This window comes from Lutra lutra, chromosome 1, assembly GCF_902655055.1.
Source record: "Lutra lutra chromosome 1, mLutLut1.2, whole genome shotgun sequence".
In the NCBI taxonomy this organism is placed as follows: Eukaryota; Metazoa; Chordata; class Mammalia; order Carnivora; family Mustelidae; genus Lutra; species Lutra lutra.
In genome coordinates, this window is record NC_062278.1 from 205482159 (window position 1) to 205616886 (window position 134728).

Genomic DNA, 134728 nt, shown 5'->3' on the forward strand with positions numbered 1-134728 from the left:
GAGCTGAAGGCAGATGCTTAACAACTGAGCCACCCAGGAGCGCCATGAAAGAAAGGACAACTCTTAGGAGCTTTGCTCAGGGCAGGGACTGGGTTATGAAGAGAGACCAAGTCTGTGGGAGGCAGAAGGCTGGGCACCCAGGGTGTGGAACGAGGGGTGGGAGGCTGGCTGGAGAGGTGCATGTGGAGGGGAGCGTGTGGCGGCTGTTGTCCTTGGGAAGGGGGACCTGCGCTGTGTTCAACTTCAGACTGTATTGCTGAGGGGGCAGGACAAGGCTGAGAGGTGTTAGGGAGGGCTCTTCATTCTGCTGGGGGACAGCCATGCCTCCACCTCTGCTGAGTCCTGACCCCTTCCTTGCCAGGTGGTCCAGGTGGTGGCCAAGCTGAGCTGTCTCCTCCCTCTTCTCACCCCCCAGCCTGGGGAACCGCACTGAGGACCTCGCAGGTGGTCCTCTGGGGTCTGTTAGTCCCAGCGATGCCCCTGTCCTCGGGTGAGAAACACACAGCAGGACACAGGGTGTATGCCGGGGCTTGGGTGCCCAGTCAGTGCAACGTGTCATGTTTTCTGCCTTGAGTATGATGTACTGCACGTGCCAGGTGCGGGGTGGGCGGCAGGACAGAAACCCTGGGTGAAAAAATGCTGCGCATAGACTGAACACCTGTGTCCTCCCCAAATTCAGATGTTGAAATTCTAACCCCAAGGTGATGGTATTTGGAGGTGGGGCCTCTGGGAGGTGATTAGATCTTGAGGGTGGAGCCCTCATGAATGGGGGTTAGTGTCCTTAGAGAAGAGGCCCAGAGAGGTCTCTTGGTCTTTCTGCCAAGTGAAAACACAGGGAAAAGACAATCATCTATGAACCCAGAAACTCATCAGACACAGAATCTGCTGGCTACTTGATCTTGGACTTCCCAGTTGGCAGAACTGTGGTTCCCCGAGCCCATGATGTTTTGGGATGGCATCTGGAACAGAGTCGTGGCAGGGCTCCTTCTGCATTTCCTTGGCTCTGCCCAGACCCCTGAACACAGTGAAAGGCAGGGTCAGGGGTAGCTACTGCCCCATCTCAAGGAGTCTTGTGTGAGCACACGGTCCTGGAACAGAAAGGAATGCGGGCCAGCCAGACTCCCCTGAGCCAGGAGGTGACCTAGAGTGCCTGGAAGCTGCCAGTTCCCATCCTCAGAACAGCCCATCTGAATCGGGCATGTCCTGAGATGGGGGATGAGCCTGCCTGGGCTGGGGCCTAGGATGACTGTGGGGATAGAGAGGTCAACCCAGTGGATGGAGCCTCCTCAGAGTCTTTGGATTAGCATTTATTGAGTGCCTACTGTGTGCTTAGGTCTGCTCTGGACACTCTTCTCACCACCTCACCTGGTCCCCAGCTCCCGGTGAGTCCCAAGTGAGGATCCGCCTGTGTCCTGCCTCCCAAGTGTTAGGATGCAGACTTCCCCTTTCCCAGGAGACCCCCTCCGGGCCAAGGGCTGGGAACTGGGGCGCGGGGGAGGAAGGGGGCTGAAAGTATCCCGTGCACAGAGGGCGACGTCGGTGGGGTGGGCAGGCGCCGCCACCTCCTGAAGGAGCTGGAGTTTCCGCGTGGCCCCTGGACGTGGGCCTGGCCCGGAGGCTGGGAGGGGCGTCCGCTCCCCATCCCTGGCCTCGCTCTCCTCCCCTCCGCTCCCTCCTCCGGGCGGGGTTCCCGGAACAGGCCGCCAAGGGCGGGGCGAGGAAGCGGTGGCCGTACGGGTCGCTGAGGCTGCCGCCGCACCTCAACCCCTCCTGCTTCTGTCCGTCTGTCCTTCTGTCCGTCTGCCGCCCCGCCATGGCTGCGCAGGTCCCCGCGCTCCGGATCCTACTGCTGCTGCTTCTGCTGCTCCCGCCGCCTCCAGGTGGTGAGCCGTGGGGGTGGGGGCATTTTGTCCCGGGCAGGCACGGTGTGTCTGGGAGGGGGGTTGCCCGGTTCCTGCGTCCCTGGAGTGTGCCCAGGCAGCACCATCCCCACAGTGTCCCCAACCCCCAGTAACCCCGAGGCAGTCAGCCAGCCACCCAGGACCTGACCTCAGCTCCCCTCCGTGTCTGAACGGATCCTAGGAAGTTGCCACCATTATTGTGCCCTGGGTGACGGTGGCAGTGGTGGGGTCTGTGGTCCCTCAGATGTTCGGAAGGATTGGGTCCCCAGGGGCTGGGGTGGGAGTCCCTGCCTGGTCGTAGCCTAGGGTAGTGGCAGAAGGGAGGCCTGGCCCCCTCCATCAGAGGCCTTCCCTTCAGCTCTATGTACTGCCTGGACTCCCCCACCCGCTGCTCCCATGGCCCTTGTGTTCCTGGAGACGGCTGAGGCTGGCCTCCCGGGTTGGAGGAAACACCACTGTGTGTGTTGATGGTACACTGATGATTCACAGACGGAGGAGGCCAGGCTGGGGGCCATTTCGGGGTGGGAATTGGAACAGCCCCTTGCCCAGCCAGCGGAAGCCGAGTGATCCCTCTGGGGTGAGCGGTTTCCTCAAGGAAAAAGGCTTTATTTCCTGGGGGAGCTGAGATGAATCTGGGGACCCGGGCTGGGAAAGTGAGAAGGTAGTTCCCTGGTCCCTGGTCCAGTAAGTTCTGGCAAGTCTCAACCAGCTTGTTGGGGGCCCAGAAGAGCATTTGTGTCCTGGGCTCTTGGTCCAAGCAAGTGGTGTGTGTATGTCTTTGTCCCCAGCTTAGAGGCTGAAAGGACCCTGCTGGAGGGGGGTCACCTGAGTTTCCGGTAGCGTTGGCCAGGCTGACATACCTACTTTTGGATGGACAGCTGGTTAGGGGAAGCCTGGGAGTGGTCAGGTCCTCTGCGCCTCCAGCTTTGCCCAGAGCAGGGTTCTGCCTGAACCTGCCAAGAACAGAGCACCCCTCCCCCGTCCCCCACCCCTTCCTAGTTATCTCTTCTCAAGGAGGTCACTCAGTGCCTCTGTCTTTGGGCCTCGCTCTGTATGTGATGCACTCACCAGGCTGGGTCTCCAGATTCCAGGTGCTGGGCTGGGATGTTTTCCAGGTGACATAGCCATACTTGAGGGTTTATCATTAGACCTGTCCCCAGGCTACCATAATCATCTGGGTCTTGCTGGACTGGGTGTTCTGTTCGGGATCTGTCCAGGCACAGTCTGGGACCGGCCCCCTCCTGCTGGTGGGCACTAGATCTCTGCTCATGTGGTCTAAGGGTACATGGGAACATTTGGTTATAGCATCTTCCTGGAAGTTTGCAAGCCTGTGGTCTCCCAAAGTCTTGGGTCATTTCCAACACTGGTCAGCCAGGTCCTCTCGGCATGACCTGGAATACTGGAGCTCTGTCCTTACCCCAGCCTGTGGGAAGGTCCTTGGATCCTTACTCTGGCTGAGAGCCTTGTAATGGTTCTGGGGCTTGAAGTGGGGCCACTGCCTCGGAGCCCTGGCCACCAGTTGTGTAAACATTTTCTGGGCACCTGCTTTTCATGGACTTTTCTGGGCTAAGCGCTTCATGGACATGTATGGTGGGTATGACCATGGCCCATGGCGAGCCTGGTGTGAGGGTGTGGTCTGTGAGCGCCAGGCCCCTGCACTTCTGTGTCTAGCAGAGACTGAGGTTGCTATGACTGAGTGGTGAGGAGAGAAAGTTAGGGGCTGAGTGCGGATAGAGCTGGAAAGTTGGGGTGACCATCAAAGCCCTTGGCAGTCCAGCCCGTGCTTTGTGGACCCTGGACTTGATTCTGAGGCAGTGGGGACCTGGGATGGTCCACGAGCAGGAAGTGGCCCCACCGAACTCCCATTAGGAAGGCCAGGCTTCCGGCAGAAGCCAAGTGGCTGGTGGGGGAGAGAGGGAGCCCGGTTAGCTGCCTCTGCTGTGGGACAGGGGAGAGGGCAAGGCAGATGGGGGCTGTGGCTAGAGGTGGTCAGTGACTGGGGTGGCTCAAAGGCCCCCCAGATGCTTGTGCCTGCTAGTGGTGCTGGGGAAGGGGCTCCGTTGCGCGGGCCATGGCCGAGATCTGGTGTGATGCCTGGCCCTGTGGCCCCCCGATGAACAAGGGTGCTTCTCCGCTCCAGCCCACAGTGAGGTGTGTGTGGCTTCCCATGGACACAACTTCTTCCCAGAGTCCTGTCCTGATTTCTGCTGCGGCAACTGTTACAACCAATACTGCTGTTCCGACGAGCTGAAGAAATTTGTGGGGAACGAGGAAAGCTGCGTAGAGCCCAAGGCCAGGTGGGTGCACAGTGGTCGCAGGGTGGGAGGGCTGAGTCTGCACCCAGCAGGAGTGTGCATGAAGGAGAAGTTAGCTCTGCCCCTGGCCTCTCAGGCCCTGCAAGGTGGTAGAGCACTGGACCAGGGATGGGGGGTGAGAGTGTGGAGACCCTGTTCTGGACTGAACCTCTCCCCACCCAGAGCTTACTCAGTTAGTCCTCTACCCCTCTTTCCCCAACCCTCGAGGGCCCCGGCTCACCCAGCTCCCTCAGTCTTGGGCTGAGCAGGTTTCCCAGGGCTGGTGGCCTCAGCCGGCCCTGTGGCTCACCCCTGGGTATGCACCTGGACCAACAAGGTGCACACCTTGGTGTGAGTCTACCCTATAGCAAAGCATGCACCTGGCTGGGGTAGTATGTGACTCGTGTAGGAATCATCTTGTGGGCCCTGGAGCTCACGTCACACCCTGCACCATGCCCGTGTCCTCTTAGTGTGGCCAGTGGATTTGCATTGCATCATGGGCTGGAAGCAAGGTCTCCCTTTGCCACATCGGGGTTTCTTTTGTGTTTGATCATAGGGATAGAGAGGGTGGAGGGGGTCCAGCTTCTCTGCTTGTGACAGGTGATCATCACTGGTCTGGACAAGACCAGCCCATGCCGTCCTATATATTTAATCTCACATGTCCCTTCCATTTCCCTCTCACCCCATAAGCAACCAGTCTGTATGTCGTTTTCACTGTTTGTGATTGATTGATTGATTGTTTGATTGACTGATTTTTAAGTTAAAGTTTTTTAAACTCTGCAACCAACCTAGGGCTCAAACTCACTACCCCAAGATCAAAAGTTGTGTGGTCTACTGATGGAGTTATTTTGTGTTTTGGAAAGTCTACATTGTTTTGTGGATGCAAGGAACACCCTTACTTTTTGCATTTGGCTTAGGGTTTATAAGACCCAGTCATACTGCACTGTGTGCATCTGGCCTATGTCCACCCCTGTGGTGTTATTCTCTGGGGTGTGAGTATTAAGCTTGCTGTCATAGATGATCACTGTAAGCATCTTCCTGTACTTTCTTCCTCTTTTTTATGGAAACATGTGAGAATTTCTTGGAAGTGTACATGGGAGCAAATTGCCAGGAGAGTGATTTATGTAGGACTTCTAAGGTGTTCTTGGGAATGGCAGCCCCAGGCTACATACCAGCCTACCTAGATTCCTGATGGATCAGAGTCCACCCTTTCACTGGAAGTGAACACCTTTTGGTGTCCTTATATTTTTACATGCATCTTTTAAAGAAAATCCATTCCAGTAATTTTTTTTTTTAAAATACATGAGCATTTCATTTAAATTTAATGTAATTATTGATGTTCTGGGATTTTATTTGCCATCTTATTTTGTGCTTTTTATTGCTCTCTTCTATTCTCTATTTCTTTCTTCTTCCCTTACCATATTGTTTTGCTTTGTTCTTACTCCATTTTTTCTTCTTCTATTCTTTACTTCTTTTACCTTCTGTATTCCTTTATTCCTTTTTCTTGCCTTGTTGCACAGGCTGGGACTTCCAGTGCAATGTTGAATAGAAGTGGTGAGAGCAGATCTCCCTGTCTGGGTCTCAATTTTAGAGAGAAAATATGCAGGATTAGGTATGATGCTGGCTGTAGCTTTTTCATTGGTGGCCTCTATCAGATTGAGGAAGTTGCCTTCTATTTCTAGTTTGCTTGGACTTGAAGGGATCTTGAATTTTGTCAAATAGTTTCCCTGCATCTGTATTTTTTTTACGTAATTAATCTTTTTGATGGTACTATAAGTAGTGTAGTTTAGAATTCTTGTTATTTATTGATATAAAGGCAATACATTTTTATAAATTAACCTTGTATCCAGAGACTTTACTAAATTTATGTATTAATTTGAGTGATTTTAATAAAAACTTCTTAAGAATTTTCTACAGAAATGGTCACATCATGTATAATTAATGTTTTATTTTTTCCATTCCAATTCTTATACTTTTAATTAATTTTTCTTGCTTTATTGCACTGGCTAGGATTTCTAGTGCAGTGTTGATTGGAAGTGATGATAGGTAGCATTCTTGTCTCAGGGGAAGGCTTTCATCATTTCATGATTAAAAATAATTAAATAAAATCTTTAAAAAGGGGGGGGTGCCTGAGTGGCTCAGTTGATTAAGCTGCTGCCTTCAGCTTAGGTTGTGATCCCAGAGTCCCAGGATTGAGTCCCGCATTGGGCTCCCAGCTCCACGGGGAGTCTGCTTCTCCCTCTGACCTTCTCCCCTCTCGTGCTCTCTCTCACTCTTGCTCTCTCAAATAAATAAATAAAATCTTAAAAAAAATAATATTTACTGTAGGTTTTTTTTTTAGGATACCTTTAATTAGACTAAGGAAAGATTTTATTTATTTATTTGACAGGCAGTGAGAGAGGGAACACAAGCAGAGGGAGTGGGAGAGGGAGAAGCAGGCTTCCTCCTGAGCAGGGAGCCCAATGTGGGGCTGGATCCCAGAACCCTGGAATATGACATCAGCCGAAGGCAGATGCTTCATGGCTGAGCCACCCAGGTACCCGGTTACTGCTAATCTGATAGTGATACTAAGAACTCTTTTTTAAAATAAATCCTTGGTGCCCTTTAAAGATTTACTTATTTGTGTGTGAGAGAGAGAGACAGAGAGTGTGTGTGCATGAGTGGTGCGGAGGGGCAGGGAGAGGTAAAGAGAGAATTAAAAAAAAAAAAGATTTATTTATTTATTTATTACAGAGAGAGAGAGATCACAAGTAGGCAGAGGCAGGCAGAGAGAGGCGGGGGAAGCAGGCTCCCCGCCAAGCAGAGAGCCCGATGTGGGGCTCGATCCCAGGACCCTGAGATCATGACTGGAGCTGAAGGCAGAGGCTTAATCCACTGAGCCACCCAGGCGCCCCAAAGAGAGAATTTTTTAAAAAAACATTTTACTTATTTATTTGACAGAGAGAGATCACAAGTAGGCAGAGCAGCAGGCAGAGAGAGGGGGGAAGCAGCCTACCTGCTAAGCATAGAGCCAGACACGGGACTTGATCCCAGGACCCTGAGATCATGACCCAAGCCAAAGGCAGAGGCTTAACCCACTGAGCCACCCAGGCACCACTAAAGAGAGAATCCTAAGCAGACTCCCCGCTGAGTGCAGAGCCTGACTTGGGGCTTGATCTCAGGACCCCAAGGTCATGACCTCACCTGAAATCAAGAGTCGGGCACTTGACTGAGCCACCCCGGTGCTTCTCCTTGGTGTCTTTTATTTTTTTAGAATTTTTAAAAGATTTAATTAATTTATTTGATAGAGTGAGAGAGCGCAAGCAAGGGGAGCAGCAGAAGGAGAGGGAGAAGCAGGCTCCCCGCTGACCAGGGAGCCCAATGTGGGACTGTGGGACTTGATCCTAGGACCCTGGGATCATGACCTGAGCTGAAGGCAGATGCTTAACCATCTGAGCTCAGGCGCCCCACCTTGGTGCCTTTTAAAAGAAACATATTTCTGGGGCTCCTGGCTGGCTCAGTCGGAGGAGCATAGGACTCTTGATCTCGGGTTTGAGTTCAAACCCCATGTTGGGGATAGAGATTACTTAAATAAATAAAATTTTAAATGGAACATATTTCTTTTGGGTAAATACCTAGGAGTCAAATTGCCGAGTCATTGGGTACACATGTTCAGCTTTGGCAGATACCCCCAGTTTTCTTTTTTCTTTTAAATTTTTTTTTTTTTTTTGACAGAGATCAAAAGTAAGCAGAGAGGCAAGGCAGAGAGAGGGGGTGGGAAGCAGGCTCCCTGCTGAGCAGAGAGCCTGATGCGGGGCTCGATCCCAGGACCCTGATATCATGACCTGAGACGAAGGCAGAGACTTAACCCACTGAGCCACTCAGGCGCCCCTACCCCCAGTTTTCTAGCATTGTTGTAGTGTTTACGCTCTTAGCAGCCATGTACGAGAGTTCCAGTTTGCTGTGCCTCCTCTGAAAACTTGGTATTGTAAATCAATGTTTAAAAATTGAGATATAATTACATGTAATAAAATGAAATGCACAAGTCTTAATGTTTCAGTTTGATCAGTTTTAATAAATGCATATTTCTCACCTGTAGTACCTCAGTCAAGATCTAGATCATTTCTATTTCCTAGAAGGTTTTAATTTTAGTAATTTTGGTGAATGTGTGGTAAGACCTCATTGTGTTGTTTTCTTTTAAGATTTAAGTGTTTTGAAATTTATTGAGATTCATTTTATGACCCAGCATATACTATCCCTTGGTAAATGTTTCATATGAACTTGAAAAATGGTATATTCTGCAGTTGTTGGGTGTAGTGCTTTTAGAAGTGTCAGTTAGGTCAAGTTGGTTGATAATAGTGTTTAGATCTTTTCTGTCCTTGTGGGTTTTGTCTGCTTGTTTTATCGATTACTGAGAGACCACAGATATGTTCATTCTTCTTTTAGTTCTGTCAATATTTGCTTTGTGAATTCTGATGCTTTGTTATTCGGTGCATACATATTTAGGATTGGTTTGACTTTCTTTTTTCTTTTCTTTTTTTTTTTTTAAGATTTTATTTATTTGATAGACGGAGATCACAAGTAGGCAGAGAGGCAGGCAGAGAGAGAGGAGGAAGCAGGCTCCCCACTGAGCAGAGAGCCCCATATGGACTCGATCCCAGGACCCTGAGATCATGACCTGAGCCGAAGGCAGAGGCTTAACCTACTGAGCCACCCAGGCGCCCCTGGTTTGGCTTTCTGATGAAGTGTTCATTTTATCATGTGTAATGTCCCTCTTTATTTCTTGTAATACTATTGTAAACCTCAAAGACAGTATTTTAATTGGTTTTGACAGTGAATATTTATTTACATTTATCCATATCTCTGTCTTCTCTGCTGCTTCTTCTTGCTTCCTACATCTTTAAGCCTCGGCTGAGATCGGGTTCCTTCTACATCTCATGCCGGTATGCTGGTGTCAAATTTTGTTTTTGTTTTTCTGAAAATGTCTTTATTTCACCTGCGTTCTTAAAGGATATTTTTCCTGGTTATAGATTTCTAGGTTGGCAGCTGTCAACTTCTCTCAGCACTTTAAAGCTTTCATTCCATTGTCTTTTCTTTTCTACTTACTTATTTTTTAGTAATGTCTACACCCAGCGTGGGGTTTGAATTTATGACCTTGAGATGCTTTTCTGCCTGAGCCAGCCAGGCATCCCATTCCCTTCCATTGTCTTCTGATTTCTGTTGTTTCTGTGGAGAAACCAGTTGACAGATTAATTATTGCTCCTTTGCAAGCAACATGTTTTTTTCTGACTACTTTTTTTTTAATTTTAAAAATTTTTAATTTTTAAAAAATTAAAAAAAATTTTTTTTAGATTTTTTTTTTTGTTTATTTGACAGACAAAGATACAAGTAGGCAGAGAGAGGCAGGCAGAGAGAGACGGGGAAGCAGGCTCCCCGATGAACAGAGAGCCCGATGTGGGGCTCCATCCCAGGACCCTGAGATCATGATCTGAGCTGAAAGCAGAGGCTTAACCCACTGTGCCACCCGGGTGCCCCCTGACTACCTTCTTTTTAAACTTTTTATTTTTAAAAGATTTTATTTATTTATTTATTTGAGAGAGAAGGAGAGAGAGCGTGTGCGCCTGTGTGTGTGTGAGCCAGGGGAGGTTCTGAGAGAGAAAGAGAGAGAGAGAGAGAGAATCTCAAGCAGACTCCTCATAGAGTGGGGAGCCTGATGGGGGGCTCGATCCCACTACCCTGAGATCATGACCTAAACTGAAATCAGGAGTCAGATGCTCAACTGACTGAGCCACTGAGGTGCCCCTTTGACGACTTTTAAAATTTTTCTTTGTATTTGGTTTTCAGCAGTTTTGGTGTGATGTTCCTGGGTATGGCTTTGTGCTGCTTGGGGTTCACAGTACTTTTTTTTTTTTTTTAAAGATTTTTCTTTATTTATTTGACAGACAGAGATTACAAGTAGGCAGAGAGGCAGGCAGAGAGAGAGGGGGAAGCAGGCTCCCCACTGTGCAGAGACCCTGATGTGGGGCTCCATCCCAGGACCCTGAGATCATGACCCAAGTCGAAGGCAGAGGCTCAACCCACTGAGCCACCCAGGCGCCCCCACACTACTTCTTGAATTGTTATTTTTTTCTTCAGTTTTGAAAAATTGGCAGCTGTTATCTCTTTAAAGATTGCTTCTGCTCCATTTTCATACTCTTTTCCTTTTAGGACCCTAATTACACATATGTAAGACCTCTTGTAAACCTCTTATATTTCATATCTTGCCCACCATCTTCTGTCTTTACATTTACTGTCTTTTTGTGTCTCTGAGCTTCAGTCTACGTGTATTAGACCTATTCTCCAGTTTATGAATTGTATCTTCAGCTGTGTCTAGTAAATTATGAATTTGTAGTATTGCTTTTTAGTTCTAGAATTTTTGTTTCTTCTTCTTTTTTTTTTTTTTTAAGATTTTATTTATTTGTTTCACAGAGAGAGATCACAAGTAGAGAGGCAGGCAGAGAGAGAGAGAGGGAAGCAGGCTCCCTGCTGAGCAGAGAGCCCAATGTGGGACTCGATCCCAGGACCCTGAGATCATGACCTGAGCCGAAGGCAGTGGCTTAACCCACTGAGCCACCCAGGCGCCCCTGTTTCTTCTTTTATATTTCATGTTCTCCTGAAGTGCTCAATTTTTTCTTTGATCTCCTTGAACTGTGTATGTGGTGGTGTTTAATGTCAGTGGCTTTGCTATTTGAGGCCACATGGGTACTTCTGTGGTCAGTTACCCGTGGTCACTTGTGTTGTATTCACGTTGTCTTGTGTCCTCGTGTTTCTGAAACTTTTTGAAAGTGTGCCTGATGTCACATTTACAAAATTGATTGTAGAAATTTGGAGCCCAGGACTTCTTCCAGGGAGGATTTGTGTTGCTTTTGCCAAGGTCACAGCACTCTTAAGACTGTCTTGGCTTGGGACCCCCTGGGTGGCTCATTCGGTTAGGCGTCTGCCTTCATGAAGCTCAGGTCATGATCCCCAGGTCCTGGGATGGAGCAGGCTCCTTGCTCAGGAGGGAGCCTACTTATCCCTCTGCCTGCCACTCCTCTCACTTGTGCTCTCTCTCTGTCTCTCTCTCTGACAAATACATAAAATCTTAAAAAAAAAAACATGTTGGCCTAAATGCAGACAGAGACAGAGGATTAGAAACTGAGCTGTCTACTCACTTCCTCCCTTCTTCTTGGGGTTCGGGGCACAGCTTTTGAGGTCTCATCCCAAGTGAGTGGGAATCAGTGGGGACTGCCCACCTGGTGGACTCTGGGTCTAATCTCTATTACCTGAGACCTTCAGAGAACAGGGCCTCAGATGCCAGCCTTACTTCCATGGATCTTTCTTTCCAGCCACCCACACACCAGCTTGGTTTCCTTTGCTCTCTTATTGCTCACCAAAGCCTATGCAATGATTTTTTTTTTTTTTTTAACTTTTATTTAGGAATTCTCTGTACCCAACATGGAGTTCGAACCCATGACCTTGAGATCAAGAGTTGTGTGCTTTTCCAAACTGAGCCAGCCAGATGCCCCTGCACACTGGTTATTTATTATTTTTTTTAAAGATTTTATTTATTTATTTGACAGACAGAGATTACAAGTAGGCAGAGAGGCAGGCAGAGAGAGAGAGAAAGGGAAGCAGGCTCCCTGCCGAGCAGAGAGCCCGATGCGGGGCTTGATCCCAGGACCCTGGGATCATGACCTGAGCCGAAGGCAGAGGTTTAACCCACTGAGCCACCCAGGTGCCCCTATTTTTTTTTTTTTAAGATGTTATTTGTTTATTTGACAGAGAGAGAGAGACAGTGAGAGAGGGAACACAAGCAAGGGGAGTGGAAGAGGGAGAAGCAGGCTTCCCGCACAGCAGGGTGTCTGATGCGGGTCTCAATCCCAGGACCCTGGGATCATGACCTGAGCCAAAGGCAGACGCTTAACGACTGAGCCACCCAGGCGCCCTGCACACTGGTTTTTAAAAAATATTTTCTCCTCAGCTTCACTTTTCCTTCAAGTTTAGGATATAGTTGTTCCTAATGCTTTTTAAATTTTATTTTAAATTAAATTTAATTTGATATTTTAATTATATTTAATTAATATATTATATATATTAAATTATAATATAATAACTGTACATATCCATCACCTGCTTCCTTAGTCACCAACACTCTGACACTGTTATTCCATATACCTCCCCCCCTTTTTTTCTCTGATCATTTTAAAACAAAATAAAAATTAAAACATCATAAATACTTCTCCCAGGGACGCCTGGATGGCTCAGAGGGTTGAGTGTCCAACTCTGGATTTTGGCTCAGGTCATGATCTCTGGGTCCTGGGATCCAGCCCTGAGTTGGGCTCTGCACTCAGTGGGGAGGCTGCTTGAGATTCTCCCTCCCTCTGCCCCTTCCCCGGCTCTCTCTCTCTCTCTCTCAAATAAATAAATAAATAAATAAATAAATAAATAAGTCTTTTAAAAAATGTCTCCTTAATTGTTAGTTTTCATCTGTACGAACAAGTCCTTTGTAAAAAGTTATTTGTAAAGAAATATACAAGTTCTTTGTAAAGAAATATAATCATGATTATATTTGGCATAATTAACAGTAATTCATTAGTAATTTTCAATGCCAGTCTGTCTTTAGCTGCCTCCACTTGTTCTAAAGTACCTTCTCACGGGTGGCTTGTTCCATTCGGAATCCAAAGAAGGTTATTATTGTTATTTTTTTTTAAATTGAAGAAGTAGTTGAGTACAATATTCTGTTAGTTTCAGGTATATATCATAGTGATTCAGTATTTTCATATGTTACAAAACGATCCCCACAATCAGTGTAGTTACCACATGTCACCATACAAAGTTACTGTAGTATTATTGCCTGTGTTCCCTGTTACGTACATTACATCCCTGTGGCTTATTTATTTTATGACCGCAGATTTGTACCTCTTAATCCCCTTCACCTCTTTCACCCGCCCAGCCCCCAGCTGGCCCTCCCTCTGTAACCACATCTTTGTTTCCTGTATTGATGAGTCTCTCTCTGTTTTGGTTTGTTGTTTGCTAGATTTCACACAGAAGGGAAATCATACGGTATTTCTTTCTCTGTCTCATTTCAGTTAGCATCATACCCTTTAGCTCCATCCATGTTGTGGAAAATGGCAAGATTTCTTTCTTGTTTTGTGGCTGAGTAATATTCTAGTGTGTGTGTGTGTGTGTGTGTGTGTGTGTGTGTGTGTGTGTGTCCCATCTTCATTTTCCACTAATCTACCAATCAACACCTAGATTGCTTCCATTTCCTGACTATCATAAACAACTCTGCAATGAACATAGGGGTGCACATATCTTTTCAAATTGGCATTTTCGTTTTCTTCAGATAAATACCCAGAAGTGGAATTGGTTATATACGGATTATATAGTATTTCTGTTTGTAACCGGTGGGGGGAACCTCCATGCTGTTTCCCCACAGTGGCTGCACCAGTTCGAATTCCTATTAACAGTGCACCCAGGCTCCCCTTTTTCCACATGCTCCACAGTACGTGTTGTATTTTGTCTTTTTGATACTAGCCAATGAAGTTATAATTTTTTTTTCATTTTTCAAAAGTTTCTTTATTTTAAAGTGAGAGAGGAGAGGCAGTGGGAAGGGCAGTGGGAAGGGGTAGAGGGAAAGGGGGAGAGTCTCAAGCAGACTCTGCAGCGAACATGGAACCTGTGTGGGGCTTGATCCCACGATCCCCGAGATCACGAACTGAGCCAAAACCGAGAGTCAGACGCTCAACCAGCTGTGCCAACCAGGCACCCCTGAAGTTATTACTTTTTTTTTGGAAGAGGGAAACAATTTTTTTAAAGATTTTATTCATCTATTTCTCAGAGAGAGAGTCCACAAGCAGGGGGAGCAGCAGGCAGACAGAGGGAGAAGCAGATTCCCCGCTGAGCAGGGAGCCCAATGCCAGCTCCATCCCAGGACCCTGGGATCATGACCTGAGCCAAAGGCCAACGCTCAATCAACTGAGCCATCCACCTGCCGCTGAAGTTATTACTTTTAAAGTCTTTGTTGTACCTGTAGTTCTTTCCTCTTTTTTATTATGCATTTTTTCCTTTTTTTGTCTTTTCTCCTTGATGAGTCTTGCCAGAGGGCCTGCCAACTTTGGGTTTTTTAATCTTTTGTATTATTTTTTTGTGGTGGTTGTTCTCTTTTATTTTTGTGCTTCCCTTTATTAATCCCTTCCTTATTTGGGGGATTGGCTCTATTAGTTATCCCCCAACTTCTTGAGTTTAACATCTTACTTTTATTTTATTTTATTTTATTTATTTATTTTTTAAAGATTTTATTTATTTATTTGTCAGAGAGAGAGAGAGAGAGCGAGCACAGGCAGACAGAGTCCAGGCAGAGGCAGAGGGAGAAGCAGGCTCCCCACAGAACAAGGAGCCCGATGTGGGACTCGATCCCAGGACGCCGGGATCATGACCTGAGCCGAAGGCAGCGGCTTAACCCACTGAGCCACCCAGGCCTCCCTAACATCTTACTTTTATTTTTTTTATTTATTTTTTTTTTTTAAGATTTTATTTATTTATTTGACAGAGAGAAATCACAAGTAAGCAGAGAGGCAGGCAGAGAGAGAGGAGGAAGCAGGCTCCCCGCCGAGCAGAAAGCCCGATGCGGGGCTCGAACCCAGGACCTGGGATCATGACCTGAGCCGAAGGCAGCGGCTCAACCCACTGAGCCACCCAGGCCTCCCTAACATCTTACTTTTAAAGATAAATAAATTTCTGAGGCAGCTGGGGGGCTCAGTCGGTTGAACATCTGACTCTTGATTTCAGTTTGGCTCATGGTCTCAGGGTCATGAGATCGAGCCCCACATCAGACTCTGCGCTCTGGGAGTAGTCAGGTGAGATTCTTTCCCTCTCCCTCTGCCTATCCTCTTGCCTATACACTTTCTTTCTCTCTGTGAGATAAATCAATCTAAAAAAAAAGATAATAAATTTCCCTCTAATAACTGCATTAGCTGTGTTTTTTACCTGTTTTATTTTAACCTGTTGTATTTTTGTTATCCAGTTTTACTAATTTCTCTCTCTCTCTTTTTTAAGATTTTATTTAATTATTTGTGAGAGAGAGAGAGAGAGAGAATGAGAGGGGAGTGGGTCAGAGGGAGAATCAGACTCCCGGCTGAGCAGGGAGCCCAGTGCGCAGGCTCGATCCTGGGACTCTGGATCATGACTGAGCTGAAGGCAGTCACCTAACCAACTGAGCCACCCAAGTGCCCAGTTTTACTAATTTTTTAACTTCTTTTTCTTTCACTTGGCACAATTTTATTTATTTTTTTTCTTCCAAATTTGTATTTAAATTTTGGTTAGTTGACATATAGCATAATACTGGTTTCATGAATAGAATTTAGTGATTCATTACTTACCTACAGCACCCAGGGCTCATCATAAAAAGTGCCCTCCTTGGGGTGCCTGGGTGGCTCAATCGTTAAACATCTGCCTTTGACTCAGGTTATAATCCTGGGATTCTGGGATCAAGCCCCATATCGGGCTCCCTACTCAGCGCAAAGCCTGCTTCTCCCTCTCCCACTCCCCCTGCTTGTGTTCCCTCTCTCGCTGTCTCTCTCTCTGCCAAGTAAATAAATAAATAAATTTTTAAAAAAGTGCCCTCCTTAATGCCCATCACATATCTAGACCATCCCCCACCCACCTCCCTCCATTAACCCTCAGTTTGTTCTCTGTAGTTAAGAGTCTTTTGTGGTTTGCCTCCCCCTCTCTCCTTCTCTCTTGCTTTTCCCTTCCCACACGTTCTTCTGTTTTGTTTCCTAAAATCCACATATGACTGAAATCACGTGATATTTGTCTTTCTCTGACTGACTTATTTCACTTAGCATAATACATTAGCTCCATCCACTTCATTGCAAATGGTAAGATTTCATTCTTTTTGATGGCTGAGTAATATTCTGTTGTATAGATATACTACATCTTTTTTTTCTTCTTCTTCTTCTTTTTGTTTTTAAGATTCTATTTATTGACACACAGAGAGAGATCACAAGTAGGCAGAGAGGCAGGCAGAGAAAGAGGGGGAAGCAGGCTCCCTGCTGAGCAGAGAGCCTGATGCGGGACTTGATCCCAGGACCCTGAGATCATGACCTGAGCCCAAAGCAGACGCTTAACCCACTGAGCCACCCAGGCGCCCCTACATCTTTTTTTTCTTAAAATTTTATTTTTTTATATTTTTGTTTGAGAACGAGAGAGAGAGAGTGTGTGTGTGCCCACATGCACAAGTGTGGGGGAGGGGCAAAGGGAGAGAGAGAAGCAGGCTCCCTGCTGAGCAGGAAGCCCTACTCAGGGCTCCATCCCAGGACCCTGAGATCATGACCTGAGCTAAAAGCAGATGCTTAACCAATGGCACCCCCCTGGTGCCCCGATATACCACATTGTTTTTATCCATTCATCAGTCAGTGGACACTTGGGGTTTTCCCACAATTTGGCTATTGTTGACAATGCTGCTGTAAACATTGGGGTGCATGTGCCCCTTTGAATCTGTATTTTTGTATTACATATTTTTTTTTAAAGATTTTATTTATTTATCTGACAGACAGAGGTCACAAGTAGGCAGAGAGGCAGACAGAGAGAGAGAGAGAGAGGAGGAAGCAGGCTCCCCACAGAGCAGAGAGTCCGATATGGGACTCGATCCCAGGACCCTGGGATCATGACCTGAGCTGAAGGCAGAGGCCTTAACCCACTGAGCCACCCAGGTGCCCCTGTATTACATATTTCTTAATTTACTTTATAATTTCTTATTAATGCACATTATTTTTGTTGCCTTTTTTTTTTTGGTAGCGTGTTAGTTTCTCAAGGTGTGAGTTATGTTCAGTATTTCTTTTTTCATTTCGTTGCACAGTAGTCTTCCTTTGCTGATTTCTAACTTCATGGCACTGTGGTTGGAGAAGATAGCTTTGTGTGTTGCCCATCTTTTCAGGTCGATGGAGCCTCTTTTTGTAGCCTTGTATGTAGTGTCTACTGGAGAATGTTCTGGGTACACCTGAGAGGAGTGTGTGGCCTTGTAGCTTGAGATCCTGGGGAGTGTGATAGTCCTCCTCAGGAGGCCGTGAGGAGTCTTCTGTGGCCTGTACAGGATTGGTTCTTGTGCATTTTGTGTGTTTGCTGAGGTAGTGTTTGTTCCTGGTGTGCTGGGTGGGGGCTTGGGTGTGTCAATCATGAAGCTTTCTCTTTTCAGTGTGTCTGCCGGTACAGAGCCCCTGGAGCAGCTGGGCTCGGCGCTGAGGTTCCGTTCCAGCTTGGACAGCGACCCCATGTCAGGGTAAGTAAAACCTGCAGGCGGGGTCCATCTTCCTGGTGGAGGTGACAAGGGTCTCAGTGGGCTAGAGTGAGGGCTTTGGGGACTGGAATGCCACAGAGGCATTGTAGTGCGGCCCCAGAGTAGCTGACCAACAGGTTCCTTGATCCTTAGGTTGGAAAGTTGAGTCCTCATCATTGTGGACTGGGGATGGGGGGCTGTGGTTGACAGTTGAAAGGCCAAGTGTAGGAGATCCGTATTGACCTAGGTGATGGAGTGGGCACTGGTGACTGATGAGTAACGAGTGGTGGTGGTGGAGGTGATGGAGGTGATGGTGGCGACGGTGATGGTATGATGGTGACAGTGATGGTGTGATGGTGACAGGGTGATGGTGGTGACGGTGACAGTGATGGTGTAATGGTGACAGTGACAGGGCAACGGTGACAGTAGTGGGGTGATGGGGGTGACAGTGACAGGGTGATGGTGATGGTGACAGTGATGGGGCGATGGTGACAGTGATGCGGTGATGGTGATAGTGACAGGGGAGGTGGTGGTGACAGGGATGGGGAGATGGCGGTGACAGGGATGGTGTGACCGTGGTGATGGGGATGGGATGATGGTTGTGATGGGTGATGGTGATGATGGTGGCAGGGTGATGGTGGTGACCATGACAGGGCGATGATGGGGCAGGTGGTAAAGACACTGGGATACTGATACGCCTGGTTCCTGTGTCAGGGCCTGTGAGCCATGGTTGCTGTGTCAGGGCCCTTCTATCAGGGGCCAGGGAACAAGGCTGTTTCCCAAACCTCAGTTCCCTTGGCCAGGTTCCTGCTCTGTCTTGTTGCCACCGTGACGGGTGTTGTGACGCACCCTTCACGTGGGCGGAGCCAGCGTGCAGCCACGTGTATATTTTCCTGGTGGGGTCTGTTCCACGTGCTGCCTGCCTCGGCCCTGGTGGGTCTAGAAGCCCCTCTCCGGAGATCTGCACAGGCCTGGCCGCCCCTTGGGAGGAGGACCCTTGGGGCTCCTGGCCCGCATGGGGGTCCAGGTATGCGCCTGCCCTTTCTGCCCTGCAAGCCTGGGTGGGTGCGGGGTCTCACTGGCCACAGTGGAATCAGGACAGGGCTCCCGGGAGGGGGGAGGGAAGAGGTACAGCCTGTGGGCCCTCCTCAGAGCCCAAGGCCTGGCCTTGGCCCTTTGGTCTGCGGGCGGGTCCTGCGCCCTTGGCTGATGGGAGAATGACACCCTGATGAGCCCCTCCCTCCGCACGCAGAGGGCGCCCTTCCTTGGCTGAGTCCCAGTACTGTGGGCTTTCTGACAGCCCCACAGGACCTCCTGCTGTCCAGCCAGCGTGGGCCTGGGGCAGCCCAGGAGTGGGCCTTGTCCTGAGGACAGTGGAGTGTTCTGGGCAGTGCTGGTCTAAGCGGTGTTTAGGAAGGAGACCATTCTGGCTGCTCCAGGGAGGATGAGTGGGAGGGGGTGACGGCCATGGCTTCCCAGTCCCAGGTATTGGGAGGTTAGAGGGAGACTGGGCTTGGTGCAGAGAGGTGAGTGCCTGGCCTCTGCCCTGGTGACGGGACCGGAGGTCCAGGCCTGTGAGAGGATGTGGGACCAGGAGGGGGGCCGGGGTAAGGGGCTCAGGTTGGGTGGCAGGAGTGTGCTGAGGACTGAATCTGAGGGTCAGCAGTATTTGAAGAAGGGCCTCAGGAGATGCTGAGAGGGAGGGTTTGGAGAAGCAGAAGGAAAGAGGAAGATGTGTGGGCTGTGGGCTGTTGAGGAATGTGGACTCCCTACCACAGAGGCCGTGGCACCCTTGGGAGGAGTCGTTCAGTGCAGCGGACTGAATAGTGAGCCGGAAACTTGTAGGGTGAAGTGAGTGTGGAGGCTTCAGGGAGTCATTGCGCTGCGAACTCTAGACAGGAGTTGGAGGAGGAGTCAGAGTGAGGAAGGGCTTCTTGGGTGCTGGTAGAGACTTGAGCTCAGAGAGGGGACAGAGGGGACACTGCAGAACCAGGTCCCCGAGGGGCATGGGAGGAGAGGCTGCTGATGGGGCTGATAGCCGCAGCGAGGTGACTGAGTGTGAGCACAGGAGCACCTGTTCCTGCCCGAGGTGTGCGCACAGAATGGGGGCTGGTGGGAGGTGTGCACGCGCCTGTGTGTGCTGGGGGTGCCTGCTGCCTCCCGCCCCGGCTATCTTGCCCACTGGGGAGCGTGGGTGACGGCAGTCATGCTGCCCCATCTCTCCCTCCCTGCCTTCTGGCCAGCGCCCCTGTGTCTTGGTCAGCACCTGCCTTATACAGGTTTAGGGCTTGGGAAGCAGCCAGAAGGGCAGGGTCACCAATGACACATCTGTGTTCTGCCCTGTTGGCCAAGGGCACTGTTTCTCTGCTGGAGTGTTGGCTCTGTGGTGGGGTTCAGCCCCTGCTGCCCAGGCCATGGCTGGAGCTCCAGTAAAGCTTCAGTCGGGGCAGAAAAACCCCCACATCTCCAAGGTAACTCCTTGGGTTCTGCAAGAATGAGGCCTCAGGTCAGAGCACAGGGACCCAGAGGAGGTCTCCTCTGCCTGTCACAGCCTCCATGGGTGGTGTCTTCCCTCCACGTGGGCCCTTTGCTCCCTAGATGTGGCCGTGTTGCCTATGGGCCTGAGGTTGGCCCAGGTCTTCTGTAGCCTGCTCCCCAACTTGGGCGGGTGAGCCCCATCCTACCCTGTTGAACGGTCAGTGTCTGTGTCCACTCTTGGCTTGTACGCTCCCCATGTGCATACAGGGTCCTCGGTCCCTGTCATGGTTCTTTTGGACCCTAATATCATTGTCCTTTCCAGTTCCTTGCTACTTCTGGGCAGGATCGACGTGTGTTTCAGCATCTGAGTGGTGGAATGCACGGCTGCAGGCCCCAGGCAGGTGGCTGCTGGCCCTGATTGCTGTGAGTGATGTGTGGGAGAAAGACATGCAGGTCTGTTAGGTGCGGTGGGGCCGTGGTACACCTGTCCCGGCTCTCCCAGCATCCTTTGTGCGGCTCTCACACCCATGGGGTCATGGCCGGTCCACCGCCTTGCCAGCATGATGGTGAAAGTGCTGTTGTCCCCGCTCCGGAGAGGGTCTTCCCCAGTCCCTACACGAGGAGTCTTCAGCCTTCTAGAACCACGCACTTCAGTCCTGCACACTCTCTGCTTGGGCTGATTCTGCCTTTTTTTTTTTTTTTTTTAAGATTTTATTTATTTATTTATTTGACAGAGAAAGAGATCACAAGTAGGCAGAGAGGCAGGCAGAGAGAGAGGGGAAAGCAGGCTCCCGCTGAGCGGAGAGCCTGATGTGGGGCTCGATCCCAGGACCCTGAGATCATGACCTGAGCTGAAGGCAGAGGCTTAACCCACTGAGCCACCCAGGTGCCCTGATTCTGCTTTTTGAACTTGGCCTTTGGACTGCCTGATCTGGGAGGTAGCACCAATGTTGGGAAACCCATTCCTTCCTCTCAGAGGCATGGTTCCACTAGAACTGTGGCCTTGGGTACCATAGGCCCCTACCACACTCTGGAACCACCCCTCAAATATTACCCTTCCTCAGAGCATCATGCCTGGCCGCCCTACTAGGTGCTGCCCATGGGGTCTGTGTGAATTTTTTCATCCATCAAATCCCTGTTGAACACACGCAGTGTGCTCAGTGCTGGAGATAGAGCGATGGCTCTAAGCAGGTGCAGTCTGTGCCTCTGTGAATCCACAGGCTAGAGGCAAGATGCACGTTAATCAAATGCTCACAGAGTATATGTTTGTAAACTGAGTGAGACAGGGATTTAGTTCCATCAGAGCATTTATCAAGGAGCCTGAACTTATCTGGATGGTCAGGGGAGATGTCCCCAAGGAAGTGGTATTTTGAGCTGAGTTCTGAAAGGTGAACAGGAATTAATTACATGGAGGGCAGGCCAGGCAGGAGGAACTATATATGCAAAGGCCCTGAGGTCAGATTATAGCATGGTGCTTTGAAAAACTGGAAGGAAGGTGATGTGGCCAGAGCACAGAGAACACGGCGAGGTAGGAGTTCCAGACCACACAAGTTTCATTTTTTAAAATTTTTAATTTAATTTAATTTTTTTTTTAAGATTTTATTTATCCATTTGACAGACAGAGATCACAGTAGGCAGAGAGGCAGGCAGAAAGAGAGGGGGAAGCAGGCTCCCCACTGAGCAGAGAGCCTGATGTGGGGCTCGATCCCAGGACCCTGAGACCATGACCCGAGCCAAAGGCAGAGGCTTTAACCCACTGAGCCACCCAGGTGCCCCCACAAGTTTTTTTTTAATAGACTTTGTTAACTAAAGATATTTTTTAAATTTTGATTTTATTTTTTAAAAATTCAGTTAGTTAACATATATTATTGGTTTCAGAGATAGAGGTCAGTGATTCATCAGTTTTATATAATATTTATTAACTAAAGATTAAAATTTGTCTTATTTTAAGTTTTACTGTCTGGTGAGACAAATCATAGATTTTTTTTCTTTTATTTTCAACTATCATATATATGTGTGTGTATATATATGCATATATATATGTATATACGTATATATATGCACCCCCACACAGAAAATTACGCATAGATACAAAAAGGGTTTTTTTTTTTAGGACTTAAAAAAATTTTTAAGTAATCTCTACACCCAGTGTGGGGCTTGAACTCACAACCCTGAGATCAAGAGTCGCATGCTCCACCGACAGCCAGCCAGGTTCCCCAGATACACAGTTTAACAAGTAAATTATAAATCAAATTCCTGGAGATCTCAAGAGCTGCGGGAGCCATAGAAGGCTTTTGAGCAGGGTGACATGATCAGACCAGGCAGATTGGCCAAAGGCACTTGAAGAGGCTTCTGCATCGTCCTGGTGAGGCAGGCTAGTGGCTTGGAGCACACGCTGGTGGGAGAGGGGAAGCTGAGGGCACTCGTGTGTCATTCCAGGGGCCCCCAGGGCTGCTGGTGGACCTAGATCGCTGAAGGTGCCCATCAAGGAGGACAGCTGCAACAGGGCTGGTGGGCTGAGCAGGAGTGTGGCTCCGTCCCCCACACCTCGGATCCAGGGCAGCATCTGGGCAGGAAGGTGGACAGCCATGGTGTGAGGCCAGACTCGTCAGGGCAGGCGAGGCTGGGACAGGGGCCACTTTGGGAGGACCGCTGGACAGCCCTGGCTTCCCTCCCTGCTCCAGGCCTCCCTGGCACCGCTGGGCCTTGCTGTGTCTTTAAGAGCTCTGCGCTGACGTCAGAGATAGGGGAGGGCCAAGATTTGCTTTGCTTTCCTCGAAAGGGGAGGAGTTTGGAACTGAGTGGCCCGCGATGGAAATAGGGGAAGTCCAGGGCTGCTGGAAGCCCGGGAGTGAAGGCGGAGGCTAACATGGGGTGAGCTTGGGCGCCATACTGTGTGTGTGTGTGTGTGTGTGTGTGTGTGTGTGTGTGTCCCCATTCCTTGGGGGCAGCAGCGAGTCTGGGAGGTGCTTGAGTCCCGGGCGGGTGACTCGCAGTGATCAGTGGCTTTTGGTTTGTGAATGCGGTTGTGTATTTTGGAATCCTCAGTGTGAAAGGTCTGTCACTAGCCTGTCCCTGGGCTGTGTGGGGCCCTGCTGAGATGGTGCTGCCCCTCTGGACTGTGAGGGGAAGCCCCTCCACCCAGGGCTGGGGTGGGGTGGGGTGGGGTGGAGTGGGGTATCCCCCCCACCCCGCTTTCCCCTGGGCTTGCCATGAGGAGGCTCCACGCCCAACGTGGGTGGGGCTTGAACTCAGTGGTCTGCTCTACCAGCTGAGCCAGTCAGGTGCCCCTCCTTCCACGTTTAAATATTCCAGGTGCTGTCACCAAACATGTGCCTTTTCTTAGGGTTTGGTCCCTGGCAATAGAGGAGGAGAGCAAGGGACTCCATCTGCCCTTGAAAGTCAATGCTGGTGAACTTCCTGTCCAGGGCCTGCCCTTTTTTTTTTTAAGATTTTTTTTTTTTTTTAACTATTTACTTATGAGAGAGAGTGAGAACATGAGCAGGGAAAGGGGCAGAGGTAGAAGCAGGCTCCCCAGGCTGAGCAAGGAGCCTCATGCGGGGCTCCATCCCAAGGGCCCTGGGGCCATGACCCAAACCAAGGGTAGAGGCTTAACCCACTGAGCCACCCAAACACCCCTGGGTCTGCCTTTTCTTAAAGCCCCTCTACTCTGCTATGGTCCTTGTTGAGGGGCTGGCATCAGGCAGGGAGGCCTCCTCTTCCAGAAGGCAAGCTTAGCTCTAGCACCCCCATATCAGCCACCTGGCTCTGCTTATCCACTTGGCCTCCTGGTCAGAGCATGGGAGCCCAGGATGTATGCGAACTCCTGGCACGGTGCTGGGCACCCAGTGGGCTCCCTGTCACTCGGGGGGGGCCTATAGCCCCTCTCTGGGGCCAGTGGCGGGGCTGTGTTCCCTGCGTGCCTCTCCTCACTGTTCTGGGCACACTGGCCTCTGCTCTCCTGGGATTTCTCCCCCGCCTCTGTCCCTTGTGCTTCCATTCTCCCTCAGCGTCTGCCCCCTGTACTGAAGTGTGGGCTCCCAGGGGCCGTGAGCTAGTCGGTGTTGCTCCCAGGGACTGGCTTAAGCCACGTGCCCGAGGACCTGCTGCTGAGTGGTTGGGGTGAACAAGATGGGTGTGTGATCTGGAGACCCTCGAAGAGGCGGGACACAAGAGGGGTCGACACTGGGTGAGGTGCTTTATACAGACTCACGAAACAACCCCCTTTTACACTGAGGAAATGGTCGGAAGGAGGTTCAAGTTGCCCCACCTGGAAGTTGCCCTGTGTGGCCGAGTCTCCTCTGGCAAGAAGGGTGCCCCTGGGAATGGTGGGGTGTGGAAGGCTAGGGTGGGGCTGGGTGAGAGAGGCCCTGGGTCATGGCCGGCTTTTTGGCAGGTTTGGGGCAACGGTAGCCATCGGCCTGACCATCTTCGTGCTCACTGTTGTCACCGTCATCATCTGCTTCACCTGTTCCTGCTGCTCTCTCTATAAGATGTGCCGCCGGCCACCGCGTCGTAAGCACGCCCACCCCCCTCCCCAGCCCCCCCCCCCCGGGACCCTGGGTACGCAGGTGCAGAGCCCAGGGGCAGGGGGGTGTTGCTGACCAGGGCCCTGGCTTGGCTAAGCTGGAGTGAGGGGGGCTTTGTCCTGACTGGGATTCTCTTTGCAGCGGTGGTCACCACCACCACGGCCACAACGGTGGTGCACACCCCTTACCCTCAGCCTCCGAGTGTGCCCCCCAGCTACCCAGGACCGACGTACCAGGGCTACCACCCCATGCCCCCACAGCCAGGGATGCCAGCAGCACCTTACCCGACACAGTACCCCCCGCCTTACCCTGCCCAGCCTATGGGCCCCCCAGCATACCACGAGACACTGGCTGGTGAGTACCACTGCCAACGCCAACCCTGCCTGGCCCCCCACATCTGCCACTGTCCCCTCGTGCTGCAGTCCTCCAGGTGCACAACCAACCGGTATCCTCTTCTGTTTTCAGGAGGTGCGGCCATGCCCTACCCTGCCAGCCAGCCTCCTTACAACCCGGCCTACATGGACCCACCGAAGGCAGTTCCCTGAACATGTCCCTGCTTCTCTGGCTGCCCCTTGGGGCGTGTGTGTGTGTGTGTGTGTGTGAGAGAGAGAGAGAGAGAGAGGGAGAGAGAAAGAGAGAGAGAGAGAGAGAGAGAAGGTGGATATGGAGGCACGGTCTTTTTCTCCCCACGCATGGTGTTTGTGTCTGGTTTGTACACGAGGCTTCTTGTGACGCCGACATGGTGGGGAGCAGTCCTTGCCAGAGTTGCTGGGACCCTACTTCATTCTCTTCCTCACTTGAAATTGTGCTCTTTTGAAATCTCAAAATTCAAAGACTGGGATTTCCTTCCCATACTGTCCCAGGGAGACCAGGCCGGCGGGGCTTGCCATGCCAGGACAGTGAGGCTTTTTGTGGGCAACGTGCCCATGTGTTCTGGTTTTGGCGGAGTGACAAGCCATTGCTCAAGGCCATGGCCTGTCCCCAGGGTGTGGGGTACTCTTCAAGGAACCAGAGCCATCATGGCATGGGGGTGAGGCTTGGGGCCTGGCTAAGCAGACATCCCACAGTGCCAGAGCCTGTGCCATGCCCAGCAGAGGGTGGACAGCCTCCTGAGACCGAAATGCTTGAGGCAGAGGCTCGGCCACCCGAGCGCGGTCTGCCTGGACTGTCCTCCATCCTCCCTGGGACCAGCTGGAGGGCCACGTCCACCCACGGCTCTGGCTGCCCTGGCTGGCCACCCCCACCACACAGGGCGGCAGGGCAGCCTCTGTCCACCTGCACACTCAGGTGTCCTCCCTGCAGTGTTTTTGTTTTCCTTTTAGCCAAACATTTTGCCTGTTTCCTGTTTCAAAATATATGTGATCGTTTTTGTGAGGCTGGACCTCCTGGGTCCTGGAAGAAAATTGGCCCACAGTGGAGAGGGACCATCAGGCCTCTGATAGGCCCTGCTTCTCCCGACACCAGCTTCACAGAATAGCCAGCTCCTGAACCCCAGTCCACAGTGTGTCCTGGCACCTAGGGCACCTGGGCCAAGGGGCCATCTGGACCAAAGGTGGAAGGGGGCCCTAGGTGGCTGCTCTGGCCCAGACATGAATACCTCGGTGTTCCCTGTCCCTCTGTTAATATCTCACCAGATCTGTCTTAGCTTTGTACCTGTTGATGTGTTTCTGAGAGTCTAGGGTCTGCAACTTTGTTTATAATAAATGCAAACATTTGGGGCTGCCGCCTTCTTTCTTCAGAGCCTGGGTGCTTGGACTGGGCATTAGGCCATGTCCCATCTTCATGCAACTCTTGGATTTCCATGTCTTTCCTGGGCTCAGATGTCTGACCATCTTGCTAGGCAGGGTGAAGGACGGACTTCTGCCACCCTCTGTGTCCCCCTCCCCAGGTCCCTGAGTGTGGGCAGAGGTACAGGTGACTCCTCTAAGGCTGCCAAGGAGGGTAGAGGTGAGTGGCTACTCGGTGCTGGAGGGGAGGGGGTCTTTATTGGTCAGACTTTTCCTCTTGGCCTACTGCCCAGGTGTGGCCAAGGAGAGCCCATACAGCATGGCTAGTGCCAAGGTGAGGAAGGCTAGCAGGCCCAGTGGGGCCAGCAGTCCCTCCTTGGGTGAGGCTCCAGGGCCCTCCACTGGAGGAACGGCCTTGGGCTTCCTGCCCCTGCCCAGGTTGGCACTAGTGTCCGTGGCTCTCGCCAGGGCTTTGGTGGCCGTGGTGGCAGATGGCCTTGGGTTGGTTCCAGCAGAGGCTGTGACCGCGTACATGGGCTTGACGGTGCTGAACGGCCTGGCGTGTGCATCCACCCACTGGAGCAGGGCCCGCGGCCTCCACTGACAGATGCTGAGCAGGGTGAGGACGTCACTCTCGGCCATGTGGGAGTCCGGGGGGGCCTGGCCGTACAGGCGTGTGTAGACACTGCCCAGACTGTAGCTCTTCCGTGGACCATGCTCTGAGGGGCTGGCAGCACGCTCCAGGGCCTTCAGGGCAGCAATGCTATCCACACAGAGGGCACCATCCAGAACACTGGCAAGGCCTAGTACAGCCAGCTCCGCTTGGAGCAAGGGGAAGTCATAGCGGTCGCCGTTGTGTGCCACAAGGCACCAGGGCTGTGGCTGGCGCTGTAGGAAGGCTCGGAGCAGGCAGGCCAGGTCAGCATCGAAGCATAGTCGCCCATGTGCTGCCAGTACGGCTGTGCTCAGGCCTGTGATCTTGCTAGCTTCTGGGCTGCAAGGCTTCCCTGGAGCCACGCAGAGAGAGAGCTTGTCCAGCACCCGGGGTGGTGGGGGCACTGTGGGAGGCCCCCGAGTAGGGGGTGAGCTCTCCAGGGCATATCTGTGGACAGCCAGCAGGCATAGCTCCGTGACCTTGGGCTGGGAGGAAGGCAGGCCAGTGGCTTCCAGGTCCAAGAAAATGAGGGTCTGCACGGGTCCCGGGGCTGGGGCCTGTGAGCCCATGCTGGGTACCTGCCAGGAGCCTGGGGAGGAGCAGGGGTGGGGAGTCGGTGTATGAGTGCCCCAGTGGGAAGAGTTGAGGCAGGTGGGGTGGGGCACCTCAGCACATCTCTGGCCTTCTCCGCAAAGATCTGCACTGTCACACTGTCGGTGAGCTCTAGGACCTGACCTGTTTCCAGGGCAGGAAGCCCGAGAGGGTGGCATAACTTCCTTAGTGGGAAGCCGACTCAACTGTCTTGGGGGAAGGCTTGGCTCCGCCCCTAGCACCCACCTAGTCTGGGCCTACGTTGGCTGTGAGGCTTTCCCACCCTGCCCCAACCCCATGGGGGTCCTCACTTACCGAGTGGCGGGCAGCAGCAATGACTCGGGGTCTGGCTGGTTCTTGCTGCTGGCAGTTAGTTGGCGGGAAGTGAAACTTAAGTGTGAGCCCGCCTATGGGCTGACCTGAGTGGGGCCCGCCTTGCTTGTCAGCTGGCCAGGTCTGTCCCTCCCCAAGCACTACCCCCTTCATGACTCCACAGAGGCCTCTGACCGACAGCTGTGGGCCTGCTGGCTGGCACAATGCATCAGAGCCCTCACGCCATGAAAGCCCGCCGGCAGAAGGGCCGTGGTGCCCAGCCCTTCTGGGAAGCCTAGCAGCAGGACTCTAGCCAGCCAGGGACCCCAGCTGCGGCCAGGCCACCGTGCACCTCCCCTTGGCCCCACTTTCTCAGGTCTCCCTGGTGTAGGCCCCAGCTCCCAGCTGCCTCCTGCCTTGCCGCACAATGGTTTCTTCCCATGGCCTCAGCCCAAAGCGATGACTCAGGACAATTCCACAGGCTGGGCCGGGGCCGGGCTCCTTCCTCAGGGCAGATTCGTTACCATGGGGACAGGTCTCAACTCTAGCCAGGCTTAGGAGGGACATCAGCCTTCCCTGGGTCTGGCTCCTGCTCCATCCCTCCCACTCAGCGACTCGGGTCAGACTCAGGAAACATCACAAGGCTGGGGAGTTCTCAAACAACCCTTCACTGCTTTTAATCTGATGAAGCGGAGGGGAAAATAGTGGTTCTGGTGCCACCGTGTGGCTCAATGTTCAGCGGCATCAGCTGCAGTCCATCTCCGGGTCCTCCACATCGGTTTCAGCGGCACAGAGGTCATCCAGGGCTGCCTCTGAGCAGAGAGAACAGGGTTCTACGATGAAGGCCCAGAGGTGCTGGGCACAGGGGCGAGGGGGAAGACCCACCGCTCCTCCCCCACGCCCGTGGGAACTAACCAGTCCCTTCCACGCCCAGGCCTTGCTCCCTCAGCTACTGCAAGCAAAGTGATACAAAGGCAATTCAGACAGGGATGTTTCTGGAAAAACCATGGCTGCCAGGCCAACTCGACAGATATAAGCAAAGGCAGCCTGCTATGCTCAGAGAGGAGCCAGAGCAGTAAGGCAAGTAGGACCCCAGCGCCAGCAAAGGCTGGAAGGAAGACTGCTGACTTAAGGCCAGGAAGTCTAACCTGTCCTTGAACTTCAGGGAAATACCGCATGCGGGCTGGACAGAGAGGGGTCGTCTTGCTGGCTTACCTTCACAGTCTGCCACGTCAGGAAGCCCTCGAATCAGCATGCTGACCCCTGGCATCACCTGGTCATACTGATGCAGGACCTCCACACAGTGCACAGTGAAGAGCTTGTCCTTCTGGGACAGGCCGTGCAGCAGCAGCACCGTGTCCCGCAGGCACCGCACCGTCCGCTTCTGCTGGTCCGTCCTCGGTGGTCCCCCGGCCCTCCGCACTGTCAGCCACTGTCTATGCAGCACCACCGTGAGTGCTCGGACTGCCTGCAGGGAGGGCAAAGACTGAGGCTGGGCCTCAGGGCTCTTGTACCCTACTAACCTGCTCAGCTGGACAGTACCCTTCCTAGCCACGCCAGGTGAGGAGGGTTCTGAGCGGGGGCATGAGGTTTAGAAGGGGCAGGGGGCCCCTGCATAGGGTCGCCTCACCCCCCGACTGAGCTGCCAGGCCGCTGGCCCCCGTGCACTCACCTCCACGTTGCACTGGCAGTTAGAGCCAGTGACTGGGGAGGAGGGGCCCTGCACACCAAGCTTAGCCAGGAGCCACACAGCCTAGAACAAGAACAGACTGTTCCATCTGTGGTAGAATGAGACCCTGATCACAGTGAGGGCTTTCTAAGGCTTCTCCTACGAGTGCTCCAGTTGCCTTAGCAACTGCCTGTCTGTACAATGGGGTCCAAGAAATGGTCCTGTGGGACCTTCCCAGGCTAGACTCAGGGACAACACCTGTGTCTCACCAGAGACCCGCCTCCAGGCCCCAAAGCCAGGGTGGGCCAGTTCTCAGGCCACTCTGACAAGTTCCAAGACACCCTGGGGTCCACCTTTATTGCTTGTGTAGTGTGGAGCCCCCAGACTGAGTTCCCCTTGTTAGCATCTAGGTAAACTCTTGTTGCCAAAATGAATGAAAGCCCTGTTCCCCCCAGAAGAAGGAGGAACAGAGGCCCTGAGGTGGTGGGGCGGGGGGGTGGTGAGCAGGTCACAGAAGGGGCTCTGGAGTTTTTACCTCTTGTTCTAGCTGAAGCCACTGTGTGTCCGAGGCCACTTTGTCAGGCCTTGATGTGATGTACATGTACAGCAGCAGGAGGAGACAGCCTTCTGAAAAGGACGCCCCACCTCTCACTCAGGGTCCCCCTTCTTACCCAGAGCCCAGGGCACAAGCTGCAGAAGCCGTCAGGAGGCCTCTGACCTGTCCCTGCTCCCACCCCCCAGCTGCCAGCCTGCAGTGGCAGCCCCCCGCCCACCCCCCCATCCTCGCCCCCTCCCCGCCCTGCTCTACCTGAGCGGGAACAGAGCTGGGGCGCCAGTTTCTCATGGTCCGCCAGGAGGGAGAGGAGCTCTACAGTCAGCAGCACACTGGGCAGGGGGCTCTCGGGGCTGAGGCACTGTGGCAGCACACGGAACACACACTGGAACCTACAGCACAGGGGCCCGGAGAGAGGGGACACTGATAACCTCATCCCACAACTCACCTTCATTCTTCACCAGAGGGAACGGGACATTTTGAGCAGGCGATGCAAGGAGGAGCTGTGGTTCAGACCCAGGTTCAAGTGCTGGCCAACCACCACCTGCTTACTAGGACATCCGCTTCCTGTGAACCAGTGGGTACTAGCCTCCACTGCCATAATGCTGTGTCTTAGAGAGGACAGGCCCTAACCGGGCACAGTGCCACCTGTAGATGGGGGCTGCCTCCCTGTACCTGGGGTGCCTGGCTTCCACACTGCTCCTGGAACTTTCCTACCTTAACTTGGGTGTGAAAGTTACAAGCCCACTACCCAAGGAGTGGCCAGGTTCTAGAAGTAACAAATGCAGACTTGGCTAGGGCTGGATTTTACATCACTTGCTGAGCAGACCATTTTTGAAAACACCAGATCCTTTGTCACCAGACAGGAGCAGGTGCCCCTTTGGAGCGTGCACAGGTGAGGGGCTCTGGGCATACTCTCCCCCAGGTCTCTCGGGCACAGGGAACTAGGAACTAAGTCCCAAGATAACCGTCATTTGCTCAACCCACACAATCTTGTGGGTGGGGAGAGGGGCACTTCTGTGTCCCCCTTCATGTATCATGCATCTGCAGCGTCTCACCACACACCACTGAGGGTTAAGAATATTTCTCAGTATGCCAATCAGGAAGCAAGTTCCCACTATTTGGGGTGAAATCATTTCAGAGCAGATCCTGTTCGGTGGATAAGCTGCATGTTTTCAGGTACCAGGGAGCATGGAATTTGGTGGGAAACTGGGATTTAACCTGGTTGTTACTCAATTTCATCATTAGAAGTGGTCTCTAGTCCTCATGTAAAGTCCCTGAAACTATCTGCAAGAAAAATCCATCTTTATATATGACACAGTGGTTTCCAAATTATTTTTGGATAGCATCAGCCTTCTTTTAAAAAATTTTTTTCAGAGCCCCCAAACATGCAAGAGAGAATAGTCTTGTTCTCTTTGGAGCTGGGGATGAGACCTCTTTGCTCAAAAGCCACTGCCATCCCAGTACCAAGGAATGACCCAGTAACTGGGAATGACCTATGGCTACACCAGATATAGTAGGAAGACATGGATGGGTCTGAGGGTTAGGGTTAGGGCAAAAGTCCCCTTATGGGACCGCTGTCTGCCTGGCTACTTGTGTTGCCCTGCACACAGTGTTAGAGCCTTAGTGGCACATGTCCTTTGCTTTCATGCCAAGGTGAACAGGAAGCTGTGTGGTAGTGGGGTTCAGCCTGCAAGGATGTAGGAATTCTGACACCAAGAAGCACCAAGTGGGAGGTGATGTCAGATCATGATCAAGGGCAAGTCAAGGAACTTGCCCAGCATGCTCTCTTCATTCATATTCATGTGCTTACAGCTAGGTGTAGGGATGCAGGGCTGTGAGGTGTCCCCTGAGCTAGTGAACAGAAGGCACCTGTCTGGCCTATAGTAAGCATCCCCTGACTAGCTGTTTTGTCATGTTCTTGTGGACAAGCTCAACAGGGATGGAATGACGGTCTGTCTACCAACAGGACTGGTAAGAAGTGGTTCCTGGCATTCATTCAATACCTATGAAACAAGCAACCAGCCCCTATGAGCTAGCTCTGTGCCAGACACGTGGGTGACAGTTCTGAACCCGCCATGTTGCCCACAGCTCTGAGGACTACCGTTAGCATGGACCAGACCAGCCAGAATATCCTCTAATGGAAAGCAGGATCCAGAAGTGTTTTTAGGAGGCAAGTATGCTAAGCACAGAGACTAAAAGCTTAAGGTAAGTGCAGCCAGTGGAGTTACTCCTAATAGGAACTGCCTTCTTGGTGGCATGCTGAGGAGGGGATCGGATTATCGCATGTAGGATGAGCTGAATGGTGTTTACAGTTCCTCCCAGTCTTAAGGCTCTGAAACCCCAAGTTAGGATTATGACTACAGGGGCGCCTGGGTGGCTCAGTGGGTTAAGCCGCTGCCTTCGGCTCAGGTCATGATCTCAGGGTCCTGGGATCGAGCCCCGCATCGGGCTCTCTGCTCTGCCTCTCTACCTGCTTGTGATCTCTCTCTGTCAAATAAATAAATAAAATCTTTAAAAAAAAAAAAAAAAGGATTATGACTACAGTGTTCACAAGCTAGGTTCACTATCCAACCACTTCCCACAAACCTTAAGAGGAGCAGGTAACCTATGACTTGTGCCAGAGTGGGGCACGGTGATGATGGACAGATTCCCAGCAAGGTCAGCTTACGGGCTGCAGACCTACCCCACACCCTCTGCTTCCTTAGGGAACCCCACCAAACTTAAATGTGGTATGATTCACGGTCTTCACCTGATCCATGGCCCAGGTTCAAGGCTCTTGGTTCAGCCTTTGTCTGTCCTGGGGACTGGATGCTTTTCCATAGCGGCTAAAAGCCTTCTTTCATCACATGTATCTTTTGCTTACCTGCTGTACAGAGGCAGAATTAAGCCAAATAAATCACTTCCTTGGTTCTCCTAAATAACTTTCTTGGTTCTCTACCACCTGGCCCCACTTTCCATTACTTCAGAACTCCCTGAATGAAGCCTCAGAACAAAAACCAAGGCTTAGCACTGAGAAGTATAGAAAAGTCAAGATTGGGCAAAGTATAAGGGCCATGGGATAGACCTCAAGAGGTCAGGTAAGACCCACAGAGAATCATGACCCCATGCCGTGTTATACCTGGGCAGGAAATCAAAGGAAGCATTTTCAGCTAATTTCACCAAAATTGTAAGACACTGGCTCAGGACACTGGGTTGAAGGTGACCTGTTGCTGAAGAAGAGAAAGTCAACAGGTAAAGAAGCATCTTCAGTAGTGGATGCTGGCTTTGGTCACTGGCAAGCCCCTTTGGGGCTGAGGACATATCCCCATGATCTTGTCTATGAACCAGGCTCTGGTTTCCTTCCATAGCAGCAGAATCCACCCCTGCATCGGACAGTAATTGGTGGACGACCGCTCCGCTGTGGCACACCAGGTGCTGAAGAACACTGAGGGATGCCACAGAGAAGCCTTCCAGGTTACAAAGGGAGTCCTCGAGGCTGGCCTCTCCCCCAGAGCTCACACAGGAGGAACGTGTCGGTGAGTCCCCAGGCGCTCCACTTCTCTTGGCTCCTGCCAAATCTTGCAGAGCCTGGCAGTGTAAGCCGATAAAGAACTGTACCAGGGGGAGGAGATGCACAGCTCCAGGAAGCTGGCAGAGTGGGAAGGCCCTTCTGCCGCCCTCTGCTGGGTCTCCATCACAGGAGCCTTCATCCCGGGCAATGAGATTCAGTCCAGTGAGTGCCAGGTTCTGTGCTTCCCTCAGAGCCAAGAGGGGTTGAAATGACCCATCGCGAGAACCTGTGGTTCTCAGGCTTGAAATCCCAGTCAAGGTGCTAGCAGTAAATACAGAAGAAAACACACAAGCATGAGATGAGAGACAAGGTCAAGGGCTTCAGTCAACCTGCCCGCCAAATTCTCTAGTTTCCCAAACTGTACCCCACCCCCGCCCACTCCTGTCATGGGCACAAAGACCTCCCAGGCTGGCCAGGACCAGAAAGGGACTTGCTTCCTGGGAACTCCTTCCTAAATGAGCTTTTTAGGAGTCTGAGGCTTACCTGCCAAACCCTGGGGGCTGCAGCAGGGTACTCGTAGGAGCCTCAGAACAACTGCTCAGGAGGTGGCACAGACCTAGGGATGACCCTGGGATCAAAGGCTGCTTCAGGAGAAGGTTTATCAAAATGGAACCTGCAGAAGACATGGTAATTCTAGAAGGTTCTGACAAGGGAGGCCTTTTCTAAGGCTTCAGAAGGAAAAGTGAAGGTTCCTTGGACACTAACTATCCTCTAAGCTGCCCTGCAGCTCCACTGAGATCCCTGTGGGTGCTGAGGGCTCTGGGATACACCTGCTTTGGCCCCTTCTAGTTTACAGTCTTCTGGTTAAGTCACAGACTACCATTCCCCTGGACCCTCTGAAGGACTTCCTGGGGTGCTGGTTCTCAAAGACAATTCAAAGACAACCGGAGCTGTGCCGGCCTCCTGCACGAGGGGTGGGTGTTCTGGTACCTTGAGTGTTTGATCTCTGCATCCAGCTGTCAATAAGACTTTTCTGGGATTCTTCTTGCTTTATGGAGTCACCTCCCAGACAGTGGCTCTTATTCTCCACAACTAGATAAAATGTGAATCAAAACTTGAGCACGAAAGCAGAGGCATATCAGAAACTCTTGAACATAATGAGTTTTTAAACTTTTTTTTTTTTTTTTTTAAGTAAACTACCCTTAATGTGGGGCTTGAACTCATAACTCTAAGATCAGGAGTTGTGTGCTCTATGCACCGGACCAGCCAGGAGACCCATAATGAGTTTAAAACAGAAACTGTTCCACCTCCTCAACCTTGGAAACCTTGGATTAAAACAAGAGCCAGAGCAACTCAATAACCTTCACATTTTTGCCTTTCTCATGGAAAACAGGAACTCATACAAGGAAAGGAAAGTTCCTTTATACTGGCTATGTTTTCTAGCATGTTGAGTGGGGAGGTTTTAAAATACGCCTGCAAATTCTAGAGACACTTCTCTTCAAAAGGTGTGGCCTAGTTTCCTTTCCATTGAACATGGCTTCTAACAAACAGAATGTGGCAGAAATGATGCTATGGGACTTCTGCGGCTAGGCTATAAAAGGGTTGGCTTCCACCTGGCTCTCTCCGGTCGGTTAGCTCTAGAAGAAGCCGTCCACCAGGTTATGAGGTCATCCAAGTAGCTCTGTAGAGAGGCCCACATGTGGAGAACTCCGCTGCCAGTCATGTGAGTGAGCTACTTTGAAAGAGATCTTCCAGCCCAGACAAGCCTTCAGTGACTGCCGTCTCCACAGAGACAAACCATTCCCACTGTGCTCTGTCAGCACTCTTGTTCCACAGAACCAGGAGAAATGCTCCTTGTTGTTTTAAGCCACAAGTCTGAATAGCTCGTTACACAGCGATGGATGAGAGACAGACTGACTTACCCTCTCTGCCCACCAGGGACTTGTATCCTGGCTCTGTCTGGAAGGGGTGGGGAAGGGACATGTTAGCACTAAAAGACTCCTTTGTAGGGAAAGATGGTTTTCCAAACTGTGGAGAACATGCTTCTGGCTTTACAGCCACAGAAGGGCTTTTCCTAGGACTGGAAAAAGTTAACTATGAAAGCAAAGTAATGATTCCGCTAAAACCATTTAAAATACCTGGTTATAAAACTTCTAACTTATTCATGTGTTAAACTTTTTGCGTCTAGGTGCTTTGACCAAAGGTTTTATCTATTTTATATTTGTCATTCTTTATCAGGATAGCAGTGCAAAATTCAAGGCATTTTGTTCCAAATTGTTGAAAACCTCTTTCATCTCCATTTTCTTCTAATCACCCCAAAATACTGGCCTTAATTCTAGTACTGTTTCCAATTCCACCCAAATATCTTTTTAATGTGGAACAACCTCTTATTCAATAGTCTCCAGGGGCTGAATTCAGAGATTTTCAGTAGAAATAGCGCCTATTAAAAGGCATGTCATGTCCTGCAACTTGAAAACCGAGCCAGTTCTTCGGTGCCAGGGTCTTGGTGTTAAAGAAGCAGTTTTAACCCTCTGAGTACATCAAACAACGCCAGGACCCTTCTGTCAGAGATGTGTGAAGAGGTGAGGATGGACCCCCTCTGCTCTCCTGTCTGACCTGGACTAGGCAAGGCAAGGCGAGTTCAGTTTCACACCCTGCCCATTATGAGCAGAGACAGCAGAATGTTCAATATCAGAAAAAGACACCCTGACCCATACTGTTCAAATTTCAAGGCTGTGTGCCAGACTTCTCTGGCAGGCAGGGGGCAGGACAAGACCATTAACAAGCTGATCATATCTGCAGCAAAGGCGGTACACAAAGGTCCCAGGGCAGCAAATGAGAAAAAAAAGTTCCAAGTAGTTGGGACTGAAATACACTTATACATGGGGCAAGATCAGTTATTTGAAACAAATTACATAAAAATGACGACTGGCCCACCCCAAAAGTTCAGAGAGCATCTTTCCAGCCTTTTTTTAGTCCTGAGTATAAAGTCCTACAGAGAGGAAGCCCTCCTGGAATGTGAGGCCTTTATGCTGTGATGCACCAAACCTTTCAAGCCTGATCTAAACCACCTTCAAGGCCTTAGGAAAGAGGATCTGTGTTCAAATGGCAAAGTTTAAATGGCCTTCATTCAAGATTAGCCTGACCTTATTCATACTTTCTATAAACCATGCAAAACCACTCTCTCTCCAGCACCATCGTTACCTGATATGGGGAATAGAGGGAGCAGCCAATTTATTTGCTCGTTCGCTGCTTTGAAGCTTTGTCCTTAATTCATTCATCTCCGCATCTTTAAACTGGAGTTCAGACTGCAGTGATTGGAGCTGGAAGGCAAAAGCAACATACTCCTGGTGGTCCCATCATACATGCAAAATTATCTCTGGGCTCCAAATCCCAAGCTCATAAAGGAAAACAAACCATGAGAATAAGTATGAAAGTCTGATGTGACACAAATGTCCTTTCTATCAAGCTTTAGCCTTCTTCCCGAAAGTCAGCATGGTATTCCAGAAAGACATTTTGACCCAAACTATTGCGAGGTAGTGTGTTAGGGTTCAGATACCATTTCCTCAGCCTCTCTGAACGTTAGCTTATCTGTAACACAAATACCTGGCTTCACGGTTGGGGGGATTAAATAGGAAGGACGGACGTGAACTGCCCAGCCTGGCGCCTGGCAAGGTGCCGTATCTCACAGTGACATGTCAACCTTTTGATGAACATAGTGGTGTACGATTCCAGGTCTTCTTGAAAGTCTGGGCAGAGGATTTGGAAATGTTGCCAAAACCCCATGCAGCACAGGGAGACCTGCTCCAGCTTACAGCCAAGAGTGCTGTGACTCCCTGGGCACACTCTCCGTGCCAAGTATAGTACCAGTCACAGCACTCCCAGCAAGTGCAGGGCTGTTTACATCTTACAGCAACCCTTCTAGTTATTCCCTGGAACAGATAATGGAAATGAGTCACAAAGCTTAAGGCATTACGCTGGGGTCTCCACTCATATGTGAGAAAGCCTGGATTCAAACTCTGGTTGGTCTGCTTACAACTCCCTGGCTCTTCCATCATGCATGTGCAGAGACAACTGTTGCTGTTAGTGTGGGGCACAGGTTAGTGCTTCTTTAAAGTTTGCTAATTTGCTGAGTGAATGGCAGAATAAGACCCAGGTCCTTGAGACTGAAGCCTTGGAAAGTGCTGAAGGAAAATGGTTGTTATGTAAGGACACCTACTAATTTCTCCCTGGAACAGCAGCTTCCTCCCCCGATAAATAATCATTTCCCCACCTCTGTGTGATTAAACAGGAGCTGTCATCTCTGTGGTTGCAGTGACTGGGTCAGGGACAGGCGCCTGACTCAGGTCAGACCAATGAGAGCCTTGAGATGGTAGTGGTGATGGGGCAAGTATTCAGTCTGCTCTGGAGCTATGAAATATAGGCCCAAGAGCTGCTGGAGAACATATCCTTTACCATAAGGATGGAGCCTGTCTATAGAGTAGACAGGAAAGACAAGTCGCAGCAAGGCTTGAGTCATTCAAGGCCCCCACACACCTGTTTTTTCCCAGACTTAGTTATGGAAGTCAGTACGTTTTCTTTTAGCCCAAGCTAGGTCAACTGAGTTTTAACCTGCCAAAAAAGCTCTTACTTAAGCCTATTTCTGGAAAGTCTAGGCTATTGATTTGTTCCAACCAAGACCAACTATCATAGCTACCACAGCAAAGCAGTTTCTTCTAAGTCCTTTTCCAAACCACATGCAGAGCCTGAATAAAAGTATATGTAATTAACTGATAGCAGAAAGTATTTAAGACAAACAACTGTTGAAATCTTCCGGGGAGATTTAAAGACACTTTGGTCATTGCTTCTAACAGAACTCAGTGAACAGGCAAAAAACACTTGTTCTTGTGCCCAGAACAAGAAGAAAAAAAAAAAAAAAAAGTTCACCTTTTTGGAAAATTCCCTTTCTTTGTCACCAAGTGCTTGAGTTTTCTCTTGCTCAAGAAGGAAATGTGATCTTCTCTGTTCCTCTAGCATGGATTCTGTCTGATGCAGTGAGTCCCGCAAAATTTTTATTTCTCCATTTTTAATGAGGACTTCTTCTTCCATTGCTTTCATCTGTAAATCCCAAATCAATCTTGTGAAAAGCTTACATGGGTAAGTTACATATGTACTTGTTTCAACATATAGTTGTGGAGATGGAAAAAGCACATGTAAACCATGTTCTACAGACCAGAAGTGTCCAAATACATCCATACCAACTAGATGTCGCCATGGTCCACTAGGCCCATTCGTGGAACAGTTGACATTCAGCAAGCTAGCTTAAGGACACACTGTCATTCACACATACAGATTCCATAGGTTCTAAAAGTATCAAACAATCTGGGTCACAGACTTCACAGTTCCAGAATTTCACACTATGTTCCTAGTTTTCCTAAGGACCTAATCTACAGATGGTCATATAAACGATGTCTGCTTTTTTGTAAAACTGCTAATGAAAACAGCAAACATTATGATGTATCCCCTGTATAAGACATATGCTATAAATTTGTCTCAGTGCTATGACAGAAAGTTTGTATCTCTTTTTGTATTGGGTGTACACTGTTTCCTTTCTTGCCTAGTTGTTAGGAATCTCAGGATTTGGTTTCTTTCAGTCTGAATTTTCTGGCTTTCCCCAGCCTTCCTCCATTTTGTGGGGCTAAATCTTGAACTCTTGCTTTAAAGCATTTACATATCTTACTGTACAATGCTTTATAACACATGCATAAGTGATTAAGTTAGCTATAAGAACCACAAGTTAAGTCACTTACCTTTTCTTTAAGTTCTTTGTATTGTGCCTGAAGTACCTCTAATTCAAAATTATCTTGAACTGGAACAAATTCTCTGTTCTTCCCTGCAGGAGTGTTTGACATTCCATCTAATCTGGGGACCTTATGAACATCTGTAAAAAACAGTTCCCATATACTTTTCAGAATCCAACATTTTCCCACTTTTGTCGGTCAATGCTGAAAAGAATCACTCTTGAAAGCAAATTAGAGAAAGTTCTAGTAAGCAATATAGTTACTTTCCAACCTAAGAAAAGGAATCAAACTCACAGATGATCCTTATAAAATAACAGATCCTGCCACTCCCCGCAACCCCCAATTTTAAGAGTCTCATCTGAAGGCTGAAAACATGTTGTGGGGACCTCACTGATCAGCAGTTGGTGATCTATTTTTCAACAATATTTACTGAGCACCTTTATCTACACCAGTACCTACACCTACTGAGCACCTGGCATAATCTAGTCTCTAAAGGTACAGCAGTGAGCATAATGGATCCAGTCCTTACACTCACAGAGCTTATAGAACATTCAGAAATATTCACACAAATGCAAAATTACAACTGTGATAAGAGCTGCACTAAAGAACAAATATAGGAAAGCCTATCCGAGGGGGATTTGATCCAACAGGAATGACTGGAAGTCTTCCCAAGGAAGTGATGACTGAGCTCGGAGCTGAAGAATGAGCAGAATTTAAGCAGATGAGGAGGAATGGGGAAATGGATGAAAAGAACACCGTGTACAAGAAACAGCAAGGAAGCAGGGAGAATTCAAGAAATGAAGGTCGTGTAGCTTAAACTCAGAAAGAGTGGGAGAGGGCCAGGCCATACTAGCCTTGTAGGCCATGTTAAGAACTTTGATCTTTTTAAAAAAAGATTTATTTATTTATTTATTTGACAGACAGAGATCACAAGTAGGCAGAGAGGCAGGCAGAGTGGGGGGTAGGCAGGCTCCCTGCTGAGCAGAGCGCCCTTTGCGGGGCTCGATCCCAGTACCCTGGGATCATGCCCTGAGCCAAAGGCAGAGGCTTTAACCTACCGAGCCACCCAGGGGCCCCTCCTTTTTTTTTTTTTTTTTTAAAGATTTTATTTATTTATTTGAGAGAGAGAGAGAGAGAGCACAAGTAGAGAGGAGCAGGGGGAGGGGGACAAGCATATTCCATGCTGAGCACAGAGCCAGAGCCCAATGTGGGGCTCAATCTCATGACCCTGAGCTGATATCAAGAGTCAGAGGCTTAACCAGCTGAGCCACCCAGGTACCCCAGGACTCTGATCTTTATAATAGAGGCAGTGGGAAGTCATTAAAGGGCTTCAGTAGGGATGTTCACTTTTATCTGTGTGAGACACAGCCAGATTTGAGTTCTGCAAAGATCACTCTGGCTGTGGTGTAAAGTCTGACTTACAGGGAGTCGAGACTGGAAACAGGGAGAATTTAGCAGATTATTGTCCAGACAGAAGAAGTGATTGTAACATAGATCAGGGAGATGGTAGAGATGATGCAAAAAGGATGGATTCCCGAGGTGGACTAAGAAGGTAAAGTTATAGGATTTGGAAAGGAATTAGATGGTCAAGGAAAGGGAACTGTTGCCTTGTGCCATCTGATGGAGAGTGGTGCTAGTCACTGTTGTACAGAATATTTAGTCATTAATGAACATTTTCTGAATGTCCACTCTGCCAAATGCCATGCTGGCAACAGTGGGGAATGACAGGGTTTCCAGGAGGTGAATGTGTGGGATTTAAGATATCTGTGAGATATCCAAGTAGAGATGCAAGGTGCCCTCAAAACTTTTCTCTTTCTGTGGGCTCCACAAGACTTCATACCTTTCTATAGCTAGAAATGTAAGCTCCTGAAGGAAGGAGGGTTTTTTGTCTTTTGTTAATTGCTAAGTATGTTGCAGTTCCTAAGGTTTTGGGCACCTAGTACAACTTACTGGTTGTATAAAGGAATAAATCTCTTTCATCTCTTGCCCTGGCCAGGCCCCTTTCTTATGTTCTTGCGGCGCAAGCGGAGGTGGGGGTTGCGGGGGGGGGGGGGGGGGCGCAGTGGTATTCATTAGATCTAGAGCCTCCCAAACCTGTCACAAGAATGAGTTCCCATGTGTAGGTATGATTCTGGTGGTGGTGGACGTGTTCTAAGGATCTTTGCTTAAAACCAAGAACCTCGTGGCCCAAACTTTATAAACTAAAATGTTAACCTAATTTTCTATATTTCAAATCGGCTGTCTGACATTCTTGATACATTTCTCCCCGAAATCAAAAGACCTTCTGAGGTACAACTACTGCTTAAATGAAGCCATTCCTATATTTTTAGGAGGGCAGTGTGGGTGCAGGACACCGGGGCAGCGGTCTCTGTGGGGTTCCGAAGCCACAGCCATCAGGGAGGTCTGGCGAAGTCTGCACCACCCTCCGGGTAAAGGCCCCGAAGCGCACTCACTGGACACGTCCCGAGCAGCGGCCGGGCACTGGCTCAGGGCCTGCGACGCGAGGGTGTCGAGTTCCTCCAGGTCGTCCGCAGTGAAATCCCCGTGCGCGCCGAACGGGTCTTCGGGGTCCGGGACGGCGGCCGCAGGGAAGCCCCGGGCTCGCTTGGTCGGAAGGTGCCCGGTGCTGGGCGGAGGGCCAGGGCCAGGCACCGGGAGCCCGCTCCGCCTCCTGCTGCTCGGCGCGGGAGTTCCAGCCATGCTTCCGCCGGCCACTGTCCGAGAGCACCCGAGGAAGGCCTGGTCGCCGCGAGGCCGGATCGCGGACCAACCGCCCGCGCGCCGCCGCTCGCCTCAGCCGCTAGGGCCACGCCCCCGAGCCCACGGGCCAATCGACTGCCAGCCAGCGGGCGCGGAAGGATGACCTAATCCAAACGCGTCGCCGTGCTCCGCGGAGAGCGGGCCTTTCTCGGTGGAGTCCCGCCCCCCAGCCCAGCTCTGCTGGGCGCTCTGGTACCGGTGGCTGGGTCTCCGTGGGTCTCCGTGGGTCTTCGGCGGGATGTGTGCTGCACGGTCCACGTTACCAGGGGGCGGGGCCGAGCCTTACCAGCCTTACAGCGCCGGTGGCTCTGCGCCCCCTCCGCGCAGGTGCGGTGGAGTCTGCCCTGACATTCACACTTACACTTGTGAATCGTGACAGGCAGCGTTCTGGGGTTTGGTCTCTACGATTTCCCTGTTTTCTTCCCGCCGGACTCACCTCTCACATACCCAGAGGTCCTCTTGAGGAGGCGTCTGGAAGAGTGGAGTTGGACGGAGTATGAATACAACTTTTGTGAGGAGGTATCTTTGAGAAGAGTTAATGTTTTGAGTGTGCGTATTTGAGATAGGTCTGGAGAAGAAAGGTCACGGAGAAGGGGTGATCCTGAGAAGAGTGTGCCTGTTTTGGAGAGTGTGGGAACTAACTTCAGGCTGTTGGCATTCATTCATTTCTCTGAGAGCGCCTGCGTGGTTTTGTCCTAAGCGCAGGTCATGAATGAACGAGGAGGCTCAGGAGGTCAGAAAGGCCCCTTGAAAGTGGCACCTGGGCTGCCCTCCAGTTTGAGTGGGAGTGACTGACTTAGCAAGGAGACTGGCATCCAAGCCTCAGACGAGAATACAACACCGACATGGAGGCCACACAAATGCCAGGTAGGTGTTATCTGTGGCAAAGAGAGAAGGTTAAGCCTTCAAAGAGGAGCAGGACTTGGGCACCTGACAGGATATTATTGGGGAGCAGTAGTGTGCAGGACAGTTAGCTGTTACAGGGTGTTAGAGAGTAACAGAGGTAAGACTCTACCCTTGCACACTCAGTGCCAAACTTAGCTTTTAAGTGTCCTGTGAATGTTTATGGAAGCAGTAAATGAAGGGGAGATGGTTGTCGGGGTGTAGAAGATCTTGAATACCAGAGTTTCATTTTTGAGACAACTAGTAGGTTCCCTCAGTAGGCCCAAATGTTGAACACTTGTCTTAATTATGGCAGGTCTCTCGTCTTGTGAAGAAAGGATTGTCCTTCGTTTGTTAGGAAGGATTAGGTTCCACCAAACAGAATAGTAGGCAGCAGTGTGGTGTTGTGCTGGATCTTGGGGGTTGTTCTCAGCCCCACAGGGAATGCCAGAAGTCCAGAGTGTGCTGGCTGTGCAACTTGCCAGAAGCGGACCAAGGAGGGACCCCCCCCCCCTTATTAATGTCAAGTACCTTAGTCATAAAACAGGCTTCAATCTATTAAAAAACCTTTTCCAGTTTTGACTTAGCAAAATCTGACAAGTTCTAGAGCCCGTCTTGAAAACAGGCGATTAGAGAAAGATGAGCATTATTAGCATAATTTCCAGTGATATCAAGAGCCTGGAGGGGAAATCCAGACTTGTGCCACTGAATTGTTCCAATATATATGCATTTAGCCTCTGCCTCCTCCAGTTTACTCCTCCTGGAGTCAAAGGTGATCATCAACAAATATAAAGAGAAAAAAAATAAAGGTAACAGACAACTGGGACCACTACTTTATAGACAGTGGTAAGGGAAAAGCTCACTACTGTGATGTTTGAATTCTCTAAAGGGAAGAGAGGCAGTCTCCAGTATATACAAGTGACAGGCAGAAGGAAGAGTTGGTAAGAACAGTGAGTCAGCTTGCTTATAATGTAGACCATTGTGGCTCAAGATGATCAGGGGATGAATGGTATCAGAAGGTAGGGAGTGTCAGCCAGATGCCTAACTGGCCATTGTGGGGACTCGATTTTGCCCTAAGAAGCCACTGAGTTCTGAGCCAAGAAGAGACAAAGTGTAACTTTGTGGTTTAGCAGGGACACTCTGCAGCCTGAATGAAGGTTAAACTGTAAGGGAGAAAGGGTAGGGGGCAGGAAGACAAATGTGGATGTGACTGCAATAACTCAGGTGAGGGATTTTAGGTTAGAATGGGGTGTGGGGGGGCGGTGATACTGGAGGAGGTATGCAGAGACCATATTTAATTTGGCTGATGGGTCAAATGTGGGGTTTAAGGCATGGGAACCTAGGAATGACCTTTCTGAAGCCCTAGTGTAAATGCAGACCTGGAGGCTTCAGAGTAAGCTAGGTTCTTAGGAACTTTCAGCAATCTTTCTCCTTTCCTGTTTTATTCCCTTTATAATGCATATTGTATGTATGAATGTTGCTCCTCTCCCGTAACAGAGAAGTTCCTTAACAACAGGAATTGCCCTCTGGTACACGTGCAGCATGCATTTAGTGGACACCTGACATGAAAGATGAATAATTCCATTACAACAAATGGCAACATGGATGTCCTCATAGAAAGAGAACTTTTTTCCTCCCCAAAGTATAAATTCGTTCATTAACCTCATGTAATATATTCCATCGGGCATACAATGATACAAAAACAATAACCATTTCAAATGCATTGGTTTAATTCCAGGTGACATGGAGTTCAGGATAGAACCAAGACTGAAGAGCACACGTTGGCAGGATTCCCGGCTAGGTTCACTCTGACGTCAAAACTAACACAGAAATGACTGAGTGACAAAAAATAGAGAATATGAGCCACTGTACGATTATTTTATTTTTTTACAAAAGTTTATTCTTAAATGTACAACAGGATCTAAGACAACACTTCATTCCAGCTATAGGTAGCAACAGATGCTATGACAGGGAATCCAGATGTTTAAACAGGAATGGAATTAAGGATCATCATTGCCTCGGGCACAAGAACAGCTTACTTTTTGCCAGATTTCTTAATTCCACCTGTGGCTGCAAAAGGAGAAAAAAAAGTCTCAGCTAAGGAAAAATATACTCCTTATGGTAGACGTGCCAGGGGTCTGAAATGGATCCTAGAAAGGCTCAGCTCTTGTGCCCGCCATTCTTTTTTTTTTTTTTTTTCTTTTAAAGATTTTATTTATTTATTTGACAGAGAGAAAGAGAGCACAAGCAGGCAGAGCGGCAGGCAGAGGCAGAGAGAGGAGGAAGCAGGCTCCCCACTGAGCAAGGAGCTGATGCGGGGCTCGATCCCAGGACCCTGAGATCATGACCTGAGCCGAAGGCAGCGGCTTAACCCACTGAGCCACCCAGGCGCCCCGGACATTCTTTTCGATACAAGCATGCACAGGGCTTTACCAACAGTCTATGTGGGGTAATACTTGAATGAGGATGAGGCAGGGGCACAAATAATGGCTGTGCACTGGCCTCGATCTACACTATTACATATTTCACACACTGGCTCATTTAATCCCCATCCCCCATCAACCCATTTTCCAAATAATGAAATCTCAGGGAGGTGTTGTTCAAAGATATAGGCTGGTTTACAACAAATCCAAGATTCCACCCCAAGTCCACATCACACACTACTACATTATGATCCTGGGGTGTGGTTTACTCAGTATCTTTATTTTATTCAATTTACATTTGACTATTTGGCACACATAAATAACTTAAAAAATAGTTACAAAATTAAATATGCCTAACACAGTAATGAAGATCCTAAATGTCTGACAAAATGAACCTTTATTTTTTTATTTTTTATTTTTTTTAAAGATTTTATTTATTTATTTGACAGAGAGATCACAAGTAGGCAGAGAGGCAGGCAGAGAGAGAGGAGGAAGCAGGCTCCCTGCCGAGCAGAGAGCCCGATGCGGGGCTCGATCCCAGGACTCTGAGATCATGACCCGAGCTGAAGGCAGCGGCTTAACCCACTGAGCCACCCAGGCGCCCCCAAAATGAACCTTTAAAAAATGAGAGCTTCATTGAAAAACAAGTAGTATAGGATTTCACTAAAGACTGACATTATCCCTATACACAATCACAGATTAAAGGAAAGTACAAAATACCTCACGATCCAAAAGGGAATCATAATACCTAGAATCTCAGCACTGTCAATCAAACCAAATCCACTGGGATAGAAGCCTTGTAAAGCCCTGGACAAGACTCCCACCATTCTAGCCTCCACCGGCGCACGGGGTGGCTGAGTGGTCCCATAGGGCACAAATAACTATGGAAGAAACTGTTCACTAGTTTGATGAATGTAAACAGCATCTTAGAAGCACAGAAAAGTATTCGGGCTGTTGGGCTTGAAAAATCTTTTGATATGTAAGTAATTCTTTCTACATAATGAAAAGAGGCAGAATGGTGAGTGGGGGATTAGATTAAAAGAGCATATAGCACAATAATACATTAAGGAGCCTGGGCTCTATGTTTAGGCGCACCCGTAAGTGAAGACTCAAGATGCAAAAGAATTTACTAGAATTAACGATATGAGCGATGAAGTCAAGAAATGTTTTAAGCAAAAACAGTGAAATACGAATTTGGGGCAAGAAATAGCGGACAATATTTGGAAATTCAACTCTACGACTTTGTGTCTAAGGTACATGAATTTCGGTATTTCCATTTCTGCAGCTTCCCCAAAGACAGACCAGACTGCCTGGAAGAAAAGGGATTTCATTTCCAAAGCTGGTCTGGCTCCCTCCCCTTCCCGCTGCTGCGAATCGAAGCCTGGCGGGGTCGGTCCGCCGTAGCGGACGCGAGGACCTCACCAATGAGGCAGGAAATGGACCAGGCTGATTGATGCTCAGAGCGTTAGCCGGGCTTGAGCTCACTTTACTCGGCCCTCACTTACCCAGGGGCCCCTTCCCCGCGGCCTTCGCTTTTAGCTCCTCGAGTTTCTTCTGCTCCTCCTTCTGTTTCTGCTTGAATGCCTTATCTTCCTAGGGAGAGGCAGACAGGGTTCACGCCAGGCAAATTTCCCAGTCCCTCCGCACCCGCCCACGCCTCCGCGCTCGCCCTCACCTCGTCCATCTCCTTGGCCTGTTTCTTGGGCTGCTTCAGGGGCTTCTTCTTGCCACCTGTGGGCGACACCAACATGCTCAGTTCAGTCCCCACCGGGCCCTGTCCCTCTCTGCCCTGCCACCCCCGCCCCCCGCACACTCACCTTCCCGGCCGGACATGGCGCCTGCCGCCCCTTCCCCAGACCCTGCCACCGGAAGCGGAGCTCCCCTTCCCACCCCCCGGCGCCTCTACTTCTACGCGAGCCCTCTGATTGGCTCCTAGTCAGGAAGCTGCCCTCCCGCTGCCGGAAGCAACTCTGGGGGCGGGCATTAAAGGGTCAGAGATCTACTGAGTGGCGGGCGCTCTGTTTGGGTTACAGTTCCCGCGTTGGGTCGCCAGGTACGAGGTGGGGGTTGGCTTGCCGGGGGAGGGTCCGGAAGCCAGGAGGGGTGCTTAACCGGAAGGTGCTAGGCCTGGGACCGTGCAGGGGGAAAGCATTGGGGGTAGAACGAAGGGCGCGTGCTGAGGCCGTGAAGTTCCGCGCGTTCCTGGAACCGAGGAAAGGACGCATGGGTGGAGAGAGATGGGAGGTGACAGAAATGTGAGCGAGGGCTAGATCACTGGTCGTAAAGCTTTGGAAACCACCGGAAGGAGTTTGGATTTTATAATAGAGCCGGCTTATGACTTTTTGCAAATTCTGTTTATTCATTTAGTGCTTTTTTGTTGAGTATGTACTATATGCAGATAGTATTATAGGCACTGAGGATGCAGCAGTGAACAAAACAATGCCTACCCTGGCAGAGCTGACGTTCTGGTGGGTGAGACAGCCCTTAAACAAAGTAAATAAGTGAAACACATATCGCAGGTCATGTACGTACGTGCATGGAGAAAAATAAAGCAGACAAAGTGGGTAGCTGCTGGGATGGGAGGGCATGGCAGTGACATTTGAGCAGGACTTGGAAAAGAGAATGAAGCAAACAGTGCAGATAGCAAGCCGCTGATGTGAAGATCCTGCTGTGGGGATGGCCTAGTGCGTTCCAGCAACACCAAGAAAGTCCATGCGTGGTAATTACCTGAAGGGTGTGCTAGCTAACTTTATTGTGGTACACGTTTAGCAATATATATATATATATCTATCAAGTGTATTGAGTCATCACGTGTGTATCTTAAACTTACACAGTGCTATATATCATTTATATGCAATAAAGCTGGGGGGAGTAAGGTCCATATGATTGGAGGAGAGTGAGAAGATTGAGAGCCAGGAAGTGAATTCCCTGGAGACCATGGAAAGAATTTTGACTTTTACATTAAGAGAGATGAGGAACCATTGGAAAGTTTGAGCAGAGAGAGACATGGTTTGGGTTGTGTGTGTGTGTTTTTTTTTTAAGATTTTATTTATTTATTTGACAGACAGAGATCACAAGTAGGCAGAAAGAAGCAGGCTCCCCGCTGAGCAGAGAACCCGATGCAATGCGGGGCTCGGTCCCAGGATGCTGAGATCATGACCTGAGCCGAAGAAGGCAGAGGCTTTAACCCACTGAGCCACCCAGGCGCCTGGGTTGTGTTTTGAAAGGACTACTGACTGCTTTGTTCACCATAGACTGTAGGGGCTAGAGTAGAAGCAGGGAGACATTCTTAGTCACTGGGACAAGGTAGTAGCAGTGGCAAGGATAAGAGGAGGGGGGATTTTGTTTTTAGAAAGGAAGTAGCATCTGCCAATGAATTGGATATGAGGTGGGAGAGAAGGATGTCGGGTGATTTGAGGATTTTGGTCTGATTTGGACTTGAAGTTTCCGTCAACCAAGATGGAGAAGGCTGTGGAAAAGGCAAGTTGGAAAGGGAAGTTAAGATCCCCAATCTTCTAAGCAGGGATGTGGATTAAGCAGCTAGGTAAACGAGCCTGGAATCTACAGGAGAGGTCTGGGCTGGAAAAATCAGAGCATAGTTGATAGTTTTTTAAAGTAATGGTTTTGGCAGCAGGGAAAGGTGGGGGCACTTGGCTGGCTCAGTCAGTGGAATGTGTGAGTCTTAATCTTGAAGTCATGAGTTTGACCCCCACGTTGGGTATAGAGATTACTTTTTTAAAAAGTAATAGTTGGGGCACCTGGATGGCTCAGTGGGTTAAGGCTCTGCCTTCAGCTCAGATCATGGTCTCTGTCCTGGGATCAAGCCCTGCATCGGGCTCTCTGCTCAGCGGGGAGCCTGCTTCCCACCCCCCCCCCCCCCCCCCCCGCCTGCCTCTCTGCCTACTTGTGATCTCTCTGCCAAATAAATAAATAAAAATCTTTAAAAAAAAGTAAGTTTTTTTTTTAAAGATTTTATTTATTTATTTGACAGACATCACAAGCAGGCAGAGAGGCAGGCAGAGAGAGAGGAGGAAGCAGGCTCCCCGCTGAGCAGAGAGCCCGATGTAGGGCTCGATCCCAGGACCCCAGGATCATGACCTGAGCTGAAGGCAGAGGCTTCAACCCACTGAGCCACCCAGGTGCCCTAAAAAGTAATAGTTTTATCGAGATACAACTAACATACCATACAATTCACTTATTTAATGTGTACAATTCAGTGGTTTTAGTGTATTCACAGTGTTGTTCAACCATCACTATAATTAATTTTATAACATTCTAGTAGATGGCTTTTAAAGCCATGGGACTGGATGAGAGAGGAGTCCGAGGACCCTGCCCTGCAGCACTCTATGTGGAGAGGTTCAGGAGATGAGTGGGGCCGAGTGTAGAAGGTATTTCAAAGAGGAGGAAGGTGGCATGAATCCCGGGCTGCTGATAGGCCAAGTAAGAGGAGGATTGAGATCTGATCCCTGGATTTAGTAATGTGGAAGTGACCTGGACAAGAGCATTTCCAGTGGCATGGTGGTTTCGAGGGCTGCATCAGAGAGGGTTTTCAGAGAGGATGGGAGAAGAGGAACTGGAGAGAGCAAGTGCTGACAATCCATCAAGGAGTTTGGCTGTACAGAGGGGCAGAGAAATGGGGCTATTGCTGGAGGGATGTCTGATCAGTTAGTGAGTAGTGTCAGCTGGGGAGGGTGCATGGGACCTGGGGCACAGCTTGTTCTTCCTGGAGCATGAATTCTTCATCCCGAAGAGCAAGAGAGAAGGTGGAAACTGGACAGACACTGGCAGGTGGGAAGGTATGGTAGGAGTTTAGAGAAGTTGTCTTCCAATTTTTAAGTATTTTCTTAGTGAAAAATGAAGCAAGCCATCAGCTGCACGTGAGGAGGAGGTACGGGTGATGGAGGTTTGTAGGATGGGCAGTTGGTAGGAGACGGTCACCTGGGTAGAATTGGAAAATTGATTTGGAGGGGCAAGGTTCTGAACTTGGCCCTCAAGACCCTTGTTAATGTGGCCTCTGTTTACCTCTTCAGCCTCTCCTCTGCCCACTCTCCTTTCCTCTGCTGTCTTCCAACTACACCGGCTGCCTTTTAGGTTTTAGATGACCCCAAGTACCTCTCCACTTTGCCCCCTCTGGCAGGGACACCTTACCTGTGTTGACTGAGGGCCTGTGAGATGTTTGAGTGGGGAGAGGCTGGGTGGGTGAGAGGAGGGACTGGAACAGAGAAAAAATTTGAGTCCTTTCCTCACACAGCAACGTCTCTGCTGTGACCGAGCTTATGTTGTAGCCAGGGGCTTGGCAACATGCGAAGAAGGCAAATATGTGTCTGATGGAGACAGATAAACCTGGTGGTCCAGGAGGGAATGGTCAAGGAAGGCTTTGCCATGAGGTGATACCTGAGCCAAGACCTAGAAGTCAGGGTGAGCCACCTGGAGCTGAGGAGGAAGCAGCAGGGTCGGGTTTCGCGTGTTTGGGTGCCTGTATCGGAGGTCAGGGGCAGAGAGGAGGAAGGAGATGACGGTCAAGAGGAGCGGGGCTTGTTGCCCACTGGCGGGACTGGTGTTCATGGCAAGTGAGATGGAGCTGTCGGGGGTGCAGGGGGGTTTGAACCGAGGATATGCAATGATGAATTAACAGAGCCTCAGGTTGTGAGGAATGGCTCTGAGCAGCAGGGAGGAAGCCAGGACAGACAGAAGGACGTAGCTGTCATCGCTGCCAGGGTTGGGTGACCCTCCTGGCTTCCAGGAGTGGGTGGCTGGTAGAAGAGGAGCTGAGAAAGGAGGCTGAGAAGGTTGGAGGAAGCTGAGAGGGGTAGTGACTTCAAAAAGACAGGGTGTTGAAAGCTGCAGAGATTTGGAGAAATCTGGGAAGTGCTTGCTGAATCCGGCAAGGTAGAAATTTTGCAGGGTTGGAGGGGCAGGGAGCAACCTTGAGGTAGAATGGGATCAGGATAGAATGGGGGCAGAGGAAGTAGTGACAGCTGAGGTGGACACCTTTCTGGTGAGTTGCTGAAAAGGATGGGGCTGTGCTTGGTGGTGCTGCAAGTCTGTGTACTTTGCTTTGCTCTGGAGTCCACCCACAGAATTGTGGGGTCACAGCTCAGTGCAGTGGGTGCTGGCCTTGAGGCCTCCCAGGCTAGCTCAACCCCTGGGTCATGGATGTTGTGTGCTTTCTCGGGCCTTAGGGATAGGGTCCGGGGTCCGGGGGCGGCACCAGCTTGGAAGCAGTGTCACAGGAATGTCCCCTTCTGTGGCTCTCAGCTCAGACCCGCTTTGGGCAGGAGGCATATCCCTACTCAAACAACTTTGTTTTCTAGAGGGCCTGAGCTTCTCCAAGCACAGCACAAGAGGGAGGAGGCTGGGATGCTGTGGGCTGGTCTCTGTTACACCCAGAAGCCACTTTCTTCATCCCTGGAGCTTCTTCAGTCTTCCTGTCCACAGCTCCCACTGCTTTTCTCTCTGGCCTGGTTGTTTGGCCACTAGGTGTCACTCTTACAGCCAGAGTCAGTACTTGAGGGCTGGGGTTGGCGGGGGAGGCGCTGGCCAGGGGAGGGAGTGCTGGCCCAGGTGTGCCAGGAGCAGTGGTCACCTGGCCTCTCTTGGGGTCCTCAGCGTCCTCGCTGCTCTTGGGCTTAGGCAAGGACTGATTGGGTAATGGGAGTTTCCCTGTGCTCTTTAGGTAACAAGAAGTGGGTGTCATTGGGGCCCACGCATCAAAGCAAGGTTGAAAAGAGAAAGATTAAAGAAACCTAATCTGTAGAGCATGACTGAGGTTGGAGAGGCGGAAGAAAGCTTACGGAAGGTGAGGATTGTGACATGGAGCTGGGAGCCTGGACAGCCTAGGCTCAGAGCACATAGGAGAAGGAAGGGCTCATGTGAACCTAAGAAAAGCTCTCCTCTGTAAAGAGATCTGGGCGTTTTGTTTTGTTTACTTTTTCTCCTGGAATTACCTTTTCAGAGGACTGCTAAGGAGGGAGTTTTCTGCCTTGGGATATGAGCAACCTATGTTCTCAAACATAGAGCAAAACTCTGCTTCCCCAGGGCTGTGGCCACCCTCGGTGTCTGGACCGTTGGTCTTGATGGCCTTTTACAGAAATCTTTCCCTGGAACCCCCCTCAGTTCCACAGTTTCCCCGGGAATCTTTATGAACCTCTGTGGTTTTTTTTTTTTTTTTTTAAAGATTTTATTTATTTATTTGACAGACAGAGATCACAAGTAGGCAGAGAGGCAGGCATAGAGAGAGGGGGAAGCAGGCTCCCTGCTGAGCAGAGAGCCTGATGCGGGCTCTATCCCAGGACCCTGAGATCATGACCTGAGCCGAAGGCAGAGGCGTTAACCCACTGAGCCACCCAGGTGCCCCTCCTCTGTGGGGTTTTGTCAGCATGGGCACAGCTCAGGTTTGAGAATTTGCTTTGACATTATCAGACAACCAGGCACCAGGCTTCTCATCTGAGTCACAACAGAGACCTGGGGGATGTGGGGAAGGCGGGTGGAATGGGAGTGTCTGGTGGCTTTGCAGAGGGAGGTGGAAGGCATGATCTCCTAAATATCGTCTTCCTTGCCCTGTTCTCCCCTGAGTTATCTGGGAACACCCGCGGCTATAGTGGCTGCAGTCGCCCGGCACAACGGAGTAATGCTCAGTTTGGACTCCTCTACTGATATTTGTTCAGAACTGCCCCTGGGCCCTACAGTCTGACTCAGCCCCAGCCTTTCTTAGCTTTGAGCTGATCTGTCTGTTGTCCCCCCACCACAGATCTCCTGATGACAGGGCGCAGCACCGCGTTTACCACTCGGCACGTCATGGGTGTGCGCCGCGTGCTGGTGCGGAGAGGCCTCCTTGGAAGGGACCTCTTTATGATCAGGACTCTCTGCAGCCCAGGCCCTCGCCAGCCCAGAGAGAAAGGACCTGAGGAGGTGGCCCTGGGGCTGTACCACCGCCTCACCGCCCTGGGAAGAGCCCTGGGGCACGACATTCGTCAGCAAGCGTCCTCCACTGCCACGACTTGGTGGGACAGATATGAAGAGTTTGTCGGACTCAATGAGGTTCGAGAGGCCCAGGGAAACGTGACTGAGGTGAGGAGGGAAGTTGGGGTGCTGGGCCCTGCCTTCTGACTCGGGAAATGTGGCCTGAGGCTTCTGCCAGATCATCACCAGCCACATGGTCCTGGGAAGCCCTGCCCGCATTTGCCTTTTCTCGAACGAATACTATTCCTAGAGGGATTTGACTCATGTCTCACGTGACACCTGGGTTTGATAGCTCCACCTGGGGTGGAGCTCTCTGTGTAACCATGTTCACCTAGCCCGAAAACGAGTTTCTGTGTACCGGTCAGTCCCCGGCCATTGACATCCATTGTGTTAGGCCAGAGGACACTTCCCACGTGGTGTCTTTGGGGTTGGTGAGGACGTTACGGTGTCCTCAAAGCCCTGTGTGGAATTAGAACAGCCCTGGTGAAGGTGCAGGCCCAGGGCCAGGGCAGCATCATACACTGAGCTGGAAAGACCTGCCTGTGGCTGTGAAGCCCTTGGTGGCAATGGAAACGCCTTCTGTCACTTCTGTTCCTGCTCCTGCCTAGTGCATACCAGGCTAGTGAAGAGGCAAGAATATGGGGTTGGTGGGAGGTTTTGAGGCACCCTACTGTCTCTCCCCTTGGAGGTCGTGACTTTGCTGAGCTGGCGTTTCTGGGTGTGTAACATGGAGACATGGAGGTCACGGCCCTGCCTCTGGTGGCCTCGTTGTGAGATACAGCTAAGATAACATACGTGGAGCAGCTCAGGAACTTGGGTTCCGCCTCTTTGTGGTTTGCATCAGACTAGAGTTAACTGGATTTTGTGTGTAGTGTTCCTTATTTCCCAGTTTCTCAGGAGCACATTATTTCTACTTGAACGGATAAATCTGCAGATTCTGATGGGTATGGCCCCGGGGCTGCACTTTGAGGACCGCTGGGTGAGCCAGGATTTTGTGTCTGAGGGACTCCTTTCCACCCTTTCGCACTGACACCCCCGCTCACCTCAGCCACAGCCTTGTAGGGCACGGAGCTAAGCCTGTGTGGGTATGGAGGGAAGCGCACATGGCCTCCGTCGTTCCCTCTGCAGGCAGAGAAAGTGTTCATGGTGGCGCGAGGGCTTGTCCGAGAGGCTCGGGAAGACTTGGAAGTTCACCAGGCCAAGCTGAAGGAGGTGAGGGACCGCTTGGACCGCGTCTCCAGAGAGGATAACCAGTACCTAGAGCTGGCTACGCTGGAGCACAGGATGCTGCAGGTACAGGCAGCTCGGGAGACAGCCCCTTCTTGCCGGGCAGGGACCCTGGCTTGGCAGGTCATGGAGGGGCAAGGTGGGAACACTCACTAGCCTGTGGTCAGAGGTCTGGTGAGGAGGTAAACCTCCTCACTGAGCCCCAGGCTTCTGGACCTTATCCACCGACTTCGTCCTGGAGTTAGCAGTCCAGGGCAGTATAAGTAAACCTCCTCACTGAGCCCCAGGCTTCTGGACCCTATCCATCGACTTCATCCTGGAGTTAGCAGTCCAGGGCAGTATAATCTGGGTCCCACGGAGGGAGCACCGTGGAGGAGGGACTGGCCCAGAGAGGACATTCTGTAGACCTAGCACTGCTGGGTTAGAAGGTGGTATGGCTCATCTTGACCACCCGCCATTGCTTTGCTCCCTGTCCCGACTGGGTTTACTCTGCCTTCCGTCACCCAGCGGGTTTACGGAGCACGGGGTCTGTGCTGGGCTGAGGCTGGGCCCCAGGAGCGTCTGCTCGTGGCTACTGCTGCAGGGCCCCCTTGCTGCTGTGTAACACAGCTTTTGCTTCTGCAGGAGGAGAAGAGGCTTCGTGCAACCTATCTGCGTGCCGAAGACTCGGAGCGAGAGAAGTTCTCCCTCTTCTCTGCCGCTGTGCGGGAAAGTCACGAGAAGGAGCGCACTCGAGCTGAGAGAACCAAGAACTGGTCCCTCATTGGGTCAGTCCTGGGGGCCCTGATTGGCGTGGCTGGCTCCACCTATGTGAATCGGGTGCGGCTACAGGAGCTGAAGGCCTTGCTCTTAGAGGCACAGAAGGGGCCTCTGAGCCTCCAGGAGGCCATCCGAGAACAGGCATCCAGCTACTCCCTCCAGCAGAGGGACCTCCACGACCTCATGGTAGACCTAAGGGGCCTGGTACGAGCTGGGCCTGGGCAGAGCCCTGGGGCCCAGGCAGGTACTTCCCCCACCCGAGACAGAGACACGGATGTCCTTTCAGCCGCCTTGAAAGAGCAGCTCAGCCATTCCAGGCAGGTCCGTTCCTGTCTAGAGGGTTTACGAGAGCGGCTTGATGGCTTGGAAAAGACGTTCAGCGAGACGGCTGAGGTGGTTCAGCTTGCAAAGGCTGCAGTGCATCCAGGCCTGGTGGAGCCAGCAGATGGGGCTCTGCCCGGCTCCTTGCTGGAGCAGGGGAACATGATCCTGGCACTCTCGGGCATGGAGCAGAGGTTAGAAGCCCAGGTCAACAGGAATACCATCTACAGCACGCTGATCACCTCTGTGACATTTGTGGCCGCGCTGCCTGTGCTCTACATGCTGTTCAGGGCCAGCTAGCCCCTGGACCCTCCTCCAGAGGCCCTGAGGGGATAGGTGTGGCTGTGGATTTAGAGAATCCCAACAATGAAGTGAGCCTTTGGGGTGCACGCAGCCTCACCCTGAGGCTGAGCACCATCTGTGTGGCTGACCAGCGGGCATACTTTGCTTTCTAGAAAATGCTCCATTATGTTAATTATCAAAACTCTATGCTAATGTCCAATTAAAATGTCTTTGGGTTTGTGTTACTTAAAGCAGCTTACATCAGAGTTTTTCTTGTTCAAGACAGATTTGGGATTCGAGGGTTGGGCCTGGAATTATGGTACACCCCCTGCCCCCGCCCCGTTTAGTTCCTCTCTCACCTCCTTTTGGTCTCGTCCTCACTTCAGGACCATATTGGATGTACTTACCCTTGAGGCCTGGGTGTTTGTTTTGGATTGCCTGGCCTGGCCTCTGCTTGCCTGACCTTCCTGTGTCAGATAGCCTGGGGGGTTCCAGTGAGTGGAATCTGGTACACTCACTGCTGCCCGTGGTTTCTGCCGTTTCTGGATTACTTTCTCTGCAGGGGTGGGGAGAACCTTCTGGTTCTAACACTGGAGGGACGATCAGAAGGAGGGGGGTAGGGATCAGGGGAATGGTTGATAAATATTGATGGGGACATAATTAGAGATTGGTAGCCAGTCTGGGTCCCTGTGCAGAGAGAGCTTTGGGCAGCCCAGTGTGCTGCTAGAGCTAGATGTCCTCCCATACACAGCCTACGGACTGCCTGTACACAGGCAGATCTTACCCCATCAGCAGTATGAACTAAATGGCAAAGATGGGGAAGCGCCTCCCAGAGTTAGGAGGTGCAGTGGGGGGCATGGGGCTGGGTTGGGTGGTGGGTGGACTGCCTGGAAACCCCTGGCCAGTCCCTTTTCAGAGAAGAGCAAACTTTGACCTCCTGGGCTAAACAGCCATGGATGGCCTTGTGTCCATGGATGGCCTTGTGTGTCCTTGAGTAAACAGGAACAGCCAGGAAGTACTCTGTCCTCCCTGCAGGTCCAGAAAAGCCACTCCTTTCTGAGCCTGAGCGGGTAGAGGTATGTAGGTCTGTGGGGAGGGGCTCCTATGGGCTGGGACTTGTTTGCCTGGGCCTGCATGGAGCCCACTCTCAGCAGGGGCCTGTGAAGCCAGTAGGGTTTCCTGTGCTGTGCCCTTCCTCCTCTGAGCCTGTGGTCAGGCTTGGGCTATGAGCCTCTGAGCACCTGGTGCCTTGGTCATTTGGTCACTCCATTCTTGACCTTGTTTTCTTTGTGTAATGGCTCCTCAGGATGGCATGGGATGAAATGACCTCTGTTTGTGGGATGTTCACCTGCCAAATGGGGGTAGGAGGTGTCATATTTGTATACAGATAAGGGGTGCTGTGGGGTTTGGAAGTCCCGTGTACCCTTTGGCGTGAAGTAGGTCCTAAAGGGTGTGCAGTTGAGTGAATGGATTTCAGGAGGGGAGAATTCCAGGTATGTGGGAGGGCTCCCCCCACTCCCCACAGGCTGCACAGGCAGAAAGCCAAGGGGACTGAGGTGGTGATGGGTGTGGGGGAGGGGTGGAGGGCCTGGGGTCTCTGATGCCAGAGGCCAGGGATAAGGGAACTGGGAAGGGGGTGCTGTGCTGGTGCAAGGACCCAGGTGCTCAAAGTAGGGGTGGAGGAAAGGGAGTGACATGAGAAGTTGGTGAGAGAGAAATTGGAAGGCAGATTTGGGTAGATGGAAGTTACAGCAGACTCTTGATGGGAGGGGTGGTGGCAGGTGGCAGGAGAGCCCCTGTGGTGTTGGCTCTTTGGACAGTAGCCGGTGTGGGTGACCTAGACCTTCTGGTTGAGGCTCTCCATAGCCTGTGGAGACTATGGGGGTTTACAGGGTGATATGTGTGTGTGACAAATTTTGCCTCCCAGGAGGCTATCCCAGTGTGCCTTGAGCCAAAGGATGGGCCAGGTCCTGGCTCCTGAGTTCGCAGTGGGCAGGTCAGGCTGTGTGTGAAGGGCCCGGCAGAGGGCACAACTGGGCCTCTGTGCAGCGGTTCCTCCCTAGAAAGGCCCAGGTACGTTTGCCAGGGAGGAGTCCAGACTTGCCCAGGGCTTCTCAGCTGAGGGTGGGTCCAGGTACAGGCCTGGAAGGAAAAGAAGTAAATGTGTCCTTGCTTGTGCACTTTGCAACCCGTGTGCACTCCTTTAACAGCCGGCTAGGTGTGGCATCACCTCCATTTGTCGGTGAGCAAATAAGGCGTGTATGGGGGGTGGGGGTGGGGGGTCAGGTTACTAGGCTTAGTGGTGGCCACAAACCCAGGCCCAACCCCAAAATCTGTGCTTCTCTCGCACTGCCAGAGTTTGGGGCCGGAAGGAGGGGGTAGCCATTAGGGAGTCTGGAGAGCAGGGGCGGTGGGGAGACACCAGGCGCCGAGAAGTTCAGGTAAAGAAAGTTGGAGGGCGGCCGCAGAAGGGAAGGAGGGAGCTCGAGGCGCTGGAGCGGCGGTGGTGGCTGGCGAACCCGCGGGGCTGCTGAGGGGCGAGGGCAGTGGCGTGGCACGGCGCGGCGCGGCGCCTGCACACCTGTGGGTGCCGAGCGCGCCCCCCGCCCGGCCCCGCCCATCCCAGGAGGGCTCCTGATTCCGGTTCCTGCGAGGCGCGCAGGTGAGGCCGGGCGGGGTAGCGCCGGGCCGCCCGCGCCCCGGGCTCCGCTCCTGGCACTCGGCTCCCCTGGCCGCGACCCGCGTTGCCGTGGCTACCGCCCGCGAGCAGCCCGCGCCCCCACAGGGAGGGGTCGAGTCCCCCGCCCTCGGCAAGTGCGGAGCCCGCAGGGCTGGAATGCGGGGTCCCGGGCGGCTCGGGGCCGCGCGCCCGGCTCTTGTGGCTGCTTCCGGCCTGGCCTTGGCGGCGGGCGGGGGGTGGGGGGGGAGGGCGGCCCGGCGGGCGCTGGGGGAAGGAGCGAAGCCCGGCCCGGCCGACGCGGCTTTGTCTCCTTTGTTCCCGGCGGTGGCAGCGGCGCGGCGGGAGGGGCGGGCAAGCGGGCGCGCTTTTCCGCCCCTCGGTCTCCGGGTAACAGCTGCGGCGCGGCCGGAGCCACCTCCCGGGGTGGGGGGGGGCAGGGGGCAGTGAGACCGCCGCGCGCAGATCCCGAGCCCGAAGCGGCCGGAGCCCGCCTCGGCGCGCTCCTCCTGCGGGGCCCTGCGGGGTGGTGAGTGCGGGGGCCGGGGACTCGGGGCCGGAACGGGGGTGGCGGTGCGGCCCCGGGGGGAGGTGGGCAGCTTCGGCCCTGATGCTGCCCGGCAGGGGCAGCCTGGGGAAGCGGTGGGCAGCCGCGGTCCTGAGAGTTGGGACCGCACTTCTCCGCACTGAAGGAAACTCTGGCGGCTCCGCCTGTAACGCGATTGGGAGACAGAGGAGGTGGAGCTGCTCCTCCGCGCCCCCTCCTCGCCGCCGCCTCAGCCGGGACCGGCCGGCCCCTTCCCCGCCCTCCCTGGACCGCTGGTGGGGTCCTTGCCCCGTGGCCGAGGGAGGAGGGAGGAAGGGCCGATGGGGAGGTCGAGGCTTACCCCTCTGTATGCAACAGCCCTTCCAGGCTACGCTCCAAGGCGGACTGTGAGCCTTGTGTTAGGCATCCCCAGAGGGGGACTCCCCAGCCCCCAACATGACCCGGGCGGTGGGTGATTGCTGAGCGCTCTTGAGCACTCGCGGGTGGTGCATAAATGGTGCCCCCCCGCCCCCAGCACGCAGGCTGCGGGCAGAACAGTGTGCACTACAGCACTGTCAATCTCTCCCTCCGGGACGCTGGGCACCGAGCAGGAGGAGTAGGGGAAGGAAAGGCCAGTGTCCCACTGATCCCTGGGACTTGGTAGTGAGGGCCTGAGTATCACCCCTCCAGAGGTGGAAGGGCAGAGTTTGTTAGCCCCTTTGGTTGGTGAGGACAGCCCAGGACTACTTTCTCTTTGCAAAAAGAAGTTAGGCAGCTGTGGGCTCTGCTCAAGAGGTCCAGAGAAAGGTGGGCCCAGAAGAGACCTCAAGGCAGGCACTGGGCCCCAGTACAGGCAGGTTAGGCTTTGCCCAGGAGTTTGGAGGAGGCCTGAGATCTGGTGATCTGCAAGTTGAGGACATGAGGCCTGGCTCCAAACCAGCCTTTACAGTCTGCTCTGACTTGGTTATTAATAAAAGTGAGCCTGACAACTTGTCCCTTTGAGAGGCCAAGTAGCCTGGAGAGGGGTGTGGGCCCCATATCTCCCCTGCTGGCTGGATTTCTTCAGCTGTGAGATGGGGCTTCTTTCAACGTGTACGGAGCACTTGCTTTGTGCTGATATGTGGCTCAGTTGCTGGGACCTCTGAATCAAAAGCCACACTCCTTGCCTGCAAAAGCTTCAAGTCCAGAATGGAGAGGGTGGAACAGAGAGAAAAGTGGCCTTGGTTGGTGCCACTCATGCCAGGCACACACCGTTCCGTATTTAATGGCCGGAGCGGTCCTGCCTCCCGTTCTACAAACCGGAACTAAGGCTCAGCCCAAGGCAGAGCTGCTGTTCACATCAGGATGGTAGCTGGGTTTGTCCATTCCATCCAGCATAAGGAGCCTGGGGGGAGACAGGGTAGGCTTTCCTGGGAGATGATGGCTGGGAGTCAGAGTTAAGCAGATAGAGAGGGAGTGGGCATTCCAAGCGGGGAGGAGTGTGAAACAGCCCATAGTTCAGACCAGCAGAAGCTAATAGCATCTGTGGGGGAGCCCTGGCACGGATTAGATGGAAGAGGGCGTGGACTGGAGGGCTTTGACCTTCATTCTTCAGGCCTGGGGCTGCTCCAAAGACAGGGGAGAGATATGCTCTGATTCTGCTTGAGGATCCCGTGAGGTAGGAGGGGCAGTCTGGAGGGGCTGGGGGTCCTCTGGCCTGTGGCAGAGGTTAGGGGAATCCGAGTGCCCAGTGGGAGGAGAAGATGTCATTGCCCTTCTTTTCCCCCTTCTCGTATATGGGGAAGGGCGAGGGTGGTGCTTCAGTGACTGGAGACGCCCTTCACTTTTCCCAGAGCGGCTCAGCCTCCAGCCTCCTTTGTGGCCTGGCCAGGAGCGATTCTGATCCCTTCCATTTTCCTGTGGGCCACTCGACCCGGTTGTGATTTTACATTTGGGGAGTGTCTTTGCTGCCCCTTGAGGGCTGGAAAACCTTGGCATGCAGTAGGCTCTAAGCAAATGTTTGTAAGCAAATGGAATGACTCTTGGTCTAACTATGGACCTTCTGCCCCTAGCGCATCCCTGGGAGGAGGTGGCCAGAGGTAGTGAGCAGTAGCTGAGTGTAGGAGATGGCCTCTGCCCATCCCCGGGCAGACCCTGTCTTCCCAGAGGAAGAAACTCTTCCCCATCCCTTGGAAACAAGGTGGGGGGCTCCTGGGAGCCTGGCCTTGCCATAGTCCTAGGTTCACGACTCTCCCTGCTGTCCCCTTTCCCCCACCCCCTCGGGTAGCAAACAGAGGCAGCCTTGTTCCTGCTCCCATAGAGCTGCCCTGTTCTCCGCACACTAAAAATGGAAACCCCCAAGCTATTTCGGGAGCAGTGCCCAGCTGGGCTGTGGCCACTGCTCCCCTGCTCCCACCAGGCTGCTGGACCCTCCTCCGAGACTTAGGCCCAGCCTTCTCACTCTGGGACAGCCTCAGTAGCACCTTGGCGGGGTCTTGGCTGGGAGGAGCTGATCCTGGGCTGAGGGAGACTCTCCCTCAGACAGCCTGGCAGCTGGGTGGCGGGAGGGGCCAGGCAACGTGGCCAGGGCAGAGGCAAGTAGGGAAAGTATACTCCAGCCTGGGAGCAGCACTTCCTCAACCTGGTGTTACTGGCTGGGGACCACCTGGGGTGGGGGAAGATGGTGTTGTCATGGTTTTCTCCTCCTGGCAGGCTTTGGGTGGGGGGGCTACAGGGAGGGATCTGGGAGGAGAGCAGGCACCCAGGCTCTGAGGTGGCCCTGGGGATGGGGACCACAGCTGGACATGGTAACTTCCTCTGGGACAAGCCTCCCCACCCCCCCGCCCCAGCCCTGGGCCCTGGCTCTGCTCTGACCTGCAGGAGAAGAAATAGCAAGAGATGTGCTGGCTTCTGCGGCCCTGTAGGCCTTAGGGCTTGAACCAGGGAAGTGTGCATGAATCCGTGTGTGGGGGGAATCTGAATGTGGGTGGGTGTGCCATGCGCTCGTGTAGAATGCCTGTCTGTGCAGCGTACATGTTTGTGTAAGGAGGTTGTGTCTTTGCACAGGTGTCTGAGCGGGGGTGGGGGGAGTATGTGGCCTGTGTTTCTGCGTGCATCTATGTGTGGACACGTTGCGTCTGCATGCATCTGCACCTGTGCCAGGGCCTGTGTGCGCGTGTGCATACGTAGGGCTGGCAGCATGTGTGCTTCCTGGGGTGTGCAAGCCCATGTCTGCTCATGTGCTGGTGTCAGTCTGGACTAGGACAGTCCCTGGCCCCTGGGGAGGGTATGGACCTGGGTGCCCTGGCAGATTTTGGGCAGAAGGTGAGAAAAAGGGAGTGCGTGGAAGGGAGAAGGGGCTGCAGAGGAGCAGGGTGATGCTGGGGGGTGGGCGGTGGGCCCTGCCAACGGTGGGGCTCCTTCCTAGCTGCCCTTTCCCAGGCCCTGAGGGTGCCTGGTTCCGCTGCCCTCCCCCTCCCTGTGTGGGCTCTGAGGAGGCGTCCCCTGTGGAATGTGTTTGGTGGCCCAGGGCCAGGCTGGGCCCAGTTCCACTGGCAGGCTGGGCAGCGGGAAGGGGAGCCCGGGCTCCCACGTGCCTGCAGCCCAGCCCCCAGCTTCATGCTCTGCTATCTTCCTGGCTAGGTAACTCCCACACAGGTCATGCTGTTGTCTCCTGATCCAGCCGGCCCTGCCAGGTGAGCCTGACTACAAACCTAGGCACCTGGGAGAAGTGTGAGTCCCGCTTCTTCTTAGCGCTCTCCGAGGTGGTGTCCAGTCTTTCAGGCCCCAGCCCTGGCAGCCTCAACCTCCGTCATTTCACCATTGGTTCTGTGGATTCCTTCTGGATTCCTGGCCTAAAAGGTCCACCATCTAATTCTTGCTCTGCTCTAATGTGCAGATGGCCCATGGGAACTTGCCCTCCCTCTTTCCCCTCAGGCCGCTGACATCTGAGCAGAGTGGTCCTCTCCCTCCTAGGGGCCCTGAGCCCCTCCTTCCCCTCACCTGTGCTTCTGCCTCTTCCAGGCCCTGGTCCCTGGGGATGGGATGTTTCCCCCATCTCTGGCCCTTCCCCTGGGACTCTGTGATGACACAGGATGGTACAGGGTAAAGGGGTGGTGGGGTGGGATGGAGGTCCTCTTGGGACAAATGTGCTTGCAGAAAATGGGCAATGTTGAAATTTCCAGGGAAGATCTCCTGACCCTTTGCTGGTGTGCCATCCTGGGGCCATCCTGGACCACAGTGCCATCTAAGCCTAGGCCTCCTTTTTTTTTTTTTTTTTTTTAAGATTTTATTTATTTATTTGACAGAGATCACAAGTAGGCAGAGAGGCAGGCATAGAGAGAGGGGGAAGCAGGCTCCCTGCTGAGCAGAGAGCCTGATGCGGGGCTCGATCCCAGGACCCTGAGATCATGACCAGAGCCGAAGGCAGAGGCTTTAACCCACTGAGCCACCCAGGCGCCCCAAGCCTAGGCCTCCTTTGCTCACTCCCTGAGTTAGGAGGATCATCTTGGCAATGTGATAGCCCTGTCCCACCAGTGGCCCATCAGTTGTCCAACTCTCTCCTTGCCAGGTGACCATGCCCGCCCTCGGCCCAGCTCTTCTCCAGGCGCTCTGGGCCGGGTGGGTCCTCGCCCTCCAGCCCTCTCCACCAGCTGCTTTTGCTCCCAACGGCACACACCTGCAGCATCTGGCACAGGATCCCACTTCAGGCACTCTCTACCTAGGGGCCACCAACTTCCTGTTCCAGCTGAGCCCTGGGCTGCAGCTGGAGGCTGCCGTGTCCACTGGCCCCGTGCTAGATAGCAGGGACTGCCTGCCTCCTGTGATGCCTGATGAGTGCCCCCAGGCCCAGGCCACCAACAACCTGAACCAGCTGCTCCTGGTGAGCCCAGGGGCCCTGGTGGTGTGCGGGAGCGTGCACCAGGGGGTCTGTGAGCTGCGGCGCCTGGGGCAGCTCGAGCAGCTATTGCTGCGACCCGAGCGCCCTGGGGATACCCAGTATGTGGCTGCCAATGATCCTGCAGTCAGCACGGTGGGACTGGTGGCCCAGGGCTTGGCAGGGGAGCCCCTTCTCTTTGTGGGGCGGGGATACACCAGCAGGGGCGTGGGGGGTGGCATCCCTCCCATCACAACCCGGACCCTGTGGCCTCTGGACCCCCAAACTGCCTTCTCCTATGAGGAGACGGCCAAGTTGGCCGTGGGCCGCCTCTCCGAGTACAGCCACCACTTCGTGAGCGCCTTTGCACGTGGGGCCAGTGCCTACTTCCTGTTCCTGCGGCGAGACCTGCAGGCTCAGTCTAGAGCCTTCCGTGCCTATGTGTCCCGCGTGTGCCTCCGGGACCAGCACTACTACTCCTACGTGGAGCTGCCTCTGGCCTGCCAGGGAGGCCGCTACGGGCTGCTCCAGGCTGCGGCTGTGGCCACATCCCTGGAGGTGGCCCAGGGGGAGGTACTCTTCGCAGCCTTCTCCTCGGCTGCTCCCCCAACTGTGGGCCGGCCTCCATCGGCCGCTGCCGGAGCATCTGGAGCCTCTGCCCTCTGTGCCTTCCCTCTGGACGAGGTGGACCGCCTTGCTAACCGCACGCGAGACGCCTGCTACACCAGGGAGGGCCGCGCCGAGAACGATGTGGAGGTGGCCTACATCGAGTACGATGTCAATTCAGACTGCGCACAGCTGCCGGTGGTGAGCCCCAGTCCCTCCCTGTCTGGCAGTCACAGCTAGGCAGGTGGCCCGAGGAGTCTGAAGGGGAGCTAGCGGTGCTGTGGGGGCTGATGAGGTCAACAGAGGTAATGTGCTTCCTTTGTGCCTGGGTGATGGAAAGACGCCTTGCTGAAATCATGGTGCGCGGAGGTCAGAGAGCCAGCCATTTGGAACTGGGCTGGGACTGGACACTGCAGAGGGTGCATTTGTATGGATGGACTGAGGATTCTAGGGTGTGGGCCAGGGACCTCGATTGTAGGGGGCTGGGCCCTGTTTTAATTTTTTGAGCAAGGGAGGCAGGGGAAATTGAGACTTGTTCGGCTCTAGCTTCTGGATGGAACACAGGGAAGAAGCCACACCCAGGAGGACTGAGTAAGGGACAGGTGGCAGGGGCCCAGGGGAGCAGACTTGGACAGGAGGACTCAAGCTTTGGGAGGCTTTGGACAAGTGGTCCCGGGGAAGACTGAGCGCATAAACTGGGGCAAGGCCAGGCAGAGAGACTGGGGTGAGGGTGAGGTTTCTAGGGGCTCCCAAGGAGAAGGATGAGGGAATAAGGCTGTCGCAGGAGGCCCGGCAGAGAAGAGAGAATCATTAGGGAAGAGCTGGCTGGGCCAGGTGATTGGGATGTCCAGGGAGGGTCTTATTGGGCTTGTTGCCTGTAGGACACCCTGGATGCTTATCCCTGTGGCTCGGATCACACACCCAGCCCCATGGCCAGCCGTGTACCCCTGGAAGCCACACCCATTCTGGAATGGCCAGGGGTTCAGCTGACAGCTGTGGCAGTTACTGTGGAGGATGGACACACCATTGCTTTCCTGGGTGACAGTCAAGGGCAACTGCACAGGGTGAGTGCACAGGAGGTGGTGGGCCCTGTCCCAGGGTCTGGAGGGAACAGGCTGCTGGTGATCAGCCTGGGCAGAGCTATACCTGTGACCCCTGGGGCCAGGATGAGGGGTCTGTGACACACCCCTGGCCTGAAGGCTGGGAGAGATGATTTAGGCTTTTTTTTCCCAGGGCTAGGTATTATTTACCTGTGACCTCTCCCACCCCCTCCTCAAGGGCTGAGTGGCAGGACCTGTACTGTCTAGGAGAAAACTCTGTTTCTAAATTGCTTCACTGTAGGAGAGGAGAGGCCCTTGGGTCTGTGACCACGGACCTGGGTCCCAGAACTTGTCTCTGATCTCAGGTCTACTTGGGCCCGGGGAGTGATGGCCACCCGTACTCCACACAGAACATCCAGCAGGGGTCTGCTGTGAGCAGAGACCTCACCTTTGATGGGGCCTTCGAGCATCTGTATGTCATGACCCAGAGCACAGTGAGTGCCAGGCGGGAGCTGGGGCCTGGCTGCTGGGAGGGGCGTTGGGGCTGTGCCAGGGACCCATGAGTCACTGGGGTTTGGATTACCGTCATAGCTTCTCAAGGTTCCTGTGGCCTCCTGTGGTCAGCACCTGGACTGTGCATCTTGTCTTGCTCACAGGGACCCATACTGTGGGTGGTGTGTGCTCCTTGGCAGGTCAGTGCTCCCCTGACTCCTGACCCTTGACCTATTCCCCAGCTCCAGCCTCCTGCCCTCACCTGCATAATCACCCTGGCCAGTACTCCCGGTCATCATTGATCCTTGACTTGCAACCCCTGCTCCCTGGACGCCCTGCTTTCCTTCCTCCATCCTCCATTCTGGGCATCAGTGCCCTGCCAGGGCAGACATAGCCTCGTGTCACAGCCCACCTGAGGCTCCTGCTCAGGTCCCCAGTGATGGGCGAGTCCCTGCCCCCCTGAAGGTGGTTCCCCGTTATTGTCATGCAGGTGTAGTCGCCACTCCGAGTGCTCACGGGGACAGGGCCCAGAGCGGTGGCTCTGGAGCTTCCAGCCTGAGCTAGGCTGTCTGCACGTGGCAGCCATGAGTCCTGCCAACATCAGCCGAGAGGAGCGGAGAGAGGTGAAGGAGCTGGGAGGGCGCATCCCTCACGGGAGGGCTCTGGTGATGGGTCAATACCCCACGTTTTAGTGTCGGGTGCTCCAAATACCACGTGGCCTTCCACCAGTCACTTCTCTCGGGGCCTTGCTTTCTCTGTTTCTAACCCAGGCTGGAGGGCGTTTATGAAGGCTCGGGGCCCGCCAGCCCTCAGGGGCCACTAGCCCCTGAGCCTGCTCACCTCGGCTGCCCCGGAAACAGGCCCTGGCCTGCTGCCCAGTGGCTCCAACAGCCTGTCCTGGCCTCTCTTGGCAGGTTTTCCTGTCAGTGCCTGATCTGCCGCCTCTGTGGCCAGGAGAGTCCTATTCCTGCCAGTTTGGGGATCACCAGAGTCCTGCCCTGCTGACCAGTGCCGGTGTGATGTGCCCTTCCCCAGACCCTAGTGAGGCCCCAGCACTGCCGAGAGGAGCCGGTGGGTGAGAGAAGGGGCCAGCTCTGGGGCTTGGGAGCCCCACCCTCTTCCTGTCTTGCTCCAAGGGGTGCAGTTGGGGTGAGGTGTGAATCCAGGCAGGGAGCCCTGAAGTAGCATCTTTCTCTGAGTCCCCTCAACTGCCCATTTTTGTGCCCTGTGGACCTTGTTGCAGACCCTGGGTGCTCCCCTCTGCTAAGGGCTGTGAACCCCACTAACCCTGGCCCCTCTCTTCCTGCTTTGCAGACCACGTGTCCATGAGCATGGAGCTCAGGTTCGGTGCTGTGGTGATTGCCAAAGCTTCGCTCTCTGTGTATGACTGTGTAGCGGTCACTGAGCTCCGCCCGTCTGCGCCGTGAGTCCCCTCCCCCCCTGCTGACCCCTGGCTCCCGGGTTCCCCCACAGTGACCCCTGTCCAATGGCTGCACTCTGTGCAGGTGCCAGGCCTGTGTGAGCAGCCGCTGGGGGTGTAACTGGTGTGTCTGGCAGCAGCTGTGCACGCACAAGGCCTCGTGTGACGCCGGGCCGATGGTGGCCAGCCAGCAGGTGAGCGGGACCCCCAGCTGGCCCCCACAGGGTTGCACGGGTGTCTCTGACGGCCCGGGGTCTGTGTGCCTGCCCCCCTACGTGAGGCTCTGTCGTGAGCCTCCCCACCCCTCCGAGCTGCTGTGTGTGGCGGACTCCCTGGAGTTTCAGGAGAGAACGTTTGTGGCTGAGCCGCAGGGGAGGTCTGGGCCTCGGGCCTCACCTCAGCACAGATGCCCCTGGAGCCTGCCCTCCCCTCCCCTCTCTCCTTTGGAGAATTAACGGGCTGTTTTTGTTTCTCTTTCCCTTGGTCTCCTTTCCTCCTAACACCCCCTTTGCCTGCCTGCCACCTGCTCCTGCACCTGCCTGCTGAGGGCCCCTCCTGTCTTTCTCTGCCTCCCCCTTCAGAGCCCGCTTCTCTCCCCAGCCCCTCCAGCAGGAGATGTACCCACCCCCTTCCCACCCAGAACCCCCCAGGTCCCAGTCACCTCTGTTCCCGACGCCCTTCCTGTGGAGCCTGGGGTCCCCTCCACGGCCACAGCCTCGGCTGTCCCACCTGGGGACAGGCCTTCCCTGCTCAGCCCCTGGGGGCCAGGGGCGGGTCCTGGTCCGGTACCTGCCTCCGCCTCCACAGAGTCACCTCTCCATGAGGAACCTCCCCCTCCCGACCCCCCCAACAGACCTGGAACTGCTGTCCCCGCCCCCACTGACTCCGGACCCACGGCCACACCCGAGGACCTCTCGGCCTCCCACCCATCGCCCTCAGATGCAGCAGCACTGCCCCCCGCCCCTGCAGACCCCGGCCCTGAGGCCGACCCCTCTGCGGCACTCCTGGACCAGCCCCCCGGCACTGCTCCCACCACCACTTTCCCAGGGGCCGCTGGCTCCGTGAAACCTGCCCCGGACTGGCTTACGAGAGAAGGCGGCGAGCTGCCTGAGGCGGACGAGTGGACAGGGGGTGACACGCCCGCCTTCTCCACTTCCACCCTCCTCTCAGGTGATGGAGACTCGGCTGAGCACGAGGGCCCTCCCGCCCCCCTCATCCTCCTGTCCAGCCTCGACTACCAATACGACACCCCCGGGCTCTGGGAGCTGGTGAGGCCCAGCCCAGGAAGGAGGCCTCAGGGGAGGGTACACAGGGCAGACGCGGTGCCTTACCTGCCTTGCGATCCTGCATCAGGAGGGATCGAGGGGCAGGATGGGTTCTGCAGCTCCACGCTGGCCTTGGGCCCTGGGTTCTGCACAGGGAACCTCCAAGTTGACCGGGTGGGCGCCATAGACTGCCTTGCTCTTGGTGTCTGCAGGAGGAGGTGAACCGGGGGCCAAGTGCCTGCCCTTGTGTAGACAGTGTTCAGGGTTCCATGCTAATGCCAGTGCACGTGGAACGAGAAGTCCGGCTGCTGGGCAGGAACCTGGGCCTCTTTCAGGTGAGTGTGTCCTGTGGCAGGTAGATGTGTGGCTTCCTTGGCTGTTGGTCAGCTGTATGCAAGCCCTAGAATGCAGGAGGAGGGCTTGGCCCTCAGTCCCAACCCGGGGGCTCTGTGAGGGGCCCTGGTAGGGCTCACTGGGCCCAGGTCCTCCAGTTGCCCCACCAACTGTGTCATCTGTCCCCAGGACAGCCCAGGAGACAATGAGTGTGTGATGGAGCTGGAGGGCCGCGAAGTGGTGGTTGAGGCCCGGGTGGAGTGCGAGCCCCCTCCAGACACCCAGTGTCGTGTGATCTGCCGGCGGCACCAGGTGCGGGTCACAAGTGCCGGGGTGGGCGAGGATGTGCTGGCCACGGGCCGGCCACTGGCCTCAGCTGGCCACGCCACATTCATCCTGGGAGTCTGCATACCCCGGCTCTGGCCTCTGACCCTGTGTGCCTTGGGGTCCCTGTACCCCAACTCTGACCTCTGACCTGGTGCTCCCATAACTAGTCCTTTTGGTCCTTTCTGTGACCATGCCCCCTCCAGGCCTGATGGCTGGCCCCAGGCTCTGGCCCCAGGCTCTGACCCCACTTCCATTTCTGCAGCTCAGCTATGAGGCTCTGCAGCCAGAGCTCCGCGTGGGGCTGTTTCTGCGTCGGGCTGGCCGTCTGCGCGTGGACAGTGCCGACGGGCTGCATGGTGAGCTAGTGGGGGCCTCTGGGGCCGCGGGACTCCTCTACACCCGCCTCTCACATTTGTCTCTGCTCTCTCTAGTGGTGCTGTACGACTGCTCTGTGGGACATGGGGACTGCAGCCGCTGCCAAACTGCCAGGCCCCAGTACGGCTGTGTGTGGTGTAAGGGGGAGCGTCCACGCTGTGTGGCCCAGGAGGCGTGTGGCGAGACCGAAGCTGTGGCCACTCAGTGCCCCGCCCCCCTCATCCATTCGGTGTGTTGCAATGCTGGCGTGTCCCTTCCTCACCACTGCCTTTAGAGGGAGGGCAGGGGTGTAGGAGGCCTGAAGGAGGGAGGCTGGGTCTGCATCCCCGGGCTGCCCAGGGGTGACTGCCAGGTGGAAGTGTTCCAAGTCCATGTCTTGGAACAGGTGGAGCCACTGACTGGGCCAGTGGACGGAGGCACCCGTGTCACCATCAGGGGCTCCAACCTGGGCCAGCACGTGCAGGACGTACAGGACACAGTCAGGGTGGCCGGGGTGCCCTGTGTCGTGGACGTTCTGGAGTACGAGGTCTCTAGTAGGTGAGTTAGCCGGACCAGCGGGAGTTTGGCACACCTCATGGGCTCCCCGGTGGGCTTTCCTGCACTTGGCCGCCCACCCACTCCTCATCTGTCCTTCCCTCTCCCCCTTTCCCTGCTTCTGGCCGCAGGGCCTCAGGGCAAGGGTTACCGTTTGAGGCCCTGGAGCGTTCGCCTCCACTTCGTGCACAGGTGTGCATGTTCCTGGCCTGGGCTGCCGGGGAGTCACTGCTGGGCCTGGGCCCGTCTCTACCTAGAGCTGAAAGATGGCTCCGTCCAGGTGTTTTCACCTGGCTTTCTGGTGACCAGGGACATAGTTGTGGTAGCAAGGTTCTCAGATCCCAGATGACTATGCTCGGGGGCTTGCTGTCCACCAGCTGTCCTTTCTGCCCCAGGCACTGCTGCAGGAGGGCACCTCAGGATGACAGACTTGTGGCCCGCCTGCCGAGTCCGGTCTCTGGGACCCCCAGCTGCCTTCCCAGGCCTGCAGCTGATAGAGGTTCTGGCCCATGGTAGCCTGGCTGGCAGTTGCAGGGTCCCAAAGGTGCTCACACAAGACACTCCCAAGGCGATCTCCACGATCAGCAAATCCCAAACCCAACTGAATATCTGGATTACCCGGAGAGCCTGTCCAAAGCCACCATGGAATGGGTCCTTCGTACCCACCCTCAGAGATCTAGACCGAGTAGGCCCATGCTGGGACCCCGTAGTTTGTATCTTATTTAACTTAATTATTTATTTTGGTAATCTGTATTTTACTTATTTATTTTTGAAGATTTTATTTTTTTAATATTTAAAAAATTTTTTTGAGAGCTTATTTGTTTGTCAGAGAAAGAGAGCGCGTGCATGCTTGAGCACAAGCAGGGGGAGCAGCAGGCAGAGGGAGAAGCAGGGTCCCCACTGAACAAGGAGCCTGTTGTGGGGCTTGATCCCAAGACACTGGGATCATGTCCTGAGCCAAAGGCAGAGGCTTAACCCACTGAGCTGCCCAGGCATCCCTATTTATTTATTTTAATTTTTATTTAATTAGTTTTTAAAAGACTTTGTTTATTATTTGACAGAGAGAGACACAGCGAGAGAGGGAACACAAGCAGGGAGAGTGTGAGAGAGGGAAGCAGGCTCCCTGCTGAGCAGAGAGCCCGATATGGGGCTCCATCCCAGGACCCTGAGATCATGACCTGAGCCGAAGGCAGAGGCTTAACCACTGAGCCACCCAGGCACCTCCCCTATTTATTTATTTTTAGAGAGTGAGTGGGCACGCATATGTGTGCACGTGGCAGTGGGGTCGAGGTGGGGGAGAGGGGCAGAGGGAGAGACCATCTTAAGCAGGCTTCATGCTTAATGGGGTCCCGACGCAGGGCTTGATCTCATGACCCTGAGATCATGACCAGAGTTGAGATCAAGAGTCCCAGACACTCTAATTGACTGAGCCACGCAGGCACCCCCTTGTAATAAGTATTTTAAACTAGACATTGGGGGACACCTGAGTGCCTCAGTTGGTTAAGTGTCTGCCTTCGGCCCAGGTCCTGATCTTGGGGTCCTGGGATAGAGCCCCACGTCGGGCTCCCTGCTCATCGAGGAGCCTGCTTCTCCCTCTCCTGCTGCCTCTCCCCCTAGTTTGTGCTCTCTCTCTTGCTCGCTCGCTCTGAAGTAAATAAATAAAATCTTTTAAAAAAATTAAAAGTAGGGGCACCTGGGTGGCTCAGTGGGTTAAAGCCTCTGCCTTCGGCTTAGGTCATGATCCCGGGGTCCTGGGATCGAGCCCCGCGTCGGGCTCTCTGCTCAGCAGGGAGCCTGCTTCCTCCTCTCTCTCTGCCTGCCTCTCTGCCTACTTGTGATCTCTCTCTGTCAAATAAATAAATAAAATCTTAAAAAAAAAAAAATTAAAAGTAAACCAGACTTTGTTGGAGCACGTGGTTTCCCCCTTCAGTGTGTTATGACCAAAAGCTTGAGGTGATCGTCTAGACTGTTAATGATTTTAAAACCATGAGACAAAGGTAACTTGCAAAGTGATTTATAAAGAGATTAAAATATTCGCTGGTTGGAGTCTCTCCTGGGTACTTCACACATCACTTGTTCTGTTTTCCAACGTGCTGGCAGTGAGTGTGACCATGTCACGGATTCGCGCCGCTGCCAGCTTCATGTTGGGGAAATTGATTTGCCCCAAGCTTCTGTTTTCTGGCCGAGAACCAGCATTTTCTGAGATTGCTCACTTTCCCTTTCCGTCTGTCCCCCAACCTGACTAGAGGCTTCCAGGGACTTTTTTTTCATGAGGAAATCAAGTTGCCACTGCTTTGCGAGTGGTGTGGCATGCGTGGTGGTGGTTAGGCCAAGCGTTAGCTCAACCCCTCATCCTGCAGCCAGCCCTCCGGGGCTCCTTATAAATTTGTGCCACAGAGAGAGGGGGATTCCCCTTCATGAGGGGGGCCTCAGGGTTGGATTCAAATACCTGAAACTATGAATATGAATTCACAGGGGCCAGAGCCCCCTGCAGTGCCGTAAGGCATTCCCTCCACAGCAAGAGGATCTCTGTCAAATTCAGGAGCTGGAAGAACACCTGATTGAGTGGGGGCAAGGAGGGGGCAGCTGAGTCCGTTTGAGGGAGCCCTTGGTGCGGCCCAGCACCCCAGCCTGCCTGCCCTGTGCCCACAGCTTCGTGTGCGTCACTGAGGCCAGTGGTGGAGAGGTAGCTGGCACGGTGACGGTGGAGGTGCCAGGAAGAGGACGTGGCATCTCAGAGCACAACTTCGCCTACCAGGTGAGGTGGCTCCCCCCCAGCCCATCTAGTTTTGCCCTCCTGGGGCTTCCCACCCTAGGCCCTTCTGTCTGCCTCAGCTCCCTTGGCTTCTCTGTGGGTGGCCTCATGCCTGCCTATCTCTCCCTACCCCTGTTCCCACAGGACCCGAAGGTGTATTCCATCTTCCCGACCCGGGGCCCCAGAGCTGGGGGCACCCATCTGACCCTGCATGGCTCCAAGCTACTGACTGGGCGGCTGGAGGACCTCCGAGTTGTCGTTGGAGACCAGCCTTGTCACCTGTGAGGGCTGCTTCCTCATTCTCCCAAAATCCATGTGTTCCAGGGAGAAGACAGAGGGGCAGGATGCTGGGGAGACCGGAAGTGGGGGAGAGGGCCAGGTCTGCTCCAGCAGAAAGTGGCCAGATCTTCCTGAAACTGGGGCTGTTGTGGGAAGGCGTCCTCCAGTGTCACCTGTGGAGCTCTCAGTGGGCTCTGAGGGAAGCAAGTGGAGGCCCGAGTGGGTCCTGTGTCTTGGCCCGCCTTCCACTAGTCCCTCCCTTCCATAGGCTGCTGGAGCAGCAGGCTGAGCGGCTGCAGTGTGAGACCAGCCCCCGCCCTACGCCTGCCACGCTTCCTGTGGCTGTGTGGTTTGGGGCCACTGAGCGGAGGCTTCAACACAGCCAGTTCGAGTACACATCAGACCCCAATGTCACCTCTGCCGGTCCCACGAAGAGCTTCCTCAGGTGCTGGGCCAAGTGGCTGCATGGCATGTACTGGTGGTCGGGGGGTTGTCTTCGCAGCTCTAGGACATGGAGGGGTTGCAGGGCTTCCTGTGGGCGTTGTGACTCCTGTGCCAATGGCAGGGAGAGGGACCATGTGGCTTGGGCTGGGATAGGCGGGTTCTCATAAGCCACTCACGGTTCATGGTCTGTCTTGCAGCGGAGGACGTAAGATATGGGTCCGTGGCCAGAATTTGGATGTGGTACAGACACCAAGAATCCGAGTGACTGTGGCCCCAAGAGCCCTGCTGCCTAGCCAGGGGCTTGGGCGGAGGCGCCGCGTGATCCCGGAGACGGCATGCTCCCCTGGTGCTTCCTGTGGCGGCCATCATGTAGGAGACCCACAGGCGTCCCTACGAGGAGACCCTTGGGGCTAGCTATCCCCCTTGTCACCCCCACTCCCCACCCTGTGTACAGCTGTGGGTGGCGGGTACCAAAGAGGCTCTCTCCCTGTCCTTGCTGGACCCCCTTCCTGCATGGCCCTCAATGGATCCTCCCTGTCTTTCCTCCCTCTGCCCCAGTTTGAGGAGCCATGCCACGTGAACTCCTCTCAGCTCATCATGTGCCACACACCTGCCCTCCCAGGCCTGCCCGAGGACCCCTGGGTCCGGGTGGAATTTATCCTCGACAACCTGGTCTTTGACTTCGCAACGCTGAACCCCACACCTTTCTCCTATGAGGCCGACCCCACCCTGCAGCCCCTCAACCCCGAGGACCCCACCATGCCATTTCGGCATAAGCCTGGGAGCGTGCTCTCTGTGGAGGTACTGTGTCCGCTCACATGTGGGTCCGTGCGACCCTTCGCTTTGCTGGACATTGCTGCTGAGGGATACTGGGGCGGGGGGGCATGGCAGCAGAGCAAGAGCCAGAGGATGAATCTGGCTCTTCACCCTTCATGTAGCGAGGGCTGAGGGGTTGGTGGGGGCTCCTAGCCTCCCCCGTTGGGCGGGGGCTTGGGTCCTGCCGCCTGGGTCCCAACACATTGTACGGTAGGAGTCTGAATGACAGTATGTAAATGGTCTGGCACACACAATAGCTGGGGGTATGGTACACAGTGGGCGCCTGGGCTGATGCCCGTTTGGCAGCCTGGCTCAATGTGGACAGGCCCTTGGCATGGGTTCGGACATGTGCAGTAGGTGGGCATCCCAGAAGGCTGTAGGTGGACAGCCCACTGTTGTGCGCCACTGGCCCACAGACACAGTAGGGGCTCTGGCTTTGTGAGTAACTGGGTGTCAGGACTCGGGGGGCGACTTTATATTGTCCAGATTTTTAGCTCTGGAGGAATAAAAGTGTGGGGAAGAAGAATGGGAAGGGCAGAAGAGGGTCGGGGGCAACTTGGGAGATAACCATGAATGGCCGCCTCCCCCACAGGGGAAGAGTGCTGAGGCATGATCAGCACTGCGCTGGGGGTGGGGGTGGGGTGTCAGGACTGTCCTTCCCCCTCTTTGGGGGAATGGGATCTGAGTGACCACCAGCTCCTCCCCTTAGGGAAGAGTTCTGAGTAATCTATCAGTGACCTCGTGTTCCAGGGGGAGAATCTGGACCTTGCGATGTCCAAGGAGGAGGTGGTGGCCATGATAGGGGATGGCCCCTGTGTGGTGAAGACACTGACCCGCCACCACCTGTACTGTGAGCCCCCCATGGAGCAGCCCCTGCCCCAGCACCACGCCCTCCGAGAGACACCGGATGCTTTGCCTGAGTTTACGGTCAGTAGGTGGGCCTGGGCTGGGCCGGGCCTTGGGCATGTGCTGAGACCTTGCTCACTGGGGGCTTCCCATGTAGGTGCAGATGGGGAACCTGCGCTTCTCCCTGGGCCACGTGCAATACGATGGCGAGAGCCCTGTGGCTTTTCCCATGGCAGCCCAGGTGGGCTTAGGGGTGGGCACCTCTCTTCTGGCTCTGGGCGTCATCATCATTGTCTTCATATACAGGTGGGTGCAGCCAGCTGTGGCTGGGCTGGGGCATCGAGGCGGGTGTGGCTCTAGAGGAAGGGCAGATGAGGCCAGGGGTCAACAAATGTTCCTGGAAGGTGCCAGAGAGTACTGATTTTAGGCTTTCGTGGGCGAGGTGGCCTCAGTTGCCATGGTTCTGCTCCGCTCTGACTGTGCAGCAGCAGCCATAGACAAGAGGCAAACTCACGAGTGTGGCCGTGTGCCAACAAATCTTTATTGGCAGAAACAGGCTGTGGGCCAGATTTGGCCTGGTTGTAGTTTGTTGATCCCTGGACTAAACCACTGGGCTAGACTGGAGGTGGGCTTGCGCAGGATGGGACAGGCTGAATTATTCTGGGCGATGCCTTGGCTTGGCCGGGCATGGCCATGTTAGACAGTGCCAGCCTGGGCCAGGGCGAGGCTGGGGTAGATAGGCCTGGGCCCGGGGCACCAGAAGGGGCTCTGTTCTGGTCTGGCCTCCACCTTCCTGACCTTGGTACTGAACAGGAGGAAGAGCAAGCAGGCCCTGAGGGACTACAAGAAGGTCCAGATCCAGCTGGAGAATCTGGAGAGCAGTGTGCGGGACCGCTGCAAGAAGGAGTTCACAGGTGAGGCTGACGAGCAGAGGCCTAGAGGATGCTCCGGGGCTCTGCCAAACCTCCTCCCATGGCATGGGTCCCAAGCCCCAACCCGGCCTCCTCTGTTCCACAGACCTCATGACCGAGATGACCGATCTCACCAGTGACCTACTGGGCAGTGGCATCCCCTTCCTTGACTATAAGGTGTATGCCGAGAGGGTCTTCTTCCCCGGGCACCAGGAATCACCCTTGCACAGGGACCTGGGTGTCCCTGAGAGCAGGCGCCCCACCGTGGAACAGGGGCTGGGGCAACTCTCCAACCTGCTCAACAGCAAGCTCTTCCTCACCAAGGTGCCAAGCGCCCTGCCCCAGGCCCCAGGCCTCTCCACCGTTGCGGGAAGGGGAGGGAGGCTCCTGGCCCCGCCCCTCGGGCCCTGGCCCTGCCCCTTCTCTGTCCCTCCCGTTCTGAATTGGCCCCTCCCTCCCCATCCTATCTCCTGGCACCAGTTCATCCACACCCTGGAAAGCCAGCGCACCTTCTCGGCTCGGGACCGCGCCTACGTGGCATCTCTGCTCACTGTGGCTCTGCATGGGAAGCTCGAGTACTTCACTGACATCCTCCGCACACTGCTTAGTGACCTGGTGGCCCAGTACGTGGCCAAGAACCCGAAGCTGATGCTGCGCAGGTCTGTGGCGGTCGGAGGCCGTGGGGTCTGGGGGGCTGTCAGAGCTGGAGGCAGGAGCTGAGACAGGCTGCCTGGGGTAGAGGAGTCTGCGGCTCAGACGGCTCTTGGTCCTGCCCCTGCCCTTTCCTGTCCTCCCAGGACGGAGACCGTGGTGGAGAAGCTGCTCACCAACTGGATGTCCATCTGCCTGTACACTTTTGTCAGGGTGAGAGAGGCAGAGGCAGGGGCAGGGTTGGGGGAGGCAGGGTGGGAGGGGCTACCAACCACAGGGCAGGGCAGGGCTCTCAACCACACAGCTTCTGGCCCCCAGGCAGCTCGGACACTCCTGCTCAAGTCTCAGTCACCTTAGGCTCTCTGTGGCCCGTCCCCCTCCCTAGCGTGGGCCCCATGCCCATACAACTCTGTTTCATGCCCATCATCTGCCCCGGGGGGTCCTCATAGCCTGTCACTCCCCTAGGACTCAGTAGGGGAGCCTCTGTACATGCTTTTTCGGGGAATTAAGCATCAAGTAGACAAGGGACCAGTGGACAGCGTGACCGGCAAGGCCAAATACACCCTGAATGACAACCGCCTTCTCAGAGAGGATGTGGAATACCGTCCTCTGGTGAGTGGGGGGGGAGGGAGAGCGGGGAGGAGGGTAGGAGTGGGGAGGGACAGAGTGTGTGAATGTGTTCGGGCACGGTGGGGTCAGGCCCTGGTGAGGATGAGCGTGGGTGGTCGTGGTGAACATCTGTGTTTGCTTTACAGCGGGCCTGACTTCTGGCTGGCTCCTGGGGAGAGGCTTTAGACTGGCTTAGCAGGACAGCAGCTTGAGGGCCAGTCCTTGAGGTGGAGGGCCTGAAGGACCAGTGCCCACCAAGCCCAGGCCAGCTCTGTCAGACCCAGCCACCTCGTCCTCTGGGTGGCTTTCTCCTTAGGGCAGGCCTTTCCTCAGTGACCCAAATGGGGTGCCTTTGGGAAAGTCTCATTCAGGCTCCACCAGACCTGCTCTCTCTCAGGCTGGCAGGGACTCACCGCTTCTCACACAGGCTTCTCTCGGGTGCCTCAGCCTGACAGTTGTGCCAGGAACCTGGGGCCCTGAGTTAAAAGGGCCTTGTGTTCCCTGGTTTTTTACTGCCTTTCACTTACGTAGTACACTGCGTTAGGTGCTGGGGTCACGGCGGAGGGAGCCACTGTCCCAGGGCCAGGTTGGTGGGGAGGATTGGGGACAGTGAAGAGATAAGAATTAAGGACTCTTCGGTGCCTGGAGGTCAGAGGCAGTGGCTTCCTCATGGTTGTCCCTGTCCCTGCGTTTCGGTCGGCCGAGGTGCGGCACGAGCCATGACTGCTCCCGTGTGTGCCTCCATAGACCCTGAACGCACTGTTGGCTGTGGGGCCTGGCGTGGGAGAGGCCCAGGGGTGCCTGTGAAGGTCCTGGACTGTGACACGATCTCCCAGGCCAAAGAGAAGATGTTGGACCAGCTTTATAAAGGAGTACCTCTGGCCCAGCGGCCAGACCCCCGCACCCTGGATGTCGGTGAGGGTGGAGGAGAAGGGTAGCCTGGGGGCCCGAGCCAGAGTGAAGGCAGGGCTGGCCCTGGCTCAGCCCTGCAGGGGCGGCGTATTGCTTGGTGGGCGTGGGGCAGCAGTGGACTACGGAGTCCCTCTGCAAGGACAGCCTCCCACATGGTGGGGGCCTGCCGCCCTAGTCTTTGCAGAGCATGGGGGAGGCTGCTCCCCTGATGGTGGGTCTGTGCCCCTGTGGAGGAGGAGGTAGGCCCCACCTGCAGGAAGGGTGTCCCGGGAGTCCTCAACCCACCTTGCTCTCGCAGAGTGGCGGTCCGGGGTGGCCGGGCATCTCATTCTTTCCGACGAGGATGTGACTTCGGAGGTCCAGGGTCTGTGGAGGCGCCTGAACACCCTGCAGCATTACAAGGTGGGAGGGGTAAGAGCGGGAGGAGGGGCGGGGGGGTGGGGCTGGTGGAGGGGTCACCGGCTGTGATCTGCAGGTCCCAGATGGAGCGACTGTGGCCCTGGTCCCCTGCCTCACCAAGCACGTTCTCCGGGAAAACCAGGATTATATCCCTGGAGAGCGTGAGTACTGCCCACCCCCTTCCAGCCCCCACCCAGTCACTGTTCTCTGCCCTCTCTTTGCCCAGTACCCAGTAACAGGCAAAGTCCTCTGGACCTTAGGGTGGGCATGTCTACTTCCCTTCCACCGAGAGAAGCCCTCAACCCGTGCCTCTGCTCCTGGAAGTTGGCAGGACCCTGAGGGCCCAGGGAAGGTGGTACCTGATGAGGGGTGAAGAGCTGTGGGGTCTTGGCACAGGGACCCCAATGCTGGAGGATGTGGATGAGGGGGGCATCCGGCCCTGGCACCTGGTGAAGCCGAGTGAGGAACCGGAGCCCCCCAGGCCTCGGAGGGGCAGCCTTCGGGGCGGGGAGCGCGAGCGAGCCAAGGCCATCCCTGAGATCTACCTGACTCGCCTGCTGTCCATGAAGGTGGGGCAGGAAGGGCGGGAGGGAGGCTGGGGTCAGGGCCAGGCCAGGCCTCAGGTCTGGGCTGCAGGGGAGGATGGCTGCTTAGGGGATTTGGGGTGGTGTGGGGCTTGCATGAGCATGGTGCCACGGGGCGTCCAAGGCCGGGCTGGGGCTGAGGTTCCCTCCTCTTGTGCTTCCCCTCCCCCACAGGGCACCCTGCAGAAGTTTGTGGACGACCTCTTCCAGGTGATTCTCAGCACCAGCCGCCCCGTGCCACTTGCTATCAAGTACTTCTTTGACCTGCTGGATGAGCAGGCCCAGCAGCACGGCATCTCTGACCAGGACACCGTCCACATCTGGAAGACCAACAGGTGGGGCGGGGTGGCGGTGGCTGGAGCCAGGTGGGCCAGGCGTGCCGGGGTCTTCTCTCCTGCTTCCCCCGAGTGCTCACCGGCCATGCCTGCCCTACCTGCAGCCTGCCCCTGAGATTTTGGATCAACATCATAAAAAACCCACAGTTTGTGTTCGACGTGCAGACGTCTGATAACATGGATGCAGTGCTCTTGGTCATCGCGCAGACGTTCATGGATGCCTGCACGCTTGCCGACCACAAGCTGGGTCGGGTGAGTAGGTCCCACCGGACGCGGAAGACACGCCGGGGGGGCCGGGGAAGCAGGAGCTGGGGCTGGGCAGTGCTGTGTGCACCCAGATTCCGGGCTTGGCTGACAAGGTCCAGGAGGAGGGCTGGGGGAGGCTGGGGACTCCAGCCCCAGGCCGGGCTTTGTCCCCAGGAGGTGGCAGGGCCTCGTCTTCAGAGACGACCCCTCCAGAATCAAATCCAGCAGGCAACCTGGAGCTGTTGTGGGACTGTAGAAGCCACCTGTCCACCTGGTGGCCCCCACGTCACCTCGGGCTCCCCTTCTCCCAGTCAGGGCTCACTATAGCCAGAGGCCCAGGGATCCAGAGTGACTCCCACTTCTACATGGGGCGGAGGAGGTGTCTGGCTGCCAGTGCAGTGTAGACGGGAGAGTCTGGGGCAGCGAGTGCCTGGCGTGGAGCAAGGTGCTGGTGAGAGGAGCTGAGAGGCAAATGGTCAGGGCCAGGGCTGTCTGTCGGATAGCACGCAGTGGCGGGGTATTGTCACTGCAGTAAGAGCCAGCAGAGTCCCATGACAGATAAGGGCACAAGGCTGCAACTGCTCAGGCCCCCAGCAGGCAGGGCCGGTGGCTCCTCAGGCCTGGGAAGGGAGCCTGTTACCTCTGGAGAGATGGATCTCTAGGCCTCTATGGAGAAACAGAAAGTTCAGTTCTATTCTGTAGGGCTGTCTTATGGGACCCGTTTTTGTTCCGTGTGTTCCCATCACTCCGTCCACAGTGAACTGAGAACCACGGGGGCCACCAGGACCTGGGGCCACGGTGGGTGGGTGGGCGCTGCATGGTGGCGGGGTTCTTGCCCGACCTTCACACTGCCTCCCCTTGCCAGCAAAAGTGCAGATGCTTGCTGGGTAGCTCAGCAATAGCCCAAACCAGGAATGCCAAGCGTCCCCCCACGGAGAGCGGCTGAGAAGGCACGCGTGCTGGCTCAGGCCCAGGGACTCACACCACTGCCCACACAGGGGCGCCATCTTGCCTCACCCTCCCCGCAGCTTCGGGATGAGGCAGCGGGTGCCAGGAACAGAAGTGTGCTGCCCAGAGCCCACTGCTGGGGGGCAGAGCTGGGACTGGAACCCACTTCGGTGGTGGGGGATGGATCTGGGTGTGTCAAAATTGTGGGTCCTGACTGGAGAGACCTGCTTCAGGTGCCAGCTCGGCCACTCGGGGTGAGGTGGAGTGGGGCCATTTACTAAATAGTGGGGTTCGTTTCCTGATCTTGAAGATGATTACTTGGGGAATGAGCAGCACCAGGAGAAGCAGCATCAGGGCCCCACACGCCGTTGCACCCTCCCGGCCTGCATGTCTCCTCCCTGCTGGGTGTAGGTGGAGGCAGATGGAGCTGAGAAATGACCGTGGAATGATTTGGGGAGAAGCTTGGGGTGACAGGAGCAGAGGCTGGACATCGGTTGGGGGGGGAGGAGCGGAGGAGGTCTTTGCAGAAGGAAATGGGCCAGGGGCACCAACTGTCCCAGGTGCCTGGGGACCGAGGGGTTCTGGGGATATTTGAAATGGGGGAAAACCGGGACAGTCGGTCACCCTAAGGGGCTCTCCTCTTTCTTTCCTGCTGGTGCCCAGGACTCCCCCATCAACAAACTTCTATACGCTCGAGATATTCCCCGTTACAAACGGATGGTAGAAAGGTAGGAGGGTGAGGTAGTGGATCTGGAAAGGGGATGGGTGGACAGACGGATGGAGGTTTGTGGCTGCAGCCCAGGGGTGGACCCTGGTGGGGTGAGGCATGGCTCATTATCTCAGCAGTCGCCATACCCATGGTCCCTGACAGGTACTACGCAGACATCAGGCAGACTGTCCCTGCCAGTGATCAAGAGATGAACTCCATCCTGGCTGAGCTGTCTCGGGTATGGCCCTCCCTTTGCTTCTTGGGTCGGGCACAGGTCTCCCACCGTGAGGACCCTGCTCTTTTGCTAGGAAGCCCTGGGGACATCAGCAGTCCTGTGAGCTGGTTGGGGTGGGACCCATCTCATCATCAGAAATGCGGAATTTTCCAGTGACCACTATAAAGACCAGGGCTCCCAGGACCTCACTACAGAGCAGCAGAGGCTTGTCCTGGCAGCTGCCACCGAACCTGACTCAGCTAGGTGCTGGGGGGCCTGCAGCCGTGCTGGGGTCAGGGGACGATGGGTCCCAGGCAGTGAGGTGGCTGGCGTTCAGTCCCGGACGGCCCATGCTGGCCTGCTCTTGCCTTCATACTGCTCTGCTGCCCTCAGGGGTGTAGATGTGCCCATAAACCACACCCAGTAACAACAGCCCGGTGGTGGTGCTATATGGGTGGGCTTTGTGTACTCACCTGACCCCCCAGGAGCTTCATAGCTCAGGTGATCGCAGCCCTGTGGCCCTGATGAGGAGGTGCAGACTCCCAGATGGCCCCATAGAGGGACCCGGTATGACCTCACAGGAGGCAGGAGGGAGATCAGAGCAGACTGACGCTGGGTCACAGCCTGAGAGCAGCACCTGTCCTGCGGGGCCCTGCCACCATCTGGGACCCCAGGCTCCCAGCTGGCACCTCAAGGGGAGAGAGCCAGGCCCTATTCACGCTGCAGACCCAGGAGCCCTGGTGTGCTGATGGGGCTTCCTGTGCAACACCTGTCCCTTCTGCTGCCTCGTCCCCTGTTTCCCAGGGGGTCCTGGGGCAGATGACACCCCTCATCTCTCATCTCTTGTCTCCTCCCTAGAACTACTCTGGGGATCTTGGGGCACGAGTGGCCCTCCACGAGCTCTACAAGTACATCAACAAGTACTATGACCAGGTGGGCAGTCCCGCACAGAGCCCCGGGGCCTGATGGAGAGAGGGGTGGGACTCATGGTCCCCAGGGCATGGAGCAGGGTGCGCACTGGTGCTGGCTGTGCTCTAACCTGGCCGTGCCCTCTCCGTCTGGGCTCCTCGGTGGCAGGAGGGATCCCAGGCATTGGGGAGGGGCTGCTGGGGATCTGCCGTGGCCTGGAGGTGGAGGGGGGCACATGCTGGGAGGGACACACAGCTGCCACCCACATCCCCACCTTGCCCTGACTCGCATCCTTCCTGAGTCTGCAGTGGCAGCATGCCGAGCACGGCCACCTCTGGGCTGCCTGCACTGCCAGCGTGGAGGGTCCTGCCGGGGGTGGGAACGGGCACAGCAGAGCCGGCGAGGGGGCTGTTTGGGCCCTTCCTGGACTGGGCCTCGAGATCAGAGCACCCATGAGTCAGCCAGCTAGTTGCCTGCCAGAATCGCACACCCCAGTGTTTGTGTGGCATCCGCGGCGTGGCTGTTGCTGTTAGAGATGAGGAGCCTGCCTCGTGGCCCAGGCCTGGAGTGAGGACAGTCATGCCACAAACGAGGGATGCACAGATGTGAATGCGGGCACAGCGGCTTTGCTCCAGCAGTGCAAGCACCTGTATGAGGGAGGCAGGGGGTGGGGGTGTGAGGCATCTGAAGGCCTCTCCCGGGCCTTGCCGTGCCCACCGTGGCAGCCCCCGCTTGTGCTTCTGTAGTTGTGGGTGTGGGGTCAGGGAGCTCTCTGAGGACAGGATCGCATGGGGCCCCCTGTCACGGGGTCCCTACTCTTTGCCCAGTGCCTGGCAATAGGAAGTTAGGAAATGCTTCTTGCCTGGTGGACAAGGGGAGCCACGATGGCTGGAACAGGGCTTCTAGAGGGATTGTGGTGAAAAGGTCAGCATGGTGGGTGCAGGTGGCCTCCACTCAGCGAGATCTTACCCGTGGAGGTGGATGCTTATTACCGTGAGTGCTAAGTACTGAGTAAAGTACCTCATTCTCACCTCTGGAATCCTTAAAACCCTATGCTGACCTCACCAGCCCAGCCCTGAGGAGGTGAGGGGGCTCGCTGTGTTCCTGGGCCCCCGCCCCCAGCCGGGCCGCAGCATTTGAGGCAGCCCTCAGACGAGCACAGGGAAAGGTGGTGGCGGGCACCCCTGACCGGCTGGTCTTGGTTGCAGATCATCACTGCCCTGGAGGAGGACGGCACGGCTCAGAAGATGCAGCTGGGCTACCGGCTCCAGCAGATCGCAGCTGCTGTGGAGAACAAGGTCACAGACCTGTAGGGACCTGGCCAGCCCTGGCCTGCCATTGCCTCAGCCCTGCCCGGGCGGCCCCAGAGCCATGAGGGAGAAACTACCTTCTTAGATGCCTGTAGTGCCTGACAAGCCGAGTTAGTGGAAGGTGGCTCCCAGTTCCCCTGGGGGCTCTGGCCTGGGCCCTGCTGGACCTGTCTCGCAGGCCTGGGGCCTTGAGGCTGATCGGGTGGGGCCCAGCCTGCTCCCTGAGCCCAGTGACCCTGTGGGCTATTTTGTGTGTGACGTCAGTCTGTGGGGAGTCAGGGACTAAGGGCTTCCAGAGAGTGGCTGGTGGGGCCTCCAGCCCCTGGAGAGACTGTACTGTTCCTGTACACTGGCCTTTATCCCGCTGGGATGCAGAGGGGGAGGAGAAGAGCCCCACTTCCTGTCCTGCCCTCTTCTGTCATCCCTGACCTCAGTTTAGCTGCCTCTGGCCTTGTTGCTGCTGTCATGTTCCTAGGTCTGAGAGAGGAATGCCTTTGCTAGGCCACTGAAAACTGACCCCTCCGTGGGGCTGGCTGCCTCCAGGCCACCCTGCCTCAGAGGCAGCCCATGGTGAGGGCCACCTGCTGCAGGTGCCCGGGGGAGAGTGGTGGCCCCACTGACCCAGATCTTCATTAAAGGATAACACACTGCATGGCGTCTGATGTGTGGGCTCAGCCCAGCCCCTCCCCTGGTAGGAGGTGGCAGCCTGCCTGTCAGGCCCTGGAGGGAGCTGGGATCTGTACCCTGGGACGTGTGTGTATGTGTGGGGGACAGTTCTCGTCACCCTCATATGAGGCTGCAGCGCGAACCCCATCCAGGATGGGCTGGGGAGCTTGCAACCTGAGGCGGGGCGCTGGGGGCCGGTCTGAGTCCCATCAGGGGCCCTGCCTTGTCTGTAGCACAGATGTTTTCAGGTCGCCATCCTGTCGTCTTGTCGTCTGAGAGGAGCTGGAGAGGAGGACACTAGTACAGGTGACTCCAGGCACAGTGGGTCTTAGGCCGCTTCTCCATACTCCTGCTTCCTGGCTCCCCACATCCTTCTTGCCTGGGACGTTTGAAGGGGCTCCTGGATACTCCAGGCATCCTGGGTGGGGGGGCTTGACCCAACGTCTGCCTGTGTGAAGGCCACCTTGGGTGGTGATTCCTGATTCACAGCTGGAGGTGAGCGTTGAGACTGTCCCGGTCGGGTCTTGTGTTGCTGGCTGGGCCTGTCCGTCTGGGTCTCGATGCCCCTTTGACTCAGACCACCTTTGGCCTTGGCAGGAGGCCAGCCTGCCAAATAGAAACGCCCTCAAATCTTGACAAGGCTCTCCCCCTTGGCTCTCCACTTACTCCCCAAGCCCAGAGACCCCCCAGGCTCTCTTCCCTTCTGACCAGAATCCCCACTTCCCACTCGGGTCTTCACAGAGTTTGAAGAGACTGAGGCTGATAGGATTCCAAGAGGAGTCCCTTCCTTTCCTCTCAGTGGCCCTAAAGCCATCTCAGAGTCCTTGCCCCTGAGACAGCGGGAGCCACGCTGATCTGTCTGTGCCCACTGTGGTCACAGCTGCTGTTCTCTTCCCTGAAGCCACTCCCTCCCCACTTCCGCTCCTCAGAGAGGTCAGCAGTCTGGCTCCATCCTCTGGGAGCCTGGGAGCTTCGGTGCTTCAGAACGAGGAAACCAGGTGCCTGTGTGCCCGGGAGGGCTGAGCATTGAACGCGCTCTGAGTTGTTCACTTCACATCTCAGCCTTCTCAGAACGTTGTTCTAGATAAAGCAGAGAATGAAAACGTACCGTGATAATGTAGGAATGTCTTATAAGTCCTCACTCCGACACCACAGCTGAGAACAGAGAGCTCCAACAGCTCTGCGATTGCTCGCTTGGGTCTGGCCCCATTTCAGCATCACACCCTTGTCAGCCAGACTGACCAGCGTCTTCCTATGTTTCCAATCAAGGTGGCAAACGCGTATTCTCGTGGCTTGGTATCTCACACAATCGTGTTAGTGTACAATGGACCCTGTTTCTTGCCTGGGGTGCCTTCAGGGGTTTAGGAAGTGACTTGCCTTCCTACATGAACTTTCTCCAATTTAAATACTGGAATAATTGTCCAGGCAAGATCTGGGAGTTTTGATGACTTTTTTGGCATTTAAAGAACTGTGCTCAATGGTGTAATAGCCGAATTTGTGCTGATAAATGGTGGTATCATCTTGGAAGCCACTTGAAACCTTGGGAGTGGGCAGAAGGACTCCAGATCCTCCTGGGCAGCGCTGACAGATGGCTGTCGGCTGTGCTGGGGGTCACAGGGTGGGCCTTGGCTGCCCCAGGCTTCTGGTTGGGCACCGACACTGGGGTATCCAATATCTTTTCACCCCCCAGCTTCTCCTTAGGATAACACATTTCAGAATAAATTCAAACCCAAACCTTCTGGTGCTGCTCCATGGATCTCCCTTTGAAAGTGTCCTGTTTTAATTAAGGATGGTGGCTTATCCCATTGCAAATATTTACCGGAAATCTAAGGCAAAGATAACATCTTGGTATTTGAAAGGAATTTGTTCCATGATTGCAATTTGGGGGTTTTATTTTTAAGTGTTTGGATTACTTGGCTGATATGTGTACTTGAAGCAGAACGATCTTTGGGCTGTCCCAGCAGCCACAGGTCTAGGAGTGGGCGGTAGGGTGTGGGGACTGGACCCCTGGGGAATTTGGGGACTTGGGATGGTGGTGTACTGCCACCTTCTGGTCACAGTGTGGAATTTGATCAGAGGCTGTTATGGGTATTTCTGTGTCTGGAACTCTTTAAAAATCACAGCAATGATAACTTAGTAGTGCTGGGGCTCAGGAGGTAACCTTCCCTTGTCTCTGACCTCTAGTTTAGATGTGAGATACATGTAAGGAAGTAGCTGAGTCCTGTAACAGTGAGTGGATTAGTGCAGAAAACAAACTTGAGTGTTTCAACAGAAGATAGATCACCAAAGTGTTGGGAGGGCAAAGCAGAGGTTAGTGACCACTGAAGCCTTTTCACCCCTAAACTGGCAGGGGCACAACCCTGTAACGGGCCCATGGGATGCGCCGGGGCTGGGTGCTCACTGATACTATAGGAACCCAGTAACTGACTTCCCGGCCAGGCACCTATTATGAAAATGCCACAACTCCCAAATTCATCTCTTCCCCACGATCTCAGGCCAGGAAGGCCAGAGACCTGGATTCTAGTTTGAGTTTCGCCTCCCCTGACTTGCTGGGCCTCTGGGGAGAAAGGCAGAAATGTACTGGTGCGTGGTGCCCCTGTGTCACAAGATGGGACCCCAAGTTGGCAGCTGGCAGGATTTAATGAGGAAATGTTTGTCAAGGGCCGTATCCATCCAGCTCCTGGTGGGAAACTGATGGCATAAACCAGAGAAGAGGTCATGGAGATGGGCTTAGTGAGATAACTACTTCCAGAGCTGCGGGGGGGAGGTTGAATCCATCCAGAGGGAGTGACTTCCTCAAGATCACCCAGCGAGGAGGACTAGAACCAGCTTCTGACTCCCAGATGGAACCTTGGAGACCTGCTGCATTAAGCTGCCTTCAACTTCCTACCCTGCCCTTGCCCGACAGGGAATGGCGCCCAGATTCCCTGGGCCACCTCCCACACCCCTTTGTCCCCAACTCCATTATTGGACCAGGTCCTTGGGTCTCTTGGGGGACCGGCCAGGCCCAGGTTTGTCTGTTTCTTGTACCTCATTCAGTCTTGGTTTCATATCTCCTCCCCTCCTCCTTGCCTCCAGTGGTTGTGTCCATTTCTCCTGTTTTGTACGTTTGTTTTTTGTTACTATATTTGAAGGGAGTCATATTTAGGATTTTTAAATCTTTGTGTTAAACTTTTTAATTGAAGTACAGTGGACATATTAATTTCAGGTGTGCAACATAGTGATTCAACAATTATACACACTATGAAATGCTCACCATGGTAAATATATTAATGTCTATTTCCTGTCCCGTACTTTTCCTCCCTGTGACTTATAATTGAGAGTTTGTACCTCTTACTCCCCTTCACCCATTTTGTGCATCCTCCCCACCCCCTTCCCCTTCTTACGCAATCACCAGTTTGTTCTTCGTGTTTATGAGTGTTTCTCATTTTTAATTTTTAATTTTTAATTTTTTTTTTTAAGAGAGAGAGAGAGAGAGGGAGCGAGCATGAGCACAGGCAGACAGAGTGGTAGGTAGAGGCAGAGGGAGAAGCAGGCTCCCCGCTGAGCAAGGAGCCCGATGTGGGACTCGATCCCAGGACGCTGGGATCATGACCTGAGCCGAAGGCAGCCGCTTAACCAACTGAGCCACCCAGGCGTCCCTCATTTTTAATTTTTTAGATTGCATGTGTAAGTGTAATCATATGGTATTTGTCTTTATCTGACTTATTTCACTGAGCGTACTAGATCTATCCAGAGCCATCCCTGTTGTTGTAACTGGCAAGATTTTATGGCTGAGTAATAATCCATTGTGCGTCTGGGTGTCTGTGCATGTGTGTGGAATCTGTATCTGTTCAGTCATCGATGGACAGAGGCTGCTTCCATGTCTTGGCTGTTAGAAATCGTGCTGCAGTAAACATAGGGGTGCATATCTTTCTGAATTAGCACTTCAGTTTTCTTCAGGTAAGTACCCAGAAGTGGAATTACTGGATCATATAGTGTTTCTAATTCCAATATTTAAAAAAAAATATTTTTTTTGACATAGATCACAAGTAGGCAGAGAGGCAGGTAAAGGGGGTGGGAGGAAAGCAGGCTCTCTGCCAAGCAGAGAGCCCAATGTGGGGCTTGATCCCAGGACCCTGGGACCATGACCTGAGCCAAAGGCAGAGGCTTTAACCCACTGAGCCACCCAGGCGCCCCTCTATTTCCAATTTTTTGAGGAAGCTTCGGACTGTCTTCCATATTACCTTCCCATCAACAGTTCCCAGGGGTTCCCTTTCCTTCACATCCTGACACTGGTTGTTTCTTGTCTTTTTGATCCTAGCCATTCGGACGTGTGTGAGGGGATGTCTTACTGTGTTTCTGATTTGCATTTCCTTGATGAGTAATAATGTTGAGCATCTTTTCATATGTCTGTTGGCCATCTGGGTGTCGTCTTTGGAAAAATGTCTATTCAGGCCCTCTGCCCGTTTTTTTAATTGGATCGTTTTTTGGTGTCGTAGAACTTGTTTTGTTTTGGATGCTATTTGGATATCTTATGAATTTTAATATTCTATAAACCCCTCATCAGATGTATCATTTGCAAGTATCTTCTCTCATTCAGTAGGTTGCCTTTTTATTTTGTTGGCCTTCTTCGCTGTGTAAAAGCTTTTTAGTTTGATGTAGCCTCAATTGTTTATTTTTGCTTTTGTTTCCCTGGCCTGAGGAGACAGATCTAGAAAATGTTGCTAACGCTGACGTCCAAGAGATTTGTGCACACCAGAAGTTGGTTTGCATTTATTACTGGGTAGTAGCTCATTGTACGGATGCCGCTGAGTACTTCTCACCAGTTGAAAGAGATTGGGTTGTTGCAGATTTTTCGTGACTGTGAATACAGTGGCTATAAGCATTTATATATAGGCTTTTGGGTGATCAGAAGTTTTCATTTCTCTTGGGTACTTAGAAGTGGGATTGCTGGGTGATATGCTAAGTGTATGTTTTATTGCATAAGAAATTGCCCAGCTCTTTACAAAAATGGCTGGAGCATGTTGCGTCTCGGCCAACGGTGTCGGGGAGTTCCGGTTGCTCCACATCCTCTAGCTCTTGGCACTGTCCAGCTCCCCCTTAGCCCCCTCCAATCTAATAGGTGTACACTATCCTTTCGTTGCGGTTCTAATTTAGATTTCTTTAATGGCTAGCAACGTTGAGCCCTTTTCATGAACTTGTTGCCTCTTGGGTATCCTCTTTGGAGGGGTAGCTGTTCAAGTCTTTTGCCCATTTTTACTTGGGTTGTTTTCTTGTTGAGTTTTAAGAGTTCTTTATTTGGGATGTAGGACTGTAAGGGCTCAAAGGATTTGAAGGGCTCATCAAGGAAAAAGAACAAGAGGTAGTAACACACACAAACTTTACTAAGCAGTGCATGGAGGGGAAGTTCCTCATCCTGGGAGACTGTCTGGAAGCTTGTGGTGTAGGGGCCACCATCCAGGAGGGGAGGATAGCAAGGGTACTCAGGGAGAGAGGAGGGGGAGATGGGAGCAGGGGACTTCTGTGCCTAGGTGTGTGTGCGGGGTGGGGGCCTCTGGGTCAAATAGTCCCCCATGACTGCAGCAGCCCGGGGCTTACAGTCCTAGGGCTCTGGCTTAGCAGTGGGTAAGGTTTCAGTGGGGGGTATGAAAAGCAGACAAGGCTCTAAATAGCTAAAACTCTGCTTGTTTAGGCCATTTCCAAAATAAAATCTGAATTTGGTGCCACTTGGCTTTTGAGGTAACAGGCCTGTTTTTGGAGCCCGTGATAAAGCATCCTCAGGATCCAGAAACCTGTAAAGTCACAGACTAGGATTTCAAAAAACCTTTATTCCTCGCCAGTCTGCCCCTTTAGTAGTAGAGAACCAGGAGAACTGATCTGATCTCTCTGTTGAGTCCGCAGACCATTATGTGGTGTGTGTCCCTTACTGTGAAACTTGCTGAATGTAATTCAGCCCCAGGCAGGAGGACCTACTGACAAGTGCTAGAGCCACTGACGGTGTGATTGCACTGGTAAAGGTCAAAGGGAAAGACACAGCCACAGAGAAGGGGTTAAAGTTGAAGGTAATCTGCAGGGCATCTCTTGGGCTCTTGGGAACCACCCATATGGTGCTACCCCAATTCACGGCAGTGAATTCTGTTAAATAACAAAAAGGCAACCATGTAAATTTTAAAAGGTCCAAGCGGCTTTATTAATCCATTTGTGAATTGGGCAGGGTTTCCATCTAGTGAGTAAAGGAAAGCTCCAGAGGGCTCCAGAAAAGGAAGAGTTTTTAAAGTTAGATAGAGAGTGGGGGAAAAGGAGATTATTAGCAAAGAATCCACTGTTTTAGGCAAGGTTGTGCTCTTCCAGGGGACAGCAGTAACTCTCCTGGAGCTGATCGGGAAAGTCCCACATAGACTGGGTAAAGGTGACATTTCTGCGGGGCTGAAACTGCAGCTAGGTTAAGTCCCCAAGTCTGCCAACCAAGACCTAATACCTTAACGTAAGAGACACCATGTGGGGCCTGTGGTTTCCTTTTCCACAGTTCCATCTCCTGGATGTCAGGAGCAGGTCCATTGGCTCCAGTGGCCGCAGCAGAGCGAAGTATAGGGGGGCTAGAGAGGCTGCCTTATTCTTTCTGGTGAAGTCTTTACTCAATAGAATGTGTTACTCAAACTTATAAACCCCTTGGGTTAATCCATTCAAGCAATGATATCTGGAAGGGAAGTTCTAATAAGAGGAATAGCCTTGTTTCATTCCCTGTAGCTACAGTAAGCCCCACTCAGTAGCAGTGGCTTTCAGCACTGGCCAGCCCAGGGCACCCAAAGAAGACGTGGGGGGTGCGGGAGGAGTCCGTACCCCTTCTGTAACTAAGTCAGCTACGCTAGGCCCGGAGCGGCACCCTCCTGGTACAGGTAGGGGAAGATTAACTCTTCCCAGCAGGCTGAGACAAACAAAACCTGGCCTGGAATCCTGAGCGTAGGTCAAAAGTAGACGCCAGCCCCCTGAGGGGATGCTTACAAAAAGGAGGGGCTAAAATGCCATCAGGTCTATTATTTCTATGGGTTCTTGAATTCTTTTCACCACAATAAACCTTGGTCAAATTACCTTAATGGGTGTGACCTCTGTCTAGTCTTGGGACCTTGACTGATGTCAGCTCCACCTCCAAGGGGAGTGTGGTTACAGTTAATTCTCTGGAGGGAATGGTTTCTTTGTTTTATTCCACCCATACCTGAAGCTGAGAGAGGCAGCTCTCCCCATCATCCTTCTCCAAGGGGTAGACTTCCCTTCAGTTTACCTACAAGGAAAGGACTGTTACTTTTCTGAGGATCCCACACCTTACAGATCTGTGACCTGACCTCAACGTTGGCAGGGGTCCTGTGCTCCATCATGGAGTCCTTTAAAATTCTGTGAATAAGGCATGCAGTGTTTCTGGACTTGCCCTCTTTTATTCCCCAGCTAAGAAGGTTTCTCTTCAATTCAACTCCCTTTGCCATAGATTTTAAGGTTTTCTTTTGCCTTTCCAGTTTTGAACAATGTTTGATGCTGTGTGTAGAAAGTTTTCTCTGCTTATCCCAGAAATGAGAGCCCAAGAGCAATTCAGTTTTATTCTAAGTTGTTCAAAAATTGCAGGCACTGTGGGATCCTGTTTACTCCTGTTTCCTCGGACAGATTGTGTTCTTTGTGCTCACGCGCGCGTAACCCACAAATCCTTGCCTCCATTCCATCTCCCACCTCCACGTCCTCCGCCACATACTCCTTTTATGGCAGAGATTCTAATCAAGAAGACAGCCTCACCGGCTTTCCTTTCCTTAGTCGCAATGGCTACATTTTTTTTGGTGGAGGTAAAATTGGTACAGGACAGGGTCCTCATTGCAGGCATAGGCTAGGGCTGCTTCTTAAATCACTTTTCTAAATGACAATGAGAAGGATCTTTAAAGAAAACACAGATCTATAAAATGTAAGTCTTTTTCTCCTGTGGTAAAAACCAAAGTATTTGGGTCAGACTCTGCAGCTGTCTGTGTGACTTGACACCTTGACTTCCCAGCCTGTGTTAGTACATACTCTCCTCGTGGACTTTGATTCGCATCTGATGATTCGCAGACATGTGACTGTCCCAGAACTGCCAGGTGCTGTGTACAGCACATCTCCTGCCAGCTTCTCCAACCTTGTCCATCTCCAGAGACCCTCCACTGACTTCCTTTATCTTCCTGGTCACAGCTTCAAGTTTATTTTGAGGAAGAGGGAATGGTGGGCATTTTAATAGCCCAGAAACCCACACTGCTCCTTGGAGAAATCTCCTACTGAGATTTCATTCTTATGAGAATAGTATGTCCCCACTCACGTCCTCTTTCTTCTGGTCCTCCCCTCCTCTCAGAGCCAGGACAGCAGACCTGTGGGTCTTAGGCTTGATGTATTAGTACTCTCTCCCTGAACTCTGAATCCTGAACCAGTGATGCAAACTAGGGGGCAGTTCTTTTTCATGTCCATTACAATGGCTGTAATGAAACATGAATTGAAACTTCCTTGTGATTTAGCTTTTGCTGTGTGTCCTATTTCCTAGTCCTCTTGGACATTTGTTATTACCATCCATATTCTGAATTGCTTCTAGCTACCATTGAGTATTGACGTCTATGTTTTTCTAATACATTTATGTTTTGCTTGCATTTTAGAGAACATGGACTAATACAGATGACCTTCACTTTTACTTTTTTTTTTTTTTTAAAGAAGACTCCACGCCCAGCATGGGGCTTGAACTCACAACCCTGAGATCAGGAGTTGCATGCTCTACCGACTGAGTCAGGCGCCCCAGATGCCTTCACTTTTAAACCTGCCTCAATCTGAAGTCGTACTTCCCCGCCTTCCCCCATATAAGCTCCTTTTGAATTGATTTGTGACCAGTTATATTTTACTCCCCTAGTATTCTATACTCTCCCTGCTAGCAAGGACAGAGGATAGGTTGCTCTGCCTTCTGTGTAGTGCATCTATTACAGTGTCTGATTTACTATAGGTGGTTAAATCATCGCTTTTTTTTTTTTTTTTTTAGATTTTTATTTTATTTATTTGACAGACAGAGATCACAAGTAGGCAGAGAGGCAGGCAGAGAGAGAGAGAGAGAGAGGGAAGCAGGCTCCCCGCCGAGCAGAGAGCCCGATGCGGGACTCGATCCCAGGACCCCGAGATCATGACCTGAGCCGAAGGCAGCGGCTTAACCCACTGAGCCACCCAGGCGCCCTAAATCATCGCTTCTTTCCTAAGATCACTAAACAGTCATTCTCGGTTTACAAACAGAATTCTCTTTACTACATTGAGAGAGATGATGTAAGGTTAATTCCATTAGTTTCCACATTACATACGCAAAGAATACATCACCAGAATGCTGGATTCACGAAGTCTCGACACCACACATACGATGCTCATGTTATCGCATATTGCTTTGGAGACATAGCTGCCAATAGGAAAAGACCAGATCATCAGTGGACAAGTGGGAAAGTAGGTATAGCCATTGTTGATACTACTAAATGTGAACCTGACACAGATACGGATATTCTTCCCAAATCAATTGGTCCTTTGATCGCTGAAGTTATTCTTAGATTTGGTTTTGACTGCACAGATCTGACACAGTTATGGTGATTATTTTTTTTAAAGATTTTATTTATTTATTTGACAGAGAATCACAAGTAGGCAGAGAGGGAGCAGAGAGGGGGAAGCAGGCTCCCTGCTGAGCAGAGAGCCTGATGCAGGGCTTGATCCCAGGACCCTGAGATCATGACCAGAGCTGAAGGCAGAGGCTTAAGCCACTGAGCCACCCAGGCTCCCCAGTTATGGTGATTATTAATTGCAAGAGTTGCGATCCCAACCTGCTTTAGATAACACTGCCAGAATTCTCAAGATAATCTAGCAAATCAGAGATATTATTTAGTAATGATGAGAGAATATTTTTAAAGGTTTTTTTTTAAATTATTATTCATTGGAGAGTGCTAGCAAGGGTATGAGCAGGGGGAGGGGAGAGGGAGAAACAGACTCCCTGCTGAGTGGCGAGCCCCATACAGGGCTCAATCCCAGGGCCCCAAGATCATGACCTGAGTGCATGTAGATGCTTAACTGACGGATACCCAGGCGCCCTGAGAGAGAATATTTTAAAATAGAATTCTGTTCCCTTTGACAATACCTGCCTCTGAGGTGGGTACTAAAAGAGGCCATGCCTCCCGCCCCAGAGGGGTGATGTAGAGATTGTGGGGCATGGCCCTGTCAACCATTCTCATCCTGTACTAATGAGGTGATACTCTGACTCCTCTTCTCCAGGAGAAACTGGGGGGTGGGTGGGTATAGTTCTGTTGACCATACCTGCCTCGCACTAACCCAAGCAAGGCTAGTGCCTTTACCCCTCTCCTGCAAAGATTGAGGTAGAGCCTTGTTGCCCATCTCCTCCCCTGCACTAAGGTGAGTAGAGGTGGCCCTCCTTCCTCTTGCCTTCAAGCACCACAGAGACAAGTAATAGCTAAAAACTCCTCAAATTTGGTAAACCTACAGAGCAAAAAAAGTTAGGTGAGATCTAAAGACTAACAATAACTTGAGATTTCCTCCTTGGATGGCCCAGCAAGAACATCTCAAATGAAAGCCCTTACTCCCCTCACTGTTCTTATCCTCCTTCTTATAACCTCAGCCATCCAGTCAAGGACACTAGATGCCAGTTCAAGCATGACTACTAAAGGTAGTGCTCCCACAGATGGTACACTGACCACCACCACCACACCAACTCCACCTACTCCTCCAGTTTCTGTATCAAGTATAGTTAGAGCCTCCACTGTCACATCTACAGAAAGCAAACCAAGCACAGTTGCAAAAACATCACCTAGAGCTACCATGAACATCACCTCACCTGTAAGTGGTAACTGGAGCACAATGGTTCCTTTTCCAAAAACACACAAGACTGAAAGTCCCTTGAAATCAGCCCGAGAAAAGTGACACTTATCTACAGAAGAACAATACTTCGAAAGACAGATCTCTCATTGGATACCATAGAAGCCAGAAGGAAATAACACATTTCCCAAATGCTGAAATAAGTTAATTACACCTGTGGAAAGACCGATCTGTGCACCATATACATAAAAATCACAAGCCAATTAGATGTTGTCATAAGAAACTCATTTCAGCTATAATGATATAAGTAGACTAGAAGTAAATAAATGGAAAACAATGTCACATACAGACATTAATCGAGAGAGCAGGAGTAGCTAAGTTAATAACAAAATAGACCTCAAAGCAAAGAAAATTGCCAAGGAGAAGGAGAGACACTACACAAACATAGGAGGGCCAACTAACCAAGACGTAATACTAAATGTATATGTACCAAGTAACGGAGCTGCAAAAATACATGAAATAAAAACTGATGGAGGGCGCCTGGGTGGCTCAGTGGGTTAAGCCGCTGCCTTCGGCTCAGGTCATGATCTCAGGGTCCTGGGATCAAGTCCCGCATCGGGCTCTCTGCTCAGCAGGGAGCCTGCTTCCTCCTCTCTCTCTCTGCCTGCCTCTCTGCCTGTGATCTCTCTGTCAAATAAATAAATAAAAATCTTAAAAAAACTGATGGAGTTTAAAGGAAAAAGACATCCACATTTATAATCAGAAAATTTAACTATCTTCTCTCATAACTCATAGAACCACTAGATCAATAGTCAGGAGGGGTATGGAGGAACTGAAACAGATAAGACGATGCCATTGGCAATTACAGAACATTCTACCCAACAAGAGCAGGGTACACATTCTTTTCAGGCACAAATCAAATATTCACCAACATATACCAATCCCTGGTCATAAAGCAAAGTTTGACAGACATAGAAGAAAAAACAATTGTGGAGTATGCTCTCTATAAGTGATTTAAACTAGAAATAAAAAAGATAGCAATAAAATATACAAACACTTGAAAAATAAACATACTTTTGAATAATCCATGGGTCTTTACTCCTGAAACTAATATTACATTATATGTTGACTAACTGGAATTTTTTAAATAGATTTTTTATTTTTTATCTGACAGACAGATCACAAGTAGGCAGAGAGGCAGGCAGAGAGAGAAGGGGATGCAGGCTCCCTACTGAGCAGAGAGCCCGATGCGGGGCTCGGTCCCAGGACCCTGGGATCATGACCTGAGCCAAAGGCAGAGGCTTTAACCCACTGAGTCACCCAGGTGTCCCTTGACTAACTGGAATTTAAATAAAAAATGGAAAATAGTCAATCCATGCGTCAAAGGGGGAAAGGGAATTTAAAAAGTATATGGAACTGGGTAAAAATGAAAATACAATCAGTTGAAATTTGTAAGTTGCAGCCAAAGCAGTGCTTAGTGAGGAATTTAGAGCATCAAATGCTAATATTTAAAAAGAGAGGTCTTGGGACACCTGGGTGACCAACTCTTGGTTTTGGCTGTGGTTGTGATCTCAGGGTTGTGGGAGGGGGCCTGTGTTGGCCTCCACACTCAGCAGGGGGTCTGCTTGAGATTCTCTCCCTCTTTTTTCCCCTCTGTGCCTCCCATAGCTCACTCACACATTCTCAAATCTTTTAAAAAAAATCTCAAAGCAATAATCTAAGTTTCTACCTCAAAAATTAGAAAAACAAAATAAACCAAAACAAAAAGGAAGAAAATTAAAGAGTAGAGATGAAACTGAGAAAAAAAATACAAAACAAAAAAGCTATTTCTTTGGGGCGCCTGGGTGGCTCAGTGGGTTAAGCCGCTGCCTTCGGCTCAGGTCATGATCTCAGGGTCCTGGGATCGAGTCCCGCATCGGGCTCTCTGCTCAGCAAGAAGCCTGCTTCCCTCTCTCTCTCTCTCTGCCTGCCTCTCCGTCTACTTGTGATCTCTCTCTGTCAAATAAACAAATAAAATCTTAAAAAAAAAAAAAGCTATTTCTTTGAAGAGATAATTAAAGTTGATAAATCTCTATTAAGACCAACAAAGAGGGGCACCTGGGTGGCTCAACTGGTTAAGCATCTGCCTTCATCTCAGGTCATGATACCTGAGTCCTGGAACTGAGCCTCACATCAAGTTCCCTGCTCAGTGGGGAGCCTGCTTCTCCCTCTGACCACCCCCTTCTTACGCTCTCTCTCTCAAATAAAACCATATATATATATATATGGTTTTATATTATATATATAGAGAGATAGATAGATAGTGTGTGTGTGTGTGTGTGTGTATAAAAGACGGACAAAGGAAAAAAAAATTACCAGTATCAGGAGTGAAGGAGTTGAAATCTACAGATATGTAAAAGACTAAAAGGAACAAGTTAGATGAAATGACTAACAAGTTAGATGAAATGACTAATTACTGGAAAATCACAAACTACCAGAATGGTACTATCATCTGAATGGTACTATAACCATTAAAGAATTCACAGTTGGAGCACCTGGGTGGCTCAGTCAGTTGAGCATCGCCTTCCACTCAGGTCTTGATCCCAGGGTCCTGGGATCCAGTCCTGAGTTGGGCTCCCTGCTTGGTGGGAAGTCTGCTTTTCCTGCTGCCCCAATCCCCTGCCTGCGCACATGTGTGCACTCTCTCTCTCACACACACATACACGCTGTCATGTATGCTCTCAAATAAATAGAATCTTTATAAAATTCTTTAAAAAAATAAAGAATTCATGGTTATGGGGCACCTGGGTGGCTCAGTCAGTTAAGCATCTGCCTTCGGCTCAGGTCATGATCCCTGGGGTCCTGGGATCGTGCACCAGGCTCCCTGCTCCACAGGAAGTTCGTTCCCCCACCCCATGCATGGGCTCTCTAATCAAAATCTTAAAAAGAAAAATCAATCACTGTAATTTGTCTTGTTAACAATTTAAAAAGGAAAAATCATATGCTCAGGAATTGGTGCAGGAAAACCATTGGCAAAATTAAACATCTATTGATGATAAAAACCCTAAGCACACAAGAACTAGAATGGGACTTCCTCAACCTAATAAATGGTAACTACAAGAACATACAGTGAATTTCATAATTGTGAAAGACGCAACACTTTCTATCAAAGTCAAGGAATCTGCTCTCCACTCCAATGTTGTTACTGGAAGGTTTTTTTGTTTTTTGTTTTTTAAAGTAAACTCTACACTCAACATGGGGCTTGAACTCATGATCCCAGGATTAAGAGCTACATGCTCTATCAACTAAGCCAACCAGGCACCCCTTGTTATTGAAAGTTCTATACAATGCAGTAAGTCAAGAACAAGGACAAAAAGACATACGGATTGGAAAACAAGGGGAAAAAAATCTGTCTGATGACATGATTGTATACATGGAAAGTCACAAAATATCTACAGACTAATAAGAGCTATTTGAATAATAGTTTAACAAGGTTGTAGGATATAAAATTAGTATTTCAAAAGCCAATCATTTCTACATACTATTAGTGAAAAATTGAAAACTGAAGATATTACTGTTACAGTAGCACTCAAACCACTAAATACTTAGATATAGTCTTACAAAATATTTGCAAAAGCTGTATCCTGAAAACTACAAAACACTTGATAAAATAAGGAAGACCTAAATAAATTGAAGAGACATAAGGTTCATGGATAGGAAGACTCAATTGTAAAGATACCATTTCCCCCGCCTAAAATTTATAGATCCAATAGAATTCCAGAGTGAACTCCAGCAGAATTTTTGTGTGTCTGAGTAGAATTCTAATTTTTTGATATATTTAATCTCTACACCCAATGTGGGGCTCAAACTCATGACCCTGATATTAAGAGTTGCATGCTCTTCTGACTGAGCCAGCCAGGAGCCCCTAATTCTATTTTTAAAATTCCCTTAAGTAATCTCTATAACCAGTGTGGGACTCAATCTCACTACCCAAGATCAAGAGACACATGCTCCAAAGACTGAGCCAGCCAGGGGCCCCCCCACCAGCAGAATTTTTGTAGACATTTACAAAATTATTCTAAAATATATGTAGGGGAAAACACACACACACACACACACACACACACACACACACACACACACAAAACAAAAAGTATGTTGAAAACAAGGGAAACAGAATAGCCAAAGTAATTTTGCAAAAGAACAAAGTGGAGGACTCACATCATCAGATTTTAAAATTTCTATGAAGTTACACTTTCAAAGTAGTGCGTTATTAGAGAAAGGATAGACACATAGGTCCTTGGGACAAAAGAATCTTGAAATTAACATATCTATGTTATATAACATTAACATATATACATATAACATTAACATATATACATATAAAATTAAAACATATATATGTTATATAACATATATAGTCAATTTTTGGCAAAGATGTAAAGGCAATTCAATGGAGAAGGAATTTTTCCCCCCACAAATGGTGTTGAATAATTAAATACCTGCATGTAAAAAGAAAAAGAAACCTTGATCTAGATCTTACCCTATATAAAATTTAATTTAAAATGGATAATAGACTTAAAAGTAAAATCTCAAACTATACAATTTTGACAAAAACAAAGGGGAAAACCTTAGTGACCTCAGATTAGGCAAAGATTTCCTAGATACACATCCAGAGCCCAATCATTTTAGAAGAAAAATTGGAGATTCAAAATTAAGAACACCCGCTCTTTGAAAGACACTGTTAGAGTAGAAAGACAAGCCACAAATTAGGAGAAAATATTTGCAAATCCTTTTCTGATAAAAAATTTATATTCCAAATATATAAAGAGCTATCAAAACTTGATATTAATAAACAACCCAACTAAAAAACATACAAAAGATTTGAACCAATGCTTCACCAAAGAAGATATGGCAAATAAGCAAATGAAAAGCTGCCTGACATTAGGGAAATACACAGTACAACTATAATGAGAGCACACTACACACCTATCAGAATGTAAAGTAGTCAAAACAAAACCGGAAAAAAACGAAGTAGAAATGAAAAGATGGACAGCCCCCAGGAAAGCATTTTGCAGTTTCTTTTAAGGTCAAACATACCATATGACCCAACAGTTCCCCTCTTAGGTAAATATGGAAACATGTTCATCCTAAGCTAGAAACAACATAAATGACCCTCAGCTGGCAAGGTGATGAACTGTGGTCCATCTCTACAATAGGGCCCTCACCGCTCAGCAACTAAAGGGAGTGAATTCCTGATACACCACAGGAGGGTGAATCTTGAAAACCACGCTCACTGAGAGAAGCAAGACACAAAGGGATACATACTATATAATTCCATTTACATAAAAGCTTAGAAAATTTAAACTAATTAATAGGGACAGAAAGCAGATCACTGGTTGCCTGGTGCTGGGGATGGAAGGAGGGACAGTCTGCAACGGCGCCTAAGAAAACTTGGGGGATGATGGAAATATTCTGCAGTTTGATTGTATTTCTGATTAAAAGACTTTGTTTTTGTCAAAACTCAAACTTTGTTGGACAACTGCATTCTATTTGGGGGAAAGACATAAAATTTCTTTGCATCGTTAAAAGAAATTAGATGGATAAAAGACATAATGCTACACAATATGGAACGTGTGATATGAAGGGGAAGTACTTAAAATTACTGAGAGGTGTCTGGGTAGCTCAGTCGGCCAAGTATCTGCCTTCGGCTCAACGTCATGATCTCAGGATCCTAGGATCGAACCCCACATCAGGCTCCCTGCTCAGTTGGAAGCCCACTTCTCCCTCTGCCTCTGCTCCTGCTCATTCTCTCTCCCAAATAAAATCTTAAAAACAAAACAAGAAGCAGCAACCCAAATGATGAACTCAAAAAAAGGTATAAACCTTGCAAATAAAGATAGGATATTGAAGATGTAGATGTTCCATATTCTGCTGTGGGCAAACTAATGGGAGCCCTTTTGGAAAGCCTTTTGAAATGTACTGCATGGGCTGTGAACATATTCCAAGAGCTAGCAATTCTTTTTGGATCTAAGTTTATTTATACATATATACATACACACACACACACACACACACACACACACACACACACACACATAATATATGTATAACTTTTTTTAAAGCCTCACTTATTAGCCCTTCATTTTTTCATATGGAAGAGTTGGAATCTTTGAGGAAAGCTGAAGTCGCAGAAGCAGGGCTTACCAGCTCGGCGCCGAGTCACTGCCCATGTGCTCCAGGTGGCAGCAGCTCTTGAGGTATGGGTAACGGCCTTCCTCTTCCCACATGTACAAATGCAGAGAGTCATCCATGGACGTGCTGAGGACGTGCACAGAATCCTACAAAGGACACCTGGGATGAGCGGCCCCGAGTCCGAGCGCCGGGCGGTGGGTGGGGGCTCGTACCTACCACCCATAAGTTGCCGATGGTCCTCTGGTGGTCCTCAAATCGTTGCAGAAGAAGGCCACTGATGGTGAAGAGGAATAAGGACGGCCCGCTCTCAAAGACGATCACATTTCCGTCTCCGACTCCCATCCACATAGGACTCTCCATGTGAGGCGGCAACAGGAAAGTTGCAACCTGGTGGGCTGTGTTCATGCAAAACATACACACATCCATGCGGGTGAACTGGGGATCCTTGAGTCCGCACAAGAGCTTTACGCAGAATACAAACACACACTCCCTTCTTCCAGGGGACCTCAGTCTGCTGAGGAAGATGAAGGGCAGGCTAGTGACAGATACAGGTCACGGACCACGATAACAGGTGCCTGGACCCCACAACAGGGGGCGGTGGGCAGTAACAGGTCAGGCACAGAGGAGGCTTTGGGATCCAGGCCCTACAGCAGGATGGGAATCTGAACAGACCTGCCCACGGGGGTGGGGGGCCTGTGGAACATAGTAGAAGTACGAGCATGGGCAGGAGAGGCCTGCAGGCTCGGGTTAAAGAAATCCCCTGCCCCCTTTCCACAGAATTATGGCTTCCAAAGAATACACGGGTGGAACGGTGGAAGGGTCTAGAAACCATGTCTCCCATGTGGCACAGCCTACCTTGGATGTCCGTTTGGTCCCCCGTCCTCTCAGCCGTTAGCTCGAAGGTGGTAAATCCGGTCTTTCTGAAAGAGCCTCTTCGATACATCACTGTTATCCTGCTTGTCCTCCTTGGGGCCCAGCAGGCCCTGCAGCACAATGAATACGGGATAGAGAGGGACAGAGGGCTTTTGCCTTCTGCCGGTTTCAGCAAGCTCTCTGTGAGGAACACCTGGGGAGAGAGTATTGCACATGCGGTCAGGTGAAGGGAGAAGTGACAGCACGTCAGGACAGGAGCGACTCCAGAAAGACCTCCTTGAAAGCCCTTGTTTTGTGGGGGCACCTGGCTGGCTCTGTCAGTAGAGCATGTGACTCCTGATCTCAGGGTCAGGAGTTCAGGCCCCACACTGGACATGGAGCCTGCTTAAAAAAAAAAAAAAAAAAAAAAAAATCCTTGTTTTGTGGCCAAAGCTTTATTCAGAATCTTAGGAAGCACTGAGTAGCCTCTGCTTGTCTCTGACATCCAAGAACTGGCTTCCTCTCCTGCCTGTCATGGTCACGCAGAGAGCAAAGCCATCAAAGCTGTTCTTCTGGTGCACTTGGAGCTACAAAATCATCTGGCCACACTGGAGCCCAGATCAAGCGGTCATTGGTTGGACAGATTTTTCCCTTCTTGGCAAACTCGTCATGGGCTGTTCGGCTTTTGCTGCCTCCTCTCAGCTCCTCGCTCTCTGGTGCGTGGTCTGCACGTGCCACATGGTAAAAATGGTGGACTCAACAGACTTTCTCAGAGGGATATCTGTAGGCTGATATGTTCTCATGTACCTCTGTACTTCTTTGTCCCTTCCAGCCAAGGTGGATAAAAGTAAAGTAAGGAAAGCTAAAAGGTTACCAAAGATCCTACTTTCTTGAGATCTCTCTCACCTTCCTCTAGCTCTTTGGCTGATTCAGGCTTCATGAGTAAACTTTTATTAACTTATTATTTTTTTGCAACCAGACCCTATCACTTCAAAGAACATTGTTTCGTGGCTCCAAAAATGGGATTCTACGTGTGATACGGCCTTTGAGAGGTAGGAGCACCATGTGTAGTCCTCCCTGAGTTCTTCAGGTTCTCCAACACATCCTAAACCCCACTTTGCTAATGCTTGACCCTCTCCTCCCAAAGTTAAAGCACAGAGCACCACTTACCACTGGCAAGATATTCTGATGTGTCCCAGATGCAAAGATCCATTTCTTGTCGGGAGAGCAGTGTAGGAGGTCAACACTGTATTTGAATGCATTGACTTTAGAGACATGCCTTAGCTCCGGCACGGTCAGTGTGTACATGTCACCTTCAGAGTTGCCTACCTAAAACCAAAGCACCACCACCACGTCAACGGAAGGAGACAGGAAATCCTAGAGCCCACAGAAGGCAGCACTGTCAGTTGCAAAACATACTACGGTTTCTTTGATCCCATAATGGAAAGGAAAAGCTACCTCAGCATTGTGAGAATGATCCCCAAAAATACAATTTCCTAAGCCCCACTCTTCTCAAGAATAGTTACTCACAGCACATCAACACTGTTCTTTTCTCACATCTTCCCAAACCCATGGCTCTCTCTCCATAATACCTGTCCAAGATCAAGTACTGTACAATACACACTTGAAAGAAGAGACATAGATAGGAATCATTCAGGGAGGCTTTTTTTTTTTTTTTCTTTTCTGGAAGAATGACTAGGGAAAACATACCTGTGGTAGATCAAAGGCCAAGATGGTAGCGGAGTTTGTATGGCCAATATATGTGGGTATGTTTGGGCTCTCAGGGTTTGTGGTAGGGAGGACTCCAAGAAGACAGACAGTAATAGGACAGTCATGGGGGCACACCTGTCAAGGCAGTGGGCATTTTGTTCTGTGGGCCCTCTCTAGGTGCAGGGCTCACTTACCATTAGGAAGGGGCCATCTTTTGTGAGACAGATTTCCAAGGAAAAACAGGCCTGTGGCATGGTGAGAGTAGCCAGGGCTTCCGCATCCTGACAATTCCACACTTTGACTGTTCCCTCCAAATCTGCAGTGAACGCAAGATGCATCTGAGGGAGGGTTGCCAGACGCATGATGCTCGACTGCTGGGCGGGGCTGGACCAGATCATAGTGCCCTAGAGAATGAGAGGACACTGGAGGTGTGCAAGGAACTCTTCACACCTACTGGGCTTTCTTTCTGCCAGTGTTTATTTGGAAGTTTCCTCCAGATCCATTTTTTGCTTCTGGCAAAAGAATAAGAAAATTCTAAACATCTTAATTATCTGAGGAGTAGTGAGCACAGAAAAGGAACATCACAGTACATTCAAGGCAAGATCTCACTGTGCGATCAATCAGCATAAAGAATGATCAGGCTTCTGAGCTCAAGTCAGTTCTGCCTCTTACTAAAGGTGTTACATTCAGCAAGTTACTTACCAGTTGTGGCTTCTTACAGGACTCTTGTATTACATTTCACAGCACATGAAATAGTCTTTTTGAACTCTTTCTGCCTAGGGATGCCAGGGTAGCTCTGTCAGTTAAACATCTGACTCTTGGTTTCAGTTCAAGTCATGATCTCAGGGTTGTGAGATTGAACCCCATGTCAGGCTTCACGCAGAACCCCATGTCAGGCTTCACGCAGAATTTGCTTGGGTTTCTGTCTCCCTCTCCCCCTACTCCAAATATATTTTTTAAAGATTTTATTTATTTATTTGACAGAGAGTGATCACAAGTAGGCAGAGAGACAGGTAGAGAGAGAGAGAGGAGGAAGCAGGTTCCCCACTGAGCAGAGAGCCCGATGCGGGACTCGATCCCAGGACCCCGAGATCATGACCTGAGCTGAAGGCAGAGGCTTTAACCCACTGAGCCACCCAGGCGCCCCCCACCCAAATAAATAATCTTAAAAAAAAAAAAAAAGAATTCTGCCTAGTCCACGGTAGGAATTCAAAGAATATCAACTCTCATAATTATTATTCCGTCATCAATCTTGTACATTGCAGATAAGACAAAAGAAAGTTTCCCTTCTCTTTAGCCTTTAAAAAATTGTTGGGGCGTCTGGGTGGCTCAGTGGGTTAAAACCTCTACCTTCGGCTCAGGTTATGATCCCAGGTCCTGGGACTGAGCCCCGCATGGGGCTCTCTGCTCAGCGGGGAGCCTGCTTCCTTTCCTCTCTCTCTGCCTGCCTCTCTGCCTACTTGTGATCTCTGTCAAATAAATAAAATCTTAAAAAAATTGTGAATTATATCAAAAAGAACACAAAAATATATGTAAAAATTAATTATTACAAATTGATCATATAACTCCCTCTAAGCCCACCAGTACTTGCTCTATTAACTTCTCCACACTCCCCAAATGTAATCACCATTTTGGTCTGTAACACTGTAACACTGTGCAAGAAGTCATCCCAAAATTGGGTGGCTTAAGATCAAAACCACAATGAGATATCATCTCACACCAGTCAGAATGGCTAAAGTCAATAACGCAATGACCAACAAGTGCCCACAAGGGTGCAGAGAGAAGGGAACCCTTGTGCCCTGTTAGTGGGAATGCAAACTGGGGCAGCTGCTGTGGAAAACAAAATCAAAAAATTAAAAATAGAACTATCACATGGTCCAGCAAGTCCTTTACTGGGTATTTAGCTGAAAAAAAAGGAAAATGTAATTTGAAAAGCTCTATGCATTCTTGAGCACCTGGGTGGCTCAGTGGGTGAAGCCTCTGCCTTTGGCTCAGGTCATGATCTCAGGATCCTGGGATCGAGTCCTGCATCGGGCTCTCTGCTCAGTGGGGAGCCTGCTACCTCCTCTCTCTCTCTGCTTGTCTCTCTGCCTACTTGTGATCTCTGGCTGTCAAATAAATAAATAAATTATTAAAAAAAAAAAGCTCTATGCATTCTTATGTTCATTGCAACATTATTTACAATAGCCAAGATATGGAAGCAACCCAAGTGTCCATCAATAGATGAATGGATAAAGACAGACAGACAGACAGACACACACACACACACACACACACACACTGAAATATTACTTGGCCATGAAAAAGAATGAAGTCTTGCCATTTGCATCAACATGGATGGATCTAGAGGGTATAATCTTAAGTGAAATAAGTCAGAGAAAGACAAATAGCATATGATTTCACTCAAATGTGGAATTTAACAAAACAGAAAAGAGATAAGCCCCCAGACAAACTCATAACTCTAGAGAACAGTTACCAGAGGGGTGGAGTGGGAGATGAGGGAAACAGGTGATGGGGATTGAGGACTGCCCTGGTCATGACAAGTACCAGGTGATGTACAGAATTGCTGAATTGCTACATTGTAGACCTGAAGCTAATCTAGTGCTGTATATTAACTACACTGGAAGCTTTTGAAATAAGCAAAATAATAATAAACCCTCTCCAAAAAATCTGGGTGGTTAAAACAGAAGTTTTTGTTCTCTCAGTTTCTGTTAGAAATTCAGGTACATGGGCTGCCTGGATGGTTCAGTTGGTTAAGTAACTATCTATGGCTCAGGTCGTGATCCTGGAGTCCCGGGAAAGAGTCCCAAATCAGGCTCCCTGCTTGGCAGGGAGACTGCTTCTCCCTCTGACCCTCTCGCATGCTCTTTCTCTCTCAATTAAATTAAATTAAATTAAAGAAATTTAGGTACAGCTTGGCTGGGTGGTTTGTGGCTAGGCGTCTCTTACGGGGTTGAAGTCATCTTCATAAGGATAAGGCTCAAGATGGTCGACTCATTCGGCCAGCAAGTTGGTGCTGGCTACCTGCAGCCCTCAGTACTTCCCCACACAGACCTATCCTGCAGGGCATTTTAAGGGTCCTCATAACACTGCGGCTGGCTCTCTAGGAGCCAGTGACTCAAGAGAGAAGAAGTGTCTTTTAGGACATAGCTTCGGAAGTTACGCACCATCATTTCTGCAATGTCCAATTGGTTACCAAGGTCAACCCGATTCAGGGTGGGAGTGGACTACCTAGGATCGTGAATATGGGACAAGGAATACGGAGGCCGTCTTCCAGATTGGCGGACACACTCCACCCTGCAGTCCCTAATAACTCACCTCTCTCCCACACACAAAGTACACTCTCCATTGCCCATGCCCCCAAATAGCTCACCGTTACAGCATCATCGTAAAATCTGGATCTCGTTGTTTAAGGAGATGAAGTTCTTTAAATTCAGTTCATGTTGATGTGAAAACCTCAGAAATATCCAAGTTGTCGGACCCCCATCCCCAACATAAAAGGATAGGACATTATAGGTATAACTTTAGGAGTCCCTTCTAGACTTTTATTTCATCATTCTCCTGCCACCTCATATATTCATAAAGGGTTTACTTGTCATAGTTCAGAAGACCCTGTGTGAAAAACGGTCATTAAATACTTTTCTAAGAGAGGAGAGAAATACAAACAGGGAAGGCCAAGAAAAATACAATAACTTGTGAACCACTTTGGGGTCTTCTGATTCCCCACCTAGTGATTCTTGCACTACATTTACTGGTCCTGATGTAGAAGACCTTTGTCTACCCTGGAAGTGACTGGAGTTGGAGACCACTTTCTGAAAAAGCCAACATAACAAATGCCAACAGTTGAGAGAGAGAAGTAGAATAGGTCATGGAAAGGCACAACTGCCCAAGTTTATCTCACAGCCGTTCCATGTTACCACTAGAAAGTAAGTCCCTGTACAAATCTATATGGAGAAACACACATAAGGGGCTCCTGGGTGGCTCAGTCAGTTAGGCGTCTGCCTTCAGCTCAGGTCATGACCCCAGGGTCCTGGGATCAGGTCCTGCATCGGGCTCCCTGCTCAATGGGGAGCCTGCTCTCCCCCTGCCTGCCTCTCCCCCTGCTCATGCATGCTGACAAATAAAATCTTTAAAAAAAAAAAAATGGGCGCCTGGGTGGCTCAGTGGGTTAAGCCTCTGCTTTTGGCTCAGGTCATGATCTCAGCATCCTAGGATTGGGCCCCACTTCGGGCTCTCTGCTTGGCAGGGAGCCTGCTTCCTCCTCTCTCTCTCTCTGCCTGCCTCTCTACCTACTTGTGATCTCTGTCAAATAAATAAAATCTTTAAAAAAAAAAAAAAGAACTACACATTAAAAAGAGTTTTCAGTGTGTCTACCATCTAAATGGAAAGGTCCCAGATTACCAGTTAGAAGACCCAATTTGAAACTCTGTCTCTCACCAATTCCAAGTACCATTCCCGTCCCCCAGCACTTGCCACCTGTGTGGAACAGGATGGACGTGACAGGGCGTTCCTTGTGCTCCTTGCTGGCCAGACTCACCTCCTGCAGGTCCCAGGCATAAAGCATGTGCTTTGATGACACTGTACAAATGACTGACTTCTCCTCTCCACCCACTGCATGGCCATATCCTGACAGATAAGCCATAGGTCCTAAGATTCCTAGAAGGAAACACAGACAATACAGGCTCACCAGATAGTTGAGGGATGAGCCAATTGAATAAAAAGGACTCTGGAAAGATAATGAAGTTTTCCTGCGCCCTCTTAGGAGAGTTTGGGAAACAATTATGGAGAAGAGGAGGAGCTAGTTCTAGAGTCATCCATACGTAGGTTCCCGCTGCAGATTGGCCTGAGGCACTGGCCGACTTATTTTTCCTCCTCCGTTTCAGTTTCCATACACGTAAAATGAGGATAAAGAGGTCTCCATTGGAGAACTGTTCTGAGTTTTATTTTTTTAATATTTTATTTCTTTGTCAGAGAGAGAGAGAGAGAGAGAGCACAAGCAGGGGGAGCAGCAGGCAAAGGGAGAAGGAGAAGCAGGCTCCCCACTGAGCAGGGAGCCCGATGTGGGGCTCAATCCTAGGACCCTGAGATCATGACCTGAGCCGAAGGCAGACGCTTAACCAACTGAGCCACCCAGGCGCCCCTCTGTTCTCAGTTTTAAAAGAGGTACTAGGAATAAAATTAATGGTAGAAGGCCTGTTATTCAGTTTTCTTTTTGTTTAAAATCTTTATTCTATGAGGAACGGAAGGCCTTTGGAGAAAAGAAGTCACAGGGCCTGATTTTAGCTCATGTAAAGATCACTCTGGTCTCTCCACGCACCATAGATGGTGGGGGCCAAGAGAAGATTGAGGGAGACCTTGACCGTGACCACAGCAACTCAGTCCTACTAAGCCTTCATTTTCTTTGTCTTCACTGAATGAAGACACAGGGGGAGAAAAGGATAGTGTGTTTCTTAAGACCAGATTGTCATGTTCCTTTAGGGGACCCTATCCCCGTACCGAGGTTCCCACTTGCTTCTCTGAAGATAAAGTCCTCTGGCTTCACCCTCGCCATACGGTGCTCCAGCTTTGTTTGTCTGAGGAAGAACTGCTTCCAGGTCTGTGAGCCCGGGCACGGGGAGAAGCTGCAGAAGCTCCATTTCCTCAGACACAGGTTTCTGGAAACAGAGTCATCAGCCCCTGAGGCAGCCCCCTTTAGCTACCTTCTCAGTAGCGCGGGTCTCATGAACCCTTTCCTCACTCTAAGCCTCACTTGTGCCTCTCCCAGAGCAGCCCCACGCAGGCCGCCTTGGTACACACTCGGATGTCCTCTCCCTCCCAGGAGACACCCCTGCCTTCCCGCCTTACCCTTCCCTGGCTCACCTCCATAGCTGGTCATTCTCTGCAAGCCTGTTCCAGCACTGAGTGGGAGAAAGGAAGAGGTAAGCAGGTGGTCAGTACCCAAAGGCTGGCTCTTCCTCTGCTCTCCTCTGTTCTGGAAGCCAGGCCCTCATCTCAGTGGTAAACCAGCCACCAACCCGGCTCTCAAAGCCCGCCCAGTCTGGGGGGACCAGGACACGGTAACCACAGAGGCCCATCGCAGCGAAGACAGGTGCTTGGAATTCTTGTGGGAGAAACACTGGGTTTCCCGGGGCTTCAAATGGACCATTTGACCCGCGCAGCGACACCTGGATATTCGTCTGTCCTTTTCGTTATAAACGTGAGGCCCTCAGAGCGAAGGAGCCTAACCCCCCAAAACCCAGTGCATCCCTCCACTCTTCGGCGAGCTGGCGCTCCACCTGGTCGAGAGAGGCAGCTGAAATCCGGGCACTGGGTCTGTGGGAGCTGAAGGAAGGGGCCGGAACAGGGTAGACGTAAGCAAGGAGGGAGGCTGCGTGGGCCCAAGGCTGGGGTCCCGAGATGCCAGCGCTGAGGGGCTGCGGTGAAGGGGGTCTGTGTGACGACTCGTGGAAGGGGGGTCGGGGGGAGGGGGCCCAACAGAGAGTGGCTTGTGGAGAGCATTTACCCTGTTCACTCGGGAAGCCTGGAGCAAGCTGAATGCGTCCAGGAAGGAGAAGATTTTCAAGAGTGGCACATCAGGCACGGAGACCGCCATCTTGCACGGCCTGAACCTCCATCTGGTCTCCTCTCTGGCTGCTCTGAATTTAAAGTCTTGGCCCAAGTCTGCAGCACTCGGGAGGATCCCCACCCGGAGCTCATCCGGCTCCGACAGAAACAGGCTGCAGGTGGGCACGCTTCGGCCTCTGACCCCGGGCCAGATCCACGCCACTGAGGGCACCGCCCCCCAGCACCTACTTGTTAGTGTCCATTGTTTAAACCTGTTCCATGGGACCTTCTTTGGTGCTGGGAACCGAAAGTGCAGAGTCTGGGGCCGCTCAGGGGCTGATGAACTTGTCAGAAATTTAGGAGTTTTCGACGGACACACTCACATGCACCAAATTCAAGTCTCTGTGTGACACCCTTTAAGTTCCAAATCACCAGGGCAGGGAATCAGCTTGGCACTTTTTTTTTTTTTTTAAAGATTTTATTTATTTATTAAAAAGAGAGCACAAGCAGGGGGAGCAGCAGCAGGAGAGGGAGAAGCAGGCTTCCCGCTGAGCAGGGAGCCCAATGTGGACTGGATACCAGAACCCCGAGATCATGACCTGAACCAAAGGCAGACACTTAACCGACTGAGCCACCCAGGCTTGGCATGTTTATCTGTCTATTTTGGGACACGGAATCTGCCATCAGGGCCTATCTTCTAGCACCAGCACAGCCCTGGGTTTCCACCTTTGCACATTCCACTTCCCGGTGGGAGGAAAAAGCACGGGCCACAGAGACTTTTCCACAGAGGCCCTGCTAAGGGCACAGGGACCATCAGAGATGGCTCCCACAGGTGGTACCTTTCTCTTGTGACCCAATTCTTTTCTTCTAAGAACTTGACTACTGATTCCAGTATTTTCTATGAGTTCCTCTTTGAGGCTCCGTGATGACAACCCCTTTCCTTGAACTGCTGCCTCCAGCCTGACCCACAGTAGTGGTTCTTGGAAGGCCTGTTTCTCCTACAATGTTATCTACTCCATTATCCAAAACCAGATTGGGCTTTTCAGGGATAAATGTCTTCTTCCTCAGAATTTGCAGTGGAATATCTTTCACCGAGACGGGCCCATCAAGTACAAACCTGAAAGCTATGGGAGGACACATTTTTCATTCTGTTGAATTAGGTTCATAGACAATCAGTTTGAAGAGAACGTCCTTTGGGGCGCCTGGGTGGCTCAGAGGGTAAAGCCTCTGCCTTCGGCTCAGGTCATGATCTCAGGGTCCTGGGATGGAGCCCTGCATCGGGCTCTCTGCTCAGCGGGGAGCCTGCCTCCCCCTCTCTCTCTGCCTGCCTCTCTGCCTACTTGTAATCTTTGTCAAATAAATAAATAAAATCTTTAAAAAAAAAAGAAGAGAATGTGCTTTAAAGAGAAAGAAATTGTCATAAAGAAAAAAGTTCTGGTTTCAGGAGAGAGATAAAGGGAGTCTTCCAGTATCTTTCATATCAGTAATTCTAGTCCATTCTAAGTCAGTTTCCCTGAATAATGCCATTTTACTGATTATAAAATTACAATCTGTTTTTTGGTTTATCTAATTCAAATGAATGAGCAAGCTCTTAACTGACTCTTTACACTTTAATACCAACAAAAATGTATGTTCAAATTTATTAGATCTTGATATACATCCTAAGCTTTTCTTCAAATATATTCATGTATGGGCCAATAGCACATGGGACTGCATACCTGTCAGTACGCCTAAAATAAAAAACACAAGAAACAACAGGTGTTGGCGAGAAAGGGGAACCCTCGTGTGCTGATGGTGGGAATGCAAATGGGGTCAGCCACTGTGGAGAACAGCATGAAGGTTCCTCAAAAATTAAAAATAGAGGTGCACCTGGGTGTCTCAGTCGATTAAGTGACTGCCTTCAGCTCGGGTCATGATCCCAGGGTCCTGGGATCGAGCCCCCCATCGGGCTCCCCACTCAGTGGGGAGCCGGCTTCTCCCTCTCCCTCTGCCTGCCTCTCTGCCTGCTTGTGCTCTATCTCTCTGTCAAATAAATAAGTAAAATCATTAAAAAAAAAAGATCTGCCTGATGTTGCTTTAAAAATATTTTATTTCTTTATTTGACACAGAGAGAGAAATAACAAGTAGGCAGAGAGAGAGGGGGAAGCAGTCTCCCTGCTGGGCAGAGAGCCCAATGCGGGGCTCGATCCCAGGACCCTGGAATCAGGATCTGAACCAAAGGCAGAGGCTTAAGCCACTGAGCCACCCAGGCGCCCCAAGATCTGTCTGATGTTTAAAAAAAAAATTAGGGCACCTGGGTGGCTCAGTTGGTTAAGCAACTGCCTTCGGCTCAGGTCATGATCCTGGAGTCCTGAGATCGAGTCCCACATCAGGCTCCCAGCTCCAAGGGGAGTCTGCTTCTCCCTCTGACCTTCTCTCCTCTCATGCTCTCTCTCACTGTCTCTCTCTCAAAGAAATAAATAAAATCTTTTTTAAAAGGGACGCCTGGGGGGCTCAGTTGGTTGGACGACTGCCTTTGGCTCAGGTCATGATCCCGGAGTCCAGGGATCGAGTCCCACATTGGGCTCCCAGCTCCATGGGGAGTCTGCTTCTCCCTCTGACCTTCTCCTCACTCATGCTCTCTCTCACTGTCTCTCTCTCAAATAAATAAATAAAAATCTTAAAAAAAATAAAATTTTTAAAAAATAATTAAAAATAGAACTACCCTATGATCCAATATTTCTACTACTAATTAAAAAAGATATATGCCCCATATGTTTATGCAGCATTATTTACAATAGCCAAGATATGTAGGCAGCCCAAGTATCCATCAATAGACAAATGGGTAAAGAAGATATGTATATATATATATATATATGGAATATATACACACACATACGCACACAAGGGAATATTACTTGGCTGTAAAAAAGAATGAAACCCTGCCATTTGCAACAACATGAATGGCTCTAGAGGGTATCGTGCTAAGCGAAATTAGTCCGAGAAATACAAATACCATATGATTTCACTCATATGTGGAATTTAAGAAACAAAACAAATGAACAAAGGAAAAAAGATACAAAAAACCAGAGAGAACAAATTGATGGTTACCAGAGGAGAGGTGGGTGAGGGGATGGGTGAAATAGGGGAAAGGGATCAAGAGGACACGTACTGTGATGGGCACTGAGTCATGTTTAGAATTGCTGCATGGTTATAATGTACTTATTATACACATATAGTGGACACATATAGTGTACATTATATGAATGAAATATAAAAATGAAATATAAATATAAAAATGAAACTATTTTATACTGTATGTTAACTATACTGGAATTTTAAAAAAGATTTGATTTATTTATTTGTCAGAGAGAGAGCACAAGTAGGGGGAGCAGCAGGCAGAGGGAGAAGCAGGCTTCCTGCTGAGCAGGGAGCCCAATGCAGGACCTGATCCTAGGACCCTGGGATCATGACCCGAACTGAAGGCAGATGTCTATCGACTAAGCCATCCAGGTGCCCCTGGAATTTTTTAAAAAGCCTCAAATCCAGAAAATTCCTAAAGAAAAACAAAAACTAACTAAATATTTACAACACTTGTGGGGAAAATCTTAAGTTTCCCAGAATGAATTATAGTTACATACAGTGTATATATATATATGTGTGTGTGTGTGTGTGTGTGTGTGTGTACACAACTCTATACACAAATGATTTGAATATATCTATGTCAGTTAGATGTCCCAAAAAGCACTCAATTCTAATACATCCTTTGTCTTACCCTCTCTAAAATTTTAAAAGCCTGTCCAATGTGGAATCAATAAAATGACAAAATACCCACAAAACAAAACAACACACGGGACTGGAATTTGGTGATAAGCTTCCTTCCATCTCTCATGGTCCAGGACATTGAATGTGAGAATGGATCTTCAGGCTGCTGCCCACTCTCACTCTCCAAAGGGTAAGAATGGTGATTTCAAACTGACTTTGTCTCGGAATCTCCCTCTCTTTTTTTCTCTCTGTTCTGTTCATCCTTTCTTCTCCAGATCAGGGAAATCACTTATCTTTGTTTCATTAAGGTCTTTTTCTGAGGTTTTATCTTGTTCTTTCATTTGGAACACATCCCTCTTTTTCTCCATGTTCCTTGACTCTCTGTGTTGTCATCCACCTCTCCCAGTCTTGGCGAGTGGCAGAGTGGCCTCAGGTGGGAGATTAACCTTATCAGTCAATCCTCCCCTATCTCTTGCTTGTCTCCCAAGCTCTGCTGATTGTCCAAGTCGCCTACTTTCTCTTTAGCGGCCCCGAATCGCTGAGGGTATGCCAAGATGTGTCAGCATCCCAAAGGGGAGGATCTCGGTCAGCACTGGATTCAGGCTGACTGGAAGTCTGACCCTCAGGCAGCAGCTTTTAAACATGCACAAAGAGCAGTGCCTGGCTGGCACAGTTGGGCTTGGGTTGTGACCTCAGGGTCATGAGATCTAGCCTCATGTCGGGCTCTGCGCTCAGTGCAGAGTCTCCTTAAAATTCTCTCTCCCTCTGCCTCTGCCACTCATGCTTGCACTCGAGCACGTGCTCTTGTTCTCTCTCTCTCTCTCTCTCTCTCTCTCTCTCTCTCAAATAAATAAATAAATAAATCTTTTTAAAAAATCCAACGTGTACAAATATACCTTTTTCAGGAGAAGATGGATGTTTCTATCTGCTTCCTCTGCAATGAGACTTGGGGAGCCGGCCAGTTGAGAACCGTTTCTTTCTTTGCTACTTTCCTGTTGAGCCTGTGAGTGAACATAAGCACCACTGATCACGAGAGCAGGCTCTCAAGAGATGTCTCCTGCTCTCAAGAGATGTGTCCTCGGGTGGCTTAGTCAGTTAATCGGCTGCCTTCAGCTCGGATCCTGGTCTCAGCAACCTAGGATCGAGCCCCGAGTTGGGCTCCCTGCTCAGTGGGAAGTCTGCTTCTCCCTCTCCCTTTGCCCCTCCCTCTGCTTGTGCGCTCTCTCTCTCTCTCTCTCAAGTGAATAAATAAAATCTTAAAAGAGAGAGAGATGTGTCCTCTGGGCAGCAGACACAAAAATCAGGGTACCAGGCATGTACAAGATCTCTTTTCTCAGAGACACCACAGATTTGGGATGGGGCAGAGGGAGAGCAGAGATGGCACCTAAGATTTACAGTTCATGCTTGTTGCGTTCCCAAGTCTCCTGTGACTTTAAATTGCATCCCTCTGGTCACAGGCACAGCCCTGTAATGCATCATTGACTCAGCAAATACCGAATGTGTGCTTACTCGTCCTAGTCCCTTCTGTGAGCAGGGGGGGCTCACCAAGGAGAGGACTCAGGCTTCACTTCCCTGATCTCTCTGACTCACCTGGAAGAGAGAGAGACAGAAGGTAGAAGTAGGGTTAGGTTGGCCGGTTCCAGGGAGCCAAGGGCAGCAACTGTTGCTCTCTGCTGAGCTCCCAGCCTCTTGAAGTTGGGTCTGATCAGTCCAGAGACCTGACACCATGCCTGGCACCTTGGAGGTATTTAGTAAATATTTGGTTTACTGCTTGCATGCATGAATGAATATGTGTATGAGAAAGATTGTAAACAAAGGGGAACAAAGATAGCAGAGGAAACATTAGCATGAGGGGGTGGCTGGCTGCCTGCCAACCTGTGGGGTCATCTGCGAGTACCAAGAAAGGATGGAAGCCTCAGGTAAGCAAGGAGTCCCGCTCCCACCCAGTTATGCCTTGGGGAGGTCCCGCAACATGAGAGTTTCCTCCTCACCTATGGGAGGAATCCGGGGCTCTCTCCTGCCAGAATGGGCCTTCACAGGTGCAGACCCTGCACATTCAGGGCATGAGTGCCCCTACTCCCTCCCTTTCCCAACCCCCTGGGAACATGCCTTAGTCCTTGCCCCTCTTCTTACTAAGCCCTGAGCCACCCACAGGGTCCTTTTCCACCTTGCACTCTACCCAAGCATGGAATGAATTTCCCATCCTGAATCTCAGTTTACAAGAGGGACTGACTTTGATAAACAGAAGTTCTGAATGAAGCCCAGTTTATCCATTTTCTGTTTTTCTTTCTTAAGATTCCACCCATTTATTTGACAGAGAGAGACGCAGTGAGAGAGGGAACACAAGCAGGGGGAGTGGGAGAGGGAGAAGCAGGCTCCCCACCGAGCAGGGAGCCCGATGTGGGACTCGATTCCAGGATGCTGGGGTCATGCTGGGAGCTGAAGACAGACGCTTCACGACTGAGCCACCCAGGCGCCCCAATCCATTTTTTCTTTAACGAATTGTTCTTTTCCTCTTTCAGGTACATTTGCCTACCACAAAGTTACTTTTTGCTTGGATCTTTATTGTTTTGGGCATTTATATTTAAGTCTGTAGTTCATTGCGAATTAATTTTTCTGTGCAGCTTTCCATCTGATATAGCACCATGTGTGAAAAGGTGGTTTTTTCTCTACTACAGTTCACTGACAGCTTTGCTGAAAATCAGGTGATCGTGACATACGTTGGTCCATTCCTGGATTCAGTATTATGTTCCATTGATCTAATCATAAGGGCCTCTATACTTTGCTGGGTCTTGAAATGTAGTGTTTTCCTCTCTAGCCCTGAGAGACTCAGAGATGTTTTAGAGGCTTTCTGTCCAAATTCTTATTCCCTGACTCCATGTAGTCCAAGAATTTGGCAAATGCCTCCAGAAGAAGGAGAAACCAAATCATACGTTGGGGTCTCATCCTCCTGCCCCCTTTCCCTAGAACACTGGCCACCCAAATCCTGGCTTCCTTGCCATCCACAAAGTTCAATCTTTGTTTTGCTTACTTCTCTGACCCTTAGCAACCGCCCTCCCCAGACCTCCAGGGGCCTGGGTTTTCAGGCTCTCTCCTGCTATTAACAGCCCTTGGCTCTCTGGTTCACTTCCTTTTGCCATCTGCCCACTCAGATCCTAGGCTGCTCTCTGATGATGTCATATAGATTCATTTCTTAAAATCATATTTCCTTTTTAATCTGGTTTTCGTGGGAGCATGAGGTTTCCACCATCCACTCCATCATAGCCAGAAAAGGGTGTCTGGATTCCTGATTTAAATGAGGTCTATATCCTGATGACTCCCACATTTATATATCCTTCCCAGACATCTACATAGTTTAAAACTATGTAGCCTTTTGTCTTCTTAACATTTATACTTTGATATTTAAAAGGCATCTCAGGGGCACCTGGGTGGCTCAGACCTTAAGCCTCTGCCTTCGGCTCAGGTCATGGTCTCAGGGTCCTGGGATTGAGCTCCGCATTGGGCTCTCTGCTCAGCAGGGAGCCTGCTTCCCCCTTTCTCTCTGCTTGCCTCTCTGCCTACTTGTGATCTCTCTCTGTCAAATAAATAAATATTGAAAAAATTAAAAGGCATCTCAAACTTCCAATGTACATTTTCCCTGTGTCCTCATGCATAGTAACTGTCACTTAGATTCATTCTCTTGCACAGGCCCCAAATCTCAAACTTTTTCTCGATATCTCTTTCCTTATGACCCTCCTCTTCCCTTGGAGAACCCCATCTCCTCCTTCACATCTTAGCTCAAATACTACCTCCACATAATTTTTCTTAAAATTAAAAAAAAAAGTTTTTCCTAAAATAACACTTCCCATCAGGTGTGGTCCTTTTTGCTATTTTGTCTTCATACCCTTAACAGCCCCTGTAATTCACTTACAAATAAATAAAGTACATTTATTTGTTTATCTATTCATCGTCTCTCCCCCTCCAAGGAAGATAATTTCTTTGATGAAAGGAATCTGTCTAACTCACTTCTGAACCAACGAAGTCCAGGCTTGTTTCTGGAAATGTAAGATTTAATTATAATCCAATGAATAAAGGAATGGATGAATCCATTTTAAGCTGATGAGCACCGCAAGTACCCTGAAGGGCATGGTTGCTAACAACCACGGGCTAACACGGAAGGGTTCCCGCCTGATATAAGGACAAAATGAATGAGAAATGAGGCTTCATTTTCCCTGTTGAAAATAAAGAGATTTCCTTCTCTTCCCTTTTTTTTAGAGCATTACCTTGAGAAATTTTGCAATAGTAAGCTCTTTCTCTGTCTCTTCGAAGTGTATAAAATCTTTTTAGACCCTAAATAAGACTTGCCAATCAAAACCACAATGAGATACCACCTCACACCAGTCAGAATGGCTAAAATTAACAAGTCAGGAAATGACAGATGCTGGTGAGGATGCGGAGAAAGGGAAACCTTTCTACACTGTTGGTGGGAATGCAAGCTGGTGCAGCCACTCTGGGAAACAGCATGGAGATTCCTCAAAAAGTTGAAAATAGAGCTACCCTACGACCCAGCAATTGCACTACTGGGTATTTACCCTAAAGATACAAATGTAGTGATCCGAAGGGGCACATGCACACTAATGTTTATAGTAGCAATGTCCACAATAGCCAAACTATGAAAAGAGCCTAGAGGTCCATCAACAGATGAATGGATAAAGAAGATGTGGTATATATATATAATGGAATACTATGCAGCCACCAAAAGAAATGAAATCTTGCCATTTGCTTACTTCTAATGGATGGAACTAGACGGTGTTATGCTGAGCGAAATAAGTCAATCAGAGAAAGGCAATTATCATATGATCTCCCTGATATGAGGAATTTGAGAAGCAAAGTGCAGGGTTTGGGGGGTAGGGAAGGAAAAAATGAAACAAGATGGGGTCGGGAGGGAGACAAACCAAAAGAGACTCTTAATCTCAAAAAACAAACTGAGCATTGCCGGGGGTAGGGGGTTAGGGATAGGGTGGTTGGGTTATGGACATTGGGGAGGGTATGTGCTATGGTGAGTGCTGTGAAGTATGTAACCCTGACAATTCACAGACCTGTATCCCTGGGGCAAATAATACATTATATGTTAATTTAAAAATTATAAATAAATAAATAAATAAATAAATAAATAAGACTTGCCAGAGTACACTTACTGTGATGAGCACTGACCAATGTACAGAATTGTTGACTCGCTCTGTTGTACACCTGAGACTAATAGAATGCTATTCCAGTTAGTATGCTAACCGCACTGGAAAACAAAGAAATAAGCCACTTGCCAGCTTTCTGACCCAGGAATGTCTTTCTCAAAGACCCGAGAAGACTTCCCTTTAAAATGTTAACATCCAGGGAGAGAACACCCCTATCTCGCAGTTTCTGTGGGAGGGCAGAAGCCTACCTTCAGTGGGTACCTTGCTCCCGGTTGAAAAACTATCTCCTGTCATGAAGATAAGAGTTATTTTTCCTTTGTATAAAACCAATGAACTAACACAGATGGTCACCCCATTACCAGGTGAATTTAGGATGAACTACGTAATAAATTGTGCTGTCAAGTCCTCTTGTTGAATGCTTAGTCATTTATGGTCTATCTTGGGAACATGTATGTAAGGGGTTGTATCTGCTTGACCATAAAAGGGTGAGATTCCTTCCTGTCTTTGTAATCTCTTCCTGACTGCCTATGAGCCACAACACATTCTGGCTTGATGCTTATTCAATAATGAAATTTCTTTTTCTTCTACCTTCGTGGAAAGGTACCCCGGGTTGGGAGATTTTTTTTTTTTTCAAGATTTTTATTTTTAAGTAATCTCTACACCCAGCGTGGGGGCTCAAACCCACAACCGTGAAATCAAGAGTCACGAGCTCTTCCAACTGAGCCAGCCAGGCGCCCCTGGGAGATGGTGTTTTTCATTACATTTCTACGATGCTGACAAAGGTAGGGAAAAATTACGTCTCTTGAGGGTACATGAATTTTGAGCATATTCCAAACACACTCATTTTCTGAGAAGCAATAAGCCAAAGGGCAAGACAAACACAAGTTACATCCAACATAAATGAAGAACGAAGTGACAGGGATCCAGATCTCTAAGTTGAAGAGGTTTGCTTGTGCTTCATATTTTCCCACCCTTCCTTAAAAAAAAAAATACAGTAGAACTAGATATTTTTCTTGCTAGAACTAGACAAAATATGCAAGAATGTATAGTATGCGTTGCTGAGCAGTCCCAACCTATTTCCTGTGTTTTTCTGAACAGATCTACATTTTCCAGAAAAATATGTGATGAGCTCATGGAGTTCCAGAGGACGCCTCCACAGGGCTTTCTCATGTGACTACTGCCCGTTACTGAAAGGCCTTAGAAAGAAAATGGACTTTTGCTGCTCTGGGGGAAGATAGACAAATTAGGAAAGTGCTTAATTACAGACGACCGGTAGAAATGTGAAGGCTAAGGACTCCTGGGTGGCTCAGTTGGTTAAGCGGCTGCCTTTGGCTCAGGTCATGATCCCAGGATCCTGGGATCTAGGATCCCGGGATCCAGTCCCGCATCCAGCTCCCTACTCCACCGGGAGCCTTCTCCCTCTGCCTGCCACTCTGCCTGCTTGTGCTCTCTCTCTCTCTCCCTGACAAATAAATAAATAAAATCTTTTTTAAAAAATGTGAAGGGGGGCGCCTGGGTGGCTCAGTGGGTTAAGCCGCTGCCTTCGGCTCAGGTCATGATCCCAGGTCCTGGGTTCGAGCCCCACATCGGGATTTCTGCTCAGCAGGGAGCCTGCTTCCTCCTCTCTCTCTGCCTGCCTCTCTGCCTACTTGTGATTTCTCTCTGTCAAATAAATAAATAAAATCTTTTAAAAAAAAATGTGAAGGGGGTGCCTGGGTGGCTCAGTGGGTTAAAGCCTCTGCCTTCCGCTCAGGACATGATCTCAGGGTCCTGGCATCCAGCCCTGCATCGCACTCCCTGCTCAGCAGGGAGCCTGCTTCCCTTCCTCTCTCTGCCTGCCTCTCTGCCTACTTGTGATCTCTGTCTGTCGGGTGAATAAATAAAATCTCAAAAAAAAAAAATGTGAAGGCTAATGAGTAGTTGTTTTGGGGGAGAGAAAGAAGTCTAAGTTTGGCAAAATGGGGGCAATTATCTATGCCTCCTGTAAGGGGCCTCCTTTGCAGTGAGGCTCCATAGCTCCGCCCATTCCATAGCTCCGCCCATCAGGATGGGCCAGTTTCTCTGGGCTTCAAGACTTTCTTTGGCTCAGGGTCACACACAGGACGTGTTGTGTGTGGCAGCCCATGGGCACTCAGGTGAGCCCGCCTAGTTGCAAAGGGAGTGATACCTCTCTGCTACAGAAGGGGAAGACAGTTTCCCCATATTTCTCCATATGGCATCTACTCCACTGTTGAAATTTAATTTCACTGTTTTTCTGGTGGAAAATTCTGTTCATGCACAGCAAACTGGTATTTAAACTGTCTTTTGGAGCTACCTATGATTTTCCAAGGTCTTTTTTCTTAGTATCAGCCTTTAAAAAAATTCATAATTGTACTTTATGGTCGATGCACTTTCTTTTGTACAGAAAAATAATTTAGGAGAAGCAGTACTTTTCTCTCCATAATTAGATGTTTTTATCTCAGTTTGGTCAGTTTCACCTTCCTGGTGAAAGCAAATCAGCAACTCTTACACCATTGGGTGGAAATGCCCACAGCTAACGTGTATGATCTCATAATCTTGGAAGAGTACTGTTGGACACTTTTCAATGAGAAAATATCTTTTCCTAAAATTAATAATGATTTGGGGAAAATATGATTCTCTGAACTTGCTCTAAGCAATATGGCAAGTTTCTCCGTCCCCAATAAGAGGAATAGAGTAGTTCCATTGATGGTCTTTTTGGAGAGGGAACCTCTGATTTGTCTATTGATTGCAGAGATGTGTATCATAGATACACTCTTGTCGCCACACCCCCCCACCCCTTTGGGCCACCCAAGTTCACCTGCAACTGTAAAGCAAGAGGACTTCCCCAGTGTACTGTCAGATTTACATCCCAGGTATGCGCGTCTTCTCTCTGCCTGAGGCTTTCGGGACCTGAGGGGTACCACATGAACTTGCTTGGCTGCATAGACAGGACCAGGGATGGGGGGATAAAGTTTCTGAGGGTCCCCCTCAAACACGGGGGCATGGGAGTTGGATGGGGAAATGTTGCAGCCTCCCAGACTGAAAAGGGATGATTCTGACTTTGTTCCATACCACTTCTGAGACCGGCTCATTGATGCCACAATGGATGGTTTTTCTACCTTCCTTGTCTCATTTCTCCACTTCCTCTTTTTTTTTTTCTCCTGGAGACCATCTTCACTATAAAGTATGCCATTTGAGTCCTTGTCTCAGGATCTTCTTTGGGGGAACCAATCCTAAGACCATCAGCATAGGGACCCGTCAACTGTTGGTCAGATGACAGTGAGGACTGTATGGCTAGCGTTAAGTGCCACATTTGGGAACATTCCAAAGACATGAGGTGGATTGGGATGGGATACAGATGGAAAGTGAAACACTAACTTATGCATTAGTTCTAGAACTTGAACTATATGTGGGGAAAGAGATTGGAAGTTCCTGGAGTTGGGTGTGTGGCCAATCATAACCTATGGACATGTTCAGAGAGCCAGAATATCACGACGGCAGCATTTAAATAGACCCTCATTTCTTTTCTTTTTCTTTCTTTCTTTTTTTTTTTAGGTTGTATTTATTTATTTGAGAGAGCATGAGAGCATGAGCAGGGGTGGGGGAGAGAGGCAGAAGGAGAGGGAGAAGCAGACTACCCACGGAGTGGGGAGCCTGACGTGGGGCTCGATCCCAGAACCCCAGGATCATGACCTGACCTGAAGGGAGACATTTAACCAACTGAGCCACCCAGACACCAATGGATCCTCATTTCCTTTTTTTTTTTTTCTTAGTATATGTTCTGCTGAAGCAAGCACTCCTTTTTTTTTTCTTAAATATTTTATTTATTTTTTTTATCAGTGAGAGAAGGAACACAAGCAGGGGGAGTGGGAGAGGGAGAAGCAGGCTTCCCCCTGAGTAAGGAGCCCAATGCGGGGCTTGATCCCAGGACTCTGAGATCAGGGCCCGATCAGACCCTGAGCCACTCAGGCACCCCTAGACCCTCATTTCTTGTAGTAGGAAGGCAAACAACAAAAATTAAGGCCAGGATTTCATTATAAGGGCAGTGGAATTAAAAGGATATCAGTGCGGACACCTGGGTGGCTCAGCTGGTTGAATAACTAACTGCCTTCAGCTCAGGTCATGATCCTAGAGTCCGCGATCGAGTCCCGCATTGGGGCTCTCAGCTCCATGGAGAGTCTGCCTCTCCCTCTGACCCTCTCCCCTCTCATGCTCTCTCTCACTGTCTCTTTCTCAAATAAATAAATAAATAAAATCTTTTTTAAAAATAAATAAATAAAAGGATGTCAATGCACAGAACTTGCAGGTCTTCTCTGCTAAATTAGGACACTAAAACTGAAGGAGTAAGACCCTAATACCAAGGACAGGAACATATGTTTGGATCCTACGGAGACCACTGAATCCCTAACTCCCCCCTAAAAAACCTCTAGGTCGGGGCATCTGGGTGGCTCAGTGGGTTGGAGCCTCTGCCTTCGGCTTGGGTCATGATCCCGGGGTCCTGGGATCGAGCCCCGCGTCGGGCTCTCTGCTCGGCGGGGAGCCTGCCTCCCCCTCTCTCTCTGCCTGCCTCTCTGCCTACTTGTGATCTCTGTCTGTCAAATGGATGAATAAAATCTTTAAAAAAAAAAAACAAAAAACCTCTAGGTCTATGGAAGCAGTCACCTTACCTTTGCAAGAGGAGAGCGGGCTCCCATTATCCTGTGGCCGTACAAAGGCCCCCTGAAGTGGCTTCTGCACAAGATGCTGTCTGTCCCCCTCAAGTCCCATTGCTGCCCCCTTCCTGACCCCTAGGCCAGGAACTAGGTTCAGGTCTCAGCAGGGCCTCGGTGAGGAAATAGCTGATTTACCAAATGAGCGGTGCACCGCGTCTCATCTGTATAGATGGGCACTGGGGGAACAGGAGCAGAAGGGCGCTGTGAGGGTTCTCATTTGCCATGGAAAAGGCTGGACATGGGGGTGTTTGTCGACATGAGGGCACTCACAGTGACTCAGGATTTGACATCTTGTAAAGACACATGGCACTGGCCCTTGATCCTGCTGGGAGAGCTCTTTGAAAATGTGACCTGCTGATGACACAGTAAATGAGGTGGAGATGCTGGAGTTGCCTTGGCAAACCGTGCAGGTCAGAGCTTCAGCAAAGGAACACACAAGAATTGAATTATGAGGGTGCCTGGCTGGCTCAGTCTGTTAAGCATCTGCCTTCAGCTCAGTTCATGATCTCGGGGTTCTGGGATCAAGCCCCACATTGGGCTCCCTGCTCAGTAGGGGGTCTACTTCTCCCTCTCTCTCCTCCCTCTGCCCCTCCCCCTGCTCATGCTCTCCCTCTCTCTCTCAAATGAATAAATTTTTAAAATCTTTAAAAAAAGAGAGAGAGAATTGATGGGACGCCTAGGTGGCTCAGTTGGCTAAGCAGCTGCCTTCGGCTCAGGTCAGGATCCCAGCGTCCTGGGATCGAGTCCCACATCGGGCTTCTTGCTCAGCAGGGAGCCTGCTTTTCCCTCTGCCTTTGCCTGTGCTCATTCTCTCTGACAAATAAATAAATAAAATCTTAAAAAAAAAAAAGAATTGAGGGGTGCCTGGGTGGCTCAGTGGGTTAAAGCCTCTGCCTTCGGCTCAGGTCATGATCTCAGGGTCCTGGGATCGAGGCCCGCATCAGGCTCTCTGCTCAGCAGGGAGCCTGCTTCTTCCTCTCGCTCTCTCTGTCTGCCTCTCTGCCTACTTGTGATCTCTCTGTCTGTCAAATATATAAATAAAATCTTTAAAAAAGAAAAAAAGAATTGAATTATTAGGGACATCTAGGGGGCTCAGTCAGATGAGTGTGTGACTCTTGATCTCGGAGTCATGAGTTTGAGCCCCACATTGGGTGTAGAGATTACTTAAATAAATAAAACTTTTTAAAAATAATTGAAATATTATGTGACTCCAGAGAACCCACTAGAATGCGGTCCTGGAGAGAGCCCAGAGATCACTCCTCTCACAAAAGCAATACAAGATGCATTAGTCGGACAGGCAGCAGCATCACTGAGAAGCTCAGTAGTGAGCTTCTGTCTACTGAGGGTCCTGGTGAGGACAGGAACGTGACTAAGAAAGTGGGCTCCCTAGTGTCAGTGGGGACAACGGGATTCCATACCACAGGAGCCAGATGGTAACAGCTCACTGTTAGAAGTGGGATGCGTGTGATAGCTATGACAGGAAATAAGTCTGGCTTTGCAACCTGGGGGCTTCTATTCACATGGATTTGTGTCGGGGGCAAATCGGCCTTGTTCCTAGGCATGAGATAGGATGGGCAACCAGGGATGGCACAGCTTACCTTCTGCAGATGACGTGATAAAGAATGGGATTGCAGAAGACTCTTGTCAGCAACTAAGCAGATAACTGTGAGGCCCTTATACAACTTGGACATCTAAACCAGTTTCACAGAGCCCATTGCTTGAATGGGGACCTGGTGTCCTTAAGAATGGACCCAACAGAGCCTCTGTAAGCATAAATAAACATATATTCACGAGTCCTTTACCAGTGGGACCTATAGCCAAGGGCCCAAATAACCCTACACTGAGAAAAGAAGGATATCTAGATCTATTGGGGGCTGTTCGATATAGAGAAGGGGCTTATCCGATTACCAGGGTCGACTAAGAGGTATAAAACACATAAGTCATGGAGATGAAAAGTAGAGCAGAGGGACTATAGTCAACAGTATTGTATCAACTTTGCATGGTGACAGATGGAGCTCACACTTGCAGTGAGCATTTTGTAAGGCATATAATTGTTGAATCAGAACTTTGTACACCTGACACGAATCTATTACATGTCAACTATACTTTGATTTAAAAAAAGAAAGAAAGAAAGAAAAAGAAAGAAAGAAAGAAAAAGGAAGAAAATCAATCACAGCCCTCATGTTAAACTCAGGCATATGAAGACCCGAGGATAGCCAACTCATGTCCATTTTATACTGGATCCAGTGGTTCTGTGAACTTACCTCATTGTCCTTTCTCTGGTCTCGGACTATAAAGTCATGACAGCTCTGCCTGGCTGCTGGGAGGGCACGTGTGTTGGTTCTATGTCCTGTGAAGTAAAATTCACTAAGGTTAGAAGAGCCAAGTGAACGCTCCTGAAACCATCTTAACTAATCAAAATACCGTACTGTGTCCAGGTAGAATTGTGGTCTCAAAGACAAAGGGCATGTGGGCCCCATCACAGGCCAAGCTATGGCTGTTGCAAAAACAAGATGGATCATGGTGGATGAGAGTCAACTACCATAAACATAACTGTGGGGCCGTTCTCTGAGCCGCAGCCATGGCGATGGATTAACCTTGTAGGAACAGATTAACACGAACTCCGGAATGTGGCTCTTAGTCTAACGTGTGTGTTGTCTCTTGTCTCTATCAGGAAGGAGGATCTAAAGCAATTTTCAATCACCTGGATAAGAAAGCATTCAGGGGCACCTGGGTGGCTCAGTGGGTTAAAGCCTCTGCCTTCGGCTCAGATCATGATCCCGGCGTCCTGGGATCAAGCCCCGCATCGCCCTCTCTACTCAGGAGGGAGCCTGCTTCTCCCTCTCTCTGCCTGTGTCTCTGCCTACTTGTGATCTCTGTCAAGTAAGTAAATAAAATCTTTTAAAAAAATTTTTTAAATAAATAAATAAATAAATAAAGCATTCACATTCTCTCTCTTTCCACCCAGCTGCCACAACTTTTCTGGTCTACGTCATCATGTAATCTGACGGGATTTTCATTATCTTGACATGCTGACATCATGTTAATTGGTTCTCTAGAACAAGATATAGAAAGTTCTCTGGATAATCAGGGAAGACAAATGGCCCCCAGGATGTAGGATAAACCCCCCCTCTTTTCATATCCAAAATATTTAATAGAGCCGTCTACACGACAGTGTTTGCCTTCATTCTCAGAATCACAGTTCCACGGAGGGTGCTGAAACCCTCAATTTCCCCAAAACTTCCTTCCTGTTTAATTCAGGAGCTACTTCAATGTAGTTATATTAATTTTCCTCTTAACAGTTTTGGAATTAGTCAAAATCCAGAAGATTTGTTAAGATGACATTAGCGGGGCAGGGGAAGGGTGCTTATTTACTTCTTCCTCCTTGGCAGTCCCATTTTACACATTTTTTGGTGTTTCTATTCCACTCTTTAAAAAAAAAAAGATTTTATTTATTTATTTGACAGAGATCACAAGTAGGCGGAGAGGCAGGCAGAGAGAGAGGGGGAAGCAGGCTCCCTGCTGAGCAGAGAGCCCCATGTGGGGCTGGATCCCAGGACCCTGGGATCATGACCTGAGCAGAAGGCAGAGGCTTTAACCCACTGAGCCACCCAGGCGCCCCTCTATTTCACTCTTTATTTATTTATTTAAAATTAAAAAAATTTATTTGTCAGAAAGAGAGAGAGTGCACAAGCTAGGGGAAGGGGTATAAGGAGAGGGAGAAGCAGGCTCCCCACTGAGCAGGGAGCCTGACATAGGACTCGATCCCAGGACCCTGAGGTCATGACCTGAGCTGAAGGCAGACGCTTAACCGACTGAGCCACCCAGGCGCCCCTCTCTTTGACTCTTTATATCGTAAATGCCTGAGTATCTGAAATTTGTGAAGAAAAGCATATGGAATTATACATTCAGGGAAATCGATTCCTCAAAGGAACCATAATTCTCTCTGGAAAGTGAAATTAGATTCTCTACACTCATTTATTGCGTCTGAGGATATCTGCTTCCCATCACCCTGGAAATTACTGGGAAGTTTCTCTTCTAGTTAATTTTGACCATTTTGTTGGGCATTTTCCTTAACTGCTAATCGTTTTCAATAATAATACTGGACAAATCTAGATTGGAGAATTAGCATGCTGTTCTCTTAAAGCCACGGTCATTCCTGCTGCAGGTGGCAGCTCTGGAAACAGGGGAGCTCAGAGATTCCCAAAGTTACCATGCAGAGTTTAGCGGCTTCTCACCACACATGCATTTGGGTAGAAAGCTGAGAATTTCCGGCCTCACATCTGGGCTCTTATAATCACCCCTATCCCATTACACATCTAAATTGTGACTGTGTCATCTTCTCTAAGCTCGACAGGAATCTCAGATATTGCAACATACAAAGTTCCGTGTCCAGCTGGAACCCAGAACTTTCGATTCCTGGTTGAATTCAGTTTATCCTAACTGGTAAGGTAGACATTTCCACGGCACTTCCAGGGTTCTGAGGATCGTCTTCTCCAGAGTTTGCAAGTGACAGAAGAAAACCTGTCACACTGGGGCACATGGGTGGCTCAGTTGGTTAAGAGTCCGACTCTTTTTTTTCTTTTTAAGATTTTATTTATTTATTTGACAGACAGAGATCACAAATAGGCAGAGGCAGGCAGAGAGAGAGGGGGAAGCAGGCTCCCCGCTGAGCAGAGATCCTGATGTGGGGCTTGATCCCAGGACCCTGAGATCATGACCTGACCTGAAGGCAGAGGCTTAACCCACTGAACCATCCAGGCATCCCAAGCATCTTGATTTCAGCTCAGGTCATGATCTCAGGGTCCTGATATTGAGCCCCACGTCAGGTTCCATGCTCAGCGCGGAGTCTGCTTGTCCCTCTTTCTCTGCTCCTTCTCCCACTCTTAATCTCTCCTCAAATAAATAAGTAGATAAAATGTTTTAAAATGTTTAGTAGATATATTATAAAAAAGAAAAAAGAAAACCTGGCACACTGCTTTGTGGTCTTACTTTATATTTTGAGAGGCTTATATAAACTAAAAATGCTTTTTATGTCTTTTTAAAACACTATGGAGCATTTTGTGAAAAATAAATAAAGATAATCAGGACTTGTGATTTCACGTTAATAATTTTGGGGAAGTCACTGAATTTTTGTCCTCCTTGGATGGTTAACTGCAATCTTCAAATCTGTAGTTCTTATGAATCTCCAAAGATCCTTAAAAGAAGAGGGTCTGGAAGCTACTTTCAGTATTTGTAAAAGCCTATCAGAAATCACATGTAGGGGCACCTGGGTGGCTCAGTCAGTTTAGCCTCTGCCTTCAGCTCAGCCCATCATCCCAGGGTCCTGGGATCTAGTCCTGCACCCGGGCTCCCTGCTCAGCAGGGAGTCTGCTTCTCCCTTTCCCTCCATCTGCCGCTCCCCCTGCTTGTGCTCTCTCCCTCTCTCTCTCTGTGTCAAATAAATATTTTTTTAAAAAAGGAAATCATATCTACATTAAAGCTTCAAAAGCTTAAAAAAAAGGGAGGGTGAGGCATGTCAGAGTCATGCCAATCACAGCGGCCAGTGCTGTGTTGTTTGCACAACAAATGTGTCAAATTTTGGAGAATGACAGTGTATATAGATTTTAAGGAGACTGTCTCCTCAATTTTAAATTAAGTCCAGAGGACACATGGACAGCGCCACGTTCACATGGGCTACACGCAGGCTGGTGTGCCTATGCCGTGTTGTGCTTTGTCTCAAGCAATCTGCTGTCACCCAGTGTGCGTTCAATGACTTAGTGCCTCAGACAAATACCTGTTTTCTACAATAAACACACACACACATGGGGCACCTGGGTGGCTCAGTGGGTTAAGCCGCTGCCTTCGGCTCAGGTCATGATCTCAGGGTCCTGGGATCGAGCCCCGCATCGGGCTCTCTGCTCGGCAGGGAGCCTGCTTCCTCCTCTCTCTCTACCTGCCTCTCTGCCTGCTTGTGATCTCTCTCTGTCAGATAAATAAATAAAATCTTTTAAAAAAACACACACACACACACACACACACGTCATTTCCCTGCGAGCACTGTTGCCAAAGCAGTTCCTGTGGAAGTTAAACTTAACACGGTGAGCCATTATCTTTCCTCTAATGATAATATGGTATCTTGTTATATTTTACTTTTTCGGTTTTGGATTCCTGTCTGTACTTTTCTCGCTTTTCTCCTTTTCTCTTATTCCGGGGCTGTTACCCTGCTTTCTTTCTTCAATGTAGATACTTCTGTAGGCTTCTCCTAGACTTTTCAGATAGTGTGATCGTTATTTCATTATTTATCATTATTAATCACCTTATCACTCTTGTTTATTACTTGGTCTTCCCCCGTTAGTGAAGCATTGGTTCACTGGGGAAAAAACAACCTTCAACAGAAAGGTAGCCGGGCTGCAGGGGTGCACGTGCCCCTCGCTCCCGGCTCCCAAACAGACCAGGTGCGGCCACTCGCTGTGGGCAAAATCCAGAGGCAGAGAGACCAGTGATGGTGAAACAGGAAAGGAATTTCTTTCACAGAGGCGGACACCTGGAAGACAGCAGACTAGCTTCTCAAAGACCATCTCCAAAGTGCTGAAAATACTTCCAGGTTTGTAAGAGGGAACTGTGGGACAAAGGTCGGTGAGTACGGGCAGGTGGGCAGTGAAGATCATGTCCACGGGTCTTGGGGGTCAGTCACCATCAGTGTCTTGCTGGCTCAGGGCGGTTCTTTTTGCTTGAGGGGTAGTTTCAGTTCCCGTGAGGGATGCTCTTTGCCCGAAGGGTCTTTGGCCCGAGTTAGGAGATAAGCTGGAAAGAACCAAATCAATTAGAAAGTAGGACTGAGGTCAAAACAGAGGTTCTTGAAGTCCCCTTTCAGACCCAGATAACCAGTATCTCTCTCTGACAGAAAACTAGGACTCACATTCTGATTTTTTTTTTAAGATTTATTTATTTATTTATTTGACAGACAGAGATCACAAGTAGGCAGAGAGGCAGGCAGAGAGAGAGAGGAGGAAGCAGGCTTCCCGCTGAGCAGAAAGCCCGATGCGGGGCTTGATCCCAGGAGTCCGAGATCATGACCCGAGCTGAAGGCAGCGGCTTAACCCACTGAGCCACCCAGGCGCCCCTCACATTCTGATTCTATCTCTATTCTCAGTAGCCTGTGCCATTCTAACTATTAACTCATTTCCTCTCTCTTTTCCCTAACCTCACCCACTTCTTTGAATAGCTTAAATATTTGAATACCCACCGTCTTCCAATATCTTAAAGTATACTATCATTTGGCAAAATCTAGGCTTCTTATCTCTGTGCCTCGGTGTTCTATATCCCAAGCTTTAACAGTTTTCTGATTCAGAATCTCTCATCATGTTAAATATTTCATTAAAGGTGTGCTTTGGGACTGGGATAAATAAGCACACACACACACATTTGGGCATTCTGTGTCCTATCACTTTCTGAGAATGCAGAGATAATGGGATATTCAGCAAGATGGGTTATACTTGGAAAGGGGTTCAGATACGCTGGACCCTTCTGTCCCTACTTTGATTTTATTGAGAGTAATCATCTAAGGATACCTGTTTTATATTTTTTTAATTAAAGATTTTATTTATTTTTTCGAGGGAGAGAGAGAGAGCATGCACAAGCGACAGCATGAGCGGGGGGGGGGGGAGGGTCAGAGACAGAGGGAGAAGCAGACTCCCCGCTGAGGAGGGACCTGGACTTGGGACTTGATCCCCTGATTCCAGGATCACAACATGAGCCAAAGGCAGACACTTAACCAACTGAGCCACCCACGTGCCCAGGATACCTGTTTTATTTATTTATTTTTTTTAAAGATTTTATTTACTTATTTGACAGAGAAAGATCACAAGTAGGCAGAGAGGCAAGCAGAGAGAGAGAGAGGAGGAAGCAGGCTCCCCGCCGAGCAGAGAGCCCGATGCGGGACTCAATCCCAGGACCCTGAGATCATGACCCGAGCTGAAGGCAGAGGCTTAACTCACTGAGCCACCCAGGCACCCCCAGGATACCCGTTTCTAAAGTATTTTAGAATTCTCCATTTTCGTGCATCATCTTTTATAAAAATGTCTGGTTTTATACACAAATATTAGGAACATTATAATTTTTCTGCTTATATATAAGGAATAAAATCTTTGAGTTCCCATGCTCTGATGGCATGTGCTGGGAGATTCTCATTCGTTTCTGTCTCAGAGCCGGATACAATGAAGGAGACAGTAAGTGTCTCTCTCACCCAAAGGGCTTGTGATCAGCGAGAAGCTGCCCACTTTCTTTTCTTCAGTATATAACTGGACACGTATCAGTGTAGGTCTGGAGGTTTCAGAGATCAAATGATCCTTACGGATAATTTTTAATTGTTATTTCTGTCCCTAAACAGGTTTTCCTACCCCTGCTATTATCTTTTTTATTCTTTTCACTCTATTTCTTCGTCAGCTCTTTCAGGTGGCATGAACGAGCTGATTGTTAAATGGAGGCGAAGAGTTGACTTGGGTAGCTGGTGGGTGGGTGATGCAGGAAAGTATTTAATGGTGACAGTCACTTATCATGGAAGAAAGCCCGAACGGGGAGGCTATTTTGTGATTGAGCTGAAAACAGATCTCTTTCTATTGCTCGGTTTACTTAAACAAACTGTATATGGTTGCTTACGTTTTCTTACACTTTCTGGATATGTACAGCACGTTTCTGTGCTTTGCTTGGGCATCACCCGTGTCCCCCTCCATCGTGGAAGTGCTGTGATTCAGCTTTTCCGTCCTCTTGGCTTTGGTCTGGAGCTCCCTCTTCTGCCACCTCGCCAGGTCAAACAGCCTCCTGCATGGCTCCCTACAGCGGATTTCCTTTTCTTTCTTTCTTTCTTTCTTTCTTTCTTTCTCTTTCTTTCTTTCTTTCTTTCTTTCTTTCTTTTTAAAGGTTTTATTTATTTATTTGACAGATGGAGATCACAAGTAGGCAGAGAAGTAGGCAGAGAGAGAGAGTGGGAAGCAGGCTCCCCTCGGAGCAGAGAGCCCGATGTGGGGCTCGATTCCAGGACCCTGGGATCATGACCTGAGCCAAAGGCAGAGGCTTTAACCCACTGAGCCACCCAGGCCCCCTCTTTTTTATCTTTATAACATTTTTTTTTTTTTTTACTGGTCAGTTAGCCTACTGCGGACTTCTATACGCACCACCTAACACAGTGTCCAAGAGGAGACTAAGCCATCTACTTGCTTCCTTTTTTTAGAAGATAAAACGCCCAATATTGGACTCTCACCTTGATTATATTGATTTGTTTTCCTATTTTTTCATTCGTTTTCAAAATTATTAAAGCTATTTGTTGGCTTATAAAGATCTATTTATTTCTTTTTTTTTAAGATTTTTATTTATTTATTTGACAGAGAGAGATCACAGGTAGACAGAGAGGCAGGCAGAGAGAGAGGAGGAAGCAGGCTCCCTGCCGAGCAGAGAACCCGATGTTGGGCCTCGATCCCAGGATCCTGGGATCATGACCTGAGCTGAAGGCAGAGGCTTTAACCCACTGAGCCACCCAGGTGCCCCTTTTTCTTTTTTTTTTTTTTTTAAAGATTTTATTTTTAAGTAATCTTTACACCCTACACGGGGCTCGAACTCACAACAAGATCAAGAGTCACACGCTCCACTGACTGAGCCAGCTGGTGACAATGACTTCATCATCGTAGCTCTCTGTAAATGTAAAATATTTTTTCTATTGTAAATGTAAAATATTTATGTAAATGTAAAATGTAAAATTTTCTATTGTACAGAAAATGTAAAATTTTCTATTGTAAAATGTAAAATATTTTGTCCTATTTTACTCCATATTTAAATCTGAGCTTTAATGTTTTAAGTTTAAATATTCAGACAACTAAAGTATTTAAATTAAAGATATAAAGCAATACAATTTTGCAAAAAGAACTACATGACTACATCTAAAATTTAGAGGCAGGGACAACCATATCAAAGAAGATAAGAAAGCAGAAACTATGTAATAATAAAATGGAATTACTTGATTAAATACCATGTAAAAATATTTGTGTGATAATATATTCTATAAACATAATTAATATACAATTAGTGTGTAAATAATCAATCTAGTAAAAATGTACTGTGCAGATTATAAAATTTGATTAGTTACACAGA

General features: G+C 50.7%; 6 protein-coding genes and 2 long non-coding RNA genes across 20 annotated transcripts; 3 read left to right on the plus strand and 5 right to left on the minus strand.

Moving 5' to 3' along the window:
* Positions 1-1691: 1691 nt before the first annotated feature.
* On the plus strand, positions 1692-26199 carry SHISA5 (shisa family member 5). 3 transcript variants are annotated; one of them, XM_047694873.1, is made up of 6 exons: positions 1692-1883; positions 4042-4198; positions 17394-17477; positions 24349-24467; positions 24623-24835; positions 24947-26199. In XM_047694873.1, the coding sequence occupies exons 1-6, from the start codon at positions 1814-1816 to the stop codon at positions 25024-25026; spliced, it is 723 nt and encodes a 240-aa protein (XP_047550829.1). In that variant the 5' UTR covers positions 1692-1813; the 3' UTR covers positions 25027-26199. The 3 variants fall into 3 exon arrangements, with proteins under 3 accessions (XP_047550829.1, XP_047550835.1, XP_047550843.1); XM_047694879.1 differs by having other exon boundaries at positions 1694-1880; XM_047694887.1 differs by lacking the exons at positions 1692-1883; positions 4042-4198; positions 17394-17477 and adding an exon at positions 22698-22826.
* Positions 26200-26444: 245 nt separating this feature from the next.
* Positions 26445-28268, minus strand: TREX1 (three prime repair exonuclease 1). Its single transcript, XM_047694861.1, has 2 exons — positions 27770-28268; positions 26445-27452 (listed from the first exon to the last, which is right to left on the minus strand). The coding sequence occupies exon 2, from the start codon at positions 27430-27432 to the stop codon at positions 26491-26493; it is 942 nt and encodes a 313-aa protein (XP_047550817.1). The 5' UTR covers positions 27433-27452; positions 27770-28268; the 3' UTR covers positions 26445-26490.
* A 142-nt stretch (positions 28269-28410) lies between these two features.
* On the minus strand, positions 28411-42111 carry ATRIP (ATR interacting protein). 6 transcript variants are annotated; one of them, XM_047694701.1, is made up of 14 exons: positions 41715-42111; positions 39271-39401; positions 38408-38578; positions 36686-36804; positions 35404-35561; positions 34472-34573; positions 34025-34154; positions 33110-33802; positions 30244-30380; positions 29971-30062; positions 29439-29519; positions 28982-29234; positions 28682-28715; positions 28411-28578 (listed from the first exon to the last, which is right to left on the minus strand). In XM_047694701.1, coding segments are annotated over exons 1-14 (2349 nt in total). In that variant the 5' UTR covers positions 41962-42111; the 3' UTR covers positions 28411-28577. The 6 variants fall into 6 exon arrangements, with proteins under 6 accessions (XP_047550657.1, XP_047550665.1, XP_047550639.1 ...); XM_047694709.1 differs by having other exon boundaries at positions 28411-28599; XM_047694683.1 differs by having other exon boundaries at positions 28682-28718.
* A 2656-nt stretch (positions 42112-44767) lies between these two features.
* Positions 44768-47278, minus strand: LOC125080801 (uncharacterized). The gene is made up of 4 exons (XR_007121487.1): positions 47144-47278; positions 47002-47057; positions 46832-46919; positions 44768-44973 (listed from the first exon to the last, which is right to left on the minus strand). It is a non-coding gene; the product is annotated as an uncharacterized LOC125080801 (long non-coding RNA).
* LOC125080806 (uncharacterized) lies at positions 45312-46823 on the minus strand. Its single transcript, XR_007121488.1, has 2 exons — positions 45942-46823; positions 45312-45721 (listed from the first exon to the last, which is right to left on the minus strand). It is a non-coding gene; the product is annotated as an uncharacterized LOC125080806 (long non-coding RNA).
* A 15-nt stretch (positions 47279-47293) lies between the features above and the next one.
* Positions 47294-56128, plus strand: CCDC51 (coiled-coil domain containing 51). 6 transcript variants are annotated; one of them, XM_047694822.1, is made up of 6 exons: positions 47318-47379; positions 51641-51826; positions 52003-52125; positions 53077-53396; positions 54417-54581; positions 55140-56128. In XM_047694822.1, the coding sequence occupies exons 4-6, from the start codon at positions 53085-53087 to the stop codon at positions 55893-55895; spliced, it is 1233 nt and encodes a 410-aa protein (XP_047550778.1). In that variant the 5' UTR covers positions 47318-47379; positions 51641-51826; positions 52003-52125; positions 53077-53084; the 3' UTR covers positions 55896-56128. The 6 variants fall into 6 exon arrangements, with proteins under 6 accessions (XP_047550764.1, XP_047550803.1, XP_047550778.1 ...); XM_047694840.1 differs by lacking the exon at positions 51641-51826 and having other exon boundaries at positions 53198-53396; XM_047694818.1 differs by lacking the exon at positions 51641-51826 and having other exon boundaries at positions 47319-47379.
* Positions 56129-58547: 2419 nt separating this feature from the next.
* On the plus strand, positions 58548-86999 carry PLXNB1 (plexin B1). Its single transcript, XM_047694923.1, is given in 39 exon segments — positions 58548-59083; positions 62702-62791; positions 63630-64742; positions 65423-65605; positions 65947-66075; positions 66173-66273; positions 66564-66696; positions 66988-67144; positions 67388-67496; positions 67579-67687; positions 68075-68761; positions 68971-69093; positions 69281-69403; positions 69681-69774; positions 69850-70022; positions 70179-70330; positions 72980-73085; positions 73227-73363; positions 73630-73806; positions 74003-74174; positions 74364-74606; positions 75372-75548; positions 75625-75773; positions 76281-76381; positions 76485-76702; positions 76859-77037; positions 77176-77242; positions 77495-77641; positions 78386-78434; positions 78437-78553; positions 78849-78952; positions 79026-79110; positions 79346-79518; positions 79708-79868; positions 79973-80120; positions 81726-81790; positions 81934-82009; positions 82844-82918; positions 84103-86999. Coding segments are annotated over 37 exon segments (6411 nt in total). The 5' UTR covers positions 58548-59083; positions 62702-62791; positions 63630-63635; the 3' UTR covers positions 84208-86999.
* Positions 87000-94126: 7127 nt separating this feature from the next.
* FBXW12 (F-box and WD repeat domain containing 12) lies at positions 94127-111395 on the minus strand. Its single transcript, XM_047739578.1, has 10 exons — positions 110936-111395; positions 110293-110330; positions 109930-110087; positions 108971-109089; positions 104628-104837; positions 103894-104052; positions 102727-102937; positions 102088-102266; positions 101884-102017; positions 94127-94282 (listed from the first exon to the last, which is right to left on the minus strand). The coding sequence occupies exons 1-10, from the start codon at positions 111023-111025 to the stop codon at positions 94183-94185; spliced, it is 1398 nt and encodes a 465-aa protein (XP_047595534.1). The 5' UTR covers positions 111026-111395; the 3' UTR covers positions 94127-94182.
* Positions 111396-134728: the final 23333 nt, after the last annotated feature.

What these genes read in the sequence shown, in the direction of transcription:
- CCDC51 (XM_047694808.1), top strand. Translation starts at nt 53,085, where the DNA reads ATGACAGGGCGCAGCACCGCGTTTACCACTCGGCACGTCATGGGTGTG. An exon ending in CCCAGGGAAACGTGACTGAG is followed by an intron (nt 53,397 to 54,416) that starts GTGAGGAGGGAA and finishes TTCCCTCTGCAG; the next exon opens with GCAGAGAAAGTGTTCATGGT. An exon ending in TGGAGCACAGGATGCTGCAG is followed by an intron (nt 54,582 to 55,139) that starts GTACAGGCAGCT and finishes TTGCTTCTGCAG; the next exon opens with GAGGAGAAGAGGCTTCGTGC.
- ATRIP (XM_047694668.1), bottom strand. Translation starts at nt 41,961, where the DNA reads ATGGCTGGAACTCCCGCGCCGAGCAGCAGGAGGCGGAGCGGGCTCCCG. An exon ending in GTCCCTGGTGGGCAGAGAGG is followed by an intron (nt 34,574 to 35,403) that starts GTAAGTCAGTCT and finishes CATTTTATCTAG; the next exon opens with TTGTGGAGAATAAGAGCCAC. An exon ending in GCAGAGATCAAACACTCAAG is followed by an intron (nt 34,155 to 34,471) that starts GTACCAGAACAC and finishes TGTCTTCTGCAG; the next exon opens with GTTCCATTTTGATAAACCTT.
- SHISA5 (XM_047694873.1), top strand. Translation starts at nt 1,814, where the DNA reads ATGGCTGCGCAGGTCCCCGCGCTCCGGATCCTACTGCTGCTGCTTCTG. An exon ending in GTGCCGCCGGCCACCGCGTC is followed by an intron (nt 24,468 to 24,622) that starts GTAAGCACGCCC and finishes TTCTCTTTGCAG; the next exon opens with CGGTGGTCACCACCACCACG. An exon ending in ATACCACGAGACACTGGCTG is followed by an intron (nt 24,836 to 24,946) that starts GTGAGTACCACT and finishes TTCTGTTTTCAG; the next exon opens with GAGGTGCGGCCATGCCCTAC.
- FBXW12 (XM_047739578.1), bottom strand. Translation starts at nt 111,025, where the DNA reads ATGGCGGTCTCCGTGCCTGATGTGCCACTCTTGAAAATCTTCTCCTTC. An exon ending in ATGCCTGGGACCTGCAGGAG is followed by an intron (nt 104,838 to 108,970) that starts GTGAGTCTGGCC and finishes CTCATTCTCTAG; the next exon opens with GGCACTATGATCTGGTCCAG. An exon ending in AGTGACTCGGCGCCGAGCTG is followed by an intron (nt 94,283 to 101,883) that starts GTAAGCCCTGCT and finishes TCCTATTGGCAG; the next exon opens with CTATGTCTCCAAAGCAATAT.
- TREX1 (XM_047694861.1), bottom strand. Translation starts at nt 27,432, where the DNA reads ATGGGCTCACAGGCCCCAGCCCCGGGACCCGTGCAGACCCTCATTTTC.